Source organism: Pongo pygmaeus, chromosome 20 (assembly GCF_028885625.2).
Source record: "Pongo pygmaeus isolate AG05252 chromosome 20, NHGRI_mPonPyg2-v2.0_pri, whole genome shotgun sequence".
In the NCBI taxonomy this organism is placed as follows: domain Eukaryota; kingdom Metazoa; phylum Chordata; class Mammalia; order Primates; family Hominidae; genus Pongo; species Pongo pygmaeus.
The window spans coordinates 60,123,228-60,229,558 of NC_072393.2; the positions used below are offsets into that span (position 1 = coordinate 60,123,228).

A 106,331-nucleotide genomic window follows, 5' to 3' on the forward strand; every position below is an offset into this window, starting at 1 on the left:
GAGGAAGCAGAGAGGAGAAGCAACCTGTGCAAGAGCACACCCAATACCTTTTGCTGCTAACAAGCCTTCTCCTTCTGTGAAAGGGCCCTATGTGCAAAGCAGACCCCAAATGCACATGGAGTTAAGAAACTAAAGAACAGGCCGGGCGCGGTGTCTCACCCCTGTAATTCCAGCACTTTGGGAGGCCGAGGCGGGCAGATAATGAGGTCAGGAGATCGAGACCATCCTGGCTAACACGGTGAAACCCCGTCTCTACTAAAAATACAAAAACAAAAAATTAGTCGGGCTTGGTGGCACACGCCTGTAGTCCCAGCTACTGGGGAGTCTGAGGCAGGAGAATGGTGTGAACCTGGGAGGCGGAGGTTGCAGTGAGCCATGATCGTGCCACTGCACTCCAGCCTGGGTGACAGAGCCAGACTCCGTCTCAAAAAAAAAAAAAAAAAAAAGAAAGAAACTAAAGAACGAGGCAGACAAATCCAGGTTATCAATATAAAGTTTTTTTTTTCTTCTTCTTTATTTGAGACGGAGTCTTGCCCTGTTGCCCGGGCTGGAGTGCAATGGTGCGATCTCAGCTCACCGCAGCCTCCACCTCCCGGGTTCAAGAGATTCTTCTGCCTCAGCCTCCTGAGTAGCTGGGATTACAGGCGCCCACCACCACGCCCAGCTAATTTTTGTATTTTTAGTAGAGATGGGGTTTCACCATGTTGGCCAGGCTGGTCTTGAACTCCTGACTTCAGGTGATCCGCCCGCCTCGGCCTCCCAAAGTGCTGGGATTACAGGCGTGAGCCACCGTGCCCGGCCCCTCCCTCCCTCCCTCCCTTCTTTCTCTCTTTCTTCTTTTTTTGGAGAAGGAGTCCTGCTCTTTTGCCCAGGCTGGAGTGCAATGGCGCGATCTTGGCTCACTGCAACCTCCACCTGCCGGGTTTGGCGCCTCTCCTGCCTCAGCCTCCCGAGTAGCTGGGACTACAGGCGCCCACCATCACGTCACGGCCAACTAATTTTTGTATTTTTAGTAGAGACGGGGTTTCACCATATTGGTCAGGCTGGGTCTGGAACTCCTGACCTTGTGATCTGCCCGCCTCGGCCTCCCAAAACTGCTGGGATTGCAGGCGTGAGCCACTGCGCCCGGCTAGTTCCTGTTCTGAGGCTTTTAAATAAACTTTCACTACTGCTCTAAAGCTTACCGTGGTCTCTCCTGCCTTATTCCCCTCAGTGGAATCCTTTCTTCTGAAGAGGCAAAAATTGAAGTTGCTGCAGACTCCTACGCATTCTCCGCTGCGGACTCCTGCGCATTCTCCGCTGCGGACTCCCGCGCATTCTCCGCTGCGGACTCCCGCGCATTCTCCGCTGCGGACTCCCGCGCATTCTCCGCTGCGGACTCCCGCGCATTCTCCGCTGCGGACTCCCGCGCATTCTCCGCTGCGGACTCCTGCGCATTCTCCGCTGTAGACTCCCGCGCATTCTCCGCTGCTAACATACTTTGGTGCTCTGTGATTCAGATACTTTCCCTACTGACATTAAAGTACAATAAATAAATAAATTAATTAAAATAAAATAAAAGAATGGTAGCTCTCATCCGAAGGCTCTAGGAGAAAATCAGATTAAAAAAAGAAAAAGGCCGGGCGCGGTGGCTCACGCCTGTAATCCCGGCACTTTGGGAGGCGGAGGCGGGCGAATCACGAGGTCAGGAGATCCAGACCATCCTGGCTAACACGGTGAAGCCCCGTCTCTACTAAAAATACAAAAAATTAGCCGGGCGCGGTGGCGGGCGCCTGTAGTCCCAGCTACTCGAGAGGCTGAGGCAGGAGAATGGCGTGAACCCCGGAGGCAGAGCTTGCAGCGAGCCGACATCGCGCCACCGCACTCCAGCCTGGGTGACAGAGCGAGACTCTGTCTCAAAAAATAATAAATAAATAAATAAATAAAAAGAAAAAAGAAAAAATAGGCCGGGTGCAGTGGCTCACACCTATAACCCCAGCACTTTGGGAGGCCAAGGCGGTCAGATCACTTGAGGCCAGGCATTCAAGAACAGCCTGGCAAACATGGTAAGACCCTCTACTAAAAATTTAGCCACACATGGTGGCGTTCACCTGTAATCCCAGCTACTTGGGAGGCTGAGGCCCCAAATCGCTTGAACCCAGGAGGTGGAGGTTGCAGTGAGCCGAGATCGTGCCACTGCACTTCAGCTTGGGCAACAAAGCCAGACCCTACCTAAAAAAAAAAAAAGAAAAAAAAGCTGACGTTCTATGTATAATATACTATATTCTTACAATACAGGAAGCTAGAGAAAAGGAAATGTTATCAAGAAAATCAGTGTGGGGCCGGGCACAGTGGCTCACGCCTGTAATCTCAGAACTTTGGGAGGCCAAGGTGGGCGGATCATGAGGTCAGGAGTTCGAGACCAGCCCTGATCAACATGGTAAAATCCCATTTCTAATAAAAATACAAAAATTAGCTGGGCATGGTGGCACGCGCCTGTAATCCCAGCTACTCAGGACGCTGAGGCAGGAGAATCGCTTGAACCTGGGAGGCGGAGGTTGCAATGAGCTGAGATGGCGCCACTGCACTCCAGCCTGGGCAACAGAGTGAGACTCCATCTCAAAAAAAAAAAAAAAAAGAAAGAAAATCATAAGAAGGAGAAAGTAGTATATTCACTGTTCAAGTATAAGTGGATCATCATAAAGGTCTTCATCTTCATCATCTTCAGGTTGAGCAGGCTGAGGAGGAAGAGGAAGAGTTGGTCTGGCTGTCTCGGGGTGGCAGAGGAGGAAGAAAATCCCTGGATAAGTGGACCCATGCAGTTCAGACCCGTGTTGTTCAAGGATCAACTGTATACACACTTATATTTCTCAAAAACACCCTTTGAGTTCAGAGCTTGCCAGATGTAGAGTGACAACCTGAGTGACAGCTGTCAACTCATGCGCCCCATGTCTCCCAGGTATTCATGGAGAGCCCAGCTGGGCTCCATAACCCAGTCCTTGGGGATCTGTTTCCCAAATGTCTCTCTCCAAACGTTGCCGGCTGCCAGATCTCATGTTTTACTCCTCTTCCCCTTGTTCACTCTCCTCCAGCACAGCGTTCATTTTACTCTTTTTAGAACAGGCAAAACACACTCCCACCTCCAGGCATCCGGATCTGCTATTCCCCCCACCAGAGACGCTCTCCTTGGAGGCATGCGGGCCCCAGATCAAGCACCGTCTCCGGAGAGGCTTTCTCTCGTCACCTCTCCTAGAATTGCATTGGTTACTCCTGCTCTCATGCCCAGCTTTTTTTCTTTATCACACACGTCACTGTCTGACATAGTGTGACATGTCTGTGTGTTCCTGTGGGTAATTATTGGTCTTCCCTTAAAGTGCAGGAATGCCATGAGGACAGGGACTTTTTTTGTTTTTGTTTTAAGACAGGGTCTGGCTCTATCACCCAGGCTGGAGGGCAGTGATGTGATCACTGCTCACTGCAGCCTTAACTTCCCTGGGTTCAAGCAATTCTCCCATCTCAACCTTCTGAGTAGCTGGGACCACAGGCACATGCCACCATGCCCGGCTAATGTTTGTATCTTTTTTTTGTAGAGACAGTGTCTTGTCATATTGGCCAGGCTGGTTTCGAACTCCTGGCTTCAGGTGAACCACCACCTCGGCCTCCAGAAGTGCTGGAATTACAGGCATGAGCCACCGTGTCTGGCTAAGGGGACTTTGTTCTTTTTTTTTTTTTTTTTTTTTTTTTTTTTTTTTCAGAGACAGTCTCACTCTGTCACCCAGGCTGGAGCGTGCAGTGCTGTGATCTCGGCTCACTGCAACCCTCTGCCTCCCGGGTTCAAGCGATTCTCCGGCTTCAGCCTCCCGAGTAGCTGGGACTGCAGGCGTGCACCACCACAGTTTTTGTATTGTTAGTAGAGACGGGGGTTTTGCCATGTTACCCGGGCTGGTCTTGAACACCTGGGCTCAAGTGATCCTCCCAACTCAGCTTCCCAAAATGCTGGGATTACAGGTATGAGCCACCACGCCCGGGCTAGAGGACTTTATTTTCTTCGTGGCTCTATCTGCAGTGCCCGTTTGTACCAGGGCACAATGCACTCTAGGATACTTGCCGAGTGAGGGAATTTCCCGTTAGCTAGTGTAGCTTCATCTCTCCTGCTACCACCCATGCAAGACCATCAGCGTCTTTCCCAAGGATCCCCGTCTTCTGTACCCTGTTCACTTGACATCCTCACCAAGTTGGTATCTTTCTGCCACCCAGCAAGATTCTTTTATTTTTTTATTTTTATTCATTTTATTTTATTTATTTATTTATTTTTTTGAGACGGAGTCTCGCTCTGTCGCCCAGGCTGGAGTGCAGTGGCGCGATCTCGGCTCACTGCAAGCTCCGCCTCCCGGGTTCATGCCATTCTCCTGCCTCAGCAGCCCGAGTAGCTGGGACTACAGGCACCTGCCACCACACCCAGCTAATTTTTTTTTGTATTTTTAGTGGAGACGGGGTTTCACCGTGTTAGCCAGGATGGTCTCCATCTCCTGACCTCATGATCCGCCCACCTCGGCCTCCCAAAGTGCTGGCCATCGTGCCCGGCCTAAGATTCTTTCAAAAACAGAAACCGGATTGTGTCATTTCCAATCCTAACAACCCCTAATTGCTTCCTTTTCCACTTTGAACAAAAGCCAGATTCTTTACGGTGTCCTAAAACGCCTTCCATGATCTGGCTCCTGTTAGCGTTGGCTGCTTTCCTTCCTACCTCCAGGTTCCTCAGCTCTCCCTCTCTGATGCATCCCATTAGCCGCTGCGCTGTTCTTCATACACCAGAAAGGACGCCTTTACTCAGGGTTCTTACACTAACCCTTCCCTGTGTTGTAACATCCAGGCTTCCTTAGGATCTCCAGGTAGCCCCTCCTCCTCATTCTGCAGTTCTCAGCTTAGACATTACAACCGCAGCTTCCTCAAAAAAATTAACAATAGAAATGCCATATGATCCAGCAATCCCACTACTGGGTACATTTCCAAAGGAAATGAAATCAGTATGTGAAAGAGACACCTGTACTCCCGTGTTTATGGGAGCACTGTTCCCAGTCGCCAAGATGTGGAATCCACCTAGGTGTCCACCAATGGATGAACGCACCAAGAAAACAGGGTGTGTACGCACCATGGAATACTAGGCAGCCTTAAAAAAGAAGGAAATCCTGGCAGGGCGCGGTGGCTCACGCCTGTAATCCCAGCACTTTGGGAGGCTGAGGCGGGCGGATCATGAAGTCAGGAATTCGAGACCAGCCTGGCCAACATAGTGAAACCCTGTCTCTACTAAAAATATAAAAGTTAGCCAGGCATGGTGGTGCACGCCTGTAGTCCCAGCTACTCAGGAGGCTGAGGCAGGATAATCGCTTGAACCCGGGAGGCGGAGGTTGTGGTGAGCTGAGATCACACCACTACCCTCCAGCCTGGGCGACAGAGCTAGGCTTCGTCTCAAAAAAAAAAAAAAAAAAAAAAAAAAAAAAGAAGGATATCCTGTCATTTGGAACAGCATGGATGAACCTGGAGGACATACGTTAAATAAAGTCAGCCAAGCACAGAAAGACAAATACTGCATGATGGCACTCATATGTGGAATCTGAAAACGTGGCACTCATAGAAGTAAAGAGCAGAATGGGGGTTCCCAGTGGCTGGAGGGAGTCCGGGGGTGGAGGAAGAAGAGAGGGAATGGGAAGTTCTTTTTGAGATGGAGTTTCGCTCTTGTTGCCCAGGCTGGAGTGCAATGGCATGATCTCGGATCACCGCAACCTCCGTCTCCTGGGTTCAAGCAATTCTCTTGCCTCAACCTCCCAAGTAGCTGGAATTACAGGCAGGCACCACCATGCCCGGCTAATTTTTGTATTTTTAGTAGAGTTTCACCATATTGGCCAGGCTGGTCTTGAACTCCCAACCTCAGGTGATACTCCTGCCTTGGCCTCCCAAAGTGCTGGGATTACACATGTTAGCCACTGTGCCAATGGGAAGTTCTTAGTCAGAGAATACATTGTTTCAGGCTAGGCACAGTGGCTCACACCTGTAATCCCAGCACTTTGGGAGGTCAACGTGGGAGGATTGCTTGAGCTCAGGAGTTTGAGATTAACCTGAGCAACATGACAAAACCCCATCTCTACAAAAAATACAAAATTAGCTGGGTGTGGTGGTGCGCACCTGCAATCCCAGTTTCTCAGGAGGCTGAGGTGGGAGCATCCCTTGAACCCAGGGAGTTCAAGGCTACAGTGAGCCATGATCACACCACTGCCCTCCAGCCTGGGTGACAAAGTGAGACCTTGTTTCAAAAAACAAAACAATACAAAAAGATACAAAGCTTCAGATAGACAGGAGGTATAAGTTTTAAGATCCATGGAACAAGAAGGCGACCACAGTTAATAATAATGAACCATATTCCGCCAGGCACGGTGGCTCACGCCTGTAATCCCAGCACTTTGGGAGGCCAAGGTGGGTGGATCACGAGGTCAGGAGTTCAAGACCAGCCTGACCAACATGGTGAGACCCCATCTATACTAAAAAATAAATAAATAAATAAATTAGCTGGGCGCGGTGGTGCGCGCCTGTAATCCCAGCTACTCGGGAGGCTGAGGCAGGAGAATCACTTGAACCTGGGAGACAGAGGTTGCAGTGAGCCGAGATCGTGCCATTGCACTCCAGCCTGGGCAATAGAGTGAGACTCCGTCTCAAAAAAAAAAAAAAAAAAAGAACCACATTCTTGAAAACCACTGACAATAGATTTTAAGTGCTCACACCACAAAAAAATAAGTATGTGAGGCAATGCATGTGTTAAACAGCTTGATTTAGCCACTCCACAATGTATACATATAGCAATACATTATGTTGTACACCATAAATACATACACTTTTCTTTTTTTTTTTTTTTTGAGACAGAGTCTTGCTCTGTCGACAGGCTGGAGTGCAGTGGCACGATCTCGGCTCACTGCTGCAACTTCCACCTCCCGGGTTCAAGCAGTTCTCCTGCCTCAGCCTGCCAAGTAGCTGGGATTACAGGTGCGTGCCACCACGCCTGGTTAATTTTTTGTATTTTAGTAGAGACAGGTTTCACTATGTTGGCAGGATAGTCTTGATCTCTTGACCTCGTGATCTACCTGCCTCAGCCTCCCAAAGTGCTAGGATTACAGGCATGAGCCACTGAGCCTGGCCAACACATACACTTTTCATTTGTCTATTTAAAAAATCACTACTGGCGAGGGGCGGTGGCTCTCGCCTATAATCCCAGCACTTTGGGAGGCTGAGGCGGGCGGATCACTTGATGTCAGGAGTTTGAGATCAGCCTGGCCAACATGGTGAAACCCCGTCTCTACTAAAAATATAAAAATTAGGTGGACATGGTGGGCGCCTGTAGTCCCAGCTACTCGGGAGGCTGAGGCAGGAGAATCACTTGAACCCAGGAATCGGAGGCTGGCAGTGAGCCAAGATCACGTCACTGCACTCCATTCTGGGCAACAGAGCAAGACTCTGTCTCAAAAAAAAAAAAAGGAAAGAAAAAAGAAATCCTTGCCAATCCTGATATCCCAGAGATGTTTCCCAATGCCTTGCTCTTGAATATTTATAGTTTTATCTTTCACAGTTAGACATGTGAACCATCTAGAAATGTATCTGGGGTACGGTGTAAGGTCGGGATCCTGGACCGAATACAGCTCCACAAAAATGTCTGTTCTTGACTGCAAAAAAGCAATGTGACTTTGTGCACAGATCAAGCGCATCTGTTTCTGAAATCTGTAGTGTTCTGTGTCATCAGCCTGCATTTCCATGGTTGCGACAATACCACATTATCTGCCTCATTTCCTACCGCAGTTCCTCAATCACTCTGAATGCAGCGGCACTAGCCTCATTGCTTTTGGATGAGTACACCTATTGTGTACCAGTCAGGGAGCCTGTGTCTGGACCAGCAGCCTTTCTTAGATGCTTTGGGTGGTGGTTCTGTCTTATCCTTCAGCCAGTAGCTCAGGGTCCTCCCCTCAAAAGGCCTTTCCCTGACCACTCCATCTAAAGTAGCTCACCCCAGTCCCCTATATCTTTTTTTTTAAATAATGCAACAGAGAAGGTGATATAGGTGCATTGACAGGCCTTCTTTTATTAGCTTGAGCCATTATTATTATTATTATTATTATTATTATTATTATTATTATTTGAGATGGAGTCTTGCTCTGTCGCCCAGGCTGGAGTGCAGTGGCACGATCTCAGCTCACTGCAACCTCCACCTCCCAAGTTCAAGCAATTCTCCTGCCTCAGCCTCCTGAGTAGCTGGGATTACAGGCATGCACCACCATGCCCGACTAATTTTTGTAGTTTTAGTAGAGACGGGGCTTCACCATGTTGGTCAGACTGGTCTCGAACTCCTGACCTCATGATCTGCCCGCCTCAGCCTCCCAAAGTGCTGGGATTACAGGTGTGAACCACCGTGCCCAGCCTTATTATTATTATTATTATTATTATTATTATCATCATTTTGAGATGGAGTCTCTACCTGTCGCCCAGGCTGGATTGCAGTGGGGCGATCTTGGCTCACTGCAACCTCCGCCTCCCAGGTTCAAGCAATTCCCCTGCCTCAGCCTCCTGAGTGGCTGGGACTTGTATTTTTTAGTAGGTATGGGGTTTCCCCATGTTGCCCAGGCTGGTCTCAACTCCTGACCTCAGGTGATCCACCTGCCTCGGCCTCCCACAGTGCTGGGATGACAGGCATGAGCCACCACGCCCAGCCACCAGTCCCCTATATCTTATGTTCTGGTACATTTTGCTATACAAAAACAACTTATGTGCGTGTTTGCTGACTCATTGTCTCTCTCTTGCATGTGTGAACAGAGCAGCAGCAATAATGTCTGCATGTCTTGTTCACTGGCCATGTCCCCTGGGCATAACATACGGTAAGGAATTCGCTTTGGATGAAGAAAAATGATTCTCTTACATCCATTTAGGATGAATGCATTCTACCCTCAGAGTCCTCTAGGGGGCACCCTCACATGAATGCGCCCCTGCAGGGCACAGCTCTTGAGTTGTTTTTGTTTAACTGGCCTGCACCTGTTATTTTGTTTGTGTGTGTGTTTTGGTTTCTTCTTCTCCTTTTTTTTTTTTTTTTTGAGGCAGAGTTTTGCTCTTGTTTTCCAGGCTGGGGTGCAATGGCGCGATCTCAGCTCACAGCAACCTCCGCCTCCTGGGTTCAAGCGATTCTCCTGCCTCAGCCTCCTGAGTAGCTTGGATTACAGGCATGTGCCACCACACTCAGCTAATTCTGTATTTTTAGTAGAGATGGAGTTTCTCCATGTTGGTCAGGCTGGTCTCGAACTTCCGACCTCAGGTGATCCGCCCATCTCGGCCTCCCAAAGTGCTGGGATTACAGGCATGAGCCACTGTGCCCGGTCTTTTTTTTTTTTTTTTTTTTAAGATGAGGTCTTGCTCAGTTTGTCCAGGCTGAAATGTAGCGGTGCAGTCACAGCTCACTGCAGCCTCGCACTCCTGGGCTCAAGTGAGCCTCCTGCCTCAGCCTCCTGAGTAGCTGGAACTATAGGCACAACCACCTTGCCTGGCTAATTAAAAAAAAAAAAATTTTTTTTTAAGAGTCAGGGTCTTGCTATGTTGGCCAAGCTGATCTCAAATTCCTGACCTCAAGTGATTCTCCCACCTCAGCCTCCCAAAGTGTTGGGATTCCAAGCATGAGCCACCATGCACCAGGTCTGGCCTACAGCTTTTAACTACACATTTAGAAAGAGAAACCACAAGTGGTAAAAGCCTGGGTTCTGCCCTAGATTACCCGAAATGAGCTATTTTTATAGGAGCCTCCTGTGTGCAGGAGCTCATGTTGGCCCCAAGGGCAGAAAGAGGTTTTTTTTTTTTTTTTTCTTTTTGAGACGGGGTCTTACTCTGTCATCCAGGCTGGACGCTGTGGTGCGATCTCAGACCTGCAACCTCTGTTTCCCAGGTTCAAGGAATTCTCCTGCCTTGGCCTCCGGAGTAGCTAGAACAACGGGCACGAACCACCATGCCCAGCTAATTTTTGTATTTTTAGTAGAGACGGGGTTTCACCATGTTGGCCAGGATGGTTTTGAACTCCTGACCTCAGATGATCCGCCCGCCTCAGCCTCCCAAATTGTTGGGATTACAGGCGTGAGCCACCACGCCTAGTCTAAGGCAGAGGTTGTTGACTGGTCTAAGCTGCTACTTGGAAGGGCTCCAGTCTCCTGCAGGGAGGGAGGGAGGATCCCACTGTGGCTCCCAGAACTTTGCTTCCCAGCAAGAGGCACTAAATCAATGCCATGCTTGAGGATGGTGGGCCCTGAGAGAAATGAATCTTGGCCTCCAAGTGTTCAGACTGTGTGGGGGACACCTGCTATTTACATCTGTGAAATGGGGCTGGTGACCTTGGCTCAGCGATGGGCTCCATCTCATCTCCTCCTGGAAGCTTGACGGAGAAAAGCATCTACAGCCATTTGTTATCACTGGGCTCCTTGCCTGAAAGATTATAAATACTTCTTTAAAATACATACATCCATAGTGATGTGTTTTGACTTGGTAATAGATTTCAGGGTAGACGCAAGCCTCCTCAGCCACCCCTGTTTGCCAGTTGCCCAGAGTTCCTCCCTTTCTGTTTTTACTGATTTCTTCTGTATCTTTCTGGAAATATCCATTGCATATATATACACACACAGATATATATATATATATATATATATATATATATATATATGCACGTATAAATGTGTGTGTATATATGTGTGTGTGTGTGCTGATATAAGACATTGTTTTAAGTATTTTACGTGCATTGAGTCATGTAATATAAATATAATTTTATATTGCTAATACATTAAGATGTTTAAAATAAGAAAATTATACAAGCCAGGTGCAGTAGCTCACACCTATAATACCAGAGCTTTGAGAGGTCGAGGCAGGAGGATCACTTGAGGCCAGGAGTTCGAGACCAGCTTGAACAACATAGGGAGACCCCTGTCTCTACAAAATATAAAATAAAATATAAAAAATAAAACTCGGCTAGGCGCAGTGGCTTACACCTGTAATCCCAGCACTTTGGGAGGCTGAGGCGGGCGGATCACAAGGTCAGGAGTCCAAGACCAGCCTGGCCAAAATAGTGAAACCGTGTCTCTACTAAAAATACAAAAAAAAAAAAAAATTAGCCGGGCGTGGTGGCAGGCACCTGTGATCCCAGCTACACGGGAGGCTGAGACAAAGAGAATCACTTGAACCTGGGAGGCGGAGGTTGCAGTGAGCCGAGATCACGCCACTGCACTCCAGCCTGGGCGACAGTGTGAGACTCCATCTCAAAAAAATAAAAATATAAATAAATAAATAAAGCCCGCCAGGCATGGTGGCTCATGCCTGTAATCCTAGCACTTTAGGAGGCCGAGGTGGGCAGATCACGAGGCCAGGAGTTCGAGACCAGCCTGGCCAACATAGTGAAACCCCGTCTCTACTAAAAATACAAAAAATTAGCTGGGCGTGGCAGCATGCGCCTGTACTCCAAGCTTCTCGGGAGGCTGAGGCAGAAGAATTGCTTGAACCCGGGAGGCGGAGGTTGCAGTGAGAGCCGAGATTGTGCAACTGCACTCCAGTCTGGGTGACAGGGCGAGACTCTGTCTCTAATAAATAAATAAATAAATAAATAAGTAAAACAAACCCTAGCCAGGGGAGACAGCTGTGGTCCCAGCTACTCAGGAGGCTGAGGTAGGAGGATCTCTCAGACTTAAGAGGTCAAGGCTGCAGTGAGCCGTGATCATACCACTGCACTCTAGCCTGGCAACAGGGTGAGACCCTGTAATAAAATATGTACACAGTGATGTGTTTTGACTTGGTAATATATTTCCAGGTAGACTGTAAGCTTCTCATCCATCCCAGTTTTCCCATTTCCCAGCGTTCCTCCCCTTCTGTTCTTATTGATGTCTTCTGTATCTTTTTGGAAATATCCATGGCATATATATATATATATATATATATATATATATATGCACACATATAAATGTGTGAATATATATGTACTGATATAAGGCATTATTCTAAGAATTTTGCTTTTATTTTTGTTTTTATTTTTTTGAGACAGAGTCTCACTCTGTTGCCCAGGCTGGACTGCAGTGGCTGAGGCTCACTGCAACCTCCCTCTCCCAGGTTCAAGCAATTCTTGTGCCTCAGCCTCCCGAGTAGCTGGGATTACAGGCGCCCACCACCATACCCGGCTAAATTTTGTATTTTTAGTAGAGAAGGGATTTCACTATGTTGGCCAGGCTGGTCTTGAACTCCTGACCTCAGGTGATCCATCCGCCTCAGCCTCCCAAAATGCTGGGGTTACAGGCATGAGCCACAGCACCCAGCCTATTCTAAGAATTTTACATGCATTGAATCATGTAATATAGATATAATTTTTTTTTGAGACTGAGTTTCATTCTTTGGCCAGGCTGCAATGCAATGGCATGATCTCAGCTCACTGCAACCTCTGCCTCCCCGGTTCAAGCAATTCTCTTGCCTCAGCCTCCCAAGTATCTGGGATTATAGGCACCTCCACCACGCCTGGCTAATTTATTGTATTTTTGGTAGAGATGGGGTTTCACCACGTTGGCAAGGCTGATCTCAAACTGCTGACCTCAGGTGATCCCCTGCCTTGGCCTCCCAAAGTGTTGAGATTACAGGCGTGAGCCACCATGCCCAGCCTGATATAATTTTATAAAGCTAATACATTAATATGTTTATTTTTATTTTTATTTTTTTTTGAGATAGAGTTTTGCTCTTGTTGCCCAGGCTGGAGTGCAATGGCGCGATCTCGGCTCATCACAACCTCTGCCTCCCAGGTTCAAGCGATTCTCCTGCCTCAGCCTCCTGAGTAGCTGGGATTACAGGCATGCACCACCACCCCAGCTAATTTTGTATTTTTAGTAGAGATGAAGTTTCTCCATGTTCGTCAGGCCGTCTCGAACTCCCGACCTCAGGTGATATGCTGGCCTCGGCCTCCCAAAGGGCTGAGATTACAGGCGTGAGCCACTGCGCCCAGCAAATATGTTTAAAATAGAAAAATTATACAGGTTGGGTGCCAAATTTTTTTGTAGAGACAGGGTCTCGCTATGTTGCCCAGGCTGGTCTTGAACTATTGGCTTCAAGCAATCCTCCTGCTTTGGCTTCCCAAAGTGCTGGGATTACAGGCATGAGCTGCCCTGTCTGGCAGGCTCCTTTTAACAATCAGCTCTCATGGGAACGAATAGAGCAAGAATTCACTCATTACCCTGAGAACAGTGCCAAGCTCTTCATGCGGGATGGGCCATGAAGAAACAAACACCTCCCACAAGGCCACAGGCCTCCAACATTCAAGATAAATTTTCTTTTTTCTTGAGACAGAGTCTCACTCTCTTGCCCAGGCTGGAGTGCAATGGCGCAATCTCGGCTGACTGCAACCTCCGCCTCCCAGGCTCAAGCGAGTCTCCTGCCTCAGCATCCTGAGTATCTGGGATTACAGGCGCTCGCCACCATGCCCGGCTAATTTTTGTATTTTTAGTAGAGAGGGGATTTCACCATGTTGGTCAGGCTGGTCTTGAACTCCTGACCACAGGTGATCCACCCATCCTGGCCTCCCAAAGTGCTGAGATTACAGGTGTGAGCCACCATGCCCAGCCCAGGATCAATTTTTTTTTTTTTTGAGACGGAGTCTCGCTCTTTTGCCCAGGCCAGAGTGCAGTGGCACTATCTCGGCTCACTGCAAGCTCCACCTCCTGGGTTCACGCCATTCTCCTGCCTCAGCTTCCCGAGTAGCTGGGACTACAGGTGCCCGCCACCATGCCTGGCTAATTTTTTATATTTTTAGTAGAGATGGGGTTTCACCGTGTTAGCCAGGATGGTCTCGATCTCCTGACCTCGTGATCCGCCCGCCTCGGCCTCCCAAAGTGCTGGGATTACAGGCGTGAGCCACCGTTCCCGGCCAAGGATCAATTTTCAACATGAGATTTGGAGGGGACAAATAGGTAAACCACATAAATATCCTTATTTTTATGTTTTCTCACCTGTAAGATTGCATCCTCATGCATCATTGTTCACTTAGGACTTCCTCCTAGAAAGCTTTTCATTTAGGTAAACAGAGTTTCCTCGTCCTTTTAAAAAGACACAGACACGGTTGCATTATTGAATCTGCCATAGTTCATCTCACCAGTCCCCTATAAGATGGAGTCTTGATCTATTTCCAGTCTGAGAAGTACATTCAGCAGGGGAGTTTTACAAATCAAATAGATTTCCTTCGTCGTTCCCCCAAAAATGCAGCCTACGTCTTCAAAACCGAAGACTTCAGTCTATTTTGCTTAAGGATGACAAAAGTCACCATCTGTTAATCCAATCTGCATCAGGAGAAAAACGAAAATCATCTCATGCGCATGAAACCTCCTCTTGGGGTATGTGAAGGGGAATTCCTTAGGGTCTCTTTCCATGCAGCAGGGAGAGCCTCTGGCTGTGGTGGCTCTTGTTTGCAGACCACAGACGTCACCTCTGGATCCAAGAAGCAGAGGAGGAATGTGTTGAAGGACTTTGAGTAAAAGCAAAAGAGCCGGGCGCAGTGGCTCACGCCTGTAATCCCAGCACTTTGGATGGCTGAGGCGGGCGGATCACGAGGTCAGGAGATCGAGACCATCCTGGCTAACATGGTGAAACCCCGTCTCTACTAAAAATACAAAAAATTAGCCGGGCGTGGTTGCAGGCGCCTGTAGTCCCAGCTATTCGGGAGGCTGAGGCAGAAGAATGGCCTGAACCCGGGAGGCGGAGCTTGCAGTGAGCAGAGATCGCGCCACTGCACTCCAGCCTGGGTGACAGAGCGAGACTCCGTCACCCAGGAGTCTCGCTGGGTGAGGAAAAAAAAAAAGCAAAAGAGCCAGGTGCAGTGGCTCATGCCTATAATCCCAGCACTCTTGGGAGGCTGAGGCGGGTGGATCATATGAGGTCATGAGTTTGAGACCAGCCTGGCCAACATGGTAAAACCCCATCTCTACTAAAAATACAAAAAAAAAAATTAGCCGGGCATGGTGGTACGTGCCTGTAATCCCAGCTAGTCGGGAGGCTGAGGCAGGAGAATTGCTTGAACCCAGGAGGCGGAGGTTGCAGTGAGCTGAGATCGGGTCACTGCACTCCAGCCTGGGTGACAGAGTGAGACTCTGTCAAAAAAAAAAAAAAAAAAAAAAGCAAAGGATGCATGGAAAGCCTACGGAATCAGGCTCAGGAATGTGGCAGGAGGCCAAGAACAGACAGCAGCGAGACTATTCCTAACATCAGATGCAGCCACACCCCGGTGGGGAAGCCACCATTACCACCACCACCACTGGGCACTGCCCTCCTGACATTGACCAGTGACACCTTTGCCCTTGCCACTGTACTTTAATTTTCTTTTTTTCTTTTTTTGAGACAGTCTCACCCTGTTGTCCAGGCTTGAGTGCAGTGGTGCGATCATAGCTCACTGCAGAATCGAACCCATGGGTTAAAGAGATCCTCCCACCTCAGCCTCCCAAGTAGCTGGGACTACAGGTGTACGTGACCACGCCCAGCTATTCCGTGTTTTTCTAAAAAAAAAATTCATAGGGGCAGCCAAGATGGCTCATGCCTGTAATCCCAGCACTTTGGGAGGCCAAGGCAGGTGGATCACGAGATCAGGAGTTTGAGACTAGCCTGGCCAATATGGTGAAACTCCGTCTCTACTAAAAATACAAAAAAATTAGCTGGGCATGGTGGCCAGTGCCTGTAATCCCAGCTACTCAGGAGGCTGAGACAGGAGAATCGCTTGAACTCAGGAGGCGTAGGTTGCAGTGAGCCGAGATCGCACCACTGTACTCCAGCCTGGGTGACAGAGCAAGACTCCGTCTCAAAAAAAAAAAAAACAAAAAACCAAAACCCAAAAAACATAGATACTAAATTTTGTCAAATACTCTTTTAGCATATATAAGATGATCATACTGATTTTTTTAATATGATAAAGCTCATTAATAGTTTTTTAATATTAGCCGTTCTGGGCTGGGCACAGTGGCTTATGCCCTTGTCCCAGCATTTTGGGAAACTGAGGCAGGAAAATTGCTTGAGCCTTGGAGTTCAAGGCCAGCCTGGGCAACATGGTGAAACCCTGTCTCTACAAAAAACACCATGCTGGGCATGGTGCTACACACCTGTAGTCCCAGCTACTCAGGAGGCTGTGGGGGGAGGATCACTTGAGGCTGGGAGGTTGAGGCTGTAGTGAGGTGTGATCAGGCCACTGCACTCCAGCCTAGGAGACCCAGAGAGACTCTGTCTCAAAAAAAAATAATAATAACAATAATAATAAACCCCAGTTGGTCACAATGTATTATTTTTTACTCTACTGCTAGACTCTGAATGCTAGTACAGGCTGACACACTGCAAAACACAGAGCTCTATTCTGAGCCCAAGGAGGCCGCACGTAATGAAGGCTGTGCTACCCGCGCCATAGCCACAAAGAGCACTTGAAACCTGGCTAGTGAGACTGAGAAACCGAATTTTAAATATTGTTATTATTATTATTATTATTATTATTATAAGACAGAGTTTTGCTCTTGTTGCCCAGGCTAGAGTGCAATGGCGTGATCTCAGTTCACTGCAACCTCTGCCTCCTGGGTTCAAGCGATTCTCCCGCCTCAGCCTCCTGAGTAGCTGGGATTACAGGCAGGCACCACCACACCAGGCTAATTTTGTATTTTTAGTAGAGCTGTGGTTTCTCCATGTTGGTCAGGCTGGTCTCAAACTCCCGACCTCAGGTGATCTGCCCGCCTCGGCCTCTCAATGTGCTGGGATTACAGGTGTGAGGCCCCCGCCCGGCCTATTATTATTATTATTATTATTATTATTAATATTATTATTATTATTATTGAGACAGAGTCTCACTCTGTCACCCAGGCTGGAGTGCAGTGGCATGATCTCTGCTCACTGCAATCTCTGCCTCCTGGGTTCAAGTGATTCTCCCGCATCAGCCTCCCGAGTAGCTGGGACTACAGGCATGAGCCACCACACCTGGTTAATTTTTGTATTTTTAGTAGAGATGGGGTTTCACTATGTTGGCCAGGCTGTTCTCAAACTCCTGACCTCAAGAGATCTGCCCGCCTCAGCCTCCCAAAGTGCTGGGATTACAGGCGTGAGCCACCGTGCCCAGCCAATAGAGTTTATTTTTAAAAGCATGTTTAGGTTCACATAAAAATTGAGCAGAAGGTACAGAGATTTCCCTGTCCCCACACACGCACAGCCTCCCCAACTACCACCATCCCCAGCCAGTGGTAGATTTGTTACAATGGATGAACCTCCACTGATTAACACATCATCTTCACCCAGGGTCCACAGTTTACACTGGGGTTCACTTGGTGTCGTAGAATCTATGAGTTCGTATAAATGTATAATAATCAGTAGTTACCACTATGGTATCATAATACAGTTTCATTCTCCTAAAAGATCTCTTACTCTGCCTATTCATTGCAACCCCAACTCTCCTGACTTTTTTCTTGTTTTGTTTTTTTTTTTAAACTTTTAAAAATGTTGCTACTACTTCTTTGGGAGACTGAGGCAGGTGGATCGCTCGAACTCAGGAGTTCAAGACCAGCCTTTGTAACTGAGTGAGAACCAGTCTCTACCAAAAAAAAAAAAAAAAAAAAAATTAGCCTGGCATGGTGGCGAGCACCCATAGTCCCAGCTACTCTGGAGGCTGAGGCAGGAGGATTGCTTGAGCCCTGGACGTCGAGGCTGCAGTGAGCCGAGATCACGCCACTGCACTACTGCAGCCTGGGTGGCAGAGTGAGACCCTGTTTCAAAAAAAAAAAAAAAAAAAATAAGGAAGCAGAAATGCATTCACAGGCTTTGCTGCTAGGTGGTTATTATTTTTTGTTTGTTTGTTTGTTTTTTGAGAGAGAGTCTCAGTCACTCTGTCGCCCAGGCTGGAATACAGTGGCATGATCTCAGGTCACTGCAAACTCTGCCTCCCAGGTTCAAGTAATTCTGCCTCAGCCTCCTGAGTAGCTGGGATTACAAGCGTGCACCACCATGCCTGGCTAATTTTTATATTTTTAATAGAGATAGGGTTTCACCATGTTGGCCAGGCTGGTCTTGAACTCCTGGCCTCAAGTGATCCGCCCGTCTCAATCTCACAAAGTACTGGGATAACAGGCGTGAACCACTGCACCTGGCCAATCACTACTTTGTGTCTCCAGAAAATTTTCTTCCTCCTAAAAAGAAACCTTCTACACTTGTATCATCCCCATCCCTTGAGTGTGGGAGGAACGTGTTACTTTCTTCTAACCAATACGGCATGGCAAAGGTGGTGCTTATATGTTGTAGAAGATTTCTTGCTAGCTGACACACCCTAGAGTCTCTCATCGCTGACTTTGAAGGAGCACGCACTGATGAGTTGATGAGTTTTGTTTTTGTTTTTGTTTTTTTTTGAGATGGAGTCTCGCTCTGTCTCCAAGCCTGGAATACAGTGGTGCAATCTTGGCTCACTGCAAGCTCCACCTCCCAGGTTCACACCATTCTCCTGCCTCAGCCTCCCAAGTAGCTGGGACTACAGGCACCCGCCACCACGCCCGGCTAATTTTTTGTATTTTTAGTAAAGACGGAGTTTCACCGTGTTAGTCAGGATGGTCTCGATCTCCTGACCTCGTGATCCGCCCGTCTCAGCCTCACAAAGTACTGGGATTACAGGCATGAGCCACCGCACCCGGCTGAGTTCTTTTTTTTTTTTTTTTTTTGAGACAGGGTTTTACTCTGTTGTCCGGGGGCTGGAGTGCAGTGACGCGATCTCGGCTCACTCCAACCTCTGCTTCCCAGGCTCAGGTGATTCTCCAGCCTCAGTCTTCCCAGTAGCTGGGACTGCAAGTACCACCAACACCTGGCTAATTTTTGTATTTTTATAGAGATATGGTTTTGCCATGTTGCCCAGGCTGGTCTCCTGAGCTCAAAACGATCTGCCCTCCTTGGCCTTCCAAAGTGCTGGGGTTACAGATGTGAGCCACCGTGCCCCACCCCGATGAGTTCTAAAGTCACAAGGAAATAAATTCTGCAGCAAGCTGAGTGAATTTGGAAGTACATCCTTTCCCAGTGGAGCCTCCAGATCAAAACTCAGTGCCGGGCTGGGCGTGGTGGCCCACACCAGTAATCCCAGCACTTTGGGAAGCCAAGGTGAGCAGATCACTCGAGGTCAGGAGTTCAAGACCAGCCTGGCCAATGTGGTGAAACCCCGTCTCTACTAAAAATATGAAAATTAGCCGGGTGTGGTGGTGTGCACCTGTAATCCCAGATACTCAGGAGACTGAGGCAGGAGAATCACTTGAACCTGTGAGGCAGAGGTTGCAGTGAGCTGAAATCATGCTACTGTACTCCAACCTGGGCGACAAGGTGAGACTCCATCCCCCCCACAAAAAAAAAACCCAAAACTCAGTCCTGGCCAATACTTTGATTACAGCCTCACAGAGAACCTGGCTAACTGTGCTAAGCTCCACAGAAACTGTGAGATAATAAATACATATATATATGCATATATATGATATGTGTGTGTATTTTAAATCCAACGAAATATTCTTTGAGTGGGAACACTGACTATCAAAAAGAGAATTGTAACAGCAATAGTAAGGTTATGAGAAGAATGTCTTTAGAGATGAAAAAGAGGAAAAGAATTGACGGCCCGGCAAGGTGGCTCATGCCTGTAATCCCTGCACTTTGGCAGGCCAAGGCAGGTGGATCACCTGAGGTCAGGAGTTTGAGACCAGCCTGGCTAACATAGTGAAACCCCGTCTCTACTAAAAATACGAAATTAGCTGGATGTGGTGGCCCATGCCTGTAATCCCAGCTTCTCGGGAGGCTGAGGCAGGAGAATCGCTTGAACCCAGGAGGCAGAGGTTGCAGTGAGCAGAGATCACGCCACTGCACCCCAGCCTGGGTGACAGAGTGAGACCCCATCTTAAAAAAAAAAAAAAGAATAAAAAGAAAAGAAGAATTGACATGAGATGAAAAAAACAACTTATCTGTTGTTAGAGGACAGTCCTAGAAATGTAGCCAGGTGGCTGGACGCGGTGGCTCATGCCTGTAATCCCAGCACCTTGGGAGGCCGAGGCAGGTGGATCATCTGAGGTCGGGAGTTCCAGACCAGCCTGACCAACATGGTGAAAACCCCGCCTCTACTAAAAATAAAAAAAAAATTTAGCTGGGTGTGGTGGTGGGCGCCTGTAATCCCAGCTACTTGGGAGACTGAGGCAGGAGAATTGTTTGAACCTGGGAGGCAGAAGTTGCAATGAGCCAAGACCACCTCTTTGCACTCCAGCCTGGATGACAAGAGCGAGACTCCGTCTCAAAAAAAAGAAAAGAAAAAACGCACACATTGATGTCAGACGTGATGGGAGTGGAAACCAGTTCGTAATCTTTATCCCAAGTGAACTCCCCCTAAAACCTCTATTACAGGGAATGCAATGATGTCATGCGGTAGATCAGGTGACCACGCTGTGGCTCCGGATCAGCCTCTTTCCCTGGCGTCCTCAGGGCTTGCTCCATGGGCTCAGGAGCAAAGTGGCCAAGGTGGACTACACCAGCTACGTCAGTGATGAATGCCCACCTAGCTGGCAGTAGCAAGCGCTGAGCCCCCAGTGTGGTACAGTTTCCTAGGAAGACCAAAAAGCCAAATACCTGGGCCCGTGAGGATTACACTGGAGCCCATTCATCCTGGGCTGGGCAGTGAGTTTTTCCTCCCTCGAATAAACAACTCTGGGCTTGTTATTTGCTTTTCTTGCCCTTTGCACTTCTGCCAACAGCAGCATCTGTGTATGCACTGAATGGCCCTATTCACCCTCATGTTATCCCGCACAGTATTGCTTCTCATCAAGGAGCTCCATATATTAGGAAGTCAGTGGGGGGCAGTCCATGTACCCCATTACCCCAAAGCAGCCAGCTTCGTGGAACAGCACTGCCTGTTTTGAGACTGGGTTACAGGGCCAGTTTGGAGTCATCATCTTTGGGGTCGGGGTGCTGTTACAGGACGGGTAACCACTCTGAACCAGGGGCACATCCCAGATGATCCCAGATTACAAAGACCTGTGAACTCAAGAGTGCCATTTCTTTCTTTTATTTCTCTCTTTTTTTTTTTTTTTGAGACGGAGTTTTGCTCTTGTTGCCCAGGCTGAAGTGCAATGGCATGATCTCAGCTCCCTGCAACCTCTGCCTCCTGGGTTCAAGCGATTCTCCTGCCCCAGCCTCCCAAGTAGCTGGGATTACAGGCACATGCCACCACGCCCGGCTAATTTTTTGTATTTTTAGTAGAGACAGGGTTTCACCATGTTGGCGAGGCTGATCTCGAACTCCTGACCTCAGGTGATCCACCCACCTCGGCCTCCCTCCCAAAGTGCTGGAATTACATACATGAGCTGCTGTATCGGCCAAGAGTGCCATTTCTTAGGACCACACCCGATGACTCTCTTCAAATTTTTATTTGTTTTGTTGTTATTTTTTGTTTTGAGACAGAGTTTCGCTCAGTCACCCAGGCTGGAGTGCAGTGGCAATCTTGGCTCACTGCAACCTCCACCTCCTGGGTTCAAGCCATTCTCCTGCCTCAGCCTCTGGAGTAGCTGGAATTACAGGCGGCGCCACCACGCCTGATTAATTTTTTTGTATTTTTAACAGAGACAGGGTTTCATCATGTTGGCCACGCTGGTCTTGAATTCCCGACCTCAGGTGATCTGCCTGCCTTTGCCTCCCAAAGTGCTAGGATTACAGAGGTGAGCCACCGAGACCGGCCTTCACTCTTCAAATGTTTGCTTCCTGTTCCTGCTACCCTGAACCCTGCTGTTGAGGGGTTCTAGTGTCTACAAGGGAACCGCTGCCACCACAAGGAATAACAGTAAGTTGTGTAAGTGGAGACCACCTCTGGGCCGTTTGGGGTACCTCGAGTGTGTCACTATGGGGTCAGGCAGTGACTGATTTAGGCAGGAAGGGGAGAGATTTGCTGCTACACTTGGGGCTAAGAGGGCCTGTGAGTAGAACCTAGAGGCGTCCCAGGGGAGTCTCCAACTAACACCATGTCCCGACTCCCTATCTGTCCACAGCCCTCCCTCCTTGGACAAGGACAAGGCCTGATCTGGGCGCATTGAGACCTCCCTCCCCTATGCAGGGCCCAGAATGACAAAGAGGGTCTGTGCCCCCTTCCCTTTGCAGAAGCACATCAAGCCCGCACACAGGCTCTACCTTCCTCTACCCAACCCCCTCTCCACTCCTGCAGACCCCCCCCCCCCTTCCTGCAGGTCCCCCTCCGGCCCCTCCCCGCTCCGTAGGGCACGTAGACCCGGATCCCTAGCTCCCGGACCCCTTCCGACTGCTCCCTTCGCCACTCGCGCGGCTTCCACTCCTGGACTCGGCTGCCACTCCTGGGCTTGTCCTCAAAGCCTCCTCAGTTGTCGGCCCTGGAAAGTGCCCAGCGGCGGTAGCGCCAGACGCGCGCCGTTAGCTCAGCGTCGCTGAGCATCCGCAGCCGCCACCAGGCCCCACCCAGCGGCCGCAGCCAGCCAGGCCGCGCCCGGGACGACTGCAGAGCGCGGTGAGTGAGTGCGGCCAAAGGGAGGGACTCAGGCGTCCCGGGTCCCCGTCCTGCCCCTCCCCGGGGGCCCGACATCCAGACCTTCAGCTCCCTCTTTTTCTTTTGGCTCCGGCAGTCCGTTTTAGGGCCGCATAGCCGCCTTTTAAAAACACTCCCTGCATCCCTTCCCTGCCCTGGGGCTTCGGGCCCACCAGCCCCTTGGATCCCTTCCCCTCTTGCAGGATCCAGGAATCCAGAGCCCCAAGCCCCAGCCCCAGCCCCATCCTCATTAAAATTCCGAGTCCCTTCCTCCATCCAGGAGTCAGGAATGTAGGCCAAAAATATCTCTGCCTTCCAGACCCAGGCGGCTAGGCTTGCAACACCTGCTCTGAAAACCCGAGTCTGAGCTTTGATGGTTCTATTATGATGATCATGATGAGTTATTTTTAATAGAGCAGAGTCTCCTTATGTTGCCCAGGCTTGTCTCGAACTCCTGGGCTCAAGGGATCCTCCCTCCTCAGCTTCCCGAAATGCTGGGATTACAGGCGTGAGCCACCGCGCCCAGGCCTGATTGTTCTTCTGAGCCAAGAATCTGGGCCTCAGCCTAGGCATCCTGTGGAGCCCAGGAACCCGGGCCCCCAACTCCTACCGCTCTAGCTCCCAGGAATTTTGCCCCCAACACACCCCACCCCATCCACTGTGATATCTGAGACTCGCGTCCAGCCCGAGTCCCTTACCCTGCGGCGCCCGGTGCCAGTGAGTACTAGGGGAGCATTTTGCTGCCCCTTCAAGATCCTTAAATACAGGAATCTAACCTGTGTTTCTTGGGGAGACCCAGCAGTCAGGGATCGTAGCCCAGAACCACCTAAAGCCCAAGAATACTGCTGTCAATTCTGCTCTCCCTCAGGGCTCCAAGAGACAGAGATCCTAGCCCACAAACCCCACTGAACTGAGGGGCCTGGTCCCCCAATCCGCTGCGACCCAGGTGTCTAAGGTTTTATCCAGCAAGGAAGGGGTGGGGGCGGAACAGACCAGGAAGGAGCGGGTAGGAAGGGAGCGGAAGAAAGGAGTGAGGTGAGACGGGGGCGGGGACCTGAGCTGGGGGGCTCTGTACTAAACAAACCCTAAACATGCGGGTTTCTATGGTAACGATCTTCCCTGGCCTACCCTGGAGACTCCTCTAGGGCTGTGTCGAGGAGGGCAGCCCCCAGGAGTCTCCACGCCGCCAGCTGTTGTGTCTTCCTGTTTTGTCACCACGGCAACGATGACCTCAGCCCTCCACCCGGCTCACTGGGGTGGGGCGGGAGCTCCACACTACTTTTATCCCAGGAGGGCGTGGTCTGCTCTTGGCCCCGCCTCAGGGCGGGGCTGGGATAGCCCAGGCTCGGGGAAGTCCCTGTCCACCGCCCTAGCCGGAGCTGCGCCCCGCCCCGGCCCCGCCCCCGTCCCGCCCGCGCTGGCTCCCCAGCCCGCCAACCCCACCCAGCCCTCAGACCCTTCCAGCTGCAGCTGTCGTCTTTGCTTCAGCCGCAGTCACCACTGGCTGCCTGAGGTGAGGTTGTGGGGACCCCAGAGGGCGTAAGCAACAGTCTAGGGTCTTTATGGCCAGAGGGAGGAATGGGCTGGGTCTCAGAATGTCTGGGTCCCTAGAAAGACTGGGGCTGGGCCAGGATTCTTGGGGTTCTGCAGAGGAGAGGGCTGAGGACCTGGACTGTGGATGTCATACGTCTGGAAGAATGGGGAAGGGGACCTGGACTCCTGGGTCTGAGGGAGGAGGGGCTGGGGGTCTGGACTCCTGGGTCCGAGGCAGGAGGGGCTGGGAGGTCTGGACTCCTGGGTCCGAGGGAGGAGGGGCTGGGGGCCTGGACTCTTGGGTCCGAGAGAGGAGGGGCTGGGGGTCTGGACTCCTGGGTCCAAGGCCGGAGAGGCTGGGGGGTCTGGACTCCTGGGTCCGAGGGAGGAGGGGCTGGGTTTGCGGGAGTAGAGAGATGGGGACTCGTAGGTGCCCTAGTTGGAGGCTGGAATCTGGTACGTGGAGGTCCTTTAGGAGGGGAAGAGCTTAGGGTTAGGTGTCCTGAGTTTGGGAATGAGAATGGAAGGAATTCAGAATTACTGACCCCTCCCCATCCAGGGGACAGACAGAATCGGAACTTTGGGGCTCCTGAAAGGCCGAGGGAGGGGGGCGTTAAGATCCAGCCCCGTGCTCCCAAAGTGCAGAAGGAGCTGGAAAAGGAGGCGAGGACAGGGCTGCGTCCCGCACCTCTAGGTGCCGAGAGCCAAGGCTGGGGTTCCGGGGCCGGATTCTGAGCGTGAGCGATGGGTGTGGCGTCTGGAGTGGACGAGGGAGGACACTGAAGGGCTGGGTGTGGCCCGGGGAGTCGGGTGCGCTGCAAGGAATCCCGGAGGGGTGTTTCCTCACCCTCCAGGCTCTGGCTGCGCATTCCTGAGCTCTGATCTCCGGCGACGGCTGGAGGCCCTAAGGGCGGGGTGGACCCCTCCCCTCCGCTCCCCTCCCCTCGGCACGCCCCCCTCCGCGGCTAGCCCACCTTCCGCGGGGGACAGAATGAGTGACGCCCTCGCTCGTCCTCCTCCCCTGCTTGGGACGGGGCAGTAACCCGCCTTCTAGAGCACGGGACGCTGGGCCAGTCCCGATTTCCTTCTCCTTCGCAGGTCCCGGAGGGGCGTGGGGGCAGGCAGTGTCTGGCTCCGGGTGGAGCCTCCCATGTGCTCCCGCAAGCCCCGAATGGCGATCAGGGAGGCCGTGGGAGGCGTGGCTGGGCCTCGGGCCTGACTCCAGCACCGCGTGCAGTTTCCGGCCTGGAGCCTGAGCCCCTCAGAGGCCCGCGTCCCTGCCCACTCCGGTCTGAGAGATGCTCTTGGGGGGGCTCTCAGCCCATGTTTATAGGGATCCAGAAATGCGGGCCTCCAACCCTCTCCTAAGACCTGAGAGTCCGGGTCCCCACCCGCCGGAAATCCGGGAGAGGGCGGGCAGCCCCGGAGGCGGGCGGGGGTCCGGGCACCGCCTCCTGGTCCCTGACACATTCCAGATGCCTGGGCCGACTCGAAGCCCTTATAAGGCGCGGAGACACCGGCTCTGGCTGGGCCGCCCGCCCCCGCAGCCGCCGCCCAGGGTTCTCCCGCCACTGCCGCCCGCACCCCAGCCCCCGCGGGGTTAAGATCACACACGCGCCCACGCCTGCCCGCGGGGCGTGCACTTTCGCTGGGTTCCATCCGCCGCAGCCCAAACAATTCACTGAACCGGGAGGGGAGGGGGCGGGGCTTACCCGGGGTCACCGCCGGGGCCCTGCTGGGCTCCGCGCCACGTTCCAGTCTCCACAGGCCGTCAGATCCCTGGAGGGAGGAGCCTGTCCAAACGGACGCTAACGGCCTCCCTCCCCCTCAGGTGCTCTTAGAGCCTGTTCCAAGTGTGGCTTAATCCGTCTCCACCACCAGATCTTGCTCCGTGGGTTCCTCTGCTAAGACCGCTGGTGAGTAGGCAGCGGGCCTGGACTCGTGGGTCTGAGGGAGGAGGGGCTGGGGGTCTGGGCTCCAGGGTCTGAGGGAGGAGGGGCTGAGGGCCTGGGCTCCTGGGTCTGAGGGAGGAGGGGCTGGGGGCCTGGGCTCCTGGGTCTGAGGGAGGAGGGGCTGAGGGCCTGGGCTCCTGGGTCTGAGGGAGGAGGGGCTGGGGGTCTGGACTCCTGGGTCTGAGGGAGGAGGGGCTGGGGGCCTGGACTCCTGGGTCTGAGGGAGGAGGGGCTGGGGGTCTGGACTCCTGGGTCTGAGGGAGGAGGAGCTGAGGGCCTGGACTCCTGGGTCTGAGGGAGGAGGGGCTGGGGGCCTGGACTCCTGGGTCTGAGGGAGGAGGGGCTGGGGGGCCTGGACTCGTGGGTCTGAGGGAGGAGGGGCTGGGGCCTGGGCTCCTGGGTCTGAGGGAGGAGGGGCTGGGGCCTGGACTCCTGGGTCTGAGGGAGGAGGGGCTGGGGGCCTGGACTCCTGGGTCTGAGGGAGGAGGGGCTGGGGGCCTGGACTCCTGGGTCTGAGGGAGGAGGGGCTGGGGGCCTGGACTCGTGGGTCTGAGGGAGGAGGGGCTGGGGCCTGGGCTCCTGGGTCTGAGGGAGGAGGGGCTGGGGTCTGGGCTCCTGGGTCTGAGGGAGGAGGGGCTGGGGGCCTGGACTCGTGGGTCTGAGGGAGGAGGGGCTGGGGCCTGGGCTCCTGGGTCTGAGGGAGGAGGGGCTGGGGCCTGGACTCCTGGGTCTGAGGGAGGAGGGGCTGGGGCCTGGACTCCTGGGTCTGAGGGAGGAGGGGCTGGGGGCCTGGACTCCTGGGTCTGAGGGAGGAGGGGCTGGGGGCCTGGACTCCTGGGTCTGAGGGAGGAGGGGCTGGGGGCCTGGACTCGTGGGTCTGAGGGAGGAGGGGCTGGGGCCTGGGCTCCTGGGTCTGAGGGAGGAGGGGCTGGGGCCTGGACTCCTGGGTCTGAGGGAGGAGGGGCTGGGGGGCTGGACTCCTGGGTCTGAGGGAGGAGGGGCTGGGGTCTGGGCTCCTGGGTCTGAGGGAGGAGGGGCTGGGGTCTGGACTCCTGGGTCTGAGGGAGGAGGAGCTGAGGGCCTGGACTCCTGGGTCTGAGGGAGGAGGGGCTGGGGGCCTGGACTCCTGGGTCTGAGGGAGGAGGGGCTGGGGGCCTGGGCTCCAGGGTCTGAGGGAGGAGGGGCTGGGGGCCTGGGCTCCAGGGTCTGAGGGAGGAGGGGCTGGGGGCCTGGGTCTGGGCTCCAGGGTCTGAGGGAGGAGGAGCTGGGGGCTGGACTCCTGTGTCTGAGGGAGGAGGGGCTAGAGCCTGGACTCCTGGGTCTGAGGGAGGAGGGGCTGGGGGCCTGGACTCCTGGGTCTGAGGGAGGAGGGGCTGGGGCCTGGGCTCCTGCGTCTGAGGGAGGAGGGGCTGGAGGCCTGGACTCCAGGGTCTGAGGGAGGAGGGGCTGGGGGCTGGACTTCTGAGTCTGAGGGAGGAGGGGCTGAGGCCTGGACTCCTGGGTCTGAGGGAGGAAGGATTAGGTCCTGGGCTCCTGGATCCTGGGAGAAGGACCAGGAAGCTTGGGCTCCAAGGAATAGGGTCCCAGACACTGAGGTATCTGAGGAAGAAGCGAGTCCAGGCCCTGGCTCCCTTGTCTCAGGGAGCTGCTGTCCTGCGACTGCCTGGAAGAGGTTAAGGCCTGTGCTACTGCCCTGCAATGTGCCTGAAGCTGAAAGGAGGAAGTTACTTTCCTGTGGCTGGGAGAGGCCTTGGGTTTAGTAGTGTGGCTGCCATGAGACAGTTTACAGCCTGAGGAAAGAACTGGGCACCTGGTTTCTAAGAGGACAGGCACTTGATTCCTGGGGGCCATTAGGACAAGGAGGTGAAAGCTGTAAGTTTTGCAAGGACTAAAGAAGCAAATTGGTTTTCCGGAGTCTGGGGTGTCTGGGATCCTTCAGGCTAAGGGCCCAGGGCCAGAGGTCTGACCCCTTATAACAGGACTGTGATGGCCAGGCGCAGTGGCTCACCCCTGTAATCCCAGCACTTTGGGAGGCCAAGGCAGGCGAATCACTTGAGGTCAGGAGTTTGAGACCAGCCTGGCCAACATGGCGAAACCCCATCTCTACTAAAAATACAAAAATTAGCCGAGCGTGGTGGCACACGCCTGTAATCCCAGCCACTCAGGAGGCTGAGGCAGGATAATCGCTTGAATCCGGGAGGCGGAGGTTGCCGTGAGTCAAGATTGCACCATTGCACTGCAGCCTGGGTGACAGAGCGACTCCGTGTAAAAAAAAAACCAACAACCAAAAAACAGGATTGTGAGGCCTAGAGAGAGTTCAGTGGAAGGGCCTGGGGTTCCTACTGGACAGTTGGAAATCTGGGGAGCTGAGTTTCCCAGAAGCTGGGAGACCAGCTGGCTGGATTTTGGGGAGAGAAGGTGGAGGTAGATGGACTCAGTATGCAGGAGTGTGGAGGGGGAGGCTGAAACTAAGCTTTTTTGGGTTGCAGTACTCCAGTCCTAAATCTCAGGTGGGAGTTAGACTGAGAGTGAGGGTTGCTAATCTCTAAGGTGGGGGGTAGGGAGAGGAGGGGGCCGCTGAGAGTTTAGGCTCCTTGTCAGAAGGGAGAGGAGATTTCTTCGTTTTCCACGGCTGGGATCTCTATGAAAAGATATCCTTTATCGGGAGGTCGGAGTTCTTATTAGATGTGGGTCCCTGAGAATGGAAGCCCGGGGAGGTTGGGCCGTTTAGAGGCTGCAAATGTCTAGGTCACTGTTCGATGGAAGAAGGAAGTTTGCTCACAGGGTCTGGGGTGCAGAGCTCTGAATACTGAAAGAAAAGGAAGTTGAGTGATGGGGTTTTCAGAGCCTGTGGAAGACAAGCGTTTTGTCCTGACACTTGGGTTGTGGCAGGAGGACGCTTTATTTTTTATTTATTTTTATTATTTTATTTTATTTTTTGAGATGGAGTTTCACTCATGTCGCCCAGGCTAGAGTGCAATGGCGCAATCTTGGCTCACTGCAACCTCCACCTCCGGGGTTCAAGCGATTCTCCTGCCTCAGCCTCCCGAGTAGATGCGATTACAGGAGCCCGCCACCACACCCAGCTGATTTTTGTATTTTTAGTAGAGATGGGGTTTCACCATGTTGGCCAGGCTGGTCTTGAACTTCTGATCTCAAGTGATCTGCCAGCCTTGGCCTCCCAAAGTGCTGGGATTACAGGCATGAGCCACTGCGCCCAGATTATTTTATTTTTTTTGAGGCGGAGTGTGGCTCTGTGGCCCAGGCTGGAGTGCAGTGGTGTGATCTTGGCTCACTGCAACCTCTGCCTCCCGGGTTCAAGTGATTGTCCTGCCTCAGTCTCCCGAGTAGCTGGGATTGCAGGTGCACGCCACCACGCCCAGATAATTTTTGCATTTTTGGTAGAGACCGAGTGTCGCCATGTTGGCCAGGCTGGTCTCCAGCTCCTGACCTCAAGTGATCCACCCGCCTTGGCCTCCAAAGTGATGAGATTACAAGCGTGAGCCACCACACCCGGCCTGTTGGTAATTAAAAAAAAAAATTTTTTTTTTGAGTCAGGGTCTCACTCTTTCTCCAAGGCTGGAGTGCAGTGGTGCATCACAGCTCACTGCAGCCTCGACCTCACAGGCTCAAGCAGTCCTCCCACCTCAGCATCCCAAGTAGCTGGGACCACACGCACACACCACCACACCCAGCTAATTAAATTTTTTTTTTTGGTAAATGAGGTCTCCCTAGGTTGCCCAGGCTGGTCTCCAACTCCTGGGCTCAAGCAATCCTCCTGCCTCAGCCTCTTGGAGTGCTGGGATTACAGGTATGAGCCACACCCATGCCTGGCCAGAGGGGTGGTGCTGTAGAGCACAGAGTGCTAAATGGCTAAGCTACTGAGTCCCTGGGGGAAGGAGGGAAAGAGGGAAGCACGGTATCTGGAGTGGGAAGCAAACAGTGTAGTTGCACAGTAGTTAGGTCTCAAAAGAGAGAAGAATCTCTTGAGAAGGAGGAAAATAGGGGCCTAGACTCCTGGGTTCTGATACGGGTAGGGGAGGAGTGAGCCTTGAACAGGAGGGGACAGGCTCATCCCTGTATGCCCAGGACTGTCCCCATTTGAAAACTCAAGGCTGGGCCCGGTGGCTCACGCCTGTAATCCCAGCACTTTGGGAGGCCGAGGCTAGCGGATCACCTGAGGTCAGGAGTTAACGAGACCAGCCTGGCCAACATGGCGAAACCCCATCTCTACTAAAAATAAAAATTAGCCGGGCGTGGTGGCACATGCCTGTAATCTCAGCTATTCAGGAGGCTGAGGCAGGAGAATCACTTGAACCTGAGTAGCGGAGGTTGTAGTGAGCTGAGATTGTGCCAATGCACTCCAGCCTGGGCCACAGAGCAAGACTGTCTCAAAAAAAAAAGAAAAAAGAAAAAAAAGAAAACCAAAAGCCCCACATCTTGGGAACTCCCTAACTAGAGCTCATATTAATTTGTCCCTGGGGTAGGCAATGGCTAAGGGACCTGGATTCTTATGTTTGTGACCGTATAAGGACACTGTCTTTCCCCTTTTTGCAGCCATGCCAGTGACGGTAACCCGCACCACCATCACAACCACCACGACATCGTCTTCGGGCCTGGGGTCCCCCACGATCGTGGGGTCCCCTCGGGCCCTGACACAGCCCCTGGGTCTCCTTCGCCTGCTGCAGCTGGTGTCTACCTGCGTGGCCTTCTCGCTGGTGGCTAGCGTGGGCGCCTGGACGGGGCCCATGGGCAACTGGTCCATGTTCACCTGGTGCTTCTGCTTCTCGGTGACCCTGATCATCCTCATCGTGGAGCTGTGCGGGCTCCAGGCCCGCTTCCCCCTGTCTTGGCGCAACTTCCCCATCACCTTCGCCTGCTATGCGGCCCTCTTCTGCCTCTCGGCCTCCATCATCTACCCCACCACCTACGTCCAGTTCCTGTCCCACGGCCGTTCCCGGGACCACGCCATCGCCGCCACCTTCTTCTCCTGCATCGCTTGTGTGGCTTACGCCACCGAAGTGGCCTGGACCCGGGCCCGGCCCGGCGAGATCACTGGCTACATGGCCACCGTGCCGGGGCTGCTGAAGGTGCTGGAGACCTTCGTGGCCTGCATCATCTTCGCGTTCATCAGCGACACCTACCTGTACCAGCACCAGCCGGCCCTGGAGTGGTGCGTGGCGGTGTACGCCATCTGCTTCATCCTAGCGGCCATCGCCATCCTGCTGAACCTGGGGGAGTGCACCAACGTGCTGCCCATCCCCTTCCCCAGCTTCCTGTCGGGGCTGGCCTTGCTGTCTGTCCTCCTCTATGCCACTGCCCTCGTTCTCTGGCCCCTCTACCAGTTCGATGAGAAGTATGGCGGCCAGCCTCGGCGCTCCAGAGATGTAAGCTGCAGCCGCAGCCATGCCTACTACGTGTGTGGCTGGGACCGCCGACTGGCTGTGGCCATCCTGACGGCCATCAACCTACTGGCGTATGTGGCTGACCTGGTGCACTCTGCCCACCTGGTTTTTGTCAAGGTCTAAGACTCTCCCAAGAGGCTCCCATTCCCTCTCCAACCTCTTTGTTCTTCTTGCCCGAGTTTTCTTTATGGAGTACTTCTTTCCTCTGCCTTTCCTCTGTTTTTCTCTTCCTGTCTCCCCTCCCTCCCACCTTTTTCTTTCCTTCCCGATTCCTCGCACTCTGACCAGTTCTTGGATGCATCTTCTTCCTTCCCTTTCCTCTTGCCGTTTCCTTCCTGTGTTGTTCTGTTGCCCACATCCTGTTTTCACCCCTGAGCTGTTTCTCTTTTTCTTTTCTTTTTTTTTTAAGACGGAGTCTCACTCTGTGGCCCAGGCTGGAGTGCAGTGGTTCGATCTCGACTCATGGCAATCCCGGCCTCCTGGGTTCAAGCGATTCTCCTGCCCCAGCCTCCCAAGTAGCTGGGAGGACAGGTGTGAGCTGCTGCACCCAGCCTGTTTCTCTTTTTCCACTCTTTCTTTCTCATCTCTTTTCTGGGTTACCTGTTGGCTTTCTTATCTGCCTGTTTTGCAACCACCTTCTCCTGTGTCCTTGGGAGCCCTGAGACTTCTTTCTCTTCCTGCCTCCACCCACCTCCAAAGGTGCTGAGCTCACACATCCACACCCCTTGCAGCCGTCCATGCCACAGCCCCCCAAGGGGCCCCATTGCCAAAGCATGCCTGCCCACCCTCGCTGTGCCTTAGTCAGTGTGTATGTGTGTGTGTGTGTGTTTGGGGGGTGGGGGGTGGGTAGCTGGGGATTGGGCCCCCTTTCGCCCAGTGGAGGAAGGTGTGCAGTGTACTTCCCCTTTAAATTAAAAAAAAATATGTATATATATATTTGGAGGTCAGTAATTTCCAATGGGCGGGAGGCTTTAAGCACAGACCCTGGGTCCCTAGGCCCCACCTGGCACTCAGCCTTGCCAGAGATTGGCTCCAGAATTTTTGCCAGGCTTACAGAACACCCACTGCCTAGAGGCCATCTTAAAGGAAGCAGGGGCTGGATGCCTTTCATCCCAACTATTCTCTGTGGTATCAAAAAAAAAAAAAAAAAAAAAAAAATTGGGCCGGGCGTGGTGGCTCACGCCTGTAATCCCAGCACTTTGGGAGGCCAAGGCAGGCAATCATCTGAGGTCAGGAGTTCAAGACCAGCCTGGCCAACATGGTGAAAGCACGTCTCTACTAAAAATACAAAAATTAGCCGGGCGTGGTGGCGGGCGCCTGTAATCCCAGCTACTCGGGGGGACTGAGACAGGAGAATCCCTTCAACCTGGGAGGTGGAGGTTGCAGTAAGTCAAGATGGCACCCCTGTGCTCCAGCCTGGGCGACAGAGCGAGACTCCAGCTCAAAAAAAAAAAAAAAAAAAAGGAATCGGACGAAGAACCACAGGATGTTGAAGACAACTGTCTGAAGTATTTGTGAGGGACAGTGATGTGGTCCTCTGTGTTAAAAATAACGTGTCCTGCTTTGGCAGAGAGGAGAAGAAAATGGCCACTGCCCGCTTTCAAGGCAAGATCAGCCTTTTTTGTTTTGTTTTGTTTTTCTTTCTTTTTCCTGGCCATGAGGACAAAAATCACTGAGTGGCCCTTAAAGAGGGATGTTTCTTTTCAGCTGTTCTCTTTTGCCTGTAGGTGGGAGGGTGGGGATTGCTGCGTCCTAGCTAGAGGAATGGCTTTGCTTGAATGTGTAGTGCACACGCACGGGTGTTTCTGTGTGCTAGTTGCTTCTTGCTGCTGCTTCCTGCTTGTCTGGGACTCACATGCATAACGTGATATATATATATATATATAAATGTATAAATATATATTTTATTTTTTTTTAATTCCCTGGAGCTTTCAGTTCCCATCAGTTCCTGTTGTTAATCATAGAACCCTTGTCCCTTCCCCCGTTCCCATCATGTTCTTTTTCTTTTAAATATCAATATAAAGATAGAAGAAGGACTTGTGCTTTCTTAATGAGGAGGGCGGTGGAGCACGGTGGCTCACGCCTATAATCCCAGCACTTTGGGAGCCCAAGGCGGGCGGATCACTTGAGGTCAGGAGTTTGAGACCAGCCTGGCCAACATGGTGAAACCCTGTCTCTACAAAAAAAAAAAAAAAAAAAAAAAGGGCGGGGAGGACCCTGGGAGAGGGGCAAGGGCCAGATTCTTGGGTCTAGTGGGAGAATGGGGTTGGTGTCAAGACAACCTTGGCTTCATCAGAAGATACTAGCTGAGTCTGGGTCTTCTAAATGACTTCCTCAAACCAGGAGGGCTGGGTGGGATAGAAATGAACTAGACTTCTCCCTCCTTGGAGTCTGTCACCTGAGCACCTCACAAATACAATGTCCTAATTTGAGTGAAGGAGCTTTCCTCCCCAGTCACCTCGTCCTCCCAGGCTCCCCATTTCAGTAATAGCCTCTCAGAGCTGAGAACCCAAGCACATGGTGGTACCTTCCCTCCTCTCCTCAGTCAGTCCCTCATCAAACACTGTCTATTCTTCCTCCTAAATACCATTTCTACCGCCCTCTTCTCCAGGTTCCTGGTCCAGCTCAAGTTCCATTTTGTTTCACCTGAGCTATTGCCCCAGCCTCCTTCTCCTCCATCCCACCCTAGCTCCAGAGGGATTCTTCCATCATGCAGATCTGATCTTGCCCTTCCCTGCTGAAGTCCTTCCGTAGCCCATTGCCTGTAGGCACTACCAAAGCCCCTGGGTCTGGCCTTCACCATCTGATCCTGCCTATATTCCCACCATCAGCTCCCCCCTTACCCTCCAATCTAAGCCTCTGAATATACCTGGTCAACAGAAGACCTTCATAAAGATCAAATGAGCTACTGCAACCAATCTCTGTCCCACAGAAGGCCATCTTGTCCATTTCTGTAGGGTCCAACCCTATGGGGCTTAGCAGGTGTTCTTCCCATGTGCAGAGATGAGAGATTGTAATAAAGGCACAAGACAAAAAGAGAAAGCAGCTGGGCCCCGGGGACCACTACCATCAACACGCGGAGACCAGTAGTGGCCCATAACAGCTGGGCGCGCTGATATTTATTGCATACGAGATAAGGGGACAGAGTAAGGAGGGTGAATCTTCTAAGTGATTGACAAGGTGAAGCAAGTCACGTGATCACAGGACAGGGGACCCTTCCCTCTTAGGTAGCCGAAGCAGAGAGAGAAGGCAGCATACGTCAGCGTTTTCTTCCAAGAAAGATCAAAGACTTTAAGACTTTCACTATTTCCTCTACCACTTACTACTACGAACTTCAAAGAGGAGGCAGGAGTAAGGGAGGAGCATGAAAGCGGACGAGGAGCGTGATCATTGAAGCACAGCACCACAGGGAGGGGTTTAGGCCTCCAGATGACTGGGCAGTCCTGGATAATATCCAGCCTTCCACAAGAAGCTGGTGGAGCAGAGTGTTCCCTGACTCCTCCAAGGAAAGGAGACTCCCTTTCGCGGTCGGCTAAGTAACGGGTGCCTTCCCAGACACTGGCATTACCGCTTGACCAAGGAGCCCTCAAGTGGCCCTGATGCGGGCGTGACAGAGGGCTCACCTCTTGCCTTCTAGGTCACTTCTCACAACGTCCCTTCAGCACCTGACCCTATACCCGCCGGTTATTCCTAAGTTATATTAGTAATGCAACAAAGAGTAATATTAAAAGCTAATGATTAATAATGTTTATAATAATGATTGATAATTGTCCATGATCATCTCTACATCTAATTTGTATTATGACTATGCTTATTCTAACTATTTTCTTTATTATACTGAAACAGTTTGTGCCTTCAGTCTCTTGCCTGGGCACCTCGGTAATCCTCCGCCCACACATTTCGCGGACCTCAGGAGAATCACAAATACACAAATAAATATAAGCCCTACAAAATTCCCAGATCAGGCCCGGCGGGTGGCTCACGTCTGTAATCCTAGCACTTTGGGAGGCTGAGGCTGGTGGATCACGAAGTTAGGAGATTGAGACCATCCTGGCCAACACGGTGAAACCCCGTCTTTACTAAAAATACAAAAATTAGCCGGGCCTGGTGGCGTGCGCCTGTAGTTCCAACTACTCATGAGGCTGAGGCAGGAGAATCGCTTGAACCTGGGAGGCGGAGGTTGTAGTGAGCCGAGATCGCGCCACACTGCACTCCACCCTTGGGAGACAGAGCGGGACTCCGTCTGGAAAAAAAAAAAAATTCCATGATCCGCCGGCGCGGAGGCTCACGCCTGTAGTCCCAACACTGGGAGGACAAGGCGGGAGGATCGCTTAAGCCCAGGAGTTCAAGACCAGCCTGGGCAACACAGCAAGACCTTGTCTCTATTTAAAAAAAAAAAGTTTTAAAGAAAATTCGATGATCACACAACCCGCTATCTGCATCTACATCCGCAAAAGCAATTGGGGAGAGATACCGCAAGGGAGGGAAGTGTTCCCCTGGAAGGGGAGAAGGAAAGGCCAACTTGGGCACACACTCTCGTTGGATGAGCAAAGGCCTCCTTTTCATTTCTGCAGCGTCCACTCTTGGGCTCCAACCCACTCCATCACTGTCTTCTTAAAGGACTCCTCGCCCACCCTTCTCTCCCATCCCATGCCTGAATCGCTTCTGGAAGGCATCCGAAAGAACAGCTATAGAACTCTGGGGTGATACGTTGGTTAACTCGGGAAAGAACTCAAGGACACTGGACTAGAACGTGGTGGGATTCCCAGGTCGGTTTCGGGGCCATCCCCGCCGCCTATCCTTCGCCCTAGGTCACCTGGAGGTGGCTGGAAGGCCAGTGGACTCCACATTTAGGGAGAGTGGTTACAAGAGGACTCGGATTCCCCCACCTTCCCTTCGGCTTTGGGAATCCCAGGAAACCCTCCCCGAACCCCTAAAAAGTCCCAGAGAAGGTGTGCTGGGCGTCCAGAGACCCTCCCAGGCGCCGCCGCAGCGTCCCGCCCAGCCTCGCGGGGCACGCCGGGAGGCGGAGTTCTCGGTCGCGTCCCGAGAGTGGCTGGTCCGCAGGCTCGGACTACCAGTCCCAGAATGCACTGCGCCCGCAGCCTGGGGCGGGCCGTGGTTGCCCCTGGCAACAGAGCGGGTCTCCCGGGAGCTGGGACTGGGAAGCGCTCCCGAGCCGGGGAGGCGCAGAGCCCGACCAGAGAGAGGCGGGGACGCGGGTAGAGCGACCAAGAGGTGTGGAGGCCGGAAGAGACTGACCGCGCCGGCCCTCGGAGAGACCCCCTTCCTGAGAGGGGGCGCACAGAGAGGAAGCCGAAGCCAGCGAGATCTAGAGAGAGGGAGACTGGGATTGAATCACAGACACTCAGAGGGAGGGAGAGACCTCAGAGACAGAGAGATTCACAGGGCCAGAGAGACACGTAGAGTGGGTCAGAGAAGAGGACAGAGGACAGAGACATAGACAGAAAAGAGAGGAGGGAGAGAGACTGAATCACAGAGACACAGGGAGAGAGGGAGAGACCTCAGAGATGGAGAGAGACTCACAGGGCCAGATAGACACATGGAGTGGGTCAGAGAAGGGGACAGAGAGAGACAGAGACACAGAAAAGGGAAGAGGGAGAGAGACTGAATCACAGAGACACAGAGAGGGAAGTCTCTATCTAGAGACCCTCGACAGAGATTCCTAGAGCCAGAGACACAGAGAGATTCATAGAGACATATAGAGAGATTCAGAAAGCCTGAATCACAGAGATTCCCAGAGCCAAAGAGACAAACAGAGAGCGATTCGTAGAGCCAGAGACACAGAGAGTCAGGGAGTCAGAGAGACATAGAAAGAGATTCATAGAGCCGGAGACACAGAGAGATTCAGAGTCAGAGAGACACAGAGATTCATAGAGCCGGAGACACAGAGAGATTCAGAGTCAGAGAGACATAGATTTCTAGAGCCAGAGACACAGATTCAGAGAGTCAGAGAGACAAAAAGATTCAGAGAGCCAGAGACACACAGAGAGTGAATCACAGACACAGAGGGACCTGGAAATCCCCAGAAACAGAAAGAGATTCATAGAGCCAGAGACACAAATAGAGATTGGGTCAGAGAGAAAGGGACAGAGACAGAGAAGAGAAGAGGGAGAGAGACCCCCCTAGCGTCAGAGAGAGAGAGATCAACAGAGCCAGAGAGGGGCAAGCACGGAGAAACAGATGGAACCAGAGAGATATAGGAAGAGACAAACAAAAACAGAGAACGAGTTGCAGAACCGGAGGAAGGCAGAGAGACAGAGACAAAGGCATTTATAAAGACGAGTGGAGGTGAGGAGAGAGAGGGAGAGACAGGGGCAAGCATTTAGAGAGTGACTCCCAGAGAGGAAGACAGAGACGGACTCCCAAAGAGATCAAGTTGCAGAGGGAGGGAGAGACAGTCGCAGCCTGAGAGAGAACAGAGAGTCACAGAGCCAGAGACACAAAGACAGGGAAAGAAACAGACTCGGGGAGACAGAGGCGGAAGAATGTATCAGACGTAGAGGCAGAGACAGAGGGAGACTGATTCACAGTGAGGCAGACCAAGACCTTGAGAAGGACCACGACACCAAGACCCAGAGATGGCGACAGATACAGATGGAGACACACAGCAGAGGAAATAGAGAAATAGAAAGAAATAGAAACAGCATTTCTCGAAGACAGGGAAAAGAAAACAGATCCACTGAGAGGCAGAAACAGAGACACATCGAGAAAGCTCGCTCCAGGAATAGAGGGAGAGGGACAGAGGTCACAAGAAAGACACACGCAGGCAGAGAGCTACACAAATAATGGAGAGGCCAGAGGAAGAAATAAAGACTCAGCCGGCATCAGAGAAAGTGAGAACGCCAGCGCCCTCCCTGTCCACTGCTGGACCCCTAGCGTGGAGCATAAAGTTTGTTGAATTAAGGAGAGGGGCAGGGTCAGACACAGGGACCCCAGGGCGCCCACAGGACACACGAGGCACCCTAGTGGGGGAGGAACACGGGGCAGGATGACAGATTGCAGGGTGGTGAGGGGGAGCCAGGCTCAGAGGATGCCCCTCCCTCCAGCCAGCCCCCGGAGTGGGTGTGTGCACGTGTGGGGGGCGGGGAGGGAGGACATTTGTCCCGTGTCTCCGGGAGGGGAGCGCCTTTAAGCCGAAACCCCGCCCTCTCGGTCGTCCTGGCAACGCCTCCCCCCACCCGGGGCTCCCACATTTCAGCAGGTGCCGGAGCTGGAGCTCCCACCGCCGCCGCCCGTGCCTCCGGCTGCCGGCGCCCCTGCCTTTGGCTCTTCCTCCCCACTCGCCCGCTCCCCCTGGCGGAGCCGGCGCGCCCGGGGTGCCGCTCCCTGCCTGGCGCGTTCCGCACCTGGAGGTGCCTTGCTCCTCTCCTGCCCACCTCGGAATTTCCCTGTAGCTCTGATCCTTCGAGTCTCCAGCTCCTCTCTCTTCCACCTGTTTCCCTCAAGAAAGGCAGGATCCTGGTCCCTGCTACGTTTCTGGGGCCATGGCTGGTCTGGGCCCCGGCGGAGGCGATTCAGAGGGGGGACCCCGGCCCCTGTTTTGCAGAAAGGGGGCTCTGAGGCAGAAGGTGGTCCACGAAGTCAAGAGCCACAAGTTCACCGCTCGCTTCTTCAAGCAGCCCACCTTCTGCAGCCACTGCACCGACTTCATCTGGTGAGGGAAGGGGGCTGGGGGACTGGGGGAGGAGGGGACTAGGGGTGCAGACCCCTATCACGCCGACCCCTGTGGAAGGAAGAAGGAGGGGGCTGTAGCTCCGACTCCCAGGTTCTAGGATGGCCAGGGAACGCTGGGAGCTTCGACTCCTGGGTTTGAGTGAGGAGGAGGCTGGTTCCCGGAGTCCTGGGTCTGAGGGAGGAGGAGGCTGGAGGACGAAGGTCCTGGAGTCTTGGGTCTGAGGGAGGAAGGGCCTGGGGGGCTGGGAGCCTGGATTCCTGGGTCTGAAGGAGGAAGAAACTGGGGGCTGAACTCCAGTCTAAGGGAAGAAGGGCTGGGGCCAAAATTTCTGGGTTCTAGGAAGAGGAGGCGGCCGGGGCTTGGACACCTGGGCCCTGCGGGAGGAGGGTCAGAGAGCGCAGGCCCCCTGTGACTCGCAGAGGTTAGAGGTCCAGGTACCCCTTTCTGCACTGACCTAGGATCCCTGACTCTTCCAGGGGTATCGGAAAGCAGGGCCTGCAATGTCAAGGTAAGAGCTGGGGACCGGGGCTCCTGGGACCCTCAGGAGGGTGGAGGCTGGGGCCCCACAGCTGAGGCTGCTTGACACACGTGTTCTCTGGTCCCCAGAGAGGCGCGGGGGAGCCCGGGGCGGGGGGGTGTGGCAGAGACACAGCCTGTGGTGGGGAGGGAGCTTTGATGGTGGGGCCACCGCGGAGGTGGTGCTGGGGGCCCCTCCCTCGGCCGGCTCCAGGTGGGGACAGATATTTGGAGAATCTGTTGCCATGGGAACAGGGAGATTTGGAAAAGGGGAGCTGAAGGGGGGAAGGGGGAGGGGGCTGGAGATGCAAAGTCAGAGCCCCCCCCCCACCCCAGGCTGCTGTCGCCATGACAACACCAGCCGTCCTAGGCAGGGGCAGGCCGGGTGGGGTCACCGATGGGCGAGTGGGGGCCGGGCGGGGCCGGCAGTTCTGGGGGGCGGGAGAGGGGGGCGAGTCCTTGAGCACCAGCTGCTACTGCTGAGAACAGAGTGAGTCAGGGTGGGGGGCGGGCCGGCAGCAGCGCCCCCAGACTCACTTCTGCCCAAGTTGCTGCTTCCTGGGCTGCGTCTGAAGATATTTCGGTTTTCGCTCTTTGGATCTGTCTGCCTCTCTCCGGGCTTTCTGATCTCCGTCCGTGGGCCTGTGACTGTTTGTCAATGGGATCCTATTTTCTTTCTCTCTTTTTCCATCTCCCTTCCCTGAGCTCTGTGTTCTGTGTCTCTCTGTGAGTCTCTGCGTCTCTGTTTCTGACTCTGAGCCCATCTCTTGGGTTTCTGTCTCCTGCTTCTCTCTCTGGCCTCCGATTTTCTCTCTGTTGGACTCTCTGTGTTGAGATCCCTCTCTTTCTGGTTTTCTCTGTGTCCGAGTTCCGCTCTCTCTTTCCAATTTTCTGTCTGCTGGGGTCTCCCTCTGGATTGATCCATGCCTCCGTCTGTGTCTCTATGATTTTCACCTTTAGTCTGCAGCTTTGTGGTTCATCGACGATGCCACGAATTTGTGACCTTCGAGTGTCCAGGCGCTGGGAAGGGCCCCCAGACGGACGTGAGTGCCCGGACACCTGGTTCTCCTCCTCGGGCCGCGCCCCCGCCCTCACCCCCTCGGCGTCCGTCCCAATTTCTCCTGCTATTTTTATGGCTGGGAGGGGAGGGGGGCTGGAGAGATAGGGGGAGCTATCTGGCCCAGATTCCTTGCCCTTGGCCTGGAAAGGGGGAATGCGAGGGGGACTGACAGGCTGGGGACACAGGTGGGGCACAGAGAGGAGGCCGGGGTGAGGAGACTGAAGATGGGCGCTGCCGGGGGTGGGCTGTGATCCAGGGGTGAAGGGATTTAAAAATTGAGAGCTGAGGGGCACACAGAGAAAAATATCAATGCAGGTGTGGAGATGCCAACATAAGACAGAGGGAATCTCAGGAAGAGGAACAGAGACACAGAAAAAGACAGAGACCCAGGAGAGGCTGAAGCTGAGGCAGAGAGAGAGATGGAGCAGAGAAAGAACCAGGGAGAAAGAGGGGAATTTGGAGGCACCAAAAGGTGGACAGAAAAACTCCAAGAGACGGAGATGCAGACACCTGGAGAGAGAGACTAAAATAGAAAATGGTGGATACAGACAACAGCTTAGGAGATGCTGAGAGGAGACCCAGGGAAGTCCCACAGTACACTTGCACACATGTGTGTGCATGTACAGATGCCTCTGTCATCACAGATATGCAGCACGCAGAGACACAGCCTCTCCCCACCCCCTCTCTCTCCATCAGAGGCTCACAAGACCAGTCAACCCTGAGTGCCCATTCCCGTTCCCTTTTCTGCTTTATCTCTGAGCCTCAGTTTCTCCACTATAAAACGGGGCTGATGATCTAGCATTGACCAGCAGAACTGTCTACAGTGATGGAAGCATTCTGTACATGCACTGTCCAATAGGCAGCCACCAGCTCCATGTAGCCAGTGAGCACTTGAAACAGGGCGACTGTGGCTGAGGATTAGAAATTCCATTTCATGTCATTTGAATTGGCTTAAATTTTTTTTTTATTTTTATTTTTTGAGATGGTGTCGCGCTCTGTTGCCCAAGCTGGAGTGCAGTGGCACAGTCTCGGCTCACTGCAACCTCCGTTTCCCGGGTTCAAGCAATTCTCCTGCCTCAGCCTCCCGAGTAGCTGGGACTACAGGCGCACGCCACCACGCCCCGCTATTTTTTTTTGTATTTTTAGTAGAGATGGGGTTTCACCATGTTGGCCAGGCTGGTCTCGAGCTCCTGACCTCGTGATCCACCCGCCTGGGCCTCCCAAAGTGTTGGGATTACAGGCGTGAGCCACCACGCCCGGCAGAACTGACTTAAATTTAAACAGCCACATGTAGTTAGTGGCCACCAAATGGGACAGCACACATCTGGACACTTCCAGGCTTGTTTTGAAGTCAGGTGGGTTCAGAGTTTCGCCCAGGGTTTGACACAAGATCGGAGACAGTTTTATGATGTACAGATGGAGAGAGAGGCAGAGAGAGAGATCCACAGAAGTCCATGAGGCGTTTTACCACCCTCTCAGCTGAAAATAACAGAAGTCTACATAGAAGATGTGACTTCATAGAACATATATTGAGCACCACTGTCTACCAGCACGTGTATGTGATTGATGACCCCCCTCGTCCACTCACCTCCGCCACCAACACCAGATAAGTCTGATGTATCCAATGCTCATTGGGTACACTCATCAAGATTTTTTTTGTTTGTTTTTTGCCTGTAATCCCAGCTACTCGGGAGGCTGAGGCAGAATTGCTTGAACCTGAGCGGCAGAGGTTGCAGTGAGCCAAGATCACGCCACTGCATTCCAGCCTGGGCGACAGAGCAAGACTTTGTCTCGGAAAAAAAAAAAAAAGATTTTTTTTGTTTTTGTTTTTTTGTTTGATTTTGGGATATTTTTTAGATGGAGTTTCACTCTGTCACCCAGGCTGGGGTGCACTGGTGCAATCTCGGTTCACTGCAACCTCTACCTCCCAGGTTCAAGCGATTCTTATGCCTCAGCCTCCCAAGTAGCTGGGACTAGAACAGGCACGAGCCACCATGCCCAGCTAATTTTTATATTTTTAGTAGACAAGGTTTCACCGTGCTGGCCAAGCTGGTCTTGAACTCCTGACCTCAGGTGATCCACCCACCTCGGCCTCCCAAAGTGCTGGGATTACAGGCGTGAGCCACCACACCCAGCTGATTTTTGGGTTCTTTTGAGACAGGGTCCCGCTCTGTCACCTAGACTGGAGTACAGTGATGGGATCATAGCTCACTGCAGCCTTGAATTCTCCAGGCTCAAGTGCTCCTCCTGCCCCAGCTTCTCAAGTAGCTGGGGCACAAGTACATGCACAAGCCACAACACCTAGCTAATTTTAAAAAAAATGTTTTTGTAGAGATGGAGTCTCACTATATTGCCCAGGCTGGTCTTCAACTCCTGGTCTCACTCGATCCTCCTGCCTCAGCCTTCCAAAATGATGGGATTACAAGCGTGAGCCACTGCACCTGGCCTCAAGTATTTCGTATACAGTATAGGTTGGATCCACACAACAGCTTATGTGGTTATTTTTCCTGTCCCTATCTGGTTTGAATCCCAGCTCCACCACTTTTTGGTTCTGTGACATTTCCTGAGTTAATTTACCTCTCTGCACTTGTTGAATTCCGTGTCTGCAAAGTGGAGATGATAATTATGCTCACTATGGATTGTTTTGAAGATTTAGTGAGTCAGACATTTGGGATGGTTTCTGACACATAGCAAGAGCCAAAATAATATTTTTTATTCTTGTTAAAATTATTATTATGACCAATGAGGAAACGAGTGAATAGTGAGAAGGAGATCTTTCCTCTGCATCACTCGGGGTTTTTTTTGTTTTTCTTTTTTTTGCTGTTGAGACAGGGTCTCACTCTGTTGCCCAGGCTGGAGTGCAATGGTGCTATCACTGCTCACTGCAGTCTTGACCTCCGGGGCTCAAGTGATTCACTGCTGGCAGTTGATCTTCTTAAAAGTAACATGCAGGCCGGGCACGGTGGCCACGCCTGTAAGCCCAACACTCTGGGAGGCCGAGGCGGGTGGATCACTTGAGGTCGGGAGTTCGAGACCAGCCTGACCAACATGGAGAAACCCCGTGTCTACTAAGAATACAAAATTAGCTGGGTGTGGTGGCACACGCCTGTAATCCCAGCTACTCAGGAGGCTGAGGCGGGAGAATCACTTGAACCCAGGAGGCGGAGGTTGCAGTGAGCCGAGATTGCACCATTGCACCCCAGCCTGGGCAGCAAGAACAAAACTCTGTCTCAAAAAAAAAAAAAAAAAAAAAAAAAAGGTAACGTGCCTTGGCCAGGCATGGTGGCTCATGCCTGTAATCTCGGCTCTTTGGGAGGCTGAGGCAAGCGGATCACGAGGTCAGGAGATCGAAACCATCCTGGCTAACACGGTGAAACCCCATCTCTACTAAAAATACAAAAAATTAGCTGGGCATGGTGGCACGCGCCTGTAGTCCCAGCTACTCAGGAGGCTGAGGCAGGAGTATTGCTTGAACCCCGGAGGCAGAGGTTGCAGTGAGCCGAGATCGCACCACTGCACTCTAGCCTGGGCGACAGAGTGAGACTCCATCTCAAAAAAAAAAAAAAAAAAAGTAACATGGATCAAGATTTGGCAAGTATGATTTCATTTAGTCCTCAGGGAGGGCACATGCCCCCACTTTTCAGGCGGTAAATCTGAGGCTTTGGAAAGGGGCAGGCGTGGTGAGGCCACCTAGCTGGGTAGGGGGTAGAGGCAAGATTTGAACTCTGATGTATGTAACCACAGCCTCCGTGCTGTCTCCTTTTTAACAGCGACGTTCACTTTTGAGAATAAGAACAGCAGCCTCTGTCTGTGGATGGTTTGTGTGTCAGGCACCCTGCTGAGAGCCTTCACACACAGCATCTTATTTAGTGCAGCAGGAACCCTTTGAGTTAGGGTCAGCGGAGATATTTAGAAGCCCAGCACATTGAAAAGGATCCTGGAAACTGCCAACACCCTCCTCTACCCAAATATATGTTCAAACTAGAAACCCCACTAACATAGATGAAAATCCAAGAATGGCCTAAATTTTCACCCTGTGATAATCCTTTTAATGGATTCTTAGAATCAAGTTATTTAACAAGCAGATATTGTTCCGGGGGTAAGGGGTGGCAGGGGAGAAGGAGAAGCTTCACTGATGACCTGCATTCATGCTTAATGGACTCTGGAAATTTAGCATTGCTTCAAAATATAGATTATTTATTTCCACTTGACAGAGGAGGGTGCTGAGGCTCAAAACTGGGAATGAACTTGCCCCAAATCACACAGCTGAGAAGTGGCCTAGCTCTTACTTACATTCAGGGCTATGTAGGGACTTCAATAAAATCCCTAATAATAACCACAGTAATAGTATTGGGAGCATCTAACATGGTAGGCACAGCTATGTTTTGTACACCAATTATTTTATTTAGGCCTCCTGGGTTCCTATTATAACTGAGAGGTCATATTCTCCATTCCACCTGGAGCTCAGAGAAGGCATACCATATGGACACTGACAGAAGCTGCCAGTGAAGGAGCTGGGGTTCAGGGTGGCCCGCAAGTCCTCAAATAATAACTTGTGGGAGTTGGGGAGATGGGAACTATGGGAGGTTGGAAGCTCCTGCCTCCTTCATGTTCTGCCCAGATATCATTTGGTCAGCGAGGCCCCCCTGCCACTCCCCCTACACACACACAGTTTGTTGTTGTTGTTGTTGTTGTTTTTTGAGACAGAATCTTGCTCTGTCGCCCAGGCTGGAGTGCAGTGGCACAATCTTGGCTCACTGCAACCTCGGCCTCCTGGATTCAAGCAATTCTCATGCCTCAGCCTCCTGAGTAGCTGGGATTACAGGCATGCACCACCATGTCCGGCTAATTTTTGTATTTTTAGTAGAGACAGAGTTTTGCCATGTTGCCTAGCCTGGTCCCGAACTCCTGAGCTCAAGGCAATCCGCCCACCTCGGCCCCCCAAAGTGCTGGGATTACAGGCATGAGCCACCGCACCCGGCCAGGACCACCGTATTTAAAATTTCAGTCCCCCAACTTCTGGTGGTCCCCATCCCTGCCTCATTTTTTCTCCAGAGCACCCATTACCAACCATCAAACTATATGTTTTATTTATTTACCATGTTTACATTCTGTATCCCTCCATTAGGAAGTAAACTCCATGTGACAAAGAGGTTTTTTTTTCATTTGTTTAATGCTGGGTCCCCACACCCACAACAGTCCCTTGCACACAGCAGGTGCTCAAAGATTATTGGTACATAGAGTGAAAGAGATGGAGCCTCAGGCTGACCTAGAGAGCAAGGCAGGAGGAAAAGATAAAAGGGCCCCTCCCCTGGGGTTTTAGAACCCTCCCAACGCCTCCTAAGCCTGTCTTCTCTGCCCCCAGGACCCCCGGAGCAAACACAAGTTCCGCCTGCATAGCTACAGCAGCCCCACCTTCTGCGACCACTGTGGTTCCCTCCTCTACGGGCTTGTGCACCAGGGCATGAAATGCTCCTGTGAGTGAACTGGGCCCTGCCAGGGCCCTTCCAAAGCGCCCGGTCTGGGTTCCGGGAAATGCCCGGGATGGGGTGGGGGGTGGAGTCTTGGCTTGGGGGCGGGGCCTGAGGTGCTACCCGCAGCTTTCCCCTCCAGGCTGCGAGATGAACGTGCACAGGCGCTGTGTGCGTAGCGTGCCCTCCCTGTGCGGTGTGGACCACACCGAGCGCCGCGGGCGCCTGCAGCTGGAGATCCGGGCTCCCACAGCAGATGAGATCCACATAACGGGTGAGGCCCCGCCCCCTCGCCTGGCCCCGCCCCTTCCCCAAGTGTGAGGCGGGGCTGACCGAAGGCACTTGTGCTGGCCCAGCCCCACCCCAAAGATGGGCCACGCCTCTTTCAATGGTCACGCCCACACTCCTGACCCCACCCCAAAGGCCGAGCACACCCCGCCACACCCCTTTTGGCTCGAAGCCCCGCCTCCAACCTGGCTTCTTGCAACTTTCTGCACCTGTTGATGACTTTGACTTTTTTTTTTTTTTGGGACGGAGTTTCGCTCTTGTTGCCCAAGCTGGAGTGCAATGGCGCGATCTCAGCTCACTGCAACTTCCGCCTCCCGGGTTCAAGCGATTCTCCTGCCTCAGCCTCCCGAGTAGCTGGGATTGCAGGCGCGTGTCACCAAGCCCGGCTAATTTTTTGTATTTTTAGTACAAACGGGGTTTCACCATGTTACCCAGGCTGGTCTCGAACTCCTGACCTCAGGTGATCTGCTCGACTCGGCCTCCCAAAGTGCTAGGATTAACAGGCGTGAGCCACCGCGCCTGGCCAATGGCTTTCTTTTTTGTTTTTATTTTATGTTTATTTTTTTGAGATGGAGTCTTGCTCTGTCGCCCAGGCTGGAGTGCAGTGGCGCAATCTTGGCTCCCTGCAATCTCTGCCTCCAGGGTTCAAGGGATTCTCCTGCCTCAGTTTCCCGAGTAGCTGGAATTACAGGCGCCCGCCACCACATCCGGCTAATTTTTTTTTTTTTTTTTTTTTTTTGAGACAAGATCTTGCTCTGTTGCCCAGGCTGGAGTGCAGTAGCATGATCTCAGCTCACTGCAACCTCCGCCTCTCAGGTTCAAGCGATTCTCCTGCTTCAGCCTCCTGAGTAGCTGGGACTACAGGTCCATGACACTGCACCCAGCTAATTTTTGTATTTTTAGTAGAGACAGGGTTTCACCATGCTAGCCAGGCTGGTCTGGAACTCCTGACCTCAGGTGATCCGCCCGCCTCCGCCTCCCAAAGTGCTGGGATTACAGAGGTGAGCCACCGTGCCCAGCAATGGCTTTCCGGGTATAAGGATCTTGAGAAGGGAGAGTACCTGGTTCTGAGGGAGGCTGCGGTTCAGTACTGGTGACATGGCCAGGGTCCAAACTCTGGTTCCTAATGGAGAGAAGGGCTCTGGATCTGATTTCAGGGTCACTGGTTGCGGAAAGGGCTCTATGCCCTGTCTTCTGGGTACTGGAGAGGTAAGAAGTCATGAGAAATGAGACTGAGAGCTTGGAACTCTTTTTTTTTTTTTTTTTTTTTTTGAGACGGAGTCTCGCTGTGACGCCCAGGCTGGAGTGCAGTGGCGTAATCTCAGCTCACTGCAAGCTCCAACTCCTGGGTTCATGGCATTCTCCTGCCTCAGCCTCCTGAGTAGCTGGGACCGCAGGCACCTGCCACCACGTCCAGCTAATTTTTTTTTTTTTTTTGTATTTTTAGTAGAGATGGGGTTTCACCATTCACAGGATGGTCTCGATCTCCTGACCTTGTGATCCACCTGCCTTGGCCTCCCAAAGTGCTGGGATTACAGGCATGAGCCACCACGCCTGGCCAACCTTAGAACTCTTGATTGCTGACTGGAGGAAGGCTGGGAGCCCCTTCCTGGATCTCTAACCTGTCACACTCTTCCTCACTCCCTGTTTAGTTGGCGAGGCCCGTAACCTAATTCCTATGGACCCCAATGGTCTCTCTGATCCCTATGTGAAACTGAAGCTCATCCCAGACCCTCGGAACCTGACGAAACAGAAGACCCGAACAGTGAAAGCCACGCTAAACCCTGTGTGGAATGAGACCTTTGTGTTGTGAGTCTGGGGTGCAGGGAAGCCAATGATAGCTGACAGAGAATGATCTGAGGGTCCTAGTGGCCCCCAGAGAGCAGCTGATGGGAGGGGTTAGGATAGAGGGAACCCAGAAAAGGGCAGAAAAAGATGGTAGGGAAAAGGAATAGAGTGATTGAGGGAGTGGGATGGAGATACGGAAACGGAGAGACAGCCAGACCACTGTATAATTAGTCTCCATTGAAGCCCCCCAACTTTAGAGTTAGACAGAGATGAGAGAGAGAAGAGAGAGTCTCAGAAGAGGCAGAAACCCCAAGAGAGACACAGATGGAGAGGGAGGGGAGAAGATGGGGGATGGCAGGGAGACAGAGGTCAGTTGACAGAAAGACAGAGTGACAGAGGCCCAGAGAGGAGAGAAGGGTACAGAGACTCAGAGAGAGAGATCTCGAGAGACAAGAGACAGAGATGGGAAGGGGCGGAGAATGCAGGAGGAAGGGAGAGGAAGAGCTCTCTAGGTTTACTTCAGGCCCCAAAGCCCTAGCTGGAGAGAGAGCCCCACTGGGAAGGTCAGAGGTCAGAGACCGACAAAGCAGGAGAGGAGCCCCAGCTGGCTGGGTTTGCCCCCACCTCCAGCACCAAGGATGGGGAACCGAGGGGAGCCATGAGCTCCGCCCGCACCCCATCCACCCCACCTTCCTGCAGCAACCTGAAGCCAGGGGATGTGGAGCGCCGGCTCAGCGTGGAGGTGTGGGACTGGGACCGGACCTCCCGCAACGACTTCATGGGGGCCATGTCCTTTGGCGTCTCAGAGCTGCTCAAGGCGCCCGTGGATGGCTGGTGAGGAGCAGGGCTGGGGCCTGGGGATGGAACGCAGTATTACCATCTCCATCTGTGTGTGGTCTCTCTCCTCCAGGCCACTGTCCTTTCCTCCACCTCCCAGCACACACACACACACACACACGCACACACACCCCTCTCTCTCTCTCTATTCTTCTCTTCTTCCCTCCCTTTCTCCCTCCCCCTCTCTTTTGATCTCACTCTTTCTCTCTTCCATCTCTGTGTCCGTCTCTCTGTGTCTCTTTCCTCCCTTCCGATGTCTTTGCCTCTCCCATGGGTGCCCCATCCCTGCTGCCCGCCTCTGGTCTCCGTCTGTATGTCAGGTACAAGTTACTGAACCAGGAGGAGGGCGAGTATTACAATGTGCCGGTGGCCGATGCTGACAACTGCAGCCTCCTCCAGAAATTTGAGGTACCCAGACCCCGGCTTCCTCAAGGGAGCCCAGCCCAGCCTCCCACAGTTCAGAGCTGGCCTTTCCTTCCACCCCTGAGTGCCTGCTGGTCCTGGGACTACAGTTCCCAGAAGACTCTAGGACACCCTCCTCTGCTCTTCTAGGGGGACTTGAGCCCCAGGGTCTGATGGGAATTATAGTTCCTATCCATCGCCATGGCTTGAGGGTACTAGGGGCCACCAGCCCCAGTTCTAGGGCGATCCCCTGCCTCTCTTGGGACCCTGACTCTCTCTTTCTTTTCTCCCAGGCTTGTAACTACCCCTTGGAATTGTACGAGGTGAGTAGAACCAAGGTGTTGAATGGAGGCAGTTTTTGCCCATGTCTCTGATTTCTTATTCCTCCTCTGACTTCTGTCTTCAATTCCCCACACATGAGTTGAGCACACATTTGTGCTAGGCCTGTCTTGTGCTTGCTGAATAATCCAGGATCCAGAGGTGAATCTGACCCTCAAGCAACTCTCCAAGGTAGGGACACAGTCACGGATACTTAAAATACAGGAAGATGTGCTAAATTAGAGGTAGCCCAGGGCACTGAAGAGGCCTAGCGGAGGCACTAATCCAGCCTGGGGGAGGGTGGTCAGGGAGGACTTCCCTGAGGAGGTGATGCCTGAATTGATTCTTGAGGTTTTTTTAAATTTTTTTATTTTATTTTATTTTTTATTTTTATTTTTATTTCTGTCGCCCAGGCTGGAGTGCAATGACACAATCTCGTCTCACTGCAACCTCCAGCTCCCGGGTTCAAGCAATTCTCTTGCCTCAGCCTCCTGAGTAGCTGGGATTACAGGTGACCGCCACCACACCCAGCTAATTTTTTTTATTTTTAGTAGAGATGGGATTTTGCCATGTTGGCCAGGCTGATCTCGAACTGCCGACCTCAGGTGATCCGCCTGCCTTGGCCTCCCAAAGTGCTGGGATTACAGACATGAGCCACCGCACCCGGCCGATTCTGGAGTTTGTTTTTGTTTTTGTTTTTGTTTTTTTTGAGACAGAGTCTCGCTGTGATGCCCAGGCTGGAGTGCAGTGGTGCGATCTCGGCTCACTGCAAGCTCCACCTCCTGGGTTCACACCATTCTCCTGCATCAGCCTCCTGAGTAGCTGGGACTACAGGCGCCCACCACCATGCCCAGCTAATTTTTTGTATTTTTAGTAGAGATGGGGTTTCACCGTGTTAGCCAGGATGGTCTCAATCTCCTGACCTGGTGATCCGCCTGCCTCAGTCTCCCAAAGTGCTAGGATTACAGGCATGAGCCACCACGCCCGGCCGATTCTTGAGTTTTTAAAAATCTATCAAGCATGATGATCTTAATCTCTCCATTCATTCATTCACTCATCGAATACCTTTTTTTCTTTCTTTCTTTCTTTTTTTTTTTTTTTTTTTGAGACAGAATCTCCCTTTGTCACCCAGGCTGGAGTGCAGTGGTGCAGTCTCAGCTCACTGCAACCTCTGCCTCCCAGATTCAAGTGATTCTCCTGCCTCAGCCTCCCGAGTAGCTGGGATTACAGAAGTGCACCACCATAGCTGGCTAATTTTTGTATTTTTAGTAGAGATGGGGTTTCGACATGTTGGCCAGGCTGGTCCCGAACTCCTGACCTCAAGTGATCTGCCCGCCTTGGCCTCCCAAAGCGCTGAGATTAGAGGCGTGAGCGACCACGCCCAGACGAATACCCATTTTCTAGGGTGTCATAAGCCAGGCCCTGTTCTGGGAATAGAATCAGGCCATTCCCTGGGGGAGCTCTTCTTCTAGTGGAGGAGAAAGTTACAAACTCAGACATTCACAACGAGGAGCAATGCTGCTGTAATGGAGACAGCCTCAGGCACTGGGGCGTCCCAGGCACAGCCTGAGTCAGAGAAAGCTTCCTAGAGAGGTGAGACCTGGTAGAAGGGCGGGATTTCCCAAAGGAGAGACCAGATTTTCAGGCAGAAGGAAGTAATGCTCTCTCCCTCATTTACCCTTTCAAAAAATACTTTACAGAGCATCTCTGTGTGCCAGGCGTGGCTCTACTCACTGGGGATATAGAGAGAGCAGGGAAAGAACAAGCAAACAAACAAAAAAGTTCCTTTCCTTATGGGATTTACACCGGGAGGAAGACATTAAACAAAATATATAAGCATATGATAGGCTGGGCACGGTGGCTCATGTCTGTGATCCTAGTAAGGCGGGCGGATCACCGGAGGTCAGGAGTTTGAGACCAGCCTGGCCAACGTGGCAAAACCCCATCTCTACTAAAAATACAAAAATTAGCCGGGCATGGTGGAGGCGCCTGTAATCCCAGCTACTCGGGAGGCTGAGGCAGGAGAATTGCTGGATTCCGGAAAGTGGAGGTTGCAGTGAGCCAAGATCACTCCACTGCACTCCAGCCTGGGTGACAGAGGGAGACTCTGTCTCCAAAAAAAAAAAAAAAAAAAAAGAGAAAGACAAGAATCTTCAAGATTCAACAACAGCAACAGCATGCTATAGTCTTTCCTGGACTCTTACAGAAACTTTCACTAGAGTTTTTAATGTTGTGTGTGGGGGTTCACCTGCATCAGAATTCCTAGAGTGCTTGCTTTTAAAATCACATTCCCCGGCCTTTCTGCAGACCTACTGAGTGAGGATCTCTCTGATGCCTCAAATGTCTGCCTACTAAATGAATTCCTCAGGTGATCCTTTTGCAAAGTTAAGTCTGCGAATGGGCTCTGCAGGAGACAAGGGTACCAGCGGGAGGAAATTCTGAGCCAAAGAGGTAGAGTCTTTTGAGATCAGCAGAGATGATCCTCCTGTACAAACCCAAGAAACCCAGCAGGGCAGATGGTGGGCAAAGGCCTAGAGGCAGGGAGTGTAGGGTGGTGTGTGTGCCTGTTGTGGTTCACAGCGCTGTCCCACAGTTCAGCAGACACCACGTAATATTACCAGTGAACACCAACTACGTGCCAAACCTTGAGCTAGGTACGGGGCTAACAACACAGCAAACAGAAACAGCCATTGTGATGATGATGATGATGATGATGATGATGATGATGATGATGTATTTATCTATTTGAGACAGAGTCTCGCTCTGTCCCCAGGCTGGAATGCAGTAGAGCAATCTCAGCTCACTGCAACGCCACCTCCCGGGTTCAAGCGATTCTCCTGCCTTGGCCTTCCGAGTAGCTGGGACTACAGGCGTATGCCACCATGTCCTACTAATTTTTATATTGCTAGTAGAGATGGGGCTTCGCCATGTTGGCCAGGCTGGTCTTGAACTCCTGACCTCAGGTGGTCTGCCCACCTCGGCCTCCCAAAGTGCTGGGATTACAGGCGTGAGCCACCGCGCCCAGCCCTCAACAAATATTTACGTAGCCTCAATGATGTAGGCAGTGTTACTGTGTCTTAGCGAACAAAGCAGACCCCTGCCTTAGGGAGCTCACAGGCAGAAAGCAGATAGTCACACAGATAGACGTAAATTACTAAGAATAAAAGTGCCAGGAAGGTGCTGTCTATGGTGACCAAGGGGTGGTAAGAGAGGCATCTGACCCAGTTTAAAAAGTCAGGCGAGACCTCTATGAAGTGATGCTTGAGTCAAGGTCTAAAAGGTGTTTGGGAGACAACTAGGAGGGAAGGGGAGGGGAGAGCTTTACAGGAATACCTAACGGCACATCCAGAGGCCCTGAGTTGGGAGGGAGGACAATGTGTGTCAGGCCAGGGTGGCTGGACCATGGAGCCCCTGGGAGAGAGAAGAACAACCTGCAGGGTCAGTCACAGCCTGGCTCTGCAAGTCATATGGAATAAAATCTTAACACAGAGAGAGCAGTTAAAGGGTTTACAAGCATAGGGGAGACATGACCTGGTTTATTTATTTTTAAATTGGCTCCTGTACCTGCTGAGTAGAGAATGCATTAGAAAGGGCAGCCGTCCATGTAGAGGGACAAGTGTGGAAGCTATGACAGCAGCTTAGTCGTGGGCCCCCTCCCTGGGGGGCCAAGGCAGGAAAAGGTAGAGAAGGGACCCTAGCTGAAAGCCAGGTGTGCTCCCTGGACTGGCAGCACCCATGTCACCCAGAAGCTTTTTACACATACCAATTCTCAGGTCCCACCCCAGATTTATGGAGTTAGAAAATCTGGCAGTGGGACCCAGCAATCTGTTTTACCAAACCCTCTAGGGAATTCTGTCTTAGAGGCTAAGAGCAACCAGATTCTAGAGCTGAACTGCTTGGGTTTCATTTCTGGCTCTGTCCTTTACCCGCTGTGTGACTTGGGGCAAGTTACTTAACGTCTCTGTGCTAGTTTCCTCTTCTGTAAAATGGAAACGATAGCAGGGTTTTCTGGAAACAGCAGATGATAAGCTATCCAAAAAAGAGAAGAAGAAGAAAAAAAAGATCTAAGTATTTGTTGAATAATAAATAAACCCTCCAGGCTATGGGGAGTCAGAGAATTAAGCCAAGGACAGGATAGGAGGGTGGCCATTTTCCTCTCTCTAGCGATTCTCATTCCTTCCTTTCTTGGGCGCTGTGTCTCTTGGGGGCATATCCTTATCGCTGTATAAGGTCTGACTGCCTTTGGCTCTTTCTTTCTCCTTTCCACAGCGGGTGCGAATGGGCCCCTCTTCCTCTCCCATCCCCTCCCCTTCCCCTAGTCCCACCGACCCCAAGCGCTGCTTCTTCGGGGCGAGCCCAGGACGCCTGCACATCTCCGACTTCAGCTTCCTCATGGTTCTAGGAAAAGGCAGTTTTGGGAAGGTTGGATTCCTGGGGTTCTGGGGGAAAGGGAGGATGTCTGTGGGAAGGTCAGATTTCTGGTTCTTAGGGAGGAAGTGGGGGTGGGGGTGGGAAGAGACTGGGCTCTGTTGGGCCGTTCAGGTTCCTGGAGAGGAGAGGTTTACAGATGTGGACACTCTCCCTGAGGGGACGGGCGGCAAGTCAGGGCTGTCAGTCCCTTAAGAGATGGAGGAAGGACCTGGGATCCCGTTTCCCTGCGTCCCTGAAAGGGAGGGGGCAGGTCCTGTACCACTGGGTTCCCAACATGGACTGGCCCTTTTGGAACTGTGCGCATAGGTGATGCTGGCCGAGCGCAGGGGCTCTGATGAGCTCTACGCCATCAAGATCTTGAAAAAGGACGTGATCGTCCAGGACGACGATGTGGACTGCACGCTGGTGGAGAAACGTGTGCTGGCGCTGGGGGGCCGGGGTCCTGGCGGCCGGCCCCACTTCCTCACCCAGCTCCACTCCACCTTCCAGACCCCGGTAAGGATGGAGGGGACGGAGGCTGGCCTCGGGGCCCTGCCTCATCCAGTTCTGGACATCTGCGTTGGAACTCTGAGTTTAGGGCGAGGCAAGAGAACTTTGTGCTCTCTGAGTGGGCGAGGCCAGGCGGATGGGCTCCTCAGGGGGCGTGGCCAGGGAGGGGGGGGTCCTTGGGGGGCGTGGTCAGGCGGAGGGACTCGTCGGGGGCGTGGCCAGGCGGAGGGACTCGTCGGGGGCGTGGCCAGGAGGAGGGGCTCATCGGAGGCGTGGCCAGGTGGAGGGGCTCCTCGGAGGGCGTGGCCAGGTGGAGGGACTCATCGGGGGCGTGGACAGGCCAGGGGCTCCTCGGAGGGCGTGGTCAAGCGGAGGGACCCATTTGGGGGCGTGGGCAGGCGGATGAAATCTTTGGGGGGGTGGTTTAGAGGGGCGGGCTTTGTCAGGCGATGGGATCATTAATAGGCGTGGCCAGGCAGATTGGATCCTTGGGGGCGAGGCCAGGCAGATGAGATTATGAATGAGCGTATCCAGGCAGGTAGATTCTTCGGAGGGCGTGGTCGGGCGGATGAGCTCCTCGGGGGCGTGGCCAGGCGTTGAGTTCCTCGGTGGCATGGCCTGGCCAGGTGGATGGGTCCTGCGGAGGTGTCGTGAAGCGGTTGAGCTCCTTGGGTGCGTGGCCAGGTGAATGGGCTCTTGGGGGGAGTGGCCAGATGCCTGTTTCCCTGGGGAGCTTGGTCTTGAGTGGCTGTAGCCAGTGCTCTAGAATTTTGAGCAAAGGAGCACAGTGGAGGAGAGTGCCTTCCTAGTGGGCCTGCCCAGAATTGGGCTCCGAGTGACGGGGTCATCACTTTTGGATTCTGACTGAAGGACACATCAGAAACAGGACATTTCCCTAGGATTGCGACTCGGGGGCAGAGAGTCAGAACCTGCAAGGTTTTAAGAGGGCGTGACTTTACTTCCAGGGGCTCTGAATGAGCGTGGCCAGCTACCTGGATTAAAATATATGTATGAGCAACTTAGATTCCTTTTTTTTGAGAAGGAGTTCGCTCTTGTCCCCCAGGCTGGAGTGCAATGGCGCGATCTCGGCTCACTGCAACCTCCGCCTCCCGGGTTTAAGCAATTCTCCCTTCTTAGCCTCCTGAGTAGCTGGGATAACAGGCGCCCGCCACCACACCCAGCTGATTTTTGTATTTTTAGTAGAGACCGGGTTTCACCACGTTGGTCAAGCTGATCTCCAACTCCTGACCTCAGGTGATCCACCCGCTTCGGCCTCCCAAAGTGCTAGGATTACAGGCGTAAGCCACCACGCCCAGCTGCAACTTTGATTCTTAGTAGGAAGCCAGAATTGCATATGTGTGTGAGTGGCTGTGGAAAGAGATTTTGGTGTCCCCGGATTTCGAGCGAATGGTGGGCTTCAGTCTTCAATTCTGAGAAGGCGGGGCCAGAACAGGTGGTCTGATAGTTGGCGGTGGTCTGGCGGGTGGAGATTCTGAGGTAGCAGGGTTAGCACCTTAGGGCCCTCCCAGGGATGTGGCTAGGTGCTCTGAATTTCTGGTTGAGTGCATCTGGAACCTTCCACGTCTGTCCTGAGTGATCAGGAAAGAAATTCTCCTACCCTGGGTAAATGGGTCCCGCCTCTAAGCCCATGCACTCCTCCGCAGGACCGCCTGTATTTCGTGATGGAGTACGTCACCGGGGGAGACTTGATGTACCACATTCAACAGCTGGGCAAGTTTAAGGAGCCCCATGCAGCGTGAGTCTCGGCCAACAGAGAATGGACGGGGTGGTGGAAGGGGGCAGGGTCCAGCCACTGACCCTCTGATGTCCCCACCCACTCGGTCCTCCAGGTTCTACGCGGCAGAAATCGCCATCGGCCTCTTCTTCCTTCACAATCAGGGCATCATCTACAGGTGAGCAGCCCCAGGAATTTCCGTGGAGGAAATCACGCCCCTGGAAGGGAAGGGATTTGAATATGCGGCTCTAGACTGCTGAACTCAATCCTTCTTGCAATTCCTACCCCACACTCCTGCGTCATCCAGGGACCTGAAGCTGGACAATGTGATGCTGGATGCTGAGGGACACATCAAGATCACTGACTTCGGCATGTGTAAGGAGAACGTCTTCCCCGGGACGACAACCCGCACCTTCTGCGGGACCCCGGACTACATAGCCCCGGAGGTAACCCCAACCTTGCTGCTCTGGCCACGCTTTGAGATCCCTTAGAGGGTGTGGCTGATGGTCCAGTATTCATCACGGGTGAGGCCTGACCCTCAGACTTTGTCATGAGTTGTGGCCTTCTTACACAGCCAGGCGTTCCTCCAGCCTCCAGCACAGGTGAGCTTGTGCACTGAGCCTGCCGGGTGGGCCCAGCTGGGTCTCTAAATAGGTAAGGTGGGCAGCACCTGTGGGTGAATGTTCCAGGAGAGTGGGACCAGCTCGTAGGAATTCCAAGTAGGACCTGACCCTGGATCCTTCTGAGAAGGAGCAGACGATTTCTAGTGTACTCAGTGGATGTGGCCTGTCCCCTGCCAACACTGAACATGTCCGGACTATCTCCTGAATACTTTTAACTGGGCAGGGCTCTCCCTGGAGTATTCAGTTGGATGGAAGCTTATTTCCTGTGTTGTACATGGTTCTCTGATCTAAGTGGGCTGGACTTCTGTGCTGCATTTTTCAAGAGGGCAGGATCAGCCAGGCGCGGTGGCTCACACCTGTAATCCCAGCACTTTGGGAGGCTGAGGTGGGTGGATCACTTGAGGTCAGGAGTTTGAGACCAGCCTGGCCAACATGGTGAAACCTCACCTCTAACAAAAATACACAAATTAACCAGGCATGTTGGCATGCGGCTGTAATCCCAGCTATTCGGGAGGCGGAGGCAGGAGAATCGCTTGAACCCGGGAGGCAGAGGTTGCAGTGAGCTGAGATCACACCACTGCACTCCAACCTGAGCGACAGCATAACTTCATAACTTCATCTCAAACAAACAAACAAACAAAAACTGGGTGCAGTGGCTCACGCCTGTAATTCCAGCACTTGAGAAGCTGAGGCGGGCGGATCACAAGGTCAGGAGTTTGAGACCAGCCTGACTAACATGGTGAAACCCCATCTCTACTAAAAATACAAAAATTAGCCAGGCGTGGTGGCGAGTGCCTGTAATCCCAGCTACTTGGGAGGCGGAGGAAGGATAATTACTTGAACTTGGGAGATGGAGGTTGCAGTGAGCTGAGATCGCGCCACTGCACTCTAGTCTGGGCAACAGAGTGAGACCTTGTCTCAAAAAAAAAAAAAAAGAAAAAGGGCAGGGTCAGATCCCTAAGGTTCTGGGAGAGCAGATGCTGTCCTATGAGTATTTTAAGTGAGTGGGGTATTACCTGACTTTGTTAAAGGGTGGGGCTGATGTTCTGAATGTACATATAGATGGATAAAGCACATGCCTGTAGTCCCAGCTACTTGGGAGGATGTACCTGACTCATGCCCAAATAATCAATGTCAGTGATCACAAAACCTGGCTGGTAATCAGAATCATCTGTAGAAAATTTGAAAACTGAGGCCAGACACAGTGGCTCGTGCCTGTAATCCCAGCACTTTGGGAAGCTGAGGCAGGCAGATCACTTGAGGTCAGGAGTTCAAGACCAGCCTAGCCAACATGATGAAACCCCATCTCTACTAAAAATACAAAAATAGCTGGACGTGGTGGTGTGTGCCTGTCATCCCAGCTACTCAGGAGGCTGAGGCAGGAGAATCACTTGAACCCAGGAGGTGGAGGTTGCAGTGAGCCAAGATTGCACCACTGCACTGCAGCCTGGGCTACAGAGTGAGACTCCATCTCAAAAAAGAAAAAAGAAAAGAAAATTTGAAAACTACACACATATTCCTGACTCTGACACAAATATTCTAGGTGGGTGGAACCAGTGACTTGGCCGTTAGGTAGTCTTTCTATTTGAGGCCAAATGAATGTTTGAAGTAGGTATGCTTTGTTTCCAGAATATTCCAAAAGGTAGATCCCTGGCCAAAATATTCAGAGTGGAGGCTGGGCGTGGTGGATCACTCTTATAATCCCAGCACTTTGGGAGGCAGAGGCAGGCAAATTGCTTGAGTCCGGGAGTTTGAGACCAGCCTGAGCAACAAAGTGAGGCCCTGTCTTCACTAAAAGTGCAAAAATTAGCCAGGTGTGGTGGTGCACGCCTGTAGCCCACCTACTTGGGAGGCTGAGGTAGAAGAATTACCTGAGCCTGGGAAGTTGAGGCTGCAGTGAGCTGTGATCACACTACTGCACTCCAGCCTGAGCAGCAGAGTGAGACCCTGTCAAAAAAAACAAAACGAAACAAAAAATCACCTGAGAAATAAATATTCAGAGTGGGAAGAGCTTGTGCTGAAAGCACTTAACGTGGGTAGAGCTCCCAGGGGGTGAGGCCAGAGGGGTCCTAGGCTTCTTAAAGAATGCATCGTGATTCCCTGCCTTCCACCTCCCCTAGATCATTGCCTACCAGCCCTACGGGAAGTCTGTCGATTGGTGGTCCTTTGGAGTTCTGCTGTATGAGATGTTGGCAGGACAGGTAAGGGAAGGTGGGGAGAAGCTGACTTGGCTAAAAGAGGCAGAGAGGGGCACCTGGATCTCAGGAGGAGCCGGTTAGAAAGGAGCCCAGAAGGTTGTGCCGGAATAGCGCTGTCCATGGTTCTGAAGTGTTGTCTTAATGTAGACCAGGTTTTTTGTTTTGTTTTGTTTTGTTTTGTTTTGTTTTGTTTTGTTTTGTTTTGTTGTACCATGGATTTTTTCTCCCTAGATGCTAAAGTAGCAGTCTGGTTAAGCCTATGGATCCCTGCTCAGAAGAATGTTTTTCAATGCACAAAATAGAATAATACATACACAGAAAACCAAGGTTCAAATCCTCACTTTGCCACTTACTGGCTGTGTAAGCTTAGACAATTACATACATTCTAAATCAGCTTGATTGGATTCCTGGACTGCTGAGTGTACTACAGCTAAAAAAATTGGGTACCACCCTCTTGATCGTCTTCTTAGCTGGCTACGGTAGTGGGCACCTATAGTCCCAGCTACCGGGGAGGCTGAGGCAGGAGGGTCACTTGAGCCCAAGAATTCAAGGTTACACTGAACTATGAGTATGACACTGTGTTCCAGCCTAGGCGACAGAGCAAGACCCATCTCAAAAGAACAAAAAAAAAAAACAAAAGAAATCAATCATTTTGAAAGATAGTCACCAAAACTTTTAAAATTTAATTGAATCTAACAACCAACTAAATTAAATGTATACAGTTGTCTAAATATTTGAAATTGGAATATGGACATATTTGCAATTTCTTATTAATTCATTAAGTAGTAAGTTCTAATGTTAGTAAAGTAAAAAGGAGCTCTAACAGTAATTTTGAAGTAGCAATGACTAATAATTTGGAATATCTGCAACTCTCATGTGATGAGAAAATACCTATGATTTCTATTGATAATGAAGCCACAAGCACTGCTGCTGCCTGCATTCATAACTGAAGGGAATGCTAAATTTTAGTTAGAAGTTAAAAAAAATTTGGCCGGGCATGGTGGCTCACGCCTGTAATCCAAGCACTTTGGGAGGCCGAAGTGGGCAGATCACTTGAGGTCAGGAGTTTGAGACCAGCCTGGCCAATATGGTGAAACCCCATCTCTAAATCTTTGCCTTGGTATCATTTTTTGTAACCTCAGAAGACTGTGAACCACTCATCCAACCAGGAGAATGCTTTTAGGGTGTTTCCTGCAGTTTTTCCTCTCTTCTATTTAACTGACATGTTGCATAATTAACAGCCTGCTGATTTACATAGCAGGTAAAGAGAGGCAGAATAGTACAGAGATGCACAGATCTGAGGCATCTGAGATAGGAAATGAGAGAACCTGAGAAAGAGAGAGATCAAGCTTTGGTGGTTTGGTCCGATCTCTCCTGAGGGTGTGGTCAGGTGTGCATGTGGGGGGTGTGATGGATCAGGCATGTTCACGGTGGGGTGAGGAGGGTGTGGAAGGTTTGGGGAAAGGCAGTTGGGCAAGTCCCTGACTCTCTATCCCCTCCACTTTGATAGCCTCCCTTCGATGGGGAGGACGAGGAGGAGCTGTTTCAGGCCATCATGGAACAAACTGTCACCTACCCCAAGTCGCTTTCCCGGGAAGCCGTGGCCATCTGCAAGGGGGTGAGAGCCCCCTGACTCCCAGCTTCTCCAGGCTCACAATCCACACATCCCATTACCGTCTCTGTGCCTATTAGAAAAATGCTCCCATTCCTGAAGTCACTTTACTTCCATCTGTTGGAAAAGTTGATACGATGCATAGGTTTTGTTAGAACAATGATTTCCGGCCCTGTTGCCACAAGGCCTGGAGATGGCCTCTGTCTCATCCTTGTCTGTGACTCCTACTCCCCAGCTCCCTGCTCGCAGGAAGTGCTGAAAGTCCAGGTGTCTGTCTGTCTAGAACTGGGTGGGTCAGGTAAACCCAACTTCTGCAGCTTTTCTTCCTGTGGAATCTTGGGTGAGTCACCAAAACTTTGTGAGCTTAACTCTCTTCAGGGGTTATGGAGTTGACACAGAAGAAAGCACCTGGCCCATAGCAGATTTTCAGCCCATGTCAGCACCTTCTGCATCTAGCTGCTCTCTCTGCATCTCCCTGACAGTCTTTCTCTGGTTTCTGTCTCATGCCTCCCCTCCAACTGCATACGATGGGGCTCTCTGTGTTTCTTCCTTTTCTCTGTGTCTCCTTCTGTATCTCTGTCTACACTTTTGGGCCTTTGTCTAACCCCCCTACCCCCCGTCTCTGTTCCCTCCTGTGTCCACTCTCAAACACACACACTCTACATCTCACCCTCCTCTCCTGCTGGCTTTCTGTCCTCCCCTTTCTCTGGGTCTCTGTCCCCATATTTGGTCTTTATTCCTCCCTCTGGGTGTGTGTTTCCCGGGTCTCTATACTTTTCTCTTTCTGAATCTCTGTCCCCCTGGGTCTCCTCTGTCTTCTCCCTTCTCTGGGTTTCTGCCTTCTTACCTGGGGTCTCTGTACCACCCTCTGAATTTCTATTTCCCCTTTTCTCTGGGTCTGCAACCTCTCTTCCCCCATTCCCTCCCTCTTCCCCTTCCCTCCCTCTACCCACCTCCCTCTCCCCTTCCCTCCCTCCCCCTACCCACCTCCCTCTGTCCTTCACTCTCCCCTTCCCTCCCTCCCCCTACCCTTCCCTCTCTCCCCTTCCGTCTCTCCCCCTACCCCTTTTCCCTCTCCCCTTCTCCATCTCTCTCATGATTTATTCTGTTTCTCTGTGTGTCCCTGGGTCTCTGGGTATGAATTTCATCTGCTATCATTCTCATGTATCCTCTCCCTCTTCCTGTCTCTCTCTCTCTCTCTCTCTCTCTCACTCTCGCTCTGTCTGTCTCTCTCTGTCCCTCTTCCTCTCTCTCTCCTCTCTGTCTCTCTCTCTCTCTCTGTCTCCCTCCTCCTCTTCCTCCTCCTCCTCTTCCTCTTCTTCCTCCTCCTCCTCCTCTTCCTCCTCCTCCTCCTTCCTCTTCCTCTTCCTCTTCTTCTTCTTCTTTTTCTTCTTCTTCTTCTTCTTTCTTCTCTCTCTCTCTCCCTCCTTTCTTTTTCCTTCCTCCCTCTGTTTGCCTGCTTCCCCTGGCTGTTCTTCTCTCTCTGGATCTCATGCCTGTGTCTCTTGGTTCCTCCATCTACCTGTCTCTGTTTATTTTTTCCTCCTTCTCTGGGTCTCCCTGTCTGGGACTCTGTCTGTCTGTCTGTCTGTCTGTCTGTCTGTCTCTCTCTCTCTCTCTCTCTCTCTCTGTTTCCCACAGTTCCTGACCAAGCACCCAGGGAAGCGTCTGGGCTCAGGGCCTGATGGGGAACCTACCATCCGTGCACATGGCTTTTTCCGCTGGATTGACTGGGAGCGGCTGGAACGATTGGAGATCCCGCCTCCTTTCAGACCCCGCCCGGTCAGTCACCCTCCAGGAAACAAAAACTTAGTCTCTGAAGGGGTGGGGTTCCCCTGGGCCTCAATATACCTGTGTGTAGGGGTGGGGTTCCCTCTGCAGAGCCCCCCCCCGCCCCCAACAAAGGGAGATGCAGACACCATGAAGCATGAATAGAGATTCTGCAGGAGACACGAGATGAGACTGGGGTACACAGAGGGACACCCGAGGAGCCCTCGGAGCTGCATAACTTTCCCTCCCCCACGTCTCCCACAGTGTGGCCGCAGCGGCGAGAACTTTGACAAGTTCTTCACGCGGGCGGCGCCAGCGCTGACCCCTCCAGACCGCCTAGTCCTGGCCAGCATCGACCAGGCCGATTTCCAGGGCTTCACCTACGTGAACCCCGACTTCGTGCACCCGGATGCCCGCAGCCCCACCAGCCCAGTGCCTGTGCCCGTCATGTAATCTCACCCGCCGCCACTAGGTGTCCCCAACGTCCCCTCCGCCGTGCCGGCGGCAGCCCCCCACTTCACCCCCAACTTCACCATCCCCTGCCCCATTCTAGATCCTGCACCCCAGCATTCCAGCTCTGCCCCCGCGGGTTCTAGACGCCCCTCCCAAGCGTTCCTGGCCTTCTGAACTCCATACAGCCTCTACAGCCGTCCCGCGTTCGACTTGAGCGGAGCCCAATATTCTCCCTGACCTTAGCGTTCTGGACTCTGCCCCAATCGGGCCCAGAGACACCACCACACCACTAACCATCCCCAACTCCATGAGGTTCGAGACTCCATCTTGGTAGTTCTATGCCTCCCCCCAGACCCCGCCCCTGGGGAAATAGCCTCACGGGGTTGGCTGTTCCAGACTCAGGTTCCAGAACAACCCTCAGCCTCCGAGGCCCCCCGCCTCCACTCCAGTTCTAGATGAGTGGGAGACGTGCCCCCCTCCTCCAGTACGTCCCGCTGCTGTGCTCTGGGGATTTCTGGGATATATGGAGGATTCTTTCCCCAGCGGCTCCCAATCAGCTTTTGTTCTAGACTTCCCCACCCCGAAGCCATCACTGCTCCCCGCAGCTCGCCTGCTGTGCATGGCTCCTGTCTGGCTCGGACCCACCCCAACCCTCCCCAGTGCCTGCCACTCTCTGGAACTCTCCTCCTCCCCTCCTCTTCCCTTAGCCTCTCCCACCCGGCCACAGCTGCTGGAGAATAAATTTGGGATGCTGATGCTGAAGTGTTTGGATATTTTCTTGTAAGCTTGGAGAATGAAGGGGGTGTGGAGGCGGGACAGTGACTGTACATAGAAACAAACAGAGAAGGAAAGCATGGAGACCCACAAAGTGAGAGGGGAGACACCCACTGCAGGGGAGCAAGCAGAGAAGCGCGTGCACAGACAGAGGCAGGAGACCCAGACAGACAGAGACAGGGAGAGAAAATATCACAGAGGGCACCAACGTGGACAGTGCACAGCGAGAGAGGGGCACGGAGATCACTGAGAGTGCCAGGGGGCGACCCCGGCGCAGAGACCCAGGGCGTCCGTGTTCACCAGAGCAGCCACGCAAGCTCACATGCACACCCGGGCTCAGACACTGGGGAGAAGTCCTTCCCAAGCGGGGAGATCAGTCTGGCCTCTTCTTGAGAGACCTAGAGACCTGATCAGAGGAAGAGACCCCCACGCCAGAGCAACCAAAAACAGCCAGAACCCGAGAGCCTAGGAATCGGCGACGGAGGCACACGGCAGGCAGACGCGCCTTCTGGGCCTCATTTCCTTGACCCACTTGAGAGTCTGGGGAGTGCCGGGGACCGTGCAGATGGACTGCATTTCCCAGCAGGCCTCGCGGCAGACCCTTCCCCCAAGTGCGGCTCCTTGCCGCCAGAGCTGATGGGAAATGTAGTCTCCGGACAGGGCCAGACCAGTGGAGCGGTGTACCTTCTCTGTGTGTTTGGAGGGGACTGAGCCCCAAAGCTTCGCAGTCTTCCTTGCGGACCCGGGAACTCTTCTTCCCTGCAGTCTCCTGGGTTTCCATGACCCGGTCCAGCTGGATGCTGGGGCTGCCCCTCACTCCCTCATCACCGCCGCGACACCCCCGTCCAGTGCCAGCAGGCCCCAGCCCCCGCTCTGACCCTCGGCGGGCGGCCTGCCCCTTTAAGAGTGGCCCCGCTGACATCACGGCGGGGGGGGGGGCTGGCCCGGCTCCCGGCTCCGCGGCGGCTGCAGGACCCGACTCCGCTCTGCGCCCGCCCGCTGCTGTAGGGACCCCGGCCCGGGACGCCCCCTCCCGCTTCCTGCAGCCGTCCAGACCCCAGGCTCCGCCCCAGGCCTGGCTAGAGCCCCAGTCCTCGTCAGGGGACCCCCAGGGTTGTCCCTGCTGTCTCTCCTTCTCAGAGTCTCTCTCTCTCTCTCTGTCTCTCTGTCTCTCTCTCTCTGCCTCTGTCTCTTCTCCAAGCTCAAGGTCTCTGGGTCTCAGCATCTCTCAGCCCCAGGCCTCTGGGCGTCCCCCTGTCTCTTTCTGTCTCTTTCTGGTCTCTGACCTCTCCACTTCCCGGGCCTCAGAATCTCTGCGCCTAGGTGGTGAGGGGTGGTCTTAAACTCTGTCTCTCTCCCTCCTTGTCTCTCTCTGTCTCTGTGTCTCCTTCAGTCTCCAGACCTGAGTCCCTGGATTTCTCGGCCTCAAGGTCTCGGCGTGACTTTCTCTCTCTGACCTGTCTCTCTTTGTGCCTCTGCCCCTCTCGGGCTCTCTGCCTCTGTTTCTATTCTCTCTCCCTCTCTGCCTCCCCCATCCTCAAGGCCCATCTCCCTCCCTCGCTGCATCCTTCCCCCCTTCCCTCCCCGCCCCTCCCCTCCTCCGCAGTAGCCAATGAGCGGCCGTCGGTTCCTGCTCCCGGCTCCGTCCGCCGAGTGAGGCCGCGGGCGCGGGGGGTGGGGGGTGGGAGGCCGGGAGGGGGCCGGGACGCCGGGCTCCGGGGCGGGGGCGGGGGGCGCGGGCACCGGCGACCCCGGTGGCGGCGGCGGCGGCCGGGGGAAGCCTCGGGGCCGGTCATGCGGCTGCGGGGCCCGCGGCCCGGAGCGTCCGCCCAGCCCTGAGCGAGGTGAGCGCTAGCGGGGGGTCCTGGGAGGAAGAAGGGGCGCCCCTCGAGGTGGCTGCGAGCCGGGTTTTTGACAACAAGGGACCCGAGTGGCTCCAGGGGTGGTGAGATCCTGGAGGTCGGGACGCCCGAATTCGAGCGGCTATGGGGGATGCAGGGACACCTGGGCCTGGCGATCCCGGAGGACGGGGTCCGAGGGTCCCGGAGTGGGAAACTGCACTCTTCACGTCCGAGTCAGAGACCGTGGGCTGGGGAGGGCAGAGGCCGGGTCCTTGAGGAAGGCGGTACGGGGCGAGGGCGGAGGACCCAGGCCCGGCCAGAGCAGGGTGTGGGTCTGGAAAAGGGTCCCGGAAAGGGGGAGTTACGGTATCCCGAGAGATGGAAGAGAGATGGAGGTCGGGCTTAAGACTTGCAGAATGGGACCCCGGAGATTCAAATGCCTGAATCCGGGAAAGGGTGGGAGAAAGAGGGAGAAGAGGAGGCTCCAGGCCTGAGGGGAGGGTCCCAAAGGAGGAAAGGCTGGAGGAATAAGGAGATCTGGGCGGGCCAGTGAGAGTGAGGAGGAATTGGAGCAAGATTGGGTTTTAAAACGGGGTGCGAGAATGTGGAGAAGGGACGAGGTCCCAGCTGAGAGTCAGAGGGGCGAAAAGGGGAAGCTGAGATCGGCTACCTGGGATGGAGGTAGCCAGCGTGGCCAGGGTGATGGTGCCCGTTTCCGAGCCCACAGGGCTGCGAGAGGACCAGGCAGCTCGCGGTCAAACCCCCGAGCCTCCAGGCGGGGGATGGGAGGAAAAGCTGGCCAGAGCGTTCCCTGACTCCGGATCTCGGAGGCCTCCAAGAGGCTGGGGGGGAAGGAGGGGGGATCTGGAGGCTGGGAGTGCGGGGTGGAGCGGGGAGGAGGGAGGGTTGTCTCACACTCCAGAGTCTTTATTCAGGTGGAGCAGAGTTGCAAGGCTAGAAGAATTCTGGTTAAGGAAAGTGGAGTTTTATGTCTTGATTACTTTGTAGGGGAGAGTGTTGAGAGGTCTCAACCTTCATAGTTAAAAAGATCCCGGGTATTCAGGGATGTAGAGGTCTCTGGTTGATACAGGCTGAGGGTCTCAAATTGAGACCCCCAAATCACTGGATTGCGTGGTTTGGGGAAAACTCTTGCAGGGGTCCGGGAAGAATCGTGGGTAAGGAATTTTTCAAGTCCTTGAGATCTGGATTGAGGAGCTCCCTCGCTGGAATTTCTAGGTTCCTAAGTGGAATTGGGGAGGCCACAGAGATGAACTGGGGATCTCCTGTTTGGAGTCTAATGTTATGAAATCGGGACTCCATGCTGGATGTTGAAGAGGATCTGTGATTGGAAGTCCCAGCATGGGAAACCGGGGTCCAGAACCTCTGGTAGGAAGTTTCAGATCGTGTGTTAGGGGAGGGGGTTTTGGGACTCCTGCTTGGGATTTTGGAGTTCAGGGCACTGAATCCTAGTTGGAAGGATGAGAGTCGGTTGTTTGACTGGGGTGCTCTGATTGGGATGCTGGATTGCTGGTGGTGGTTGGGGTCCCAGCTCATTCATGATTTTTTTTTTTTTTTTTTTTGAGATGGAGTCTCACTCTGTCGCCCAGGCTGAAGTGCAGTGGTGCTATCTCAGCTCACTGCAATCTTGCCTCCCAGGTTCAAGCTATTTTCCTGCCTCAGCCTCCTGAGTAGCTGGGATTATAGGTGTGAGCCACCGTGCCTGGCTAATTTTTGTATTTTTAGCAGAGATAAGGTTTCACCATGTTGGCCAGGCTGGTCTCGAACTCCTGACCTCAAGTGATCCACCCACCTCAGCCTCCCAAAGTGCTGGGATTACAGATGTGAACCACCTCACCCAGTCTCAGCTCCTGATTTTGACATTCTGGAATCTCTAATCGAGATTCTGGTTCTATGTCTCTGGGTTCCAATGTTCTGGGACTCAGCAGCCTGTGAAGATGTTCCAGCATTCCAGGTCCAGGAGCCTGCCTAGATCTGGGAGGGTGGAATTAGGGTTCTGGAGCTAGGATCTGGGTTGTGTGATGTCATCTTAAATTGGGGTATCAAATGAGGTCAAGGCACAGGATCAGAGTTAGAGGGTCATGGGCCAAGTTCTTTGTGTTAGAATTGGGTGTTAGGCTCAAGATACAAATCCAAGAGGCTAAACTTAAGTGGGGGCCTCTGCTCAAAGTCTTAGTTAGGGCTGAGGTCAACGGTGTGAAGCCCTGGTATGGAGTTAGAGATCCTTGATTAGTGACCCACTTCGGGGATTTCTGGGTGTAGTTCAGAGACAGGGTGCAAGAAAATGTATCAGGGTATCAGATTAGGGCATGGAGTTAAGACTGGGTAGCCTAGGTTAGAGTTTCCGGCCACCTCAAGTTGTAGAGCATCCAGGGTTCAAGCCCAATGCCCTGTGCTCTGGGATCTAGGTCCTGGCTCAGAGTTGAGGTTATTGATTCTTGTTGGAGTCTGGTGTTCACAACTGGGGGCTTCGATCGGCACACAGAGACAGGGCTGTGGGATGCCAGGTCCTAGAGTTGACATCATTGATCTGCCTAATAGTTTCTGAGTCACTGATCCACACTCAAGGTTAGGGACTCTGTTGGCATCTGATTTCTAAGTTAGGGTCTCAGGTCAGCAGGTGAGGTTAGGTTTGGGCAGGGGGACCTGGTTCTGGGGTTGAGAATCTCAAATTAGAATTTCTGCTCGGAGTCACAGTATTTGGGACCCAGGTCCAAACATGGTTGGAGCCAAGATTCAGTCTCTGGGCCTGGGCTGAAAGTTATGATTAGAAATCTAATTCTGGGGTTGGGGATCTGGATCTGGAGCTAGAGCATAGGTAGCAGGTTTAGGGAGCCCAGCCCTGAGGCTGAGGCTCAACAGTTGGTGTCTCTGGTCAGACTCTAGGGTTGGGGTCATAGGTCAGGCCACGGAGGTCAGATCTGAGAGTTCGATTTAGGAGTCAGTGTCTCTGGCTAGGGCCCAGCATCCCGGGTCGCTGCACGGGGTCGAGCACTCTGGTCGGTCCCATGGAGCTCTGCACTGTAGCTTCCCTTCCACAGGCCCCGCAGGGCGCCCCCTGCCTCTGAGGATGAGTCACTGCAGCAGCCGCGCCCTGACCCTGCTGAGCAGCGTGTTTGGTGCGTGCGGCCTGCTCCTGGTGGGCATCGCAGTCAGCACTGACTACTGGCTGTACATGGAAGAAGGCACAGTGCTACCGCAGAACCAGACCACCGAAGTCAAGATGGCCCTGCACGCCGGCCTCTGGCGAGTCTGCTTCTTTGCAGGTACAGCCCTCACCCGTCTTCCACTCAACAGTTTCTGCCTTGCCTGGGGTCTGAGAGTCTTAGCCGTAGTCCCATCCCTTGAGTTCCAGAAATCCAGAAACGGATCCTGATTCTCTCCTGGAAGTTCAAATTTCTACGTGGAGCCCCAATGACTAGCCCTTTATTCCTGGATCTAGGAGCCCTAATGCTCCAGGCCCCTAACCCCTAAGGAATTCTGGAGTCTTCCTTTAAAGTTTGTAGTCTAGGTTTAGAACTTGTCCCCTGCACAATTTCAGTGCTGAATGGGCAAGATTTAAAAAAAAAAAAAAAAATGCATGGGACGGGCGCGGTGGCTCACGCCTGTAATCCCAGCACTTTGGGAGGCCAAGGCAGAGGTATCCCTTGAGCTCAGGAGTTTGAGACCAGCCTGGCCAACATGGTGAAACCCCGTCTCTACTAAAAATACAAAAATTAGCTGTATGTGGTGGCACACCCCTGTAATTCCAGCTACTTGGGAGGCTGAGACAGGAGAATCACTTGAACACGGGAGGTGGAGGTTGCAGTGAGCTGAAATCACACCACTGCCACTGCACTCCAGCCTAGGTGACAGAGTGAGACTCCATCTCACTCTGCCTAGCTCTGACTGCTGGCGTGCACCTGTAGTTCCAGTTTTTCAGGAGGCTGAGGTGGGAGGATTGCTTGTGTCCAGGAGTTCCAGGCTGCAGTGAGCTATGATGGTGCTGCTGCACTCCAGCCTGGGTGACAGAGCAAAACCCAGTCTCTTAAAAAAAAAAAAATCTATACCTCCCAGGGACCACAAAGACCAATTCATTGTAAGAATCCTGGTCCCCAGACCTCGTCCTCTTTAGGGACCATGCGTTCTGATCTACAGCCCCTTCGTTGCTTAGGACCTAGAGTTCCAGCCTTGTCCTCCTTCAAGCAGGAGTCTCTAGGGCAGCTAGAAAGAGGAGTCCCAGGCCAGGCGGTGGCTCATGCCTGTAATCCCAGCACTTTGGGGGCCAAGGCAGGCGGATCACAAGGTCAGGAGTTTGAGACCAGCCTGGCCAACATGGTGAAACCCCGTCTCTACTAAAAATACAGAAATTAGCCAGGCATAGTGGCGCTTGCCTGTAGTCCCAGCTACTCAGGAGGCTGAGGCAGGAGAATCACTTGAACCCGGGAGGCAGAGGTTGTGGTGAGCCGAGATCGTGCCACTGCACTCCAGCCTGGGCAACAGAGTCAGACTCCATCTCAAAAAAAAAAGAAAAAAGAAAAAAGAAAAAGAAAAGAAAGAGGAATCCCAGACAGACTTCCACCCACCCCCTTTCCCAACACCCCTGGAGTAGTACAGCTCATAACCCTTGGGTTAGGCCTTGCACCCCCATCCTGGGGTCTCCCCTCTATCTGTCCTGCCCCCACCCCCAGCCTCTCTAGAGCTTAGGAGCCTCTCATCCAGCCCTGTCTGTTTCTCTTCCCCCCAGGTCGGGAGAAAGGTCGCTGTGTGGCCTCAGAATATTTTCTTGAACCGGAGATCAATTTGGTGACGGAAAACACGGAGAATATTCTGAGTGAGGGGATGTGGGGGCACCTAGGCACAAGAGAGCAAGATCACAGCCGAGTCATGGAGTCCTGGGAGGGGGCAGGACTAGGGAAAGGGTGGGGTCCAAGGGAAGGAGGGGAGGCTTGAAAGAAGGCAGAATGGGCCAGGCGTGGTGGCTCACACCTGTAATCCCAGCACTTTGGGGGGCCAAGGCAGGCGGATCACAAGGTCAGGAGTTTGAGACCAGCCTGGCCAACATGGTGAAACCCTCTCTCTACTAAAAATTCAAAAATTAGCTGGGCATGGTGGCGCGCCCCTGTAGTCCCAGCTACTCAGGAGGCTGAGGCAGGAGAATCGCTTGAACCTGGGAGGTGGAGCTTGCAGTGAGCCGAGATTTCACCACTGCACTCCAGCCTGGGCAACAGAGTGAGACTCTGTCTCAAAAAAAAAAAAAAAAAAAAAAGGAAGAAAGAAAGGAAGAAGGCAAGGCAGAGTGGTGGTTAGGTAAGAAGAAAGGGCAAGGTTGAAAGGGTGAGCTCAGTCCGGTTGGTGAGGAGCGGTCAATCAGAAAGGGGGCGGAGTTAAGCCCAAGGAGGTGTGGCCTGTGTGAGGGGGCGTGGCAGGCTTATGTCTGCAGAGGAAATATCAGGGGAAGGGGAGGAGTCAGTGGGGAAAGGGAGGAGCCAAACAAAAAGGCAGAGGTGGTGAGAGCAGAGGTCAAGGAATGGGGAAGTGTCCCACTGGAGATTCCCCCCTCACCCCTGTCTCTCCCCATCCCCTCCCCAGAGACAGTGCGCACGGCCACCCCCTTCCCCATGGTCAGCCTCTTCCTCGTGTTCACGGCCTTCGTCATCAGCAACATCGGCCACATCCGCCCGCAGAGGACCATTCTGGCTTTTGTCTCTGGCATCTTCTTCATACTATCGGGTAAGCCTAAGGACTTGGGGGCTGGGGGACCATTTCCAGTTCCAGGGACCTGTGGTTCCTTTTCCACCTAGCCACTTCCTTGCTGTGTGGCCTGGGAGGAGTTGCAGACCCTCTCTGAGCCCCACTTTCCTTCTATGTGCAATGGAAATAGCAGTGCCCATTGCAAAGCGTCCTTTAGAGGACCACATTGTAGCGAGGGCTTACTGGGTGCTAATTAGGTACCAGGCTCTGTTCTGATACTCACAACAACCTTGTGAGGTAAATCCTATTAATAGCCCATTTTACAGATATGGAAACAGACACTCAGAGGGATGAAGTCATTTGCTCAGGGCCATACAACTAGTGAGAGGCAGAGCTGGGAATGAAACTCACGCAATTCGCCTCCGGAGGCTGTATTTTTAACCACTGCTGATAAACTGCAATTAACAGTTTACAAGGCTCCTTATTTTCTGTGCAATATTTTGTTTTAAATTTTTTCAAATAAATGGAAAAGTCCAAAGAATTTTATAGCGAACACCCATGTAGCCACCACTTAGAGTCACCCATTAACAGGTCACTAGACTTGCATGATCTTGCGTCTGTCCATCTGTCTATATGTCCAACCATCCATCAACCTACCTTATTGTCTAGATGCACTTCAGAGTAAGTTTCAGGTGTCAGTACACGTCACCCTACTTACGTCATCACACTTGTGATTAGCTAGAGTTCAATATTTGTTTACAGTTTTTTTTTCTTCTTTTGAGGTACAAGCCTCTTTTGCATATGTGATCTCACACCCATCTCCTAACATCGCTACCTAGGATTTATTATTAGCACTCACTTGATAAAATGGGGGTACCAAGGCCCATAATTTCATAGAGAGTTGCCCAAGATACCAATGTAAACTATTTCCAGAGGACTTCAGTGTCCAGAGTTCCAGTAAAGCCTTTTTTCTTTTTCTTTCTTTTTTTTTTTTTTTTTTTTTTTTGACGGCGTTTCGCTCGTGTTGCCCAGGCTGGAGTACAATGGCATGATCTCGGCTCACCACAACCTCTGCCTCCCGGGTTCAAACAATTCTCCTGCCTCAGCCTCCCAAGTAGCTGGGATTACAGGCATGTGCCACTATGCCCAGCTAATTTTCTATTTTTTTTTTTTTAATAGAGACGGGGTTTCTTCGTGTTCCTCAGGCTGGTTTCAAACTCCCGACTGCAGGTGATCTGCCCACCTCGGCCTCCCAAAGTGCTGGGATTACAGGTGTGAGCCACTGCGCCTGGCTTTTTTTTTTTTTTTTTTTTTTTTTTTTGAGACGGAGTCTCCCTCTGTTGCCCAGGCTGGAGCCCATTGGTGTGATCTCGGCCCATTGCAACCTCTGCCTTCCGGGTTCAAGCAATTCTCCTGTCTCACCTTCCTGAATAGCTGGGATTACAGGTGTGTGCCACCATGCCCAGCTAATTTTTGTATTTTTAGTAGAGATGGGGTTTTGCCATGTTGGCCAGGCTGGTCTTGAACTCCTGGCCTCAAGTGATCCTCCTGCCTTAGCCTCCCGAAGTACTGGGATTACAGGCATGAGCCACTGTGCCTGGCCTAAAGCCTTTTTTCTTGAGTGTTACTCTCCTCGAAATTTCAACTCAGTCCAATCCAATTCAGTCCAATTCAGCTAAAATCAGTCCAAATCAACTCAGCTCGAGTACATTTAACTCCATCCATCCAACCCAACTAACCCCAATTCATTCTGACTCAATTCTTCAGTTCAATTCAAATGAATTCAACATAATTTAATTAAACTCAAATCAGGTCCTTGTAATTCAGTTGATAGTTTATGAACAAACCCCACTGCATGTCTCATCTCCATTCTGTCCCCTGGGGCCGGCACTCAGCTCCCTCTTTTCAGTGGCTGTGCAAATAGTTGAAAAGGGATCCTCCAACTAAGCAACTAAGATCCAAAGCACCTGATCCAATATCCTCTCCTCCAGTGTCTGCTCCTCACCCAGACTCCTCTTGGTGCAACCTCCCCCATGCCTTCAACCTAACCTGAAGAGACCTTTTCCAGGGAAAGCAGGGTGCAACCTCCGTGCAAACTTGAATCACAGAGGGTGGAGCCAGACACTGAGCTAAAATAAGACACGGAGAATATCATGATCCTAGAGTGTCAGAGCGGAAAGGTCTCATCATTTTTCAAATGGAAAAATAGTGGCCTAGAGAGAAAAAGTGGGGCAAGAGTAGATAGCATGGGGATTTTTATTCAACCTGTCAAAATCATTATAAGGAAAGTCTCATTGTTTGCGGTTCACAGGAATGGAAACAGGGGCTCGAAGAGGCGACATAGCTTGTCAATGGCAGAACTGGATTGGAATCTAGGGTATTCTGATTCCTAAATCCATGCTTATACCACCCACTGCACCTGGAACTGACTGCCCAAGGTCACGCTGAGGATCAGTGGTGCAGGCAGGCTGGAAGTCACGTCTCTAGGGTAACAATAGAGTAATTTGGAAGAGATTGAATCCAACTGGCTGAATTCCTTCCTAGCGTTCATTTCACAGGCTATGACCTATGCATTCCACCCCAAGGTATCCAGGCATGTGCTGCCAAGCTTGGGGTGTATAGTGGCTGAAGGCCACATGTTGTAAACCTAGAAAGAACTGGGTTCAAATCTTGCCTCTACCACTTATGGTTTGAACCAAAGCCTTCTTTTGTGGAGTTATGGAGGGGACAAATCTTGGTCAGTGGTTGGCAAGCTTTTTCTGCTTAGGGCCAGATAGCAAATATTTTAGGCTACGTGAGCCATAGGTTCTCCGATGCGACTATTCAACTCTACTGGGATGCAACTTGGCCACTGTAGTACAAAAGCTGCCAGGTGTAAGCAAATGGGAGTGGCTACGTTCCAGTGACTATTCGTGGACTCTCAAATTTGAGTTCGATGTAATTTTCATGTGCATGAAATATTATTCTTCTTTTGTTTTTTTTTTAATCAAAAGAAGAATAATAGGTAAAAATCCTACTTAGCTCACAAACCATACGAAAGCAGGCAATGGGCCAGGTCGTCATTTGCCAACCCCCGATTTAGATCATGAATGTAAAGCATCTGACCCAGTGTCTGGACTGTAACAGTAAGTGCTCAACGCTTGTTGTTTTAAGTAAATAAATAAATGTAGTAATAATAGTAGTAGTACTAGCGGTGGTAGTCATGATAGTAGCAGTAGTAGCAGTACTAGTAGTAACAACCAACTTTTGAATTTTTATTTTACTTTTTTATTTTTTATTTTTTTGAGATGGAGTTTCGCTCTTGTCGCCCAGGCTGGAGTGCAATGGCGTGATCTCGGCTCACTGCAACCTCCGCGTCCCAGGTTCAAACGATTCTCATGCCTCGGCCTCCCAAGTAGCTGGGATTACAGGCGTGCACCACCACACCCAGCTAATTTTTTGTATTTTTAGTAGAGACGGGGTTTCACTGTGTTAGCCAGGATGGTCTTGAACCCTCGACCTCAGGTGATCCGCCCGCCTCGGCCTTCCAAAGTGCTGGAATTGCAGGCATGAGCCACCGCACCTTGCCCTTATTTTTATTTTTTAATTTTTCTCCCCTTCTGGCCAAATTTCAAATTTTTCCAACCCAGGCTCCTCACCATGGCATTATGCTGCCCCACCAAGATTAAAATCATAAAAAAGAAGGAGATTTAAAAGGAGAAGTTAAGGACAGAAATAGTACCAATGCCTTGGGACTTAGAATGGGATAGTCTGGTGTGACTGCCTCCTGTTCGCAATGAGGAAACCAGGGCTTAGAGAGAGAAAGACAGGGATTGCCCCAGGCCTGGTCATTGGTGGAGTTGCCCCAGTCCTGGTCATTGGTGGAGTTGCCCCAGTCCTGGTCATTGGTGGAGTTGTCCCCAGTCCCAGTCATTGGTGGAGTTGCCCCAGTCCTGGTCATTGGTGGAGTTGTCCCCAGGCCTGGTCATTGGTGGAGTTGCTCCACACTGGTCATTGGTGGAGTTGTCCGAGGTCTGGTCATTGGTGGAGTTGCCCCAGGCTGGTCATTGGTGGAGTTGCCCCAGGTCTGGTCATTGGTGGAGTTGCCCCAGGCTGGTCATTGGTGGAGTTGCCCTAGGTCTGGTTATTGGTGGAGTTGCCCCAGGTCTGGTCATTGGTGGAGTTGCCCCAGGTCTGGTCATTGGTGGAGTTGCCCCAGGCTGGTCATTGGTGGAGTTGCCCCAGGCTGGTCATTGGTGGAGTTGCCCCAGGTTGGTCATTGGTGGAGTTGCCCTAGGTCTGGTTATTGGTGGAGTTGCCCCAGGTCTGGTTATTGGTGGAATTGCCCCAGATCTAGTTATTGGTGGAGTTGCCCCAGGTCTGGTTATTGGTGGAGTTGCCCCAGGTCTGGTTATTGGTGAACTTGCCCCAGGTCTGGTTATTGGTGGAGTTGCTGCAGGTCTGGTATTGGTGGAGTTGCCCCAGGCTGGTCATTGGTGGAGTTGCCCCAGGTTGGTCATTGGTGGAGTTGCCCTAGGTCTGGTTATTGGTGGAGTTGCCCCAGGTCTGGTCATTGGTGGAGTTGCCCCAGGTCTGGTTATTGGTGGAATTGCCCCAGATCTAGTTATTGGTGGAGTTGCCCCAGGTCTGGTTATTGGTGGAGTTGCCCCAGGTCTGGTTATTGGTGAACTTGCCCCAGGTCTGGTTATTGGTGGAGTTGCTGCAGGTCTGGTATTGGTGGAGTTGGCATTCAATTCTGGAGAAACCAGTGGAAGGGCTAGGGCAGGAGGGTTACGGTCACAGCTGGGCATTAAATGTCTCACAGGGACCTGTGCTGGGGATGGACTAGAGGGAAAGAAACTGGAAATGTACAAACTGAGGAGGTTTGTGTAGTGGCCCAGGCCGTAGCAGATAAGGTCTGTGCTGGGGCTGGAGATGTGAGGAAAAGGCAATTGGATGGCCATATGAGAGAGGGATATTGACGGAAGAATCAATAGAATCAGATGACTGACTGGATGTGGTTGGTAGGAGAAATGGGAGGAAGCTAGACAGGCATTGGTTTTTTTCCAGGTCATAAGAGGCATGCGCGTGCCTGTCCCACATTAGCCCCGATCATTAAACATGATCTGTGGATATGCTTATTCATTCAGCCTTCAGATGTCCTGTATACCAGGCCCTGTCCTTGGCACAGAACACACAATTAAATCCTCATGCGTAACCCATGTGCACTCACTCACAGAACAGCTCCCGACTACCTGTCAGTCAAAGCTTTTCACACTTTTTCTTAAATCCCTTCAATAGATCCCCACTGCACTTAGAATACACCCAAATGCCTCAGTCTGGCCTCCAACGTCTTCTATGATTTGGCTACTGCTCAGATCTCTGACCTCATCTCCTCACCCACTAGCACTCTCCACATTGCTTGTAACTTCAGCCACACTGGCCTCATTCTTCTCCTTGAAAATGCTAATCACAGCCTCACCTCAGGACTTGGTACACTCATTATTCTTCCCTGCTTGGAAGTCCTTTCCCCACCTCCAACTCCACCCGACCCTGATTCTCAGAAGCCTCAAGCTTTTTTCTCTTCAGAGTTGCTTTCTCTGACAACAGTACCTAGTATTCCCTTACCCCCGTGATACTATCACATGTTTTATTGTATATTTTTTCATAGCATTTATTGCTACTGTTGTGCTATTTGTTTTTTGTCTTCTTGTATCAGAATGTAATCTTCAAAAGGGCTGAGACAGGCCAGGTGCAGTGGCTCATGCCTGTAAGCCCAGCACTTTGGGAGGCCAAGGTGAGTGGATCACTTGAGGTCAGGAGTTCGAGACCAGCCTGGCCAACATGGTGAAACCCTATCTCTACTAAAAATACAAAAATTGGCTGGGCAAGTAGTCCCAGCTACTTGGGAGGCTGAGGCAGGAGAATCACTTGAACCTGGAAGGTGAAGGCTGCAGTGAGCCAAAATCATGCCATTGCACTCTAGCTTGGTCGACAGAACAAGACTGTCTCAGAAAAAAGAAGAGTGAGGGGGATGCTGAGACCTTTTCTTTCCTTTTTCTTTTTTCTTTTTTTTCCAGACAGAGTCTCGCTTTGTCACCCAGGCTGGAGTACAGTGGCGCGATCTCCTGCCTTGGCCTCCCATGTAGCTGGGATTACAGGCACCCGCCACCACGCCTGGCTAATTTTTGTGTTTTTAGTAGAGACGGGATTTCACCATGTTGGCCAGGCTGGTCTTGAACTCCTGACCTCAAGTGATCCACCCACCTTGGCCTCCCAAATTTCTGGGATTACAGGCATGACCCACTGCGGCCCAGCTGGGCTGAGACCTTTTCAAACATGTTCTTGTTTGTACCTTAGAGCCTAGAGGTGTTGTTTGTATGAAGTGCAAACTGAAATATTTCCAGAATGAGTGAGGGCAGAAGGGATGAGTGACAGTCCTGGGTATTCTGAGAAAAGGGAAGATGCATTAACCTGACATAGTAGGGTGCTGTGGGGAGGGTGAGAGACCAGGGAGGGCTTCCAAGAAAAGGTGACAGCTAAGTTGATGCCAAAAGGGTCAGGGGGAAATTTTCAAGTCCGGAAAGAAAACAGCCTGGTTTGGAGATGGAATTCACAGCATGTGATAAGGCCCTAGAAAGGAGCTAGGACAGGCCAGTCATGGTGGCTCATGCCTGTAATCCCAGCACATTGGGAGGCCGAGGCAGGCAGGTCACCTGAGGTTAGGAGTTCGAAACCAGACTAGCCAACATGGTGAAACCCCGTCTCTACTAAAAACACAAAAATTAGCCAGGCCTGGTGGCAGGCCCCTGTAATCCCAGCTACTCGTGAGGCTGAGGCAGGAGAATCGCTTGAACCTGGGAGGCGGAGGTTGCGATGAGCCGAGATTGCACCATTGCACTCCAGCCTGGGCAACAAGAGCGAAACTCCATCTCAAAAAAAAAGGAAAGAAAAAAAGAAGGCAGCTAAGACAGAGGTCGACGCCAGCGCACCTGTCCATGGTCCTGAAACCCAGTTGTTCTCAAGCCAGGATGGTTCTATTCAGCTTGGAATGTAGGTGACTCTTGCCTACTGTGCTTTAAGAATTACAAAGCAGATGTAGTTGAGGGGGTGGGAGGAGAGTAAGAGAGTTGGATTGCAGAGATAGAAAGGGGGAAGGGAGGGAGAAAAAGAGAAAGGGAAAATAAGGTTATTTTTGGAGAACCAGGGCTAATGCAAAATGGCCAGAAAGAAAAAGCAACGATAAGAATGACTTACTACAAAGAAAAAAGAAAACAAAATCTCTTCCTCGGTGGAAATATTTCTTTCTTTCCCATCAGACCCTGATCCTGATTCTGCTTATGGAGACTGGTATTTATTTATTTCTTTACTTATTGAGGCAGGGTCTTGCTCTGTTGCCCAGGCTGGAGTGCAATGGTGCAATGTCAGCTCACTGCTACCTTTACCTCTTGGGTTCAAACAATTCTCATGCCTCAGCCTCCCGAGTAGCTGGGATTACAAGTGTGCACCACCATGCCTGGCTAATTTTTTTTGTATTTTTGTAGAGACGGGGTTTCACCATGTTGGCCAGGCTGGTCTCGAACTCCTGACCTCAAGTGATCTGCCCACCTCAGCCTCCCAAAGTACTGAGATTACAGGCATGAGCCACCACACCTGGCAGAATGTTTGTTATTTAGAGCTGTAACGTGAAACTTGGGCCTTAAGTCTGGGGTTGGAGTGAACTATGAGGCAGGTGTTGTCAGCAGGAACCAGATCACAGACAGCCTGGAACGACAGGCTGACTTGTTTCTCCTGTGGACAGTGAGGAGCCAAGGAAGAGTTCTGAGCCTGGAGGGATAGAGTCTGCTTTGGGTTTCAGAAAGGGAGATGAGGATTTTGGAACAATGGTACAAACATACAGAATAAGGCCTGAAGGCCGGGTGTGGTAGCTCACGCCTGTAATCCCAGCACTTTGGGAGGCCGAGGTTGGTGGATCATGAAGTCAGGGGTTTGAGACCAGCCTGGCCAACATGGTGAAACCCCATCTCTACTAAAAATACAAAAATTAGCCGGGCATGGTGGCGCACGTCTGTAATCTCAGCTACTCAGGAGGCTGAGGCAGGAGAATCACTTGAACCCGGGAGGCAGAGGTTGCAGTGAGCCGAGATGGTGCCATTACACCAATCCAACCTGGGTGACACAGTGAGACTCCATCTCAAAAAAAAAAAAAAAAAGAGAGAGAGAATAAGGCCTGAGCTGGGTCAAGGGACTTGGGGAAGCAAAAAGGGGGTTAGATTTATGAGGAATTCAGGAAGTAAAACAGACATAATTTGATTGTCCCTCAGTGACCATCCCTGATGGATGAGAGAGAGAGAGGGAGAGAGAGAGAGGAAAAGAGGAGCGAAGCTGATTCCCCTGCATCTGAGTTAGGCACTGCAGTGAATGTGATTTCTGGGCTTCCTTCAATCTTCCTTTCCTATAAACCTGCTCATATTTCAAGACCAATCTCAGGTGCATGTTCTCCATGTAATGCTTTATGATCACTTTCTTTTTTTTTTTTTTTTTTATTTTTTGAGATGGAGTCTTGCTCTGTCACCCAGGCTGGAGTGCAGCAGCATAATATCAGCTCACCGCAACCTCCACCTCCCAGGTTCAAGCGATTCTCCTGTCAGCCTCCTGAGTAGCTGGGATTACAGGCGCCCGCCACCATGCCCGGCTAATTTTTGTATTTTTAGTAGATAGAGGGTTTCACCATGTTGGCCAGGCTGGTCTCAAGTGATCCGCCCTCCTTGGCCTCCCAAAGTGCTGGGATTCCAGGCCTGAACCACCACGCCCAGCCTATAATCACTCCCTTACTGTGTCTCAACATTATGGAATACTAGAAGTTGGAAGTGTTATGGAAGTTCAGAGCAAGGAAAAGTTAATTCTTGGAAGGGATAGAGGAATGGTGGGATTTAGAGTGAATGGGCTTTTCTAGATGTTCCAGCTGCATAGCAAGTATATTCTTCATCCATTCAAAGAGTATTGACTAGTTGCTGGAGAATAATAAAGAACAAAGTGGACTTGTGTCTAGCATCATGGAGTTCCTAGCATCCAACTGGGGATGAAGGAGATGTCTAATAAAAAAGTAACAAATAGATAATATAATGTTAGATGGTGCTACATGCTACAAAAACAAAAGCAGGTTAGCAGGAGAGTGATGTGGAGGGGTTATTATATTATCCCACCCACCTGAATAATCCAAAGTTTTTAAATGTTTTTCTCTCTATCTCTCTATCTTTCCCTCCTACCTCACCTTTTTTTTTTTTCTTGAGACAGAATCTCACTCTGTCACCCAGGCTGGAGTGCAATGGCGCCATCTCTGCTCACTGCAACCTCCGCCCCCTAGGTTCAAGCGATTCTTCTGCCTCAGCCTCTCGAATAGCTAGGACTACAGGCGGGCACCACTATGCCAGGCTATTTTTTTTTTAAATTTGAGACAGAGTCTCACTCTTTTGCTCAGGCTGGAGTGCAGTGGCTCAATCTCAACTCATTGCAACCTCCACCTCCCAGGTACACAAGATTCTCCTGCCTCAGCCTCCCGAGTAGCTGGGATTACAGGTGCCTGCCACCACGCCCTGCTAATTTTTTGTATTTTTAGTAGAGACAGGGTTTCATTGTGTTAGCCAGGATGGTCTTGAACTCCTGACCTCGTGATCCACCCACCTAGGCCTCCCAAAGTGCTGGGATTACAGGCCTGAGCCACCGCACCGGGCCAATTTTTGTATTTTTAGTAGAGGTGGTGTTTCACCATGTTGGCCAGGCTGGTCTTGAACTCCTGACCTCAGGTGATCTGCCCTCCTCAGCCTCGCAAAGTGTTGGGATTACAGGTGTGAGCCACTGTGCCCGGCCCCACCTCACTTTTTAAACACACCACACACAGATTTTTTTGGCTTTAGCATTTGAAAGTAAATTGCAGACATGTTGATAGTTCATCTCTAAAATTAAGTGTTAGTATGCATCCTTTAAGGCTAAGGGTCAGGTGCTATGGCCTCACTTTGGGAGGCTGAGGTGGGCATATTACTTGAGCTCAGGAGTTCAAAACCAGCCTGGGCAACATGGTAAAATCCCATCTCTCCAAAAAATACCAAAAGTCAGCCAGGCATGGGGCATGCACCTGCAGTCCCAGCTACTCAGGAGGGTGAGCTGGGAGGATGGCTTGAGCCCAGGAGGCAGAGGTCGCCATAAGCCGAGATCGTGCTACTACACTCCAGCCTGGGCAACAGAGCCAGATCTTGTCTCTAAATAAATAAATAAATAGAAGAATAATACATTCTTCTACATAACTACAACAACATTATCAGACCTGGACATTTTATAATTCCATAATATAATTTAATACATTTTTAAACTGTCCTGGCTATTTCAAGAATGTCTTTTATAACTCTTTCCCTAGAACCAGGATTCAATCTAGGTGCATGCATGACATTTAGTTAATAAGTCTCTTTTTTGGCCGGGCACAGTGGCTCATGCCTATAATCCCAGCACTTTGGGAGGCCGAGCTGGGCAGATCATTTGAGGTCAGGTGTTTGAGACCAGCCTGACCAACATGGTGAAACCCCATCTCTATTAAAATACAAAAAAGTTAGCCAGGTGTGGTGGTGCATGCCTGTAGTCCCAGCTACTCAGGAAGCTGAGGCAGGAGAATCGCTTGAACTCGGGAGACGGAGATTGCAGTGAGCTAAGATCGCACCACTGCATCCAGCCTAGGTGACAGAGTAAGACTCTGTCTAAAAAAAAAAAAAAAAGAAAGAAAAAAAAGCCTAATTACTATTTGTTTTTAACAACGCTGACTTTTTTTTTTTTTTTTTTTTTTTTTTTTTTTTTTTTTTTTTATGAGACAGAGTCTGGCTCTGTCGCCTAGGTTGGAGTACAGTGGTGCGATCTTGGCTCACTGTAAGCTCCGCCTCCCGGGTTCACGCCATTCTCCTGCCTCAGCCTCCCGAGTAGCTGGGACAACAGGCGCCCGCCACCATGCCTGGCTAAATTTTTGTATTTTTAGTAGAGACGGAGTTTCACCATGTTAGCCAGGATGGTCTTGATCTCCTGACCTCGTGATCCGTCTGCCTCGGCCTTCCAAAGTGCTGGGATTACAGGCATGAGCCACCGTGCCCAGCCAGCACTGACTTTTTAAATATATCTCATTATTAAAATATAAAAAGAAGCCAAGCACAGTGGCTCAAGCCTGTAGTATTAGCTACTCTGGAGGCTGAGGTGGAAGAATCGCTTTGAACCCAGGAGATGGAGGCTGCAGTGAGCTGTGATGGTGCCACTGCACTCCAGCCTGGGCAACAGAGTAAGACCCTGTCTAAAAAAAAAAAAAAAGAATTAAAAAATAAAATAAAATATAGAAAGAATAGTATAATGAAATTCATGGATCGTGTACTCAGTTTCAACAATTACCAACATATGGCAAATCTGTTTTTAGTCATATTGCCATGTCATCTTCTGCATTTCACTACATTATTTTAAAGCCAGTCTCAGACATCATTTGATTCACAGATATTTCAGTATATCTCTGAGTTATAAGTAGTCTTTTATTTACTATAACCACAATGTCATGATCAAGCCCAAGCAAATAAGAATAATTACTTAATATTATCTCGTATCTAGTTAATGCTCACTCTTCCCCATTGGCCTCATAAATGCCTTTTTATAGTTCATTTGTTGCAAATCCAGATCCAAGTTCCACATGTACCTTGAATTGATAGATCTCTGAAGCCTCTTTCAACCTAAAATGGTCCCTCTCCTATTTTTTTCTCGCCATTTATTTTTTTGAGAAATTTGGATTTTTGTTATGTGGAATTCCCACATTGCCGAGTTTTCCAATGGAATCTTCTGTTGTGGTTTAATATGTTCATCTATTTCAGTGTTTTCTTTTCTCTGTCCCCTTTTTTTTTTTTTTGAGACGGAGTTCCGCTCTTGTCGTCCAGGCACTGCAACCTCCGCCTCCCAGGTTAAAGTGATTCTCTGGCCTCAGCCTCCCGAGTAGCTGGGATTACAGGCACCTGCCATCACGCCCGGCTAATTTTGTATTTTAATAGAGACGGGGTTTCTCCATGTTGGCCAGGCTGGTCTCAAACTCCTGACCTCAGGTGATCCGCCCACGTCGGCCTCCCAAAGTGCTGGGATTACAGCACTTTGTGCGTGAGCCACTGAGCCTGGCCTTTTCTTTTTTTGAGACAGAGTCTTACTCTGTCACCCAGGCTGGAGTGCAGTGGCGCAATCTCGGCTCACTGCAACCTCCACCTCCTGGGTTCAAGTGATTCTCCAGCCTCAGCCTCCTGAGTAGCTGGGATTACAGGTGCCCGCCACCATGCCTGGCTAATTTTTTTTTTTTTTTTTTTTTGAGATGGACTCTCGCTCTGTCACCAGGCTGGAGTGCAGTGGTGCGGTCTCAGCTAACTGCAACCTCTGCCTCCCAGGTTCATGCAATTCTCCTACCTCAGCCTCCTGAATAGCTGGGACTATAGGCGCCCAACACCATACCTGGCTAATTTTTGTATTTTTAGTAGACAGGGGGTTTCACCATGTTTTGGACAGGCTGGTCTCAAACTCTTGACCTCAGGTGATCCACCCGCCTCAGCCTCCCAGAGTGCTGAGATTACAGGTGTGAGCCACCACACTCAGCCTATTCCTGTGTTTTCTTGTAAGCCAAGATCTAAAAGAAGCTTAGATGGATGCAGGTTTGATTTTTTTTTTTTTTTTGGCAAGAACACTTTATACATAGGTGGTGCTGTTCACATCCTGCTGTGTCTATTACATCAAGAGACACAGAATGTCTGATTGTCTCTCTTTTTGAGATATTAGACCTGATCACTTGTTTGAGTGTCATTAGCTTGGTCCATGTCATCGTTTTTCTGAAGACTGAGGGACAGGGTATCCTGGTGAATGTCCTGCATCTTGGGTTTATTGTTTAATTTTTATTTATTTATTTATTTTTGATACAGAGTCTCGCTTTGTCACCCAGACTGGAGTGCAATGGCGCAATCTCAGCTCATTGCAACCTCCATCTCCTGGGTTCAAGCAATTCTCGTGCCTCAGCCTCCCAAGTAGCTGGGATTACAGGCCTGCACCACCATGCCTGGCTAATTTTGTATTTTTAGTAGAGACAGGGTTTCTCCATGTTAGTCAGGCTGGTCTCAAACTCCTGACCTCAGGTGATCCACCCACCTCAGCCTCCCAAAGTGCTGGGATGACAGGCGTGAGCCACTGCTCCCAGCCGCATATTGAATTTATTTGTTTCTTCATGGTAACACTTCATTTGTTCCTCTTTCCTTGTATTTTCTGTAACCTGGAAGTTCTGTCTAGACTAGAGGTTTGATAACATTCACGTTAAACATCATTGGCAAGAAAAGTCAGAGGTGCCACCGCATACTTTGTATCACGTTACTCCAGGGAGCAAATAATGTCAGGTTGTCCCACAGTGAGTGGTACCAGCTCGAACCCTTGGTAAAGATGGTGTCCATCAGAGCTCCCCATGGAAAAGGTAGGTTTTTCTTTTTACAATGAAAAAGCAAGGCCAGGCACAGTGGCTCATGCCTGTAATCCCAGCAGTTTGGGATTCTGAGGCGAGAGGATTGCTTGAGCCTAAGAGTTTCAGACGAGCCTGGTCAACATATTGAGACCCTGTCTCTCCAAAAAAAAACAAAAAAAAATTAGCCAGGTGTGGTGGCGCATGCCTGTTGTCCCAGCTACTCCAGAGCCTGAGACAGGAGGGTCACTGGAGCCCAGGAGTTTGAGGCTGCAGTGAGCCATGATCATGCCATTGCACTCCAGCCTGGGCCATAGAGCGAGACCCCATCTCAATAAATAAATAAGTAAATGAAATACTAGTGTGCAGGTAATACTTTAGCATTTTGAAAAAAAAAATCTCTGTTTTGGAATACTCGTATTTTAAATTTTTTATTTTGGAAAAAATTTAACACTATAGAACGCTTGTAAAAATAATACAATGAACTCTCATATCCTTCACCTAGCCCAGTTTTTCAACATTTACCACATTTGCCTTTCTGTCTCTCTCTCTCCATATATATATAGATCTACATACACATATATGTATACACATTTTACATATGCATATATACCTATGTATACACACGTTATATATACATATATACACATGTGTGCACAAAAAATATATATATACACACATTGGTGCAGCCACTTGAATATAAGTTGCAAACACTTCACTAGTTCAGCAAGTATTTCCTAAGAACAAGGGCATTCTTTTACCTAACCACAGTACAATAATCAAATTCAGGAAGTTTAAGGTCTATAAAATACTATAGCTAATACCTAGTCCTACATTTAAATTTCACCAATGTCCCAATACTGTCTTCTTTTTTTTTTTTTTAATTGAGAGAGTCTCGCTTTGTCACCCAGGCTGCAGTGCAGTGGCTCAATCTTGGTTTACTGCAACCTCTGCCTTCTGGGTTCCAAGGAGTCTCGTGCCTCAGCCTCCCAAATAGCTGGAACTACAGGCTAATGCCACCACGCCTGGCTAATTTTTGTGTTTTTAGTAGAGACGAGGTTTCACCATGTGGGTCAGGCTGGTCTCAAACTCCTGAGCTCAAGTGATCCACTCACCTCGGCCTCTCAAAGTACTGGGATTATAGGCGTGAGCCACCACCCCCACCCTCCAATACTGTCTTTTTTTTTTTTTTTTTTTTTTTGAGTTGGACTTTTGCTCTTGTCACCCAGGCTGGAGTGCAATGGCATGATCTCGGCTCACTGCAACCTTCCACTTCCTGGGTTCAAGCGATTCTCCTGCCTCAGCCTCCCAAGTAGCTGGGATTACAGGCACCCACAACCATGCCCATCTAATTTTTGTATTTTTAGTAGAGACGGGATTTCTCCATGTTGGCCAGGCTGGTCTAGAATTCCTGACCTCAGGTGATCCACCCGCCTCGGCCTCCCGAAGTGCTGGGATTACAGGTCTGAGCCACCGCACCCGGCCTTTTTGTTTTGTTTTGTTTTGTTTTTGAGACAGAGTCTTGCTCTGTCACCCAGGCTGGAGTGCAGCATGCAATCTTGGCTCATTGCAACCTCCACCTCCTGGGTTCAAGCGATTCTCCTGCCTCAGCCTTCCAAGTAGCTGGGACTACAGGCATGTGCCATCATGCCCAGCTAATTTTTGTATTTTTAGTAGAGATGGGGTTTCACCCTGATGGCCAGGCTGATCTCGAACTCCTGACCTCAAGTGATCCACCCGCCTTGGCCTCCCAAAGTGCTGGGATTACAGGCGTGAACCACCACGCCCGGCCCAATGCTATCTTTTTACTGTTACTTTTTCCTGATTCAGGATCCAATCTAAGATCACATTTTGCATTTCCCTATTGTGTCTCTTTAGTCTCCTTTCATTTTTTTTTTTTTTTTTTTTTTAATACGTGGAGGATGCCATGTGAACCTTTCATTTTTTATGGAGCTTTGCTGCCTTTTTTTTTCTTTTTCAATCTTTCATGTTGACGTTTTTGAAGAGTGCAGCCAGTTGGGCTGTAGAGTGTCCCACTGTCCTCATGAGTGGATTCAGGTTACGCATTCTCAGCAGGAACACGACATAAAGGAAGTAGTGGCTTGCTCAGCTCTCTTCTCCAGAGGCCTGTGGTGTGGGTCTGCCCTGTTGCTGGTGATGTTAACTTCGATCGCTTGGTTAAGGCAGTATCTGCCAGGTTCTTTCACCATAAAGGAAGCTTTTTATATCTGTAATAATTAATAGATCTTCTGTGGGGAGATTCTGTCATCCAGCGATTGAGCATCCCCTGGTGACTCTTGCCTGAATCTAACGTTACTACTAGGATTGCAGAATGGTGTTTTCTTCTAACTCTATTATTCCACCTACATGGATAAATTGGTGTGCTACTGAAAAGAACTTTCTCTTTTTTCTTATTTTAAATATGTATCAGTGTGGACTCATGTATTTTATTCTATTTTGTTTTTAATTTAGTTTTTTGTTTTTTGTTTTTTTGAGACAGAGTCTCACTCTGTCGCCCAGGCTGGAGTGCAGTGGTGGGATCTCGGCTCACTGCAACCTCTGCCTCTTGGGTTCAAGCAATTCTTGTGCCTCAGCCTCCCAAATAGCTGGGATTACAGGCACCCACCACTACGCCTGGCTAATTTTTGTATTTTTAGTAGGGACCAGGTTTCACCATGTTGGCCAGGCTGGTCCCAAACTCCTGACCTTAAGTGATCTGCCCACCTTGGCCTCCCAAAGTGCAGAGATTATAGGCATGAGCCACCATGCCCAGCCTAACTTAATTTAGTTTTTTGAGACAGTCTCCCTCTGTCACCCAGGCTGGAGTGCAGTGGTGCAGTCATAGCTCACTGCAGCCTTGAACTCCTAGGCTCGAGGGATCCTCCCTCCTGAGCCTCCCAAGTAGCTAAGACAACAGGAACTAATTATTTATTCTTAGTAGAGATGGGGTCTCACTATGTTGTCCAGGCTGGTCTCGGGCTGCTGACCTCAAGTGATCTGCCCACCTCGGCCTCCCAAAGTGCTGAGATTCCAGGCGTGAGCCACAGCGCCCAGCCTCCATTATTTTTTAGTGGCAAATCATGCTGCAATAAATCAGCTTGTGCATGTGTAGTTTCCCATCATGGCAGAGATATCCTCAGGATAAATTCCTGGAAGCGGGATTGCTGGGTTAAAGGATAGATCCGTGTGTGATTTTGTTAGATGCTACTAAATCCGCTTTCATGTGGTGGCACCATTTTGCATTCCCACCAGCAACGTGGAAGAACGTCCATTCTCTCAGCCTCCCCAAAAGAGTGTGCTGTGAAGCTTTTAAACTTCTGACTACCTGGTTGATGAGAAGTGGTAGCTCATCATATTTTTCATTTGCATTTCTCAAATTTTGAGTGAGGGAAATATACTTTTTTCAACAGGGAGATCATACAAGTCTCCTCCCTCCCTCCCTCCCTCCCTCCCTCCCTCCCTCCCTTCCTTCCTTCCTTCCTTCCTTTCCTTCCTTCCTTCCTTCCCGGAGTTTTGCTCTTGTTGCCCAGGCTGGCATGCAGTGGCACTATCTTGACTCATTGCAACCTCTGTTTCCTGGGTTCAAGCAATCCTCCTGCCTCAGCCTCCCGAGTAGCTGGGATTACAAATGTGTGCCATCGCACCCAGCTAATTTTTGTATTTTTAGTAGAGACGAGGTTTCACCACGGTGGCCAGGCTGGTCTGAAACCCCTGGCCTCAAGTGATCCTTTCACCTGGGCCACCCAAAGTGCTGGGATTACAGGCGTAAGCCACTGCGCCTGGCCCATAAAAGGTCTTTCTAAAGAGGCAGCAAGTGAGGAGAGATCGAAGTGACAGAGACAGACATGGGGAAATCTGGGGGAAGAGCATTGCAGGTAGAAGGAATGGCAAGACCAAAGGCCCTGAGGCAGAAGTGAGCTTGAGGAGTTCAAGGAAGAGCAAGAAAGTTAGGTGTTCTAGGCTGAGTGTGGTGGCTCAGGCTTGTAATCTCAGCACTTTGGGAGGCCAAGGTGGAAGAATTACTTGAGCTCAGGAGTTCGAGACCAGCCTGGGCAACATGGGGAGACCCTGTCTCTACAAAAAAATGCAAAAGTTAGCCAGACATGGTGGTGCATGCCTGCTGTCCCAGCTACTCATGAGGCTGAGGTGTGAGGATCGCTTGAGCCAGGGAGGTGGAGGCTGCGGTGAGCTATGATTGCACCAATGCACTCCTGCCTGGACAACAGAGCAAGACCCTGTCCCAAAAAGAAAAAAAGTAAAGAAAGTTAGGTGGTCTAAGAAGAAGAAACAAGGAGAAACTGATCAGAGACGGTGTGGGCAGGTACCAGACCATTTATATACTGTAGTCTAAGAGGTCAGCAAAGTTTTCTGTAAAGAGCCAAATAATAAATATCTTCAGCTTTATTGGCCACTCGGTCTCTCTTGTAATTGCTCAGCCTTGCGGTTGTAGCACAAAACCAGTCATAGGCAATATGTAAACAAATGGGTGTGCCTGTGTTCCACTATCATTTGTAGAAACCAAAATTTGAAATTAATGTACTTTAAAAAGTTGAGATGTGAAGCCAGGTACAGTGGCTCACGCCTGTAATCCCAGCACTCTGGGAGATGAGGTGGGCAGATCACTTGAGATCAGGAGTTCGAGACCAGCCTGGGCAACATGGCAAAACCCTGTCTCTGCAAAAAATACAAAAAATTAGCCGGGCGTGGTGGTGTGCACCTGTAGTCCCAGCTACTAGGGAGGCTGAGGTGGGAGGATCACTTGAGCCTGGGAAGTGAAGGCTGCAGTGAGCCATGATTGTCCCGGTGCTCTCCAGCCTGGGCGACAGAGCAAGACCCTGTCTTCAAAACAAAACAAAACAAAAAAGGCCAGGCGTGGTGGCTCACACCTGTAATCCCAGCACTTTGGGTGGCCAAGGTGGGCAGATCACTTAAGGTCAGGAGTTTGAGACCAGCCTGGTCAACATTGTGAAGCCCTGTCTCTACTAAAAATACAAAAATTAGCCAGGCACGGTGGCGGGTGCCTGTAATCCCAGCTACTCAGGAGGCTGAGGCAGGAGAATCGCTTGAGTCCAGGAGGCGGAGGTTGCAGTGAGCCGAGATTGCACCACTGCACTCCAGCCTAGGTGACAGAGCAAGACTCTGTCTCAAAAAATTCCAAAAAGCAAAAAACAAAATTGAGATGTAATTCACATACTATAAATTTCATATAATTCAGTGATTTTTAGTACATCCACAAGGTTGTACAACCATCTCCATTAGCTAATTTCACAACATTTTCATTATTCTCAAAAGAAACCTCACATACCTTAGCAGCCAGACACAATTTCCCCCTCCATCCTATTCCCTGGCAACCACTAATCTACTTTCTCTCTCTGTAGATTTGCCTATTCTGGACATTGCATATAAATGGAATCACACAATATGTGATATTTTGCATCTGGCTTCTTTTAGCTTGCTTTCTAGGTTCATCCCTATGGTAGCATGAATCAGTATATCATTCCCTTTTTTGGCTGAATAGTATTCCTGTATATGGATATACCACATTTTGTTTATCCATTCATCAGCTGATGGGCATTTGGGCTGTTTCCGCTTTTTGGCTATTACGCATAACGCTGTTACAAACATCCGTGTACGAGTTTTTGTATGAACATATGTTTCCACTTCTCCTGGGTACATACCTAGGAGTGGAATTGCTGGGTCATATGATAATTCTATCTTTAACTTTTTGAGGCACTGCCAAATGAAATTCATATACTTTTTATGTGCCACAAAATACCAGTCTTGTTTTGATTTTTAACATCATTTACTTATGTGAAAGCCATTCTTAGCTGGTGGGCCATACAGAATGAGGGGGTGAGCTGGGTTTCGTCCAGGGACCATGGTTTGCCGACCACCGGTGTAGACAGTGGAAGGAATTTGGGCTTATTCTGTGTGTGGCACACAGAATGTAGGATTCTAGGGGAAGAGGTTGATAGGGATTAGTTAGATACATTTAAGGCAGGGAACTTTATAGCCTCCTTAAGCCACTCTTGGCGTGGCTACTGTTTAGAGGAAATTTCATCTGGAGAAAATGATAATCGCCTCTTAGAAATTCTCAGATTGGACCTCTCCTCTGCACACTGTCCATATGCTCTATTTCCTCAATTGTAAATGGTGTTAAAAATGTACCTCCTTCAAAGAGGTGTTGTGAAGTTTGAATGAATGTATATATATACACAACACCAAGAACAGTGCCTGGCACAGACCAAGACCTATATAAGTCGCTGCTATTATTATTGCTATTGTTGCAATTATTATCCACACAGCCTCAGCTCAGGCCTCATCCTCTTCCCCCTGGAATATGTCTCCCTCCAGTCTGTTCCCAGCATCAACCAGCCCCCAAAGGTTCTTCTAACACTGGGATCTGGCCCTGTCCTTCCTCTGCTACAAACTTTGTGTAGCTCCCTAGTACCCTTGGTGTCAATGCCCAGCTCCTGGGCCCAGCATTCGAGGCTTACCATGGCTATACCTTCCCCTTTCTCTAACCTCATTTCTTGTGGCTACAGCTCATGTTACAGCTACATGGGTGGACCAGCTCTATTTTCCCTCCTTCCCAAACCTTTGCCCATGCTGTGCACTCTGCCAGTGTGCCCTTATTCTTCTCTGGGCCTCATCCTTTAAGGCTGGGCGCGGTGGCTCACACCTGTAATCTTAGCATTTGGGGAGGCCGAGGAGGGTGGATCACCTGAGGTCAGGAGTTCGAGACCAGCCTAGCCAACATGGTGAAACCCCGTCTCTACTAAAAATACAAAAAAAAAAATTAGTCGGGCGTGGTGGCGGGCGCCTGTAATCCCAGCTACTTGGCAGGCTGAGGCAAGAGAATCGCTTGAACCTGGGAGGTTGAAGGTTGCAGTGAGCCGAGATCGGGCCACTGCACTCCAGCCCAGGCCACAGAGTGAGACTCCATTTCAAAAAAAAAAAAAAAAGGAAAGAGAAAAGAAGAGTTGAACAAAGGAATCTTTCCTTCATTTCTCTTGCCCCTGCCCCAGGCAGGTTTGGCACCCCTTCCAGAGTCCCACACAGCGTGCTACTTCCTTGTAGCACCTATCACCTTATATGTGACTTAATCAGTGTGTTCCTATTTTCCTTCTCCAATTGCATTGTGAGCTCCTGGATGGCAGATTTAGGGGGGTAAAGGGGGAGGTGGTTGTTGATTCATCTCCGGGCTCCCTGCACCCAACCAAGGCCAGCACACAAGGGGCTTCAGGGAAGTTAGTCCAGGACAGTATGGGGAGGAGGGGAAGGCAGTGAGGTGGGGCTGGGGCTGGGAAAAGGGGCCCACTTCTAATGGACGAGGGCACCCCCTCTGCTCCCCTAGGCCTCTCCTTGGTGGTGGGCTTGGTTCTTTACATCTCCAGCATCAACGACGAGGTCATGAACAGGCCCAGCAGCTCTGAGCAGTATTTTCATTATCGCTACGGGTGGTCTTTTGCCTTCGCCGCTTCCTCCTTCCTACTCAAAGAGGTGACGTCCGTGGGACCTAGACTCTAGAGTTCTGAATGGAGAGAGGTCTTGGGGGCCTGGTTCCTGAGTCCAGGAGGAAGGAGAGGCTGGAGATGCAGACTCTGGCGTCAGAGGGAGGTGGTAGCTGAGGGTCTAACCCCTGGGTCCTGGAGGAAGAGGGGTCTGAGAGCTCCAACTTTTGGGATCCTGGGGGAGGAGGGGTCTGGAGACTGGGACTCCTGGGTCTTGAGGGAGGGGCCAACTTGAGGGCTTGGACTCCTGAGGTCCTGGGGAAAGAGAGGGCTGGAGTCCTGATCCTGGGTCCTGGGATAGGAAGGGGCTTGGGGTGGGGACCCTGAGTCCTGGAGCGAGAGGAGATGAGTCGGGGTCCGGGGATGCGCAGGGGGGCGCCCCTGGGACTCTGACCTTGCCTTGCCGCAGGGGGCCGGCGTGATGTCCGTGTACCTGTTCACCAAGCGCTACGCGGAGGAGGAGATGTACCGTCCACACCCGGCCTTCTACCGCCCGCGTCTCAGCGACTGCTCCGACTACTCGGGCCAGTTCCTGCAGCCCGAGGCGTGGCGCCGCGGCCGGAGCCCCTCCGACATCTCCAGCGACGTGTCCATCCAAATGACGCAGAACTACCCTCCCGCCATCAAGTACCCGGACCACCTGCACATCTCCACCTCGCCGTGCTGAGGCCCGCCCCTCGGAGCTCCCCCTGCCTCCTCCTCCTCCTCGTCTTCGGGGGTCTCCCTGCAATGCAGCGCCCCCTTCCGTCCTCGGGACTCCTCGCTCCCACCCGGAGGAGGCTGCGCCAGCTTTAGGCCCCGCCCTCTTCCCAATGGCTCCGCCCACACACTCCCTTATTTTAATGGCCGCGCCCCCTTTTCCCGACCTCTCCTTTTCATTGGTTCCTCTCACTCCCAAATGACTCCTCCCCTTCGTTGGCCCGCCCCTTTCCTCTGGCCGCCTCCTCTCCAAGAAAATTAGCTCCTCCCTCGTTCTGCACCTGCTCTGAGCTGGGAGCAGCCAGTGGCGGTGCAGGTGCCCAGCTCCCTGGAGCTCCCCAACCTCAGACCTCACCGCAGGGGCGCTGGGCTGGAGAGCAGGTTCGGGCAGCCGCCGGGAATGCTGCCCATCCTCTTCTCCCTTCTGCCCTGGGCTTCCTTTTTCCCTGCCTAATCTCACCTCCTGACCTGCTGGGTCCTCCGGTGCAGTGGGAGGGCCGGCTTGCTCCACCCGCAGCCCCGGGGTGGCGTAGGGAAGGGGGCTGGAAGCCACGGGTACGGTTAACCTGGCCCTTCCCTCCCCATCTCCCCTACTTGCCTGGAAGGTCCCATTCTTTCTCACCGGCTGGGCTCTTTTCTGCTTCCTGAAGGTCACCTGCCTTTTAGGGGGCTCTTGTCTAAAGGATCTTCTTGCTTTCTCAGCTATCCTTGGCTTCTTTTTCGTCTTCCTCCTCCTTTAACTCTTTCTCTCCTTTCCTCCCTTCACCCGCTGGTCCCAAGCCCTTGGGTGCACCCCGCCGTAGGCGCACACCAGACGGCCAGAATGGGGACCCTAGGGTGGAGGGAATTCCCCCACGCCGTCTCCACACCTGTGCCCGCCTCTCCCCCCTCGAGGCCCCGTCGAGGGAGGGAGGGGCAGTAGCGGGGGTCGACACTCCCCCAAACCTCTAAGTCTTCCATTTTCTGGCCCTCCTCCTCATTGACGTCCCTCTCCCCACTCAGAACCCCAACTCTGGCCTCTTTCAAGGGCCCGTCCGCCCCGTTGGACAGATTTTGCGGGGAGAGGAGGTCACCAGGACTCGCCCACCCCCTTATTAGGGAAAGAGGGGCGAGGTAGCACAGTGCTGCACACGGAACCAGAATGGCCCCCGGGGTGGGGGGAGGGGGCAGGGAGGGACGGGGGCTTTTAGTTTGCATCTTAGGTGGGAGGGGGGAGGGGGGACCCGCCGCAGTTAACCTGACTTTACGCAGCGATTTTTAACGAGGCCGGGGGGAGGGGGGCACTGGGGTGGGGATAGGGTGGGGTGGGGGGCCTGGCTCTGTTATTTACCGTGTATCATATGTAAATATCGACAGAAACTTCAATAAACTTTATTTCAAACACGTCTCCGCCTGCCCGGAGGGAAGGGATTGGATACAGGGGGCTTAGTCTAGGTCTCTGCTTCTAGGGTTGCAGGCCTAAAGTACTGCAGAATAACGTTAGATGGGTCGTTGTTAAATGACTTAATCATCACAATTATCAACGGCAGCGCTTTATACTTCAGTTCGTGTAAAGCATGCAGGACCTTAAATGATACTGGTCAGGATCAATAAACACTTTCTCCTGGTATTATTATGGCCACGTAGAGTACTGTTACTATGACTCGCCTTCCTTCGACATTCATTGCTTCTTTTAACTTTCCCCCCAAGCCTGCACGGTCAATTTATTGGCCTCATTTTGCAGATAGGTCCAGAGAGGTGAAGTGACGTATCCAAGATCACACAGGTGGAAACTGGCAGAGCCATTTGCTAAAGCCAAGTTTAGGCCTGGTGCGGTGACTCACGCTTGTAATCCCAGCACTTTGGGAGGTCAAGCCAGGCGGATCACTTGAGGTCAGGAGTTCGAGACCAGCCCGGCCAACATGGCGAAACCCCATCTCTACTAAAAACACAAAAAAATTAGCTGGGCACGATGGCTCACGCCTGTAATCCCAGCTACTCGGGAGGCTGAAGCAGAGAATCGCTTGAACTTGGGAGGTGGAGGCTGCAGAGAGCTGAGTGCACTGCACGCCAGCCTGGGCGACAGAGTGAGACTCCATCTCAAAATAATAATAAAACCAAGTTTATCTGGTTCTGAAGCTCAGGCTTCCTCCCCCTTGCACTAGGCAGTGGTGGGTTTTCCCAATGCTTGGCTCAGTCCCTCTGTTGAGAAATGACTGCTACCATTTACTGCACACCTACCCTGAGCCAGACGCCTTCCTTCCTTACATGATCTCATTAGACATTCACAGCAACCCTGTATGTAGGAATTATCACCCCGTTTTTGCAGGTGAAGGAGGCAGGCTCAGAAAGTGGGTGCCACAATCTGCAGTCTCACCCACTATACTGAGAGACTGAGAACAGCCTAAATGTTTGATAAGCTTATTCTTGCAGCGTATTGTAAAGGAAACACCGTGCCAGATCTTCCCTTCTTTGCCTTGTCTAGATTTGGCCTCTTAAGGATCCATCAGAATAACTTTTGCTATTACAGTCACAACTGTTAACAACCAAGACACATTTATCAGGTCATCATTAGGGTATCGGACACTGCACTGAGCACTTTTTTAAAAAAAGAAAAAATAGAGACAGGGTATCCCTGTGTTGCCCAGGTTGGTCTTGAGCTTCTGGGCTCAAGGGATCCTCCTGCCTCGGCCTCTGAAAGTGCTAGAATTACAGGCATGAGCCACCCTACCCAGTCTGCACTAAGCACTTTTGATTTATTAGCTCATTGAATCCTTCCAACCATCCTGTGAATCAGGCATCCCAATTAGCCCCATTTTATAGATGAAGAAACCGAGGCTCAGGGAGGTGAGGCCACCCAGCTGGTAAGATGCGGAGAATTCATGCCCAGCCTGTCTGACCTCAGAGCCCACACTCTTAGCTGCTATAATTTACTACTATGGATTTGGTGCAAACTCATTCTGTGACCTTGAGCAAATCTTTTAATCTCTGGGGCTTCAGTTTCTTTTTCTGTAAAAAAATAAAAAAATACCGAGGGCAGTGGTTGGTTTAGAAGAATTCCAAATCCCTCTGGAATAGGGAGGTTGGTGGGGGTAAGTTAGCAGGAAAGAGTTCTGAATCAGCAGGACTGGACTCCCAGAGGGAAATATCCTGAGTCATTTTCAATAATTTCACAAATTTCTGGAGGTCATGCTTGAGATTTGGGATGGCAAATCATGTTTCGGCTTCGTTGTCAAAACTAAGTGATTCGTACGGGCTGCTTGGAGCCCGGTATTAGAAGGATTCTGAACATCTGCTCAGTGGGAAAGAGTGTTGCCATTGATTGGTGCTGTCTGCCGTGCTGCTCAATTGGTGCTGTCTGCCTTGCGTGCAGGATGGGCTGTGGTGACGCAAATGCTAGATACTTGCTAACACTATGGGGAAGTTAACAACCTAAAATCCTAAGGTTTGTGTTCTTTTAAAAAATCAAGCTAGTTCTTTTGTTTATTAAACTTTGAAAATGGAATGTAATCCCACAGTTCAAGATTGGTGAGTTTTTTCTTTTGTTTTAAAGAAATGCCGTGAAAAGTTCCACCTTTATTTATCCAAAGTAAGTCAGGATGTCCTAACATTCTGAAATCCTCCTCTTCCTGAGGCATTATTAGTTTTCAATGTATAATTTCAGGAATACTCTATACATATTCAAGCATATATGCATGTGTTTAAATCCACATACAGATGAGTATGTGGTATATACATTTTTATTTTATACATTTATCGTGTAATGCACATAGTTCTGTGCCTTCCAGTTTCAAATGAGAATGCGTGGGGCTCATTTAGTATGTTATATAACTCTACTGTTTTCCAAGGCTGCTTAATAACAATTGTTTGCATAAATTAATTGCATAATTTATTGAGTGCTTATATGCCAGCCACTTTGTGTTTCAGTCCTAGGCCTTTTACATTCTGTAACCCCAGGAGGTCTGGTACTCTCAGTATCATTCTCTCTTTATAAATGAAATCCTGAGACACAGAGAGGGTAATTAGCTTTCTCCTGGTCACACAGCTAGTAAGTGGTCAAGCTAAAATTTGAATCCTGGGAGTCTCCTGTGTCGACAATACTTATCCGCTAAGCTGTATACCTTTGTGTGTGTGTGTGTATATACTGCCCTCCTTGGCCTCACAAAGTGCTGGAATTACAGGTGTGGGCCACCATGCCTGGCCCTCTGTGTATATTGAAGCCACCTGGTTCCATCTATTTATCTCTCTCTCTCTGTATATATGTATATATATACATATATATATATATTTTTTTTTTTTTTTTGAGATGGAGTCTTGCTCTGTTGTCCAGGCTGGAGTGCAGTGGTGCCATCTCGACTCACTGCAACCTCTGCCTCCTGGGTTCAAGCAATTCTCCTGCCTCAGCCTCCCGAATACCTGGGACTACAGGCACACACGCCACACCTGGCTAATTTTTTGTATTTTAGTAGAGGCAGGGTTTCACCGTGTTGCCCAGGCTGGTTGCAAACTCCTGAGCTCAGGCAATCCACCTGCCTCGGCCTCCCAAAGTGCTGGGATTACAGGCGTGAGCCACTGTGCCCGGCTTTTTTTTTTTTTTTAACGAATCTCGCTCTGTTGCCCAGGCTGGAGAGCAGTGGCACGATCTCAGCTCACTGAAACCTCCACCTCCTGGGTTCAAGCAATTCTCCTGCCTCAGCCCCCAGAGTAGCTGGGATTACAGGTACAGGCCACCACTCCCAGCTAATTTCGTATTTTTAGTAGAGACAGGGTTTCGCCATGTTGGCCAGGCTGGTCTCAAACTCCTGACCTCAGGTGATCTGCCCTCCTTGGCCTTCCAACGTGCTGGGATTACAGGTGTGGGCCACCATGCTTGGCCCTCTGTGTGTATTGAAGCCACCTGGTTCCATCTATTTATCAATGACCTATATCTCCCTATTGCCCTTAGGAGCAAATCTAAGCTCCTCAAGACTTGTGTCTTTTTGCCAAGAGCGCAAGTCTTAACATATGCAGCCCCCATTGCTGCCTCCTGCAGACTGAAGGTGTCTTCCCTACCATTCCCAGCTCCTTCCTGTTCTGAGGGTTTCCTGGGTGGTTTTCTTCCGTGGAATCCCCTTCCATCTCTCAGCCATATGGCAAACCCTCTATCCACTCTTTTTTTCTTTCTGAGACAGGGTCTTGCTCTGTCACCCAGGCTGGAGTGCAGTGGCGCAATCTTGGTTCACTGCAGCCTTGACTTCCCAGGCTCAAGCCATCCTCCCACCTCAGCCTCCCCAGTAGCTGAGACCACAGGCAAGCACCACCACCCCCAGCTATTTTTTTGTATTTTTCATGTTGCCCAGGCTGGTCTCAAACTCCTGAACTCAAGCAATCCGCTGACCTGAGCCTCCCAAAGTGCTGGGATTGCAGGCATCAGCCACCACGCCGGGTTCTATCCACTCTTGAGATTCAACTTACATGCTCCTTCCACCAGGAAGCCTTCCCTGAGCTCCCAAGCCTGCATCAGGGTCTAGCTAAATGCTTCCACCCTACCCTATACTGCCCCCCTTAGACCACACTGGTTTACAGGACAATACTACATACCAGTGCTTCTCAAAGTGTGTCCTGGGGAGCCGGGACATCCCTGAGAGCCATTTAGGAAGACCACAAGGTCAAAGGCATTTTTATTGTAATACTAAGATATTTTCCTTTTTTTCACTCTTATTCTCTCATGAGTGTATAGAGTCTAGAGGCTTCACAAGAAGTAAGAACACGACTGAACACCGAAGCAGATATGAGACTGATTTTCTTCTGTTGAGTCAAATGTTAAATCGATTTTAAAAAATATAAACCAATACCATTATATAATTTTTTTATTTTGGAAACTAGTTATTTTTATTAAAGTAAGTTGCTTATGTAAATATACAATAAGCTGATTATTTTACTTAAATACATATTTTAGATTTTTTTCTCAGTTTGAATTGCAAATATGCAAAACATCAATAGACATAGCACAAATTTAAAAAGCTCTTTGGGGTCCCCTACAATTTTCTTTTTTTTTTTTTTGTTATTTTTAGAGACAAGGTCTTGCTCTGTTGCTCAAACTGAAGTGCAGTGGTGCTATCATAGCTCACTGCAACCTTGAACTCCCAGGTTCAAGCAATCCTCCCATCTCAGCCTCCTGAGTAGCAAAGACTACAGGTGCACACCACCATGCCCAGCTAGTATTTTAATTTTTTTTGTAAAGATGGAGTCTCAAACTCACGGCCTCAAATGATCTTCTCACCTTGGTCTCCTGAAGTGTTGGGATTACAAGTGTGAGCCACCAGCTCTCTACAGTTAAGTGTACGGAGGGATCCCGCATTCAAAGGTTTAAATGCTGATGCTATATGTCACACAGTTAGTAAGATTTACCTAATTCCTCTAATGACTATGTAGTGGTCCATTGCAGAGAGGTAATTTATTTGAACAATAAACTCATTTTAATTATGAATTTATTTATGTATTTATTCTTCTTAATTTTTAATTTTTTTCTATTTTAAATTTTTTAAAAATTTTTTCTATTTTTATAATAAATTGATTAATTTATTTGAGATGGAGTTTCACTTTTGTCACCCAGGCTAGAGTTCAATGGCACGATCTCTGCTCACTGCAACTTCCGCTTCCCAGGTTCAAGTGATTTTCTTGTCTCAGCTTCCCAAGTAGCTGGGATTACAGGCATGTGCTACCACGCCCGGCTGATTTTTGTATTTTTAGTAGAGATGGGGTTTCACCATGTTGGCCAGGCTGGTCTCAAACCCCTGACCTCAGGTGATCTGCCTGCTTTGGCCTCCCAAAGTGCTGGGGTTACAGGAGTGAGCCACCGTGCCTGACCCTGAAATTTAATACTCAGTCATGATTTAAAAGTTTCAGCATCAGAGAAGGGTATAAAGAAAGTAGCTTTTGGCTGGGCATGGTGACTCACGTCTGTAATCCCAGCACTTTGGGGGGCCAAGGCGGGTGGATCACCCGAGTTAAGGAGTTCGAGACCGGCCTGGCCAACATAGTGAAATCCCGTGACATAGTCTCTACTAAAAATACAAAATTAGCCGGGCGTGGTGGCACATGCCTCTAATCCCAGCTACTTGGGAGGCTGAGGCATGAGAATTGCTTGAACCCCAGGAGGCAGAGGTTACAGTGAGCCAAGATTCAGCCTCAGCAACAAGAGTGAAACTCCGTCTCAAAAAAAAGAAAAAAAGAAAAAGAAAAGGAAAAAGAAAGTAGCCTTCTCTTCACTCTTCTCAATTCCAGCCTCATTTCCCAGAGAGAGTGACTGTTCCCACTTTGTTCCCACTTTCTTCCTCTAGCACAGTAGCTCTCAACTGGAAGTCATGTTGTCCCCAGGTTGCATTTGGCAATGTCCAGAGATATTTTTGTTTTGCTTTTTTTTTGTTTGTTTGTTTTTGTTTTGAGACGGAGTCTCGCTCTGTCGCCCAGGCTGGAGTGCAGTGGTGCAATCTTGGCTCACTGCAACCTCCACCTCCCGGGTTCACGCCATTCTCCTGCCTCAGCCTCTCGAGTAGCTGGGACTACAGGTGCCCATCACCACGCCCAGCTAATTGTTTGTATCTTTAGTAGAGACGGGGTTTCACCGTGTTAGCCAGGATGGTCTCGATCTCTTGACCTCGTGATCTGCCCGCCTCGGCCTCCCAAAGTGCTGGGATTACAGGCGTGAGCCACTGTGCTCGGCTGTCCAGAGATATTTTTGGACGTCACAACTCAGGGCTAGGGGGAGTGAGGTGCTACGGGAACCTAGCAACATGCTGGAATAGACCCTGAAATGTGCAGGAAGGCCACCCATGGCAAAGAATCATCTGGTCTCCAATGTGACTAGTGCCACGGTGATTGAGAAGGCCTGTGCCAGACTTTTATCTAGAAACCAATAAATAGAAATCTCTTTATGAAGATATTTCTTTTGCAGCTGGGCGCCGTGGCTTACGCCTGTAATCCCAGCACTTTGGGAGGTCAAAGCAGGTGGATCATGAGGTCAGGAGTTCGAGACCAGCCTGACCAACATGGTGAAACCCTGTCTCTACTAAAAATACAAAAAAATTAGCTGGGCGTGGTGGCAGGTGCCTGTAACCCCAGCTACTCGGGAGGCTGTGGCAGGAGAATCATCTGAACCCGGGAGGCAGAGGTTGCAGTGATGCAGTGAGCCAAGATCACGCCATTGCACTCCAGCCTGGGCAACAAGGCAAGACTCTGTCTTAAAAAAAAAAAAAAAAAAGATATTTCCTTTTTTTCTTTTTTGCCTTTATTTTTATGGACACAAATGAGATTTTCCTAAATTGATTCATAAGCTGTGATTCTTTTTTTAATTTTTATTTTGAGACAGGGTCTCTTTCTGTCGCTTGGGCTGGATGGAGTGCAGTGGCACAACCTTGGCTCACTGCAGCCTCAACCTCCTGAGCTCAAGGCATCCTCCCACCTCAGCTTCCTGAGGAGCTATGACTACACTCCTGGTTAATTTTTTAAGAATTATTTTTTGGCTGGGCATGGTGGCTCATCCCTGTAATCCTAGCACTTTGGGAGGCCAAGGAGGGTGGATCACCTGAGGCCAGGAGTTCGAGACCAGCCTGGCCAACATGGTGAAACCCTCGTCTCTAGTAAAAATACAAAAAATTAGCCGGATGTGGTGGCAGACGCCTGTAATCCCAGCTACTCAGGAAACTGAGGCAGGAGATTCACTTGAACCCGGGAAGTGGAGGTTGCAGTGAGCCAAGACCGAGCTACTATACTCCAGTCTGGGCAATAAGAGCAAAACTCCGTCTCGAAAAAATATATATTTTTTGTAGAGTCAGGGGTCTCACTATGTTGCCCAGGCTGGGCTCAAGCAATCCTCGCACCTCAGCTTCCTGAAGTGCTGGGATTACAGGCATGAGCCACCTCGCTCTGCCAACTGTGATAATCTGCAGGAGATTAGGGACCTCTTTGAGAGTCAGATAAAAGCTAGGGACCCCCAGAAAAAAAACACTCATACTCACAATGTTTTGTACATAATATCAGGGGTTTCAGTGACATCCCATTAGCTCTGCCAGAATGCCTTGGATGTGTGATTTTGAATCACAGTCTCAACAATAGAGAGATCACTAACGGTATCCCTCTTCCCCTTCTACAGATGAGCGAACGAGAGAAGGAAGGTGCAGAGAGAACCAAGGTTTGGATCCGGGTTCCTCGGGGAGGCAAAGAAGAGCTGGAGTTGGAACTCCAGCCACCTGGCTCCCCAGCGTTGGAATATTTCCATTTCACCCTGAATGAGGACGTTTAAGAAACGCTGATCGACGCTTCCTGGTACAGCAGGAAGACATGCCACCACCACTCTGTTCCTCTTGAGGAAACACAAAGGCCCCAGCTGTTGTTGATGAGAAACACTCGAGCACCTGGGAAAAACCACACACTCAGGATATGAGGCAGGGAGAAGGGTTGGATAGGGACAAGAGGTTGGAACTGGCTGCATAGAGGGTGGAGACCCTAGAATATGTATCCACTCATTCCCTGACTCATTCATTTTCTCATTCATTCGTTCATTCATTCGTTCATTTGTTCATCATCCCTGGACCGAGGACTCCCGTCCATCAGGGCTGAGCGGGATCTGGGGGACACGGAAGTAAATCAGACCCGTGCCTGTCATTGAACAGCTCCTGCACCAGTGTGGAGAAGACCGACCCACATGTCAATCACAATATAGCGTTGTGGCTTTAAAGAGCCAGTGCAGGCAGGGTGGAAGCACTGATATGGACCCTGATGCAGGCTTGGGAGGTCAGGGAAGGCTTCCTGGAGGAAGGAGCGTGTAAGTTGAATCTCAAGCGTGGATAGTGCCAGGTGCAGTGGCTCTGTAATCCCAGCATTTTGGGAGGCTGAGGTGGGAGGATCGCTTGAGCTCAGGAGTTTGAGACCAGCCTGGACAACATGACGAGACCCCTTCTCTACCAAAAATACAAAAAAAAAAAAAAAATAGCCAGGTGTGGTGGTGCTTGCCTGTGGTCTCAGCTACTGGGGAGGCTGAGGTGGGAGGATGGCTTGAGCCTGGGAAGTCAAGGCTGCAGTGAACCAAGATTGCGCCACTGCACTCCAGCCTGGGTGACAGAGCAAGACCCTGTCTCAGAAAGAAAAAAAGAGTGGATAGAGGGTTTGCCATATGGCTGAGAGATGGAAGGGGATTCCACGGAAGGAAATCACCCAGGAAACCCTCAGAACAGGAAGGAGCTGGGAACGGTAGGGAAAACACCTTCAGTCTGCAGGAGGCAGCAATGGGGGCGGCATACAATGAGACTTGTGCTCTTGGCAAAAGGACATAGGTGAGGAGCTTAGATTTGCTCCCAAGGGCAATAGGGAGACATAGGAGAATTTTATTTCATTATTATTTTTTGGGAGATGGAGTCTTGCTCTGTTGCCCAGGCTGGAATACAGTGGCACAATCTTGGCTCACTGCAACCTCCGCCTCCCAGGTTTAAGTGATTCTTCTGCCTTAGCCTCCCAGGAAGCTGAGATTACAGGTGTGCGGCACCACACCTGTATTTTTAGTAGAGACGGGGTTTCACCATGTTGGCCAGGCTGGTCTCAAACCCCTGGCCTCAAGTGATCCACCTGCCTTGGCCTCCCAAAGTGCTGGGATTACAGGCGTGAGCCACTGCGCCTGGTGAGCTCTGGGTCTCACAAGGTTGAAGTTAAGATGCCGGCTGGCTGTGTCTTCTGCAGGGGATTTGGCTAAGGAGAGAGCTACTTCCAACCTCCCACAGGTTGAGCAGAATTCATTTCCTTGTAGTTGTTTGACTGAGGTCTCTGTTTTCTAGTTAGCAGTTGCCACTCACTCTCAGGTCTTTGCCATGACAAGACAGTTTGCTTCCTGAAGGTTCTCAGGAGAAACTCCTTTGCTTTGGTTATTTCTGACATCTTGATCCTTTCCTAAGAGATCACCTGATTAGGCCAGGCCCACCTGGGATAATTTCTTTTTTTTTTTTGAGACGGAGTCTTGCTGTTGCCCAGGTTAGAGTGCAGTGGCGCGATCTCGGCTCACTGCAGGCTCCGCCCCGCGGGGTTCACGCCATTCTCCTGCCTCAGCCTCCCGAGTAGCTGGGACTTCAGGCGCCCGCCACCTCGCCCGACTAATTTTTTGTATTTTTAGTAGAGACGGGGTTTCACCGTGTTAGCCAGGATGGTCTCGATCTCCTGACCTCGTGATCTGCCCGCCTCAGCCTCCCAAACTGCTGGGATTACAGGCGTGAGCCACCACGCCCAGCCGGATAATTTCTTTTTTAATGAAGTCAACTGATTAGGGACCTTAATTATATTTACAAAATCCCATACCATGCCATATAATGTCACATAATCATGGGAACTGCATCACCTCCTAGTAACAGGTCTTGTCCACACTCAAGGGAAGGAGATTCTCTCGGGTGTGTACACCAGGGGGTGGGAATCTTGGAGGTTATTTTAAAATTCTGCCTATCACAGTGGGAAGTGAGGACCGAGGACCTTCTCAAGGGAAGGGATTAGCAAACCTATCTCTAAGTCTGCAGGCTCTAGGTCTCTGGGTCAAGCCCAGCAGAGGCCTTGGCTAATGTGAAATGAATATGTGAGCAAATGTAGAAATGAGATCTTATAAAAGTCCACAACCTCCTTCTTCTGTGACACCCCTTCTGAAGGGGCCTTCCATGAGCTGAAGGAGTGATCAGTGGGTTCAATACTCCCATCCATCTTTCTTCCTTTCCTTTCCTTTCCTTTCCTTTCCTTTCCTTTCCTTTCTCCTTTCCTTTCCCTCCCCTCCCCTCCCCTCCCCTCCCCTTCCCTTCCCTTCCTTTCCTTTCCTTTTTCCTTTCCTTTCCTTTCCTTTCCCCTCTCCTCTCCCCTCCCCTCCCCTCCCCTCCCCTCCCCTCCCCTCCCCTCCCCTCCTGTCCCCTCCCCTCCCCTCCCCTCCCCTCCTCTCCTCTCCTCTCCTCTCCTCTCCTTTTTTTGAGACGGAGTCTCACTCTGTCGCCCAGGCTGGAGTGAGGTGGCGTGATCTCGGCTCACTGCAAGCTCCGCCTCCCAGGTTCACGCCATTCTCCTGCCTCAGCCTCCCGAGTAGCTGGGACTATAGGCGCCCGCCACCACGCCCGGCTATTTTTTTTTTTTTTTTTTGTATTTTTAATTGAGACGGGGTTTCACTGTGTTAGTCAGGATGGTCTCAATCTCTGACCTCGTGATCTGCCCGCCTCGTCCTCCCAAAGTGCTGGGATTACAGGCGTGAGCCACCACGCCCGCCTTTTTTTTTTTTTTTTTTTTTTTGAGACAGAGTTTCACTCTTGTTGCGCAGGCTGGAGTACAGTGGCACGATCTTGGCTCACTGCAACCTCCACCTCCCAGGTTCAAGCGATTCTCCTGCCTCAGCCTCCCAAGTAGCTGGAATTACAGGGATGCACCACCATGCCTAGCTAATTTTTGTATTTTTAGTAGAGACGGGGTTTCACCATGTTGGCCAGCCTGGTCTCAAACTCGCGACCTCAGGTGATCTGCCTGCCTCGGCCTCCCAAAGTGCTGGGATTACAGGCGTGAGCCACCACACCTGGCAATACTCCCATCTTTCAAAATGAAGTCAAGAGATGCTATCTCATTCCTTAAACTCATTCCACAAGTTCACTGTCAGGTATGTGCCCAAGAGATATGAAAACATACGTCTGCACAAAAATGTGCACACAAGTGTTCACAGTAGCATCATTCATAGTAGCCAAAATGTGGAAAAAACTCAAATGTTCATTGATACATGAATGGATAAATAAAATGTGGTATCTCCCTCTATACATGGAATATTATTCTGCCATAAAATGGAATGAAGTACTGACTCATGCTACAACATGGATGAACCTTAAAGACATTACTTACTTAGCCTGAAAGCAGCCAGACACAAAGAACCATACGTTATATGATTCAATTTCTATGAAATGTCTAGAATGGGAAAATCTATACAGACAGAAAGTACATTAGTGATTGCCTAGGGCTGGAGTGGGTGCTTAGAATGGGGGTGATGGCTAAGGAGTACGCACTATCTCCTTGGACAAATGAAAATATTCTAAAAGTGATCTGAAGTTGATGATTGCACAGCTCTGTACAATTAAAAGCTGTTGAATCGTACACTTTAAGTGGGTGAATTGCATGATATGTGAATTCGATCTCAATAAAGCTGTGAAAAAAAGAGATATACTCTTTAGTTGTTGAAAT

General features: G+C 51.1%; 3 protein-coding genes and 1 long non-coding RNA gene across 8 annotated transcripts; 3 read left to right on the forward strand and 1 right to left on the reverse strand.

Moving 5' to 3' along the window:
- Positions 1-8,077: 8,077 nt before the first annotated feature.
- On the reverse strand, positions 8,078-25,572 carry LOC129019852 (uncharacterized). The gene is made up of 3 exons (XR_008495731.2): positions 25,078-25,572; positions 14,016-14,102; positions 8,078-10,473 (listed from the first exon to the last, which is right to left on the reverse strand). It is a non-coding gene; the product is annotated as an uncharacterized LOC129019852 (long non-coding RNA).
- MYADM (myeloid associated differentiation marker) lies at positions 22,311-32,394 on the forward strand. Of its 4 annotated transcripts, none has more exons than XM_054463284.2 (4): positions 22,419-22,552; positions 25,935-26,019; positions 29,781-29,866; positions 30,613-32,394. In XM_054463284.2, exon 4 carries the CDS (start codon positions 30,615-30,617, stop codon positions 31,581-31,583), a length of 969 nt encoding a protein of 322 aa, XP_054319259.1. In that variant the 5' UTR covers positions 22,419-22,552; positions 25,935-26,019; positions 29,781-29,866; positions 30,613-30,614; the 3' UTR covers positions 31,584-32,394. The 4 variants fall into 4 exon arrangements, with proteins under 4 accessions (XP_054319257.1, XP_054319259.1, XP_054319255.1 ...); XM_054463283.2 differs by lacking the exon at positions 22,419-22,552 and adding an exon at positions 23,809-24,083; XM_054463282.2 differs by lacking the exon at positions 29,781-29,866 and having other exon boundaries at positions 22,311-22,552.
- A 378-nt stretch (positions 32,395-32,772) lies between these two features.
- Positions 32,773-63,912, forward strand: PRKCG (protein kinase C gamma). Its single transcript, XM_063658173.1, has 19 exons — positions 32,773-38,317; positions 38,931-39,138; positions 39,636-39,667; positions 40,636-40,718; positions 46,101-46,212; positions 46,349-46,480; positions 48,147-48,303; positions 48,982-49,116; positions 49,440-49,527; positions 49,815-49,844; positions 54,109-54,261; positions 54,577-54,765; positions 56,424-56,515; positions 56,610-56,672; positions 56,802-56,940; positions 59,238-59,318; positions 60,826-60,933; positions 62,569-62,709; positions 62,962-63,912. Exons 2-19 carry the CDS (start codon positions 38,969-38,971, stop codon positions 63,148-63,150), a joined length of 2,094 nt encoding a protein of 697 aa, XP_063514243.1. The 5' UTR covers positions 32,773-38,317; positions 38,931-38,968; the 3' UTR covers positions 63,151-63,912.
- Positions 63,913-66,913: 3,001 nt separating this feature from the next.
- Positions 66,914-93,368, forward strand: CACNG7 (calcium voltage-gated channel auxiliary subunit gamma 7). 2 transcript variants are annotated; one of them, XM_054463285.2, is made up of 6 exons: positions 66,932-67,151; positions 68,825-69,049; positions 70,510-70,596; positions 71,355-71,495; positions 92,285-92,430; positions 92,851-93,243. In XM_054463285.2, the coding sequence occupies exons 1-6, from the start codon at positions 67,091-67,093 to the stop codon at positions 93,106-93,108; spliced, it is 918 nt and encodes a 305-aa protein (XP_054319260.1). In that variant the 5' UTR covers positions 66,932-67,090; the 3' UTR covers positions 93,109-93,243. The 2 variants fall into 2 exon arrangements, with proteins under 2 accessions (XP_063513507.1, XP_054319260.1); XM_063657437.1 differs by lacking the exon at positions 92,285-92,430 and having other exon boundaries at positions 66,914-67,151; positions 92,851-93,368.
- The last annotated feature ends 12,963 nt before the right edge of the window (positions 93,369-106,331 follow it).

Bases quoted from the DNA above. Each gene is read 5' to 3' on its own strand.
- MYADM (XM_054463282.2), top strand. From the start codon at position 30,615: ATGCCAGTGACGGTAACCCGCACCACCATCACAACCACCACGACATCG.
- PRKCG (XM_063658173.1), top strand. From the start codon at position 38,969: ATGGCTGGTCTGGGCCCCGGCGGAGGCGATTCAGAGGGGGGACCCCGG. The intron at 40,719-46,100 runs GTGAGTGCCCGG...CTCTGCCCCCAG, and splicing joins GGAAGGGCCCCCAGACGGAC to GACCCCCGGAGCAAACACAA. The intron at 54,262-54,576 runs GTTGGATTCCTG...CTGTGCGCATAG, and splicing joins GAAAAGGCAGTTTTGGGAAG to GTGATGCTGGCCGAGCGCAG.
- CACNG7 (XM_054463285.2), top strand. From the start codon at position 67,091: ATGTTGAAGAGGATCTGTGATTGGAAGTCCCAGCATGGGAAACCGGGG. The intron at 67,152-68,824 runs GTAGGAAGTTTC...TCCCTTCCACAG, and splicing joins ACCGGGGTCCAGAACCTCTG to GCCCCGCAGGGCGCCCCCTG. The intron at 92,431-92,850 runs GTGACGTCCGTG...GCCTTGCCGCAG, and splicing joins CCTCCTTCCTACTCAAAGAG to GGGGCCGGCGTGATGTCCGT.